The sequence below is a fragment of the Mobula hypostoma genome, chromosome 5 (assembly GCF_963921235.1).
Source record: "Mobula hypostoma chromosome 5, sMobHyp1.1, whole genome shotgun sequence".
Taxonomy (NCBI): Eukaryota; Metazoa; Chordata; class Chondrichthyes; order Myliobatiformes; family Myliobatidae; genus Mobula; species Mobula hypostoma.
This window is the reverse complement of record NC_086101.1, coordinates 126,446,564-126,590,742: the sequence shown is the minus strand read 5'-3', so window position 1 is coordinate 126,590,742 and position 144,179 is coordinate 126,446,564. Positions and strand designations below refer to the sequence as shown.

Below are 144,179 nucleotides of genomic sequence, written 5' to 3'. Positions count from 1 at the left end.
GGCGAAGAATATTGGACTACAGGGAGAAATTATTTAAGATATCAAGATGGTGAAGAACTCTATATGAAATGTGATCAGAATTTCAGTGAAATCAATAAAATCAAAGACCTAAGTACTCCGTAGCAGCACACACAAAATGCTGGAGGAACTCAGCGTCCCAGAAATGAATAAACAGTCAATGTTTTGGGCTGAGATCCTTCTTCAGGACTGGAAAAAAAGAGAAATCGGAGTAAACAGATGTGGGGGGGCAGGGAGGAAGATGTGCAAGGTGGCAGGTGACAGGTGAAACAGGGAAAGGGGGAGTGGTGAAGTAAAGAGCTGGGAAGTTGATTGGTGAAAGAGATAAAGGTCTGGAGAAGGGGAAATCTGATAAGAGAGGACAGAAGACCATGGAGGAAAGGGAAGGAGGAAGTGCACCAGGGGGAGGTGATAAGAAATAAGAACATAAGAAATAGGAGCAAGAGTAGGCCATCCGGCCCATCGAGCCTGCCCTGCCATTCAATAAGATCATGGCTGATCTGTCCGTAAACTCAGCTCCATCTACCTGCCTTTTCCCCATAACCCTTAATTCCCTTACTACGTAAAAAACTGTCTAACTGTTTCTTAAATATATTTAGTGAAGAAGCCTCAACTGCTTCCCTGGGCAGAAAATTCCACAGATTTACCACTCTCTGGGAAAATCAGTTTCTCCTCACCTCCAACCTAAATCTTTTTGCAGGGAATGTCTGGCAGGTAAGGAGATAAGGTGAGAGAGGGAAACAAGAATTGGGAATTGGGAATAGTCTGATAACTACACCTGCGAAAGGTGCATCCAGCTGCAGCTCCTGACAAACCGAGTTAGGGAACTGGAGCTGGAGCTGGATGAACATCGGATCATTCGTGAGGCAGAGGCAGAAATAGAGAGAAGTTACAGGGAGATAGTCACCCCTAAGAGTCAGGAGACAGGTAGCTGGGTGACTGTCAGGAGAGGGAAGGGGAATAGACAGAATGAGCAGAGCACCCCTGTGGTCATTCCCACCAATAATAAGTACATCATTTTAGATACTGTTGATGGGGACAACCTTTCAGAGACATGTTTCAGTGGTTGCGTCTCTGGCACCGAGATGGGACCCTCAACTCAGAAGGGAAGGAGGAAAAAGAGGAGAGCAGTAGTGATAGGGGATTCGATAGTTAGGGGGACAGATAAGAGGTTCTGTGGAAGAGATCGAGAATCCTGGATGGTCTGTTGCCTCCCTGGTGCCAAGGTCCGCGATATCTCGGATTGAGTTCTCGGTACTCTCAAGAGCGAGGGTGAGCAGCCAGATGTTGTGATCCATGCAGGGACCAATGATATGGGTAGGAGGAGTGAGGAGGTCCTGAAAGGACAGTTTAGGGAGTTGGGAGCCAAGTTAAAGGACAGGACCTCCAGGATAGCAATCTCAGGATTGCTACCAGTGCCATATGCAGGCGGGTTTAGAAATAGTAAGATAGCGCAGATCAACACGTGGCTGAAGACATGGTGCAGGATGGAGGGCTTCAGATCTGTAGATAATTGGGCAGTTTTCTAGGGAAGGTGGGACCTGTTCCGGCAGGACGGTTTACATCTCAACTGGAGGGGGAAAAATATCCTTGGAGGTAGGTTTGCTAGAGAGGCTCCAGTGGATTTAAACTAGATGCAAGGGGTAGGAACAGATGTAGGGAGGAAGGAAGAAAAAGAAAATAGTAAAGTTGTTTGCACCATTAGTGATAAACCGAGAGTAAGAGGTGGAAAATTTCTTAAATGCATTTATTTTAATACTAGGAGCATTATAAGAAAGGTGAGGAGCTTAAAGCATGGATTGATACCTGGAAGTATGATGTGGTAGCTATTAGTGAAACATGGTTACAGGAGGGGTGTGATTGGCAACTAAATATTCCTGGATTTAAGTCTTCAGGTGTGATGGAATCAGAGGGACAAGAGGGGGAGATGTTGCATAGCTTGTCAGAGAAAATATTACTGCGGTGCTCTGGCAGGATAGATTAGAGGGCTCATCTAGGGAAGCTATTTGGGTGGAATTGAGGAATGGGAAAGGTGTAGCAACTCTTATGGGGGTGTATTAGAGACCACCAAATAAGGATTGAGAATTGGAGGAGCAAATTTGTAAGGAGATAGTAGATATTTGTAGTAAGCACAAGGTTGTGATTGTGGGAGATTTTAATTCTCCACACATAGACTGGGAAGCCCATACTGTAAAAGGGCTGGATGGTTTGGAGTTTGTAAAATGTGTGCAGGATAGTTTTTTGCAGCAATACATAGAGGTACCAACTAGAGAAGGGGCAGTGTTGGATCTCCTGTTAGGGAATGAGATAGGTCAGGAGACAGAGGATTGTGTTGGGGAGCACTTCGGGTCCAGTGATCACAATGCTATTAGTTTCAATATAATTATGGAGAAGGATAGGTCTGGACCCAAGGTTGAGATTTTTGATTGAAGGAAGGCTAACTTTGAGGAGATGCGAAAGGATTTAGAAGGAGTGGATTGGGACAATTTGTTTTATGGGAAGAATGTAATAGAAAAATGGAGGTCACTTAAAGGTGAAATTTTGAGAGTACAGAATCTTTATGTTCCTGTTAGTTTGAAAGGAAAGGTTAAAAGTTTGAGAGAGCCATGGTTTTCAAGGGATATTGGAAACTTGGTTCGGAAAAAGAGAGATATCTACAATAAATATAGGAAGCATGGAGAATATGAGGTGCTCGAGGAATATAAAGAATGTAAAAAGAATCTTAAGAAAGAAATTAGAAAAACTAAAAGAACCCAAAAGACTTATCCACTTTTATCCACTTGCTTTGGCAAGTAAGGTGAAAATAAACCCCAAGGATTTCTACTGTTATATTAATAGCAAAAGGATAGTGAGGGATAAAATTGGTCCCTTGGAGAATCAAAGTGGACAGCTATGTGTGGAGCCAAAAGAGATGGGGGAGATTCTGAACAATTTCTTTTCTTCGGTATTCACTAAGAAGGATATTGAATTGGGTAAGATAAGGGAGACAGTTAGGAAAGTTAGGGAAACTATGATGATTAAAGAAGAGAAAGTACTGGAGCTTTTAAGGAATATAAAAAGTGGATAAGTCTCTGGGTCCTGACAGGATATTCCCTAGGACCTTGAGGGAAGTTACTGTGGAAATAACAGGGGCTCTGACAGAAATATTTCAAATGTCATTAGAAACGGGCATGGTGTCGGAGGATTGGTGTATTGTTCATGTTGTTCCATTGTTTAAAAACAGTTCTAAGAGTAAACCTAGCAATTATTGGCCTGTGAGTTTGACATCAGTGTTGGGTAAATTGATGAAAAATATTCTTCGGGTTGGTTTATATAATTATCTGGATAGACAGGGTCTGATTAGGAACAGTCAACATGGATTTGTACGTGGAAGGTCATATTTGACAAATCTTATTGACTTTTTTGATGAGGTTACTAGGAAAGTTGACGAGGGTAAAGCAGTGTATGTTGTCTATATGGACTTCAGTAAGGCCTTTGACAAAGTCCCACATGGAAGGTTGGTTAGGAAGGTTCAATCGTTAGGTATTAATATTGAAGTAGTAAAATGGATTCAGCAGTGGCTGGATGGGAGACGCCAGAGAGTGGTGGTGGACAGACAGATTGGAGGTCGGTGACTAGTGGTGTGCCTCAGGGATCTGTACTGGGTCCAATGTTATTTGTCATATACATTAATGATCTGGATGATGGGATGTTAAATTGGATGAGTAAGTATGCAGATGATACTTGGATAGGTGGAGTTGTGGTTAATGAAGTAGGTTTTCAAAGATTGCAGAGAGATTTAGGCCAATTAGAAGAGTGGGCTGAAAGATGGCAGATGGAGTTTAATGCTGATAAATGTGAGATACCACATTTTGATAGGACTAATCAAAATAGGACATACATGGTAAATGGTAAGGCATTGAAGAATGCAGTAGAACAGAAGGATCTAGGAATAATGGTGCATAGTTCCCTGAAGGTGGAATCTCATGTGGAGAGGGTGGTAAAGAAAGCTTTTGGTATGCTGGCCTTTATAAATCAGAGCATTGAGTATAGGAGTCGGGATGTAATGTTGAAATTGTACAAGGCATTGATGAGGCCAAATTTGGAGTATTGTGTACAGTTCTGGTCACCGAATTATAGGAAACATGTCAACAAAATTGAGAGAGTACAGAGAAGATTTACTGGAATGTTACCTGGGTTTCATCACCTAAGTTACAGAGAAAGTTTGAACAAGTTGGGTCTTTATTCTTTGGAATATAGAAGGTTGAGGGGGGACTTGATAGAAGCATTTAAAATTATGAGGGGGATAGATAGAGTTGATGTGGATAGGCTTTTTCCATTGAGAGTGGGGGAGATTCAAACAAGAGAACATGTGTTGAGAGTTAAAGGGCAAAAGTTTAGAGGTAACATAAGGGGGAACTTCTTTACTCGGAGAGTGGTAGCTGTGTGGAACGAGCTTCCAGCAGAAGTGGTTGAGGCAGGTTCAATGCTGTCGTTTAAAGTTAAATTGGACAGCTATATGGACAGGAAAGGAATGGAGGGTTATGGGCTGAGTGCAGGTCGGTGGGACTAGGTGAGATTTCAGGATGGACTAGAAGGGCCGAGATGGCCTGTTTCCACGCGGTAATTGTTCTATAGTTATGTGGTTATAAAGGTGGGGGGGGGGGTTCGGACAATTACCAGAGGTTTGAAAAATCAATGATCATGCCATCATGCCCAAGGCTACCCAGACAGAATATAAGGTGTTGCTCCACCAACCTGAATGTGGCCTCATCACTTTTTCTGGTGGATGGAGTGTAAAGGTGCTTGGTTGCTTGGCAAAGTGGTCTACCAATTTATGTTGGGTCTCACTGGTATACAGGAGCCACACTGGCAGCACAGATACAGTAGATGATCCCAGCAGACTCGCAGGTGAAGTGTTGCCTCAACTGGAAGGACTGTTGGGGCCCTGAATAGTAGTGAGGGAGGAGGTGTAGGACTGTTGTGACACTAGTCCTGCTCGCAAGGATAAGTAACAGGTGGGAGATCACTGGGGAGACATGTGTGGACTTAGGCAGCGATCCCTGAAGAAAGTGGAGGTAAGGAAAGATGTGCGTGGTGGTAGGATCCCGTTGGAGATGGCAGAAGTTACGGAGAATTATGTGTTGGATATGGAAGCTAGTAGGGTGGGAGGTGAGGACAAGAGGAACCCTATCCCTGGTATGGCAGTGGAAGGATAGGGTGAGGGCACTAAATGCTCCATCTTTTCCTGCACAATTTTATGATACTATATTAAAGTAATTAATTTCATCTTATAGGTCAGCATTGTTTTTCTTCCAAAGCGCAGTGAGTAGCAAGTGAACTTACTACTCATCCCATCCCAGGTATTGCAATTCAATGAGGGAATTTCACTGATATTCACCTCCTCATCTGTTTTCTGGAAGAGTCATGAAAATCTAGCTTAATACTGAACTCACCGTGCACCTCATGGAGGACAAAAACACATCAGTGAACTATTAAGATGTTAATAAATAAAAAGTAAAAATCCTATCCTTCAATCCAGTTTTTCTCTGAGGGATGCCGCACATTTGGGACTGTGGCTTTCAGACTCAGTCTGTCTTGCTAAGTGGGTGTGAAAAAATCCCATGGCCCCAGTTGAAGAAAATTGGAGTTGTTTTTCTCAATGGCTGGCTGATAGTGTTACCATGCCATTACAACTTTGCTGCTGGTGAGGTCTTGTTCTGTAATGGGCTGTGTTTTTTCTCAGTTTATTATAGTGACTGCACATTCAAAAGCCTTTATTGGCTGTAAGATACTGTGGAAGATCCAGAGGTTATGAAAGCTGCTCTATAAACGATTCTTCCTTTCCTTCTCTGCTTGCTATTGTGAGAATTTCTATTGCATTTAAACAAGAGACTTTTTGCATTGCTATTTTATAGAGAAAAATAGATATCCAGGAGCAATTGCAAGATAATAATATTATTGAAGCCATAAAATGATGCTATAAACTTTCCTCAGGAATAATTGTCATTGTAACAGAGTGATGAATATCCTATAGAGTTACTCAATCATCAACAGGATTTTCCATGTGTGGTGAAGTCATGTTTGGGCAGATTATATATACTCTGGGATAAATATTATGTCTGTCTACATACCATGCTCCCTCTATTCACTACGGAGGGATTTGATCTTACTCCTGGCTAAAACTAAGAGCCAGTGCACTTTGTATGGCACTTTTACCCACATAGTGATAACTCCCACTTGGTCCATGGAAATTAATGAAGTTAACATCAGCTTAAAATGAAATAAAACTGAAATAGAATACAGAACATAGAAATTTACAGCACATCACAGGCCCTTCAGCCCACAATGTTGTACTGACCATAGAAACCATAGAAAAACTACAGCACAGAACAGGCCTTTTGGCCCTTCTTGGCTGTGCCGAACCATTTTCTGCCTAGTCCCATTGGCCTGCACACGGACCATATCCCTCCATACACCTCCCATCCATGTATCTGTCCAAATTATTCTTAAATGTTAAAAAAGAACCTGCATTTACCACCTCATCTGGCAGCTCATTCCAAACTCCCACCACTCTCTGTGTGAAGAAGCCCCTCCTAATGTTCCCTTTAAACTTTTCCCCCTTCACCCTTAACCCATGTCCTCTGGTTTCTTTTCTCCCCTTGCCTCAGTGGAAAAAGCCTGCTTGCATTCACTCTATCTATACCCATCATAATTTTATATAACTCTATCAAATCTCCCCTCATTCTTCGACGCTCCAGGGAATAAAGTCCTAACCTATTCAACCTTTCTCTGTAACTGAGTTTCTCAAGTCCTGGCAACATCCTTGTAAACCTTCTCTGCACTCTTTCAACCTTATTAATATCCTTCCTGTAATTTGGTGACCAAAACTGAACACAATACTCGAGATTCGGCCTCACCAATGCCTTATACAACCTCATCATAACATTCCAGCTCTTATACTCAATACTTTGATTAATAAAGGTCAATGTACCAAAAGCTCTCATTACGACCCTATAGTGGGCAAAATTAGGGCACATGGTATTGGGGCAGAGTACTGACATGGATTGAAAGTTGGCTGGCTGACAGAAAACAAAGAGTAGCGATTAACGGGTCCCTTTCGGAATGGCAGGCGGTGACCAGTGGGGTACCGCAGGGTTCAGTGCTGGGACCGCAGCTGTTTACAATTAATATTAATGATTTAGATGAGGGAATTAAAAGTAACATTAGCAAATTTGCCAATGACACCAAGCTGGGTGGCAGTGTGAAACGTGAGGAGGATGTTAAGAGAATGCAGGGTGACTTGGACAGGCTGGGTGAGTGGGCAGATACAGTTTAACGTGGATAAATGTGAGTTTATCCACTTTGGTGGTAAGAACGGGAAGGCAGATTATTATCTAAATGGAGTCAAGCTAGGAAAAGGGGAAGCACAACGAGATCTAGGTGTTCTTGTGCATCAGTCACTGAAAACAAGCATGAAAGTACAGCAGGCAGTGAAGAATGCTAATGGCATGCTGGCCTTCATAACAAGGGGATTTGAGTATAAGAGCAAAGAGGTCCTTCTGCAGCTGTACAGGGCCCTGGTGAGACCACACCTGGAATATTGTGTGCGGCTTTGGTCTCCAAATTTGAGGAAGGACATTCTTGCTATTGAGGGAGTGCAGCATAGGTTCACAAGGTTAATTCCCATATGTCGAAAGATTGGAGCAACTGGGCTTGAATGCTCTGGAATTTAGAAGGCTGAGAGGGGATCTTATTGAAACATATAAGATTATTAAGGGATTGGACACGCTGCAGGCAGGAAGCATGTTCCCGCTGATGGGTGAGTCCAGAACCAGAGGCCACAGTTTAAGAATTGGGGGTAGGCCATTTAGAACGGAGTTGAGGAAAAACTTTTTCACCCAGAGAGTGGTGGATATATGGAATGCTCTGCACCAGAAGGCTGTGGAGGCCCAGTCACTGGATGCGTTCAAAGAAGAGATGGATAGAGCTCTTAAAGATAGCAGAATCAAAGATTATGGGGATAGGGTAGGAACTGGAGACTGATAGTGGATGATCAGCCATGACCACCGTGAATGGCGGTGCTGGCTCGAAGGGCTGAATGGCCTACTCCTGCACCTATTGTCTATTGTCTATTGTCTATCTACCTGTGACACCACTTTTGGGGAATTTTGTATCTGTATTCCCAGATCCCTCTGTTCTACTGCACTCCTCAGTGCCTTACCATTTACCCTGTATGTTCTACCTTGGTTTTTCCATCCAAAGTGCAATACTTCACACTTGTCTGTATTAAACTCCATCTGCCATTTTTTAGCCCATTTTTCCAGCTGGTCCAAGTCCCTCTGCAAGCTTTGAAACCCTTCCTCACTGTCCACTACACCTCCAATCTTTGTATCAGCAGCAAATTTGCTGATCCAATTTACCACATTATCATCCAGATCACTGATATAGATGACAAATAACAATGGACCCAGCACTGATCCCTGTGGCACACCACTAGTCACAGGCCTCCACTCTGAGAAGCAATTCTCTACTACCACTCTTTGGCTTCTTCCATTGAGCCAATGACTAATCCAATTTACCACCTCTCCATGTATACCTAGCGACTGAATTTTCCTAACTAACCTCCCATGCGGGACCTTGTCAAAGGCCTTACTGAAGTCCATGTAGACAACATCCACTGCCTTCCCTTCATCCACTTTTCTGGTAACCTCCTCGAAAAACTCCAATAGATTGGTCAAACATGACCTACCATGCACAAAGCCATGTTGACTCTCCCTAATAAGTCCCTGTCTATCCAAATGCTTGTAGGTTCTGTCTCTTAGTACTCCCTCCAATTACTTACCCACTACTGACGTCAAACTTACCAGCCTATAATTTCCCAGATTACTTTTCGATCCTTTTTTAAACAACGGAACAACATGAGCCATTCTCTAATCCTTCGGCACCTCACCCATAGACACCAACATTTTAAATTTTTCTGTCAGGGCCGCTGCAGTTTCAACACTAGTCTCCTTCAAGGTCCGACGGAATACCCTGTCAGATCCTGGGGATTTATCCACTTTAATTTGCCTCAAGATAGCAAGCACCTCCTCCTTTTCAATCTGTACAGTTTCCATGGTCTCACTACTTGTTTCCTTTAATTCCATAGACTTCATGCCAGTTTCCTTAGTAAATACAGACGCAAAAAACCATGTAACCTACTCTAGAGACCGCCTAGAATTTCCTAGCGCATAGCCCTCTATTTTCCTAAATTCCATGTACATATCTAAGAGGCTCTTAAAAGACCCTATTGTATCCGCTTCCACCACCGCCGGCAGTGAATTCCATGCACCCACCACTCTCTGTGTGAAAAACTTACCCCTGATATCCCCTCGGTATCTATTTCCAAGCACCTTAAAATTATGACCCCTTGTATTAGCCATTTCAGCCGTGGGGAAAAAACCTCTGGCTATCCACACGATCAATGCCCCTCATCATCTTGTATGATTTGAAATGATTTGTCTCCATCAAGAAAGTTGGATAAGTAATAGTTATCTAAATGTTACAGGGAAGTTCAATTAAACTATAAGCATTTCACATTGATGAAGGGACCCAGAAATAGAGTCAATACCTGTGTTTGTGAGCTGAGGTTGTTTTCTGTGCACCACTGTCATCCAGAATGATACCTCGCTTTGATGAAGACACACACTATAACTCAGATGTACCATCAACCTGGATGAATACAGTTCTGAGCCAATTGCTTAATGCACTATCTAAATCAGAGTTTGGGAGCAGTTTCACTTTCTTATCCTGTGCGTTGTCTTTCTCATCTCTTATGTTGTTGCCGCAGCAAGAGAGCAGGAAATTGGTACTGCCTCACAAAGGGTTAAGATTGAGGAACACGGTTAACTGGTATCACTCTTGTTCATTGTAGAGATCAGGGAACCAGTCAAACGCTCACATAATCTGCTCAATGCAGATTCCTAAATACCTTGAGCTAGAAGTTACCTGTAGTCACACAACAGCACACTTTATGTTATCAAAAAAATCTGCAGAAGCTGGAATTGTGAAATACCGCAGAAAACACTCAGCAGGCCAGGAAGCGTCTGTGGAAAGAGAAACTGTTAAAATTGCCGGTCTCTGACAACTTCTCAATGCTTTGTTGCCGCCTTATTTAGATGTAGGTATATGTGATTTTAACTCTTCTTTACAAGATTAGAAATGAGTCATTGATATTGTATCTGAACTCATAAAGAGAAAAGGAGCCAGAACAATTAATTCTCTCTACAGCCACCCGAAACTACAGAAATAATTGAAAGTCGTCTGGAATACATTTCAATCAAATCATGGTCTGTTCCAATAAATTGTTTGAAGACTGTTTATTTTAATTAAAACACCAGATGGAAACTATATTGGAACACAAGCTTAATAATGAATCTATTTAAATTAATCAATCCAGTCGTGCCAAAGAAGGAGTGTAAAGCCAATGATAATAATTAGAGCACCATATGGGCTAAGCTTATCTAACATCAGAGCAAGAGTCCACTAGTATTAGTTGAGGATAGAGCATGTTAGATTACTAATGGCTCTAGAAAATACAGCTTCCTAAAATATCCACTTAAAAGAAGTGGCCATGGAGAGACTGGTTGCAATCTAACTAAATTCACTGTTTTCGGAAAAAATCTCAGATGTAATTGAGGGGTGCTCCAACAAATTTACTGGGGTTTATCTCATTAAATATATTTACGACATAGATAACTTTTTGCATTGTAGGGGAGTTATGGGAAGAAGGCAGGTAGGCAGAGCTGAGTCCATGGCCAGATCAGGCATGGTCTTATTGAATGATAGAGCAGGCCCAGTAGGCCAGATGGCCAACTTCTGCTTCTGTTTCTTATGTTCTTATGAAAAGAGACTTCTTTAAGTACAGCTACAAATCACCTCAGTTATTAAAAATATCTGTAATCAAGAAGATTAATATGAAACAAAATCAGAAATCTCTTGATATCACCTTCCCTTTCATTGAAGGCTGGCGATGGCCAAGGTAAGTGTGTCATGGCCATGGTTGGTACATATGAAAAGCTAGATATATACTGCATACATCCCTTTGGATCAGTACATTACAGACCATCCTCAGACTGAATGGCAGGTCCTGGGCCAGAGTAGGAGATCAGGTACACTGATATCCTACTGCAGATCTTCCATGCTTGTGGAGAACAACATGGCATTTATTCACAAAAAGTAGCCAACCAGCATTGAGTACAGAAATTAGGAGGCATCTGAACAGGTATTTCAAGGTGTAGAGGGAGTATATTCAAGTAAAGCAGGCAAGTGGGATTGCTATAAATCAGCATGATGGTTGGCATAAACATGGTGGACCAAAGAGCCCATGATTATTCTAATTCCTAGCAAATGTTGGTTCAATCCAGCCACTTGGGAGACTGACACATTGTTTATTATGTACATTCTGAGGAAGGATGAAAGTAAATCTACATCCCAGCATGTGTTTTTGGGCCAATCGAGCAATCTGGCACTTTCCTGTCTCCAAGAGGATTCCACGAAGCTGCAAGCAATACCTACAGCACGGAGGGCAGGAAGCCAGGAGATGAGGTGGAAACCCATGATCAACTCCATCTCTCGCTGATCTCGCTGATTAAAATGCTGAGGAAAATTGAAATCGTCGAGGCACGTGCTGAGTACCATCTACCAGACTCTTGCTTGCTGCTACCGGGGGAGGGTGTCTGCGTGTGACAGTCTCTCTCACCTGTTGCTCCCTAGGGAACGTCTTTTCAGTGATCTCTCTCTCTCTCTCTCTCTCTCTCTCTCTCTCTCTCTCTCTCTCCTCCCCCCCACTCCCGGATTTTGTCAGAAGATAGTGCAAGAGCAAGGTCTAATCGACACAGTCCGTGGATTGTGGACTCCAATTCAATTTTTCTGGCTGCTCCTATTTTTATTGCTAGTTGGGTGATTTTGAGTTGGGGCAGCCTGCAGATAACAAACATTGAACGGTTTGCGTGATTTTTTTTTTGCACATGGGGAGGTGCAACTGGGTTTGATTTTTTGTGTGTCTGGCTGTGGGGAAGATGAATCTCAGAGTTGTAAGCTGCATACATAGTTTCTTAGCAAGAATACTCTGAACCTTTGAATCTTTGATAATGGCAACTCTCAGAGCAAAACTCTCCTTTTTCCTCCAAACACTGCTTTAAATTAACTCTGCCTCAAATTATTTTATGTGGAAAAATAGGTCTGGAAACTTGTAATATATCAGATAGTTGGGTAACACAAGAATGTAGCTCAGTGCTAGGAGAGCCATTGACCTGAAACATTGGCCTCAATACTTACAGGAAAAGTACAAAAGATGAAGGAAAATGGGGAAATTACAGTGGTTCAAAGGCTGTAAAGTATTTTGAAAAATCTTAAACAGGATGTAAATGTTTCCTTAGGAAAATTCAATGCTCATACCATTGAGTTGTAAGCCACCTAACTGGAATATGTTCTTCTCCTCTGTGACAGACCTCACCATCACAGTGCTGAATGCTGAAGACAAACAGGACAGTGTAGAAATGTTGAAATGACAAGTAACCAGAAGGTCAATATGGTCACTGCAGACAGAGCATGGGTGATCTGCAAAACGGTCAACTGACTTACACTTGGTCTCACTGATGTAGAGAAGGTAATTTTGTGACCACTAAGTACAATAATTCAGATTGTAAGAGGTGCACGTGAATGTCTGCCTCACCTGGAAAGGTTTTTTAGATCTCTGGGTGATGGAGAAGGAGGAGGTGAAGGGTCAAGTGTTGCATCTCCTACCGTTGCAGGGAAAAAGTGCCAGCAGATGGGGAGGAGTGTGTGGAAAGCAATGAGCAGACCCGGAATTCACAGACAGAGCGGTCCCTGTAGGAAAGGGTAAGATGAGACTGGAGGAGGGAAGCTCTTAGAGCTGTTGGAAATCATGGAGGATGCTTGTTGGATGTAGAACAGAGTGGCAGGAAAAAACAGTTTTTATTTTCAATTGGTTTGACTAGAGATCCTTAAGCAGTACTGCCTTTGAAAACACTGGTTTGCAAAATTAAGAAAAATTACTGAACTGTGGCTCTTCCTTTCACATTGATGGTTTGCACTTGGATTTAGTTCTGGTGGAATGGATAGCTGACTAAATCATTGAGTATAAGGATCAAGTCAAAATTAGTTGAGCCTATCTTAATCCAGTCTCTGGAGAAGACAATTAATATTAATAACAGTAAGTAATTTGATAAATTAAACTGGTTGTGTAGTTGCTGGAGCCCTCACATGCATTTCCTCTATTTCCCACACATCTGCTTTCAGCCCAGCCTCCAGACAGAGCAGAGATAGAGGCCTCTTGGTTCTCACCTTCCTGCTACTCTGTTCTGCATCCAACAAGCATCCTCCATGATTTCCAACAGCTCTAACAGCTTTCCTCCTCCAGCTCTTCTGATCCTCCAATGATTACTGGCTCACGGGCCTCTGGTTTTCCTCCCCTGAAGTCTGCTATCAGTTCCTTGGTCTTATTGACCTTGAGTTAGAGCTTGTTGTTATTACACTGCTCAGGCAAATTTTCAATCCCTCCTGTATGCTGATTCATCACCACTTTTGATACAGCCCACAACAGTGGTGACATCAGCAAACTTGTGAATGGTGTTGGAGCAACACACATAAAAGTTGCTGGTGAACGCAGCAGGCCAGGCAGCATCTCTAGGAAGAGGTGCAATCGACGTTTCAGGCCGAGACCCTTCGTCAGGACTAACTGAAGGAAGAGTGAGTAAGGGATTTCAAAGTTGGAGGGGGAGGAGGAGATCCGAAATGATAGGAGAAGACAGGAGGGGGAGGGATGGAGCTAAGAGCTGGACAGGTGATATGCAAAAGGGATACGAGAGGATCATGGGACAGGAGGCCCGGGAAGAAAGACAAGGGGGCCGGGGGACCCAGAGGATGGGCAAGGGGTATATTCAGAGGGACAGAGGGAGAAAAAGGAGAGTGAGAGAAAGAATGTGTGTATAAAAATAAGTAACAGATGGGGTACGAGGGGGAGGTGGGGCATTAGCGGAAGTTAGAGAAGTCGATGTTCATGCCATCAGGTTGGAGGCTACCCAGACGGAATATAAGGTGTTGTTCCTCCAACCTGAGTGTGGCTTCATCTTTACAGTCGAGGAGGCCGTGGATAGACATGTCAGAATGGGAATGGGATGTGGAATTAAAATGTGTGGCCACTGGGAGATCCTGCTTTCTCTGGCGGACAGAGCGTAGGTGTTCAGCAAAGCGGTCTCCCAGTCTGCGTCGGGTCTCGCCAATATATAAAAGGCCACATCGGGAGCACCGGATGCAGTATATCACCCCAGCCGACTCACAGGTGAAGTGTTGCCTCACCTGGAAGGACTGTTTGGGGCCCTGAATGGTGGTAAGGGAGGAAGTGTAAGGGCATGTGTAGCACTTGTTCCGCTTACACGGATAAGTGCCAGGAGGGAGATCATTGGGGAGGGATGGGGGGGACGAATGGACAAGGGAGTTGCGTAGGGAGCGATCCCTGCGGAATGCAGAGAGAGGGGGGTAGGGAAAGATGTGCTTAGTGGTGGGATCCCATTGGAGGTGGCAGAAGTTACGGAGAATAATATGTTGGACCCGGAGGCTCGTGGGGTGGTAGGTGAGGACCAGGGGAACTCTATTCCTTCAGTTAGTCCTGACGAAGGGTCTCAGCCTGAAACGTCGACTGCACCTCTTCCTAGAGATGCTGCCTGGCCTGCTGCGTTCACCAGCAACTTTTATGTGTGTTGCTTGAATTTCCAGCATCTGCAGAATTCCTGTTGTTTGCGTTTTTAAATGGCGTTGGAGCTGTACTTAGCCACACAGTCATAGGTGTAATGTAAGTACAGCAGAGGGCTAAGCACACATCCCTTTGATGCACCTGTGCTGATGGAGATCATTGAGGAGATGTTGTTGCCAATCCATGACTGGGGTCTGCAAGTAAGGAAATCCCAGATCCATATGCACAAGGTGCTATTGAGGCCCAGATCTTGGAGTTTACTGATTAATTTGGAGGGGATGATAGTATTATATGCCCAGTTGTAATTGATAAAGAACATCCTGATGGATGCACCTTAGCTGTCCAGATGTTCCAGGGTTGTGTGAAGAGCCAATATGATGGCATCTGCTATAGACCTGTTGCATTGGTAGGCAAATTGGTCAGCACTCAGACAGGAGCTGGTATGCTTCAACACCAGCCTCTCAAAACACTTCACCACTGTGGATGTGAGCGCCACTGGTTGATGATCACTTAGACAAGTTAGCATGCTCCTCTTGGGCACTGGGACAATCAAAGTCTTCTTGAAGCAGGTGGGTACCACACACTGCCAGAATGAGAGGTTGAAGATATCCATTGACACACCAGCCAGTTGGTCAGCACAGGTCTTCATTATTCGGTGTGGTAAACCATGTATATATGTTGTAACTCGGTTACCTGTCTGGACACACCCCTCAGCTGACTGCCCCTGTGGCTCCTCCCACAGAGTCTTGTATAAAGGTGTTCGCCTTGCCCCTCTCCCTCAGTCCGGGGGCAGACACTCCCTGTGGAGGTCATATTGTACAGCGAATAAAAGCCTTTCAGTATTTTACCAAACCTCAGTCTTTTGGAGTAATTGAAGGTGCTTCAATTGTATTCGCTGTACGTTTTAAAACATGGAACAGGCCCTGAGACCAGAAAAATTAGACCTCAATCTGCAAAAACCTGAAGCTGGGAATGCTTTCGAACTCTGGCTGGCCTGCTTCAAAGCGTATCTAGAGGAGATTAAAGCGACCGACCCCGTAGCGAAGTGCAGAGTTCTACTCTCCAGGGTCAGTCCACGGGTTTATTCACTGATCAGAGACCAGCCGAACTACGACGGCGCAATAAACGCACTCAAAAGACAATACCTGCGGCCGATAAACAGCGTCTATGATCGGCACCGTTTAGCGACACGGCAACAACGCCCCGGGGAATCGAGTGCTGAGTTCATCCAGGCCCTACGGACGCTCGTGCGAGCCTGCAATTGCCAGGAGCTGACGGCGGCACAGCATGCAGAACTCCTAGTGAGAGACGCCTTCGTCACGGGGACCAGGTCAGTGTACGTGCGCCAGCAGCTGCTGGGAAAAGCCAATCTTACCCTAAATTCTGCGATGTATCTGGCTGATACGTTGGAGGCCGCTCTGCATAACTCCGAGGCTCTCCAGGCACGCGATCCCCTGATGGCCTCGTGGGTGCCGCAGACCCCGCAACCTGCCGGCGAATCAACCTCGGCTGCCGCCAGTCGTGAGTCCGCGAAGTGCTACTTCTGCGGACTGGAGAAGCACCCCCGGAAATGCTGCCCGGCCCGACAAGCTACCTGCTCCAGCTGTGGAAAGAAGGGCCACTTCGCCAAGGTCTGTAAGTCAAAACCGCGAGCGGGATCAAGCAGCGCTGTGTGCGAGACGTGGGGGTCACCATCTTCCCTGCACACTGCCACCACGTGCGAGACATGGGGGCCGCCATCTTGCCTGCCGCCATCTTCCCTGCACGCTACCACCACATGCGAGACATGGGGGCGGCCATCTTGGTCAGCGCCACTTCCCACCGCCTACGACCAACGGGTGCTCACGGGGCACCCCACCACGCCGGACCAAGACAGCGACCCCACCCTGGCTTCCGTGACCCTCGACCAAAGCGCTCCCCACCAGCTTGCAAGGTCAATGATGGACATCCTGGTGGAGGGGCACAGGACAAGCTGCCTGTTTGACACAGGCAGCACGGAGAGTTTTATCCACCCGGCCACGGTGCAGCATTGTGGACTCATGATACGGCCGGTAAGTCGGAGGGTCACCATGGCCTCCAGGTCGCATACAACAGACATCCGGGGGGGTTGTGTAGCGACACTAGTGGTGCAGGGCACAGAATATCGGGACTTTACGTTACTGGTCTTGCCTCAACTGTGTGCCCCTGTGCTGTTGGGGTTGGACTTCCAGAGCCACCTGAAAAGCGTGACAATGAAATATGATGGGCCCCTCCCACCAATTACTGTCATAAATCCCCTGTTTTGTAGAGATATGTCACGTACCCCGCTACTGACCACACACACACACTGACACGCGCATCCCACCCAACATCATGCCAACTGCCACATTACCGACACCACTTGTGGCCTTTCCACCCTCAGGATCCCTCCCCCACCGCTGTTCGCCAACCTGACCCCCGACTGTAAACCTGTGGCAGCTAAAAGCAGGAGGTACAGCGCGGGGGACAGAGCTTTCATTAAGTCGGAGGTGCAGCAGCTGCTCAGGGAGGGGGTCATTGAGGCAAGCACAAGTCCTTGGAGGGCGCAGGTGGTGGTTGTTCGGAACGGGGAGAAGAATAGGATGGTCGTGGACTATAGCCAGACCATCAATAGGTTCACGCAGCTCAGCACGTACCCTCTACCCTGCATCGCGGATATGGTCAATCAGATAGCACAGTACAAGGTGTACTCAACCATAGACCTAAAATCCGCTTACCATCAGCTCCCCATCCACTGGGAGGACCGTCCTTACACTGCCTTCGAGGTGGACGGCAGGCTTTATCAATTCCTGCGCGTCCCCTTTGGTGTCACGAATGGTGTATCTGTCTTCCAGAGGGCAATGGACCGGATGGTGGACCAACTGAAGGCCATGTTCCCGTATCTGGATAACATCACCATCTGCGGTCATGACCAGCAGGATCACGACAACAACCTCCAAAAGTTTCTCCAAGCAGCCAAATCTTTCAACCTCACCTATAACAGGGACAAGTGTGTATTTGGGACCACCCGACTTGCTATCCTTGGGCGTGTCATGGAGAATGGAGTCATTGGCCCTGACCCCGACCGTATGCGCCCCTTGTTGGAACTCCCTCTTCCCAATACCCTCAGAGCCCTCAAAAGGTGCCTGGGCTTCTTTTCATATTATGCCCAATGGGTCTCTAACTATGCAGACAAGGCCCGCCCCCTGGTCAAGTCCACCACATTCCCCCTCTCTGCCGAGGCCCAAGCGGCCTTCAACCACATAAAAGGGGACATTGCCAAAGCAGCAATGCATGCGGTGGATGAGGCCATTCCCTTCCAAGTAGAGAGTGACGCCTCCGACTTTGCGCTGGCTGCTACCCTCAACTAGGCAGGAAGACCAGTGGCGTTCTTCTCCCGTACCCTTCAAGGCCCTGAAATTCGGCACTCTGCGGTAGAGAAAGAGGCCCAGGCCATAGTGGAAGCTATAAGGCACTGGAGGCACTATCTTGCCGGCAAAAGGTTCACCCTGCTAACTGACCAGCGCTCAATCGTGTTCATGTTTAATAATCAGCAGCGGAGCAAAATCAAAAATGATAAAATTCTGAGGTGGAGAATCGAACTCTCCACCTACAACTATGACATCATGTACAGGCCTGGGAAGCTCAACGAGCCCTCCGATGCCCTATCCCGGGGAACATGCGTCAGCGTGCAGATCGACCGGCTATACGCCCTACATGTAGACCTTTGCCACCTGGGAGTCACCTGGCTTTTTCACTTCGTGAAAGCCCGGAACCTGCCTTACTCCCTTGAGGAGATCAGGATGATGACCAGGGACTGCCAAGTCTGCGCAGAGTGCAAACTGCACTTCTACCGACCCGAAAAGGCACCACTCATCAAGGCCACCCGCCCCTTTGAGCGACTGAGTGTTGACTTTAAGGGCCCTCGTCACTCCACCGACCGCAATGTGTACTTTCGTAATTGACGAGTACTCGCGGTTCCCCTTCGCCATCCCCTGCCCCGACACCACTACCACATCAGTTATAAAAGCCCTGTGCAAGCTCTTCACTCTGTTCGGATACCCATGCTATATCCACAGTGACAGAGGGTCCTCGTTTATGAGTGACGAGCTGCGCCAATATCTACTGGCTAGGGGAATTGCAACCAGTAGGACCACGAGCTATAATCCCTGGGGGAATGGACAGGTAGAGAAGGAGAATGGCACAGTGTGGAAAGCCACACTCTTAGCCCTCAGGTCAAAGGGACTGCCGGTCTCTCGCTGGCAGGAGGTCCTTCCCAAGGCACTCCACTCCATCCGCTCCCTGTTATGCACAGTCACCAATGCCACCCCTCATGAGCGGCTCTTTTCTTTTCTCAGAAAATCGACCACTGGAACCACCCTACCATCTTGGCTGACGTCCCCGGGGTCAGTGCTGCTCCGGAAACATGCGAGGAGCAATAAATACTCCCCGATAGTCGAGAGGGTTCACTTACTTCATGCGAACCCCCAGTATGCCTACGTGGTTTTACCTGATGGGCGGGAGGACACGGTCTCCATCCGTGACCTGGCGCCTGCAGGAGCTCCGGGTCCCTACCCTGAACACTCCGTGGTGACTATTGACCCCGTATCCACCAATGTATGTATCTACGAGACACCGTGCACCCCAAACCCTATACAGACACCACACGACACTCCCATACGGGGCGCAATGCACACGCACGAGGGATTACCGACGCCTAACATGCTGGCACCTGAAGTCAGGCCGGAGCCAGCACAACCGCCATCGCCGGTGCTACGTAGATCACAGCGACGGACTCGACCGCCTGATAGACTTAACCTGTAAATATACTTCTTGTAAATATTGTCAGTCACTTCACCCCGCGGGACTCTTTTTAATAAAAGGAGGGGTGAATGTGGTAAACCATGTATATATGTTGTAACTCGGTTACCTGTCTGGACACACCTCTCTGCTGACTGCCCCTGTGGCTCTTCCCACAGAGTCCTGTATAAAGGTGTTTGCCTTGCCCCTCCCCCTCAGTCCGGGGGCAGACACTCACTGTGGAGGTTGTATTGTACAGCGAATAAAAGCCTTTCAGTATTTTACCAAACCTCGGTCTTTTGGAGTAATTGAAGGTGCTTCACTCGGCCAGGTACTCCGTCTGAACTGGATGCTTTCCTTGGATTCACTGTGTTAACGGCAGGCAGCCCGCACATCATCTTCAGATACCAAGACCTAAGGATCATCAGGAGACACGGGGTGCATGATGGTTCCTACCTGTTCCAGTCATCAAAGTGACCACAGAAAGTGCTGAGCTCATGTGGAAGTGAAGCTCTGCTGTCCCCTATTCCACGAGATTTAACTTTGTAGGAGGTTATGGCATTCAAACCCTGCCACTGCTGCCGAGCATTGATTACAGTCTAGTCTGGAATCTCCACTTCGCCTGAGTAATGGTTTTCTTGAGATGATACCTGCACCTCCTGTAGCGTTCTTCATCTCCAGACTTGAATGCCTCTGATCTGGCTCTCTGCAGATTCCGGATTTCATTGTTCATCCAGGGCTTCTGATTGGGGAAAGCCTTGAACGATTTTTTGGGGAGACACTCATCCACAGCTGTTCTAATAAAGTCTGTAATGATCCTGATGTAGTCATTCAGGTTCTCAGGTGAGTTCATGAACACAGCCCAGTCCACTGACTCAAGGCAATCCTGTAACCGTTCCTCTACCACCCGTGACCACCTCTTAGTTGTCTTCATCCCTGGAAACTTGCTCTTTAGGCTCTGTCTGTATTCAGGTTGGAGGAATGCTGACAAATGATCCGACTTGCCAAAATGCGGTCTCAGGAAGGAACAATAGGCATTCCTTGTCGTAGTGTAGCGGTGGACTAGTGTGTTGGGCCCTCCGGTGTAACAGGTTACATGCTGGTGATAATTGGGCATTTATCATATTTTGGAAATACTGCTCTAAATTTCCTGTAATCAACACGTCTGGAAAACCTTCTTGCTGTTTATATTTTCCACAGTTTTAAGTATTTACTAAAAAATATTCCAGGTGCATCATCAGATTAATGCCATAGGAAAAAAATGTTGCTAACGTACTCCAGGATTTGGAATGCAGAAAAAAAACACTTGCCTAAGGACATTGGCAGGTTATCCGACAACAATGGGATTCAACGCTGCAAAATGCAATTATTTTAATTTCTGCAACTTCCAAGTGCCTACAAGCTTCCCACTTATAAAATCTCAGACAACTGCAGAATCCTCAGCAATTCATCAAAAGGGACATGCCAGCAGCAGTCTGTTACTCTCACAAGATCCATGAATTTTTAAACAAGAAATTTGAATTGCTCGGGGTAATTTAGTGGAAATCAGCAAAGTCATTTAAAGAGCAACACACACAAAACGCTGGAGGAATTCAGCAGATCAGGAAATGAATAAACAGCTGATGTTTCAAACCAAGTCCCCTTTTCAGGATCAGAAAAGAAGGTGGAAGATGCCAGAATAAAAAGGTGGGGGGAGGGAAGGAGGACTAGTTAGAAGGCGATGGGTGAAACCAGATGGATTGGAAAGGCAAAAGATTGGTTGAAAAAGGAATCTGAGAGGAGAGTGGACCATGGGAGAAAGGGAAAAGGGAAGGGTGCCAGGGGGAGGTGATAGGTGCGGAGTAGAGGAAATTAGAATTAAAATAGTTGGACATCAGGAAGTTATGCTTTTGGCAATGTGGTCCCCCAATATGTGTTGGGTCTAACCAATATAGAGGAGGCCGCATTGGGAGCACCCGATACAATAGGTGACCTCAGCAGATTCATAGGGGGAGTGTTGCCTCACCTGAAGGGACAATTTGGGGCCCTGAAAAGAGGGAAGGGAGGAAATGAATGGGCAGGTATAGTGTTTCCGTCACTTGCAGGGTTATGTGCCAGGAGGGAAATTACTGGGGAGGGACAAATAGACAAGCGAATCATGGAGGAGGGATCCCTGCGGAAAGTGGGGGTAGGGAAAGATAAACTTTGTGGTGGGATCAAGTTCTGACCAAAAACGTTAACACTATACCAATAAACAATCTGTTGGAGGAACTCAGCAAGTCAAGCAGCATCTATGGAATTGTCAATGCTTTGGGTCAAAATCAGACATTAGCATTGGTGCAAGTTTTCAACCCAAACCGTCAACAATTCCTTTCTTTGAAGAGATGCTGTTCTTCCAGCAGATTGTCTGTTGCTCCAGATTCTAACATCTGTAGTCTCGAGTTTCAATGAACTCTGCTCCTCCTCCAAAGATGCTGCCAGAGCTGCTGGGAGTTGCCAACATTTCTGTTTTTTTTTATTTAAGTAGGGTGCGCATTTCCTCTGGAGGATAATTTCTTCATCTGTGGATGCAATCAGTATTCCTGGTGTAAATACCATTCAAAACTGTGCTAATTTCATTAAAGAGATTCTTTTTGCCAAATTTCTGTTTCCTTTGTGAATAGAAAGCTCAAGGTAGAAACTTCTTGATAGAAGATCAATAAATTAAACAGGCCTACATAGGAGAAACAAATCTCTCCAATTGTTCCTGCGATTTGGGCTAAACTTAAGAGGCACAGATGTAAACAAGTGTAGGCAGCAGACAGATGTAGAGAGCAAATAGACACAAGAGATTCTATGGATGCTGGAACTTCTTGAGCAACACACAAAATATTGGAAGAACTCAGCAGGTCAGCATTTCTGCAAGGAAATAAGCACTCAATATTTCAGGCTAAAATCCTTCCTCAGGACTGGAAAGGAAGGGAACAAAAACCAGAATAAAAAGGAAGGAGGAAGAGGAGGAGTTCAAGCTAGCAGGTTATAGGGTGATAGGGTTCTTTATCTTATTATCTTAAAGAGTAGTATTGGTAGAAACCCTCATCACATTTTTAAAAGTTATGTGAATGTGTTCTTGAAGAGCTTTGAAGTGCAGATCTACATACTCAGCGCTCTAAATTTTGAATTAGACTAAGGAGCTCTTCCGTTAATGATCACAGCCACAAAGACTTCCTATGTTGTGAATTTTCAATTTCTCTAAGTCCATTGACAAACATAAAATTTATCATATGGGCTAGCGCTATCAAAAACTGTTGCAGTAGAGAAATATTTTTGTGAAAATATTAGCATTAGAATATTCCCCAGTGCCATGCTAAATAAACAGATTTATTAAAATGGATGAAAAAGGCTTTAACACAAAATATCACTTTTGATTGGAGTTTTAAGTTTACCAGCTAGAAGTAATCTGATTTTAAATATAACTCGAGAGATACAAATTCATAATAACATTCCTGTCGTTATTTTGAATAGTAGAACTGTTATGCAATTAGAAACTTTATAAAATATGCATCTGCTGTCCTTTGCAGGGTCTGATCCTTGTTACCTGCAGTACTGGGTTATCCTCGCTCCCTTCCCCTCTCCCTTTGTACTTATTCTGTCCTTCTGACAATCCTGTCCCTAGCCACAACCCATTCTCTCTTAGTTTCTCCCTCTTCCACTCCTCGCTTTCTCTACCTCCGTCACATCCTTTGTCCCTATGCCGTTACTCCCCTACTTTCCCTGTCTACCACCTTAATCCTGGTTCTGTCTCTGTCACACCTAAGTTCTGAGATCATAAGGTATAGGAGCAGAAGTAGGCTATTTGGCCCATTGAGTCTCCTCCACCATTCAATCATGGGCTGATCCAATTCTTCCAGTTATCCCCACTCCCCTGCCTTCTCCCAATACCCTTTGATGCCCTGGATAATCAAGAACTTATCTATCTCTGCCTTAAATACACCAATAACTTGGCCTCTACAGCCTCTCATGGCATCAAATTCCACAGATTTACCACCCTCTGACTGAAGTAATTTCTCCGCATCTCTGTTCTAAATGGAAGTCCTTCAATCCTGAAGTTGTGCCCTCTTATCCTAGACTCCCCTACCATGGGAAATAACTTTGCCATATCTAATCTGTTCAGGCCTTTTAACATTTGGAATGTTTCTATGAGATACCCCCTCATTCTCCTGAATTCTAGGGAATACAGTCCAAGAACTGCCAGGTGCTCTTCCTTCTGTAACCGCCTCATTCCTGGAATCATTCTTGGGAATCTTCTCTGAACCCTCTCCAATATCCATATATCCTTTCTACAATAAGGAGCCCAAAACTGTACACAATACTCCAAGTGTGGTCTCATGAGTGCCTTATAGAGCCTCTATATCACATCTCTGCTCTTATATTCTATACCTCGAGAAATGAATGCCAATATTGCACTCACCTTTTTCACCACCAACTCAGCCTGGAGGTTAACCTTTAGGGTATCCCGCACGAGGGCTCCCAAGTCCCTTTGCATCTCTGCATTTTGAATTCTCTCCCCATCTAAATAATAGTCTGCCCATTTATTTCTTCCACCAAAGCGCATGACCATACACTTTCCAACATTGCATTTCATTTACCGCTTCTTTGCCCATTCCCTTAAACTATCTAAGTCTCTCGGCAGGCTCTCTGGTTCCTCAACACTACCGGCTCCCCCATCTGTCTTTGTATCATTGGCAAATTTAGCCACAAATCCATTAATCCCATAGTCCAAATTATTGACATACATCGTAAAAAACAATGGTCCCAACACTGACCCCTGTGGAACTCTACTGCTTACTGGCAACCAGCCAGAATGGAATCCCTTTATTCCCACTCTCTGTTTTCTGCTGACCAGCCAATGCTCCACCCACGCTAGTAACTTCCCCGTAAATCCACGGGCTCTTATCTTGCTAAGCAGCCTCATGTGCAATAACTTGTCAAAGGCCTTCTGAAAATCCAAGTACACCACATTTACTGCATCTCCTTTGTGTACCTTGCTTGTAATTTCCTCAAAAAATTGCAATAGGTTAATCAGGCAGGATTCTCCTTTCTGGAAACTATACTGGCTTTGGCCTATCTTGTCATGTGCCTCCAGGTAGTCCATAATCTCATTCCTAACAATCAATTCCAACAAATTCCCAACCACTGATGTCAGGCTAACAGGTCTATAGTTTCCTTTCTGCTGCCTTCCATCCTTCTTAAATATCAGAGTAATATTTGCAATTTTCCAGTCGTCTGGTACAATGCCAGAATCTATGGATTCTTGGAAGATCATTGTTAATGCCTCCACAATCTTTCCAGCTACTTCCTTCAGAACCCGAGGGTGCATTTCATCAGGCCCAGGAGATTTATCCACCCTCAGACCATTAAGCTTCCTAAGCACCTTCTCAGTTGTAATTTTCACTGCACATACTTCACTTCCCTGACACTCTTGAATGTCTGGTACACTACAGATGTTTTCCACAGAAACTCCAGCCATTGCTGATCTGCTGTCCTTCCTGCTCATGTCCCTTTCCAGTCAACTTTGGCCAGTTCCCCTCTCATGCCATTGTAATTTCCTTTATTCCACTGAAATACCGACACATTGGATTTTTGTTTCTCCTTGTCAAATTTTAAAGTGAACTCGATCATACTGTGACCACTGTTCCCTAAGTGTTCCTTAACATTAAGCTCTCTTATCACCTCTGTATCATTGCACAACACCCAATCCAGCCGATCACCTAGTGGGCTCAACAACAAGCTGTTCTAAAAAGCCATCCCTTAGACATTCTACAAATTCTCTCTCCTGAGGTCCAGTACGGACCTAGTTTTCCCAATCCACTTGTATATTAAAATCCCCAACGATTACCATGACGTTGCCCTTCTGACATGCCTCTTCTATCTCCTGCTGTAATTTGTAATCCACAACCTGGCTGCTGTTTGGAGACCTGTCTACAACTGCCATTAGGAACCTTTTACCCTTGCCATTTCTTAACTCAACACATAGAGACTCTACACCTTCCGATCCTATGCCATCCCCTTCTAATGTTTTAATATTATTTCTTATACACAGGGCCACGCCACCCCTTCTGCCTACTAACCTATCTTTCTGATACACCAAATATCCTTGGGCGTTCAGCTCCCAACGGCAGCCATCCTTTGGCCAAGTTTCAGAGATGGTCACAACGTCATACTTGTCAATCTGTAGCTGAGTTTCAAGATCGTCCATTTCAATTCTTATGCTGTATGCATTCAAATATAACACTTTCAGTTCAGTATTTGTTGCTTCCTGTTTCAACTGCACCACACCCCCATTGTCCTGGAATTCATCCCACTGGCTATGAGTATGCCTCATCTTCTGCCTGTCCTTTCTATCATGTCTGTCGCATGCTGTCTTTGATTTATTTCTGTTTACCCTTCCTCAGCCCTATCACTCCAGTTCCTATCCCCCTGCCAAATTAGTTTAAACCCTCGCTAACAGCTCTATTAAACCATGCCTCACTCTTTCCAAAAAGTCAAGCTGGTGGAGCAACTGGGAGTCCTAGAAGGCCATGGTGGACAGAGCACTTGACAAAGCAGAGACATAGTCTTTGCTTGGTCTGAATGATGTAGTATAGTCCACTTCAGAAGCAATGGCAGAAATCAACATCAACCCATCCCAGATTCCTTACTTGATTCCATCCTCCATCTTCCTTTCACATCCGATTCCATCATCTGTCTTTTGTTGCCTCTGCCTATCAATTTTCAGCCTTTGTCATTACAGTGGTGTATTGGTTAGCAAAACGCTTTACAGTACCAGCAACACAGGTTCAGTTCCTGCTGCTGTCTGTAAGGAGCTTGTACATTCTCCCCATGGCCATGGCCTCTTTCACACAATAAGAACAAAAAAAAAACTAAGTCCATTTTAGTGCAAAGTGGTCATAGCATTGCTGAATTGTAGTTTCTTGGGTTTTGCTGTTTGGCTCAAGAACTGAATGGTTGAAGGGAAGTAGCAATTTTTGAACCTGGTGGTGTGAGACTTCAGGCTTCTGTACCTGATAGTCCTGAGAGAGATGGCACGGCTCATATTGTGGGGATCTTTGATGATGGATGTTGCCTCGCTGAGGCAGCACTTCCTGTAGATACTGCTAATGATGGGGAGAGATGTGCTTTCTAGAGTTACCACAGCCAAAGTCTGTTATCAGCCGTCTTAAGCACAGCTGTCTTAAACAGCAGCTTAGTGTCTGGTTAGTTCTGTGTTGGAGGCAGCAAGGCATTCGTTCCAGAGGAGCCATGGAGGTACTAGTTTGGGGTTGTCTGGACATCATAGAATACCAGGTGGCAATCTTGGCCCAGTCTAATACTTTCTTTGGAAACTGCAAAGCAACTTTTTCTAATTAAACTGCCTACTAGCTCATTAAATTTTAACGTGTTAATTTGCAGCCATGGATTTAATTTGCAGCCCTATTTAATAGCTTTTTTTTCATATAAAATAAAATAACTTCAGCTTTAAATTTCCTCTTAAAGGCTTTGCACTAAGAATTTAATTTTTGAATATCTTCAAAGGTATGCAAGGGTAAAATTGGTAAAAAAAAAATGCCCCTAATAAGTATTAACAACATAGAGCTATTCAGCACGGAAAAAGGTCATTTGGCCCAGCATATTAATGCTGACCGAGGTGTCTTCCTGCACATGTCCCACTTGCCTGCAATTGACCTAAACTTTACTATTCATGAACCTGTGTAAATGTCCTAAATGTTGTAATTGTACCTGACGCTACCACTTTTTGTTTATCAAAATAAGCCTTACTCATAATAGATTATTTACAAGAGTAAGCCATGCAAATCCTTTTCATCCTTAAATGCATAGGCAATGCTTTAAGTAGTGTTCTATGACATTTCGAAGTTCAAATTTCAAAGTTTAAAGTAAATTTTAATTTTGAAGTAGATAATGTCATCATATACAACCTTGTGATTTCTTTTCCTGCAGGCACACTCTGCAAAGCTATAGAATAGTAACTATAACAGGATCAATGAAAGATCAGACAGAGTGCAGAAGACAACAAACTGTGCAAATGTAAACATAAATAAATAACGAGAATATGAGATAATGAGATACAGAGTCCTTAAAGTGAGGTGATTGGTGTGGGAATATTTCTTAAAACCACTAGCACCACTGCTGCTCATGGGGTGCATATTATTATAGAAATTGATGCCCTTTCTCTCCTAACCCAGCCACTCACTGTCCAGTAGCGGATGAACCCTATACTGTGGTTCCCCCCTGCCCCCGCCCCGCCAAACAATTGCGGTAGCTGCTCCAAACTTCAGTGCATCCCTTAGCACATACTGCTGCACCTGGAATGGGCCAGTCAGCAGCATTCCTCTATGGACATCTTGATGTGTTGACAGACCAACAGGCTTCAGGCTGACCAAAGGCTGAGATGATGATCTTCCAGCAGCATTTGATGTCCACCTGTGTGTGTCACTGGGAACGGCCCGTAGATCAGAGAGTCCTCTGTCATAATGCAAAGTTTATTTTTGCCTAGTGAATGAGTGATTAATTACCCAAAAGCAAAACTGGAAATGCCAGAATCACTGCTGGATGCTGTTTTAAGATTCTCTAGGGTTAAAGTGGGATAGAAACCTTTCATACTCACTTTGCTTCTGTGATTCCTTGAAAAGTAACATTTCATAATGCATATAGTGTACTATTGAATAAATAACAAAATGCTCATTTTGCTCAATGTTATAAGTAAAAGTTGAATATGCCAAGAAATTGTAATTAATGACTCTGGCCTTGATTTTGTACAGAATCTTTACCAGACTTCAACTTGAAACTTTTAAATTGAAGCCTGTAGAGAATTCTTATTTAAATCTTCTGTAGCTAAGGAAATATTTGCATAACTAAACCATTTGAATATATTATTATTAACATCAATCGTTCAAAGAATTAATATGGAAGTCACTCACGTTGAATCAGAATTAAGTTGAAGTTCAGGTTTAAGTTTATTGTCATCTGATGGTACACGTATACAACCAAATGTAACAACATTCCTCTGGGCCTCACTCCCTCAACATGTATCACACTCAGAACATAAAACAAAATATTGCCATAAAAATGTTAATAAAATATAATTCAAAATGCATGCAGTGCACAGCACAGACTAAACAGCTCGCTGTCCTAGTAATAAGAACTTGATGGTTGCAGGGTATTCATTAGTCTCACAGACTGAGGGAAGAAGCTGTTACCCAGTCTCGCAGTACTAGTCCTGATGCTTCTTTACCTCCTTCCTGACAGTAGCGGGTCAAAGACATTTTGGGCTGGGTGGTGGGGAATCCTCAATAATGCCTTGGGCCCTTTGTCTACAATGCTCCCAGTAAATGTCACAATGGGAGAGGGGGATGGAGAACCCCTGTGATCCTCTTGGTGGCTTTTACTATTCTCTGTCGGCTCTTCTGGTCTGATGCCTTGCAGTTTCTGTACCACATAGTGATGCAGCCAGACAGGATGCTCTCAATGGTGCTCCTGTAGAAAGTTGTTAGAAAATGGGGCAGGGAACATTGCATGCCTCAATCTCTTCAGAAAGTGAAGACGTTGCTGTGCCTTCTTGATTAATGAGGAGGTGTGGTGGGTTCAGGTTAGATTGTCTATTATGTGCACACCAAGAAACTTTGATCTCTTCACTCTCCCCACGACAGCCATTGACGTGCAAAGGAGAGTGTTTGACCTGTGACTTCCTGACATCCACAAGCATCTCTTTTGTCTTGTGGATGTTGAGACTCAGGCTGAGGTTCTCACACTATTTGACAAGTCTCTCTACCGCCTCTTTGTATGCTAACTCATCATTGGTGCTGATGAGGCCAACCAATGTGGTATCATCTACAAACCTGATGATGCAGTTTGAGCTCAATTTGACAGTGCAGTCATGAATCAGCAGCATGAATGACAATGGACTGAGCATACAAACCCTGTGGGTCACCAGTGCTCAGCGTGATGGAGCTTGAGACGTTGCTGCCAACATCAGACTGACTGGGCATTTGAAGAGCGACCAATCAGTAAGAGAGGCAGTATATAAAAAGAGCTGTACCCTCCAAATATCCAGACCTGCCTCTTGGTTTTTTTTTGCACTACCTTACTTTCTCTTTTTTCTTTTCTATTTATGATTTATAATTTAATATTTTAATATTTGGTATCGATTTGTACTCCAGGGAGCGCGAAGCACAGAATCAAATATCGCTGTGATGATTGTACGCTCTAGTATCAATTGTTTGGCGACAATAAAGTAAAGTAAAGTAAGGAACTACACGGGTAAAAAGACCGTGATGGGAGTTATATACAGACTCCCAAACAGTAATAAGGATGTGGTCTACAACTTACAATAGGAGACAGAAAATCACACCAAAAGGACAATATTACAATAGTCACGGGGAATTCAAATATGCAAGTAGATTGGGAAAATCAGGTTGGCGCTGGATTCCAGGAGGGTAAATTTCTAGTGTGCCCACAAGATGGCTTTTTAGGGCAGCTTGTGGTTTTAGCCCACTAGGGGTCAGGTATTCTGAATTGGGTATTGTGCAATGAACCAGAATTGATTAGCGACCATAAAGTAAAGAACCCGTAGGGGCAAGTTATCATACTATGATCGAATTCACCCTGAAGTCTGAGCAGGAGAAGCTAAAGTCAGGTGTATCATTATTGTGATACAAGTAAGGAAATCCAGGATCCAATGGCACAACGGGGTATTGAGGCCAAAGCTTAGAGCTTATTGATTAGTTCTGAGGGGATGAAGGTATTAAATGCTGATCTGTAATCGCTGAAGAGCATCCTATGTATGCATCTTGGCTCTCCAGATGTTACAGAATTGAGCGAAGAGCCAATGAGATGGCACCTGCTGTGAACCTGTTGCTATAGTAGGCAAATTTGAGTGGATCTAAGTCACCTCTCAGGCAGGAGATGATATGCTTCATCACTAGCTTCTCAGAACATTTCATCACCATGGATGCAAGTGCATCTGGGTGATAGTCATTGAGGCAGATCACCATGGTCTTCTTGGGTACCAGTGTAACTGAAGCCTGCTTGAAGCAGACGGGTACCACACACTGCTAAAATGAGAGGTTAAAGATCTCAGTGAACACACCAGCTAGTTGGCCAGCACAGGTCTTCAGTACAGATGAACATGAACAGACCGGAAAAAAAATTTTTGTGAAGATTTAGCAGCTTCCAGTTTTGTCGTCAAATATCAGATAAAAGATCAAGTTGTGTCCAGGTGTTACATAAATTATCTTGATCCAACAAATTACATTATTCTATGTTGGTTGCAGAAACAAACTGTTGTTCAATTATTTCATGTGTATTAATATTGATTTTGTTCTTCAATGAATGTCTGAGAAGTTTTATTTAAATTGTATGTCAATAATATTTAGACTACTAAACACAATAATTTTTTGTAATTGTTGACAGCTATGAAAATACCATAATAAAGATTTTACAACTGGTCCTTCTTCATTGCACACTAGATACGTAGAGGATGAAACATACAGTGGGAAATTATTCCAAATGGATTGTCTGATGGTATAACTTAAACATATAAATTAAATAAAAATCACTGAGACAGCTCCACAATAATCCAGAATTCAGGTTAGCCCTTTCTAATCAAACACTATGCTCAATTGATAGAAAGAAGTTGATACTACTGAGAAAGAAAAAATAATTCAAGTTAATTTAAGTATCTTCATGGTTGCTTTGTTAGATATCAATTCCCTCTACCAGAACGGTATCTGATGGGTCATTCTCTAACTCTTTTCACATCAAGTAGTTTGGTTTTGCAGGGTTAAGCTTGCTTTCGCACTATTTTCCAATTAGCAGAGCAGAAATATCATATAATAGTCCTCCCTCAATCTAAGCATTACTCAGCTTGATCTGCTCTTCGAAATTAAGGCCTGGGAGAGGGACCAGTGGTGACTTTTTCATTCTGGGAGCAGAAGCTGGCTGTAGAAGAAGCCCCCTCAGGGGGGACTTAAGAAAAAGAGCATCCTTGGCTCCCAGGAAGATCAAAAAGATTCACTATTCCCAAAAAACACTCCTGAAATTGACCACCTTTTTTTAAACATCTGAGTGACCTCGAATTACTTCAGATTGGAATAAATTTAATTTGATTGTTTACTTCCCTCCAACATTCTGGATACCTTGTGCTCCTTTACATTGTTCTTTTTACCTTCCCCCTAACACAAGTATGCTGTCCCATGGCTGAGGTCCTACATGAGGGATAATACCAGTGTCTGGGTTCAGAGAGCATATTAAATATGCAACTGTAGGACCCATTCAGCACATTGGATTAAAGGAGGTCCTTAGTGAGTAAAAGGAATATATCTGCAAATTACGGGTTATTAAATTTAATGCCCATCAAATTCAACTTGAAAATGCAGCATTATAAAGACTAAATGAAAAGAAAAAGAATTTGTATAATGCCTTTCACATGTCATTCAAAATGTCCTATGACATATTTTTGAAACATAATCACCTTTTGCACTTTAGGATAAAGTAAAAGGAAAGAGAGTGCAGGAAAGGTTACTAAAATCCCCGGAATAAAGAACAAGCCAAAATGTTAAGAAAGGAGTAAGAATTCAATGTCAGGCAACATGGAGACAAAATTTTAAAAAAGGGAGGTGAATACAGGACTGAAGAGGTCATATATGAATGCATCCAGTATACAAAATAAGGTAGGTAATCCTGTTGTGCAGTTAGGAATGGTATTGTGGCAACACAAAGTTGAGGTTGGATGAAGATCACAGCTGCGAGCTTAATATCCAGGCATACATGTTATATTGAAAGGGCAGGCACATGTGTAAAGGGGGTGGGGTGGCTTGGTTGGTAAACAAAATGAAATCAAATCCTTAGAAAGAAGTGACACATGATCGGAAGATGAAAAATCCTTGAGGGTATAATTAAGAAACTGCAAAGGTAAAAAGACCCTGATGGGACTTATCTACAGGCATCTGAACAGTAACCAAGATGTGGGGTACAAATTACAACAGGAGATTGCAAATACATGTAAAACGGGCAATGTTTTGATGGTCATGAGGGATTTCAATGTGCAGGTAGATTGGGAAAATTAAGTTGTTGCTGGATCACAGGAAGAGACAATTCTATATTGGCTGTAGTGTAATGAACCAGATTTGATTAGGGAGCTTAAAGTAAAGGAGCCATTAGGAAGCTGTGATCATAATAAGATAGAATTTGCCTTGCAGTTTGAGAGGCAGAATCTAAAATTGAATGTCTTGGTATTACAATTGAGTAAAGGTTATTAAGGAGGCATGAGAGAGGAGCTGATGTAGGTTCTTTGGAAAGGAACACTAGCAGGGATGACAGCAGAGCAGCAATGGAAAAAATTTCTGGGAACAACTCAGATAGTGCAGGATAGATATATTCTAAAGAAAAATAAGTTTTCTAAAGAGGATAAGGCAACCATGGCTGCTGAGGGAAGTCAAACACAGTATAAAAGCAAAAGAGTGGGCATATAATATAGCAAAACTTAGTGGGAAGTTAGAGGATGGAACAGCAATTAAAAAGCACAGAAGGGAACTAAAAAAGCAATAAGGAGATAAAAGATGAAATATAAAAGCAAGCTAGCCAATAATATAAAAGGGGATACCAAAAGTTTTTCCAGATATATGTGAATAAAAGAGAGGTGAGACTGGACATCAGACCATTGGAGAATGATGCTGGAGAGGTAATAATGGGGAATAAAGAAATGGCAATGAACTGAATCAAGGATTTTGTGTCAGTCTTCACAGCAGCATTGCAGAAGTTCAAGAGTATTATATGTCAGAAGTGAGTTTAGTCACTAAGGGGAGGGTGTTTCGAAGCTGAAAGGTCTGAAGGTAGTTAAGTCTCCTTGACCAGATGGACTACACACCAGGTTTCTAAAAGTGGTAGCTAAAGAGATTGCAGAGGCATTAGTAATAATCTTTCAAAAATTGCAAGATTCTGCAATGGTCCCAGAGAACTGGAAAATTGCAAATGTCATTCTACTCTTTAAGAAGGGAGGAACAAAAAAGACAGGAAATTATGAACCCTTTGCAAATACCTGTTTATCTGCATTAATTACTCATAAAAGGTGGTCTGATTTTCATCTAAGTCACAATAATAGACAAGCACAATCTGCCTACCCTAATAACACACAAACAACTGTACTTCTTCTTGTCAATACTGAGTAAACCATTCAAAGAATCACAGTCCAGGTTCAAAAAAGAATGTGAACCTCTCGGGTACAGCCTTGTAGAACAATCATTTAGAGTCAGGTGCTCCAGTTAATGAGATGAGATTGCAGGTATGGGTTGTAGAGGTGCCCTGCCCTATAAAAATGCCACACAAAGTCGTATTATTGAAAGATCTGTTTATGTGCACCATGCCTCGACCAAAACAACTTTCAGAGGACCTTAGAAGAAGAATTGTAGAGATGAATGAAGCTGGAAAATGCCACATATGATTAGAAGAAACAGAGGAAGACGAAGGACATTCAAGATTCAATATTTAAGATTGTTTAGTGTCATTTCCAATAAACAAATGTGAAGGGGAACAAAATAATTTTTACTCCAAATCCAATGCAGAACAAAAAAAAAAGAAAATGAACACGATAATAAAAAAACTCAATAAATATAAACACATAAAATGGATTATATACATAGATTGTATGTCCATGAAGTGACATTAGGCACAGGAGTGTCTGTACATATATTGACTGATGGAAATGATAAAATAGCGATGGCTGGGGGTGTGGAGGGGTGGGCTGGTGGGTGGAAGTATTGATCAGCCTTACTGCTGGGGAAAAGTAATGTTTTTTAATCTGGTGGTCCTGACGTGGATGCTACCTAGCCTCTTCACTGATGAGAGTGGGCCAAATAGATCCTTTATGGTGATACTGACACTTTTCTACATATAATGTTTGCCCTTGAGTGTCCTGTGGCAGGAATAGAGTTTCTGATGAGTGTCATTACCAGCCAATCAAAGCACTTCATGATAACTGGTGTCAGTGCTATTGGGCAGTAATCGTTTAGAGAAACATAGATATAGAAAACCTACCGCACAATACAGGCCCTTCGGCCCACAAGGCTGTGCCGAACATGTCCTTACTTTAGAAATTACCGAGGGTTACCCATAGCCCTCTATTTTTCTGATCTCAATGTACCTGTCCAGGAGTCTTTTAAAGACCCTATCGTATCCGTCTCCACCACTGTCGCCGGCAGCCCATTCCACGCACTCACCACTCTCTGCGTAAAAAACTTACCCTTGACATCTCCTCTGTACCTACTTTCAAGCACCTTAAACCTGTGCCCTCTCAAGCTAGCCATTTCAGACCTGGGGAAAAGCCTCTGACTATCCACACGATCAATGCCCCTCATCATCTTTTATGCCTCTATCAGGTCACCCCTCATCCTCCGTCGCTCCAAGGAAAAAAGCCAGGTTCACTCATAAGGCATGCTCCTCAATCCAGGCAACATCCTTGTAAATCTCTTCTGCACCCTTTCTATGGTTTCCACATCCTTCCTGTAGTGAGGCGACCAGAATTGAGCACATTACTCCAAGTGGGGTCTGACCAGGGTCCTATATAGCTGCAACATTACACCTCGGCTCTTAAACTCAATCCTATGACTGATGAAGGCCATTGCACCGTATGCTTTCTTAATCATAGAGTCAACCTGCACAGCAGCTTTGAGTGTCCTATGGACTCGGACCCCAAGATCCTCTGATCCTCCACACTGCCAACACTCTTACCATTAATACTATATTCTGCCATCATATTTGACCTATCAAAATGAACCACCTCACACTTATCTGGGTTGAACTCCATCTGCCACTTCTCAGCCCAGTTTTGCATCTTATCAATGACCCACTGTAACCTCGGACAGCCCTCCACACTATCCACAACACCCCCAACCTTTGTGTTATCAGCAGATTTACTGAAACATCCCTCCACTTCCTCATCCAGGTCATTTATAAAAATCACAAAGAGTAGGGGTCCCAGAACAGATCCGCAAGGCACACCACTGGTCACCAGCCTCCATGCAGAATATGACCAGGCTACAACCACTCTTTCCCTTCTGTGGGCAAGCCAGTTCTGGATCCACAAATCAATGACCCCTTGGATCCCATGCCTCCTTACTTTCTCAATAAGCCTTGCATGGGGTACCTTATCAAATGCCTTGCTGAAATCCATATACACTACATTTACTGTTTTACCTTCATCAATATGTTTAGTCACATCCTCAAAAAATTCAATCAGGCTTGTAAGGCACGACCTGCCTTTCATAAAGCCATGTTGACTATTCCTAATCATATTATGCCTCTCCAGATGTTCATAAATCTTGCCTCTCAGGATCTTCTCCATCAACCTACCAACCACTGAAGGAAGACTCACTGGTCTATAATTTCCTGGGCTATCTCTACTCCCTTTCTTGAATAATGGAACAACATCTGCAACCCTCCAATCCTCCAAAACCCTTCCCGTCCCCATTGATGATGCACAGATCATCGCCAGAAGCTCAGCAATCTCCTCCCTCACCTCCCACAGTAGCCTGGGGTACATCACGTCTGGTCCCGGTGCCTTATCCAACGATGCTTTCCAAAAGCTCCAGCACATCCTTTTTCTTAATATATACATGCTCAAGCTTTTCAGTCTGCTGTAAGTCATCCCTACAATTGCCAAGGTCCTTTTCCATAGTGAATACTGAAGTAAAGTACTCATTAAGTACCTCTGCTATCTCCTCCGGTTCCATACACACTTTCCCACTGTCACACTTGATTGGTCTGATTCTCTCACGTCTTATCCTCTTGTTCTTCACATACTTGTAGAATGCCTTGTGGTTTTCCTTAATCCTATCCACCAAGGCCTTCTCATGGCCCCTTCTGACTCTCCTAATTTCTTTCTTAAGCTACTTCCTGCTAGCCTTATATTCTTCTAGATATCTCTCATTACATAGTTATTTGAACCTTTCGTAAGCTCTTCTTTTCTTCTTGACTAGATTCACAACAGCCCTTGTACACCATGGTTCCTGTACCCTACAATCCTCTCCCTGTCTCATTGGAATATACCTATGCAGAACTCTGCACAAGTATCCCCTGAACTTTTGCCATATTTCTTCTGTACATTTCCCTGAGAGCATCTGTTCCCAATTTACGCTTCCAAGTTCCTGCCTGATAGCCTCATATTTCCCCTTATTCCAATTAAGCACTTTCCTAACTTGTCTGTTCCTATCTCTTTCCAATGCTATGGTAAAGGAAATAGAAATGTGATCTCTGTCTCCAAGATGCTCTCCCACTGAGAGATCTGACACCTGACCAGGTTCATTTCCCAATACCAGATCAAGTACAGCCTCTCCTCTTGTCGGCTTATCTACATATTGTGTCAAGAAACCTTCTTGAACACACTAACAAACTCCACCCCATCTAAACCCCTCGCGCTAGGGAGATGCCAATCAATATTTGGGAAGTTAAAATCTCCCACCACAACAACCCTGTTATTATTACAACTTTCCAGAATCTGTCTCCCTATCTGTTCCTCGATGTCCCTGTTACTATTGGGTGGTCTATAAAAAACACCCAGTAGAGTTATTGACCCCTTTCTGTTCCTAACCTCCACCCACAGAGGCTCCGTAGACAATCCCTCCATGTCTTCCTCCTTTTCTGAAGCCGTGACCCTATCTCAGATCAACAGTGCCATGCCCCCACCTCTTTTGCCTCCCTCCCTGTCCTTTCTGAAACATCTAAAGCCTGGCACTCTAAGTAACCATTCCTGCCCCTGAGCCATCCAAGTCTCTGTAATGGCCACACATCATAGCTCCAAGTACAGATCCACCCACAACATCATAGCTCCAAGTACTGATCCAGAAGGTGTAGAGTTCTTTGGTAAAGGGATAATGGTGGCTGATTTGAAGCACTTGCAGACAGCAACCTGGATGTGGGAAGTGTTGAAGATATCTGTGAAGACATCAGTGAGCTGGTGTGCACATTCCTTGAGTACTCAGCCTGAGATATGGTCTGGTCCATCCATTTTATGGGTGCTGACTCTCTGTGGAGTCTTTCTCACAGCTGCTGCTATCACAGACTGAGGCTCTTCACCTGGGAGAGGGTTCGCTTTCTTAGCTGGTATTGTTTTGCATGCCTCGAAGTGTGTTTAGAGCATCACTGGTACAGTCACTGGTACAGTCAAGGCTGGTTTCCCTTGCATCATCAGTAATGTCTTTGATGCCCAGTCACATATCCTGGGGACTGACAGGTGTCCCTGATTTTTTTTATTTATAGGAGGTCTTTGTTCTCTTGATGCCTAGGATGGAGTTTCTCCTGGCAGTTCTGAGAACTGTTCTGTCTTCTGATTTAAAGAGAGCTTCACAGCCTTTTAGTGCGGATGCACCTCTGCATTCAGCCAGGGCTTCTGATGGAGTTGCTGGATGACTGATCTTGAGGTACCAACATCTACACGCTTACAGATGTAGCCGGTGACAGAAAAGGCATATTCTTCCATGTCTGTGTCTTCTCCGTTTGTGGCAGCCTCCTTGAACATCTGCCAGTTAGTCCATTCAAAGCAGTCCTAGAGCATAGAGACTGCCTCTTTAGGCCATAAAGTGATAGTCCTCCTGACTGGTTTCTCCATTTTCAACAGCATTTGATGTGCTGGGATTAACATTATGGAAATGTGGTCAGAGAGACCAAGATGAGGGCATGGGATGGCTTTTTAATTACCATGTCTGTTTGCATGAGTTCCTGTGCAGTAATTCACTGGAACATATTTCCCACTGTGTGTATTTACATATATGCTTAGTAAACTAAATTTAGTTATATTATCTCCATTTTCATTGACCCCAGTAACGTTTTTATCTGAAACTAATCTAATGATTACCCTACTTATTTTTGCAGTTTTGCCTTTAGTTTTAACTGATTGATTAGAGCACTACTATACTTTTACATTATGCATATTGCCAACACAGTCCCCCAGTCACTTCCACCTTTCCATTTCAGTGTACTGTTGCACCTGAACTCCTAAATACTGCAATCCTTGTGTTTGTTGCCCTAAACTCTGTATCCACTCAGCTTGCCCCTCTCCTGATTCTATCCTCACACTCCCCTTCTCCTGACAAACAAGTTTAAGTCCTTTTGCACAGTACCAATACACTCCCCCAAGCAGAGTTTTTGTCCCCTTTGTTTCAGGTGCATCCCATCAGAAACTTAACTGTCCCACTGTACAGCCTGTGCTCCCAGTCTATCTTAGACATCTCCTCATTCTTCCCATTGTAGTCTCCCTTATGTAGGAATAATACACTAATTTTAGATCAAACTATTGCACCCTCTACTTGTATGAGAAATTCAATTATAGTATGATCCAAGAGGATCCCTAACTACAGGATCATTAATTTTGCCTGCCTCATTGCACAGGACCAGATCTAAGGTAGTGTTTTCCTTTGTAGGTTCATTAACCTGCTGTTCAATAAAAGCTATTATAGATGCATTTTATGAAGTCTAGTTCAAGACTGGCTAAACCAATTTGATTCATCCAAATTATGTGCAAGTGAATAATCCCCATGACAACTGCCATTCTATTCTTACAGCTATTCATTAATGAACTAATATGTCAGAGACTACAGAGGTCCAAAATCTGTAACATACGTAGTTATAATGGGGGGGGGGCTTTATTATCCCAATAAACAGCATGAATTGCTATACAAAACATAAACACTACAACACTTATAACCTACTCTATGATCAATCTAACACTTCTCTCCTATATACGTCTCAATTTTTCTATCATCCACATGCTTATCTAAGAATTTCGTACATCTCCTTAATATGTCTGCCTCTACCACTACCCCTGGTGAGGTGAACTGCATACCCACCTCTTCTGTGTAAAATCTTACCACTGTCAACATCCCCTTATTTTTGCCATTCCCTCCCTCGGAAAAAGTCTCTGGGCTATCTCCTCGATCTATGCCTCTTATCATCTGGTATACCTCTATCAGTTCACCTCCCATTATTGTTCACTCCAAAAAGAAAAGCCCTAGCTTGCTCCACCTTTCCACACAGGACATGCTTTCTAATCCAGGAAGCATCCTGATAAATCTGTTCTGCACTTTCGCTAAAGCTTCCACATCCTTCCCAATAATGAGGCAACCAGAAAGGAACACAATATTCCAAGTGTAGTCTAACAGGGTTTTATAGAGCCACAACATGACCCTGTGGCTTTGGAACTCAATCTTCCAACTAAGGAAGGTCAACACACTAAATGCTTTCTTAACAATCCTATCAACTTGTGTTGAAACTTTGTGGGATTAATGGATGAGGACCCCAAGATCCCTCTGTTCCTCCTCAATGCTAAGAATCCTGCCATTAACCCTGAATTCTACCCTTAAATTTGACCTTCCAAAGTGAATCACTTCATACTTTGACGGGTTGAACACCAAATGGTACTTCTCAGCACAGCTCTGCAACTTATCAATGTCTTGTTGTAACCTACAACAACCTTCTACACTGTGAACACCTCCACCAACCCTGTAGTCATCTACACACTAACCCACCTTTTCACTTTCTCGACTAAGTCATTTATGAAGCTCACAAAGAGCAGGGGTCCAAGAACAGATCATGACAGAACACCGCTAGTCACTGATCTCCAGGTAGAATATGTTCCATTGATAACCCACTGCCTTTTGTGGACAAGCCCATTTTGAATCCACACAGCCAAGTTTCTTAGGTTCCCAAGCCCCCTGTCTTTCTGAAAGGAAGTCTAGAAAGTAATATCTGGAATAATTTTCCAGAGCCATATATTTCTAATCCAACAAAAGCATTGAGTAAAGGAGCTTGGAACATTGGGGCATGTTGCTGTTATACAAGATGCTGGTGAGGCCGCTCTTGGAGTGCTGTATACAGATTTTGTCACCCTGTTATAGGAAAGATATGGTTAAACAGGAAAGAGTGCAGAAAAGACATGAGAATTTTTTACCAGGACCAGAGTGTCTGAGTTATATGCAATTGTTAGGTTAGATTTATATTCCTTGGAATGTAGGAGAATGAGGGGCAACTTCATAGAAGCATGAGGTGGTTGGTAACTGTCTTTTCCCCAGGTTAGGGTGATCCAAAGCTGGAGGGCATAAATTTAGGGTGAGAGGGGAAAGATTTAAAAAGGTCCTGAGGGACAACTTTTCCACAAATAAGGTGCTGAGTACATGGAGTGAGCCGTTAGAGAAAGTGGCTGAGCTGGGCACAACTGTGGCACTTTTCGAACAGGTACATGGAGGGGCATGGGCTAAAATTGGGACAACATGGTCAGCATGAATCCAATCGGCCAAAGGGTCTGTTTCCATGCTGCATTGTTCTAGCACTCCGTGACTCTATAGTTCATATCAGCTCACTAACTCCTTCTTTAGCAAAATCCCAGCTTTACTAGAGATACCAACAACTCATTAGCAAATGATAAAAGCTTTTATTCACCATATCTTTTCAGTTCAGCACAGGACTGGCATGTCTGTTAAACTTGCATTAGCCAAAATCTATCTTTGCAAAAATCAGCATCTTATTATGGCTGCTGTCCTCCTCTTTGTGAGTCTAAGTCCAGTCTGTTCCTGATCTTAGAAACACTACCTTATTATTCCCTTTCCATTGACTAGTTATTTGTCATTTAGGCAATTGTAGGCAAAAATAACCATTTCACATCACTTAGGACAGTGATAATGAATCTGATTCTGATTCTCTCGGGGTTAGCCTTGACCCTAGAAGCCATAAGTAAAATCAACAGACCTGATATTACAGAACATTATATGACTGAAACGTCAGAGCAGTTTTTAGGACATTGGATATTCACATGCAGGCCCCAATTTATCAGCTTAGCAGGTCAGACAGCATCTATGGAGAGGAGTAAAGAGACAACATTTCGGGCTGAGACCCCTCATCAGGATCTTTCTTGAGCTTTGATGAAGAGACTCACCCCGAAACATCAACTATATTCCTCTCCATAGATGCCACCTGACCTTCTGAGTGTTACTCTGGAATTCCAAGATCTGCAGAATCACTGCAACTGAACAGTGCAAATGCCATGAATTATTGCCATTTTCTGAACTTGCATTGCTCTATTCTTTTGCTTCTTTGGTTCAATTAGGAAGAATGTAGATTTCATTGTTCTTTAGAATGGATGTTCAACAATTTTCTTCATGTCACAGTGAGTTGTTGCTTGAATGGAGCAGGAACTGCCTGGAATGACTTGACAACAAAGCAGTTCAAGGCAGCATCTCCGGTTTCAGTTGCGATAGAAATGTGCGCTGTTATCTGCTGCCTTGGTGTCACACGCCTGGAACCTCTCAGTTCTACATTTCCTTTTGTATTGTTTAACACACCAGGATCTTACCCAGTGGAGAGTCAGTTTAATGTTTGAGCAGGGATAGTGATATTTGGTCCACGATCTTGTTTTGAGGAGGCTTAGTGGGAGGCGGGGGGAGAACTCTCATTCAGGACACACTTTAGCTATACAGAGTTCCTATCGATCTTAGTAATAGTCATTAATAAGTGTAACCAAGCTGAAGAACTATTGGTGATATACATGTCAGCTGATTTCAAGCCAGGCTCTGCGTAAGCACTTGGGTATGAGTAAATGTGTGTTGATCACAGATCGAAAGACAGGACATTCACTCAATTGGATATTATCATGAGAGCATGTTAATGTGCCTTCCCTTTAGTGTACCAGTGTTTCTGTGTGGAGGAGCTTACATGAGAATGTGCTTTTCCTCATAAAAATAGTGGCATAGTCATGGTTACATAGTTACATTAACATAAGGAAATTCAGTCTCTCTATTATTAGTTAGCTGATAGTTTTCCTGACAAATTTACTCCATGGGTCACAAGACACAATTAGCTGGGGCCACATAATTAACCACATAATTATATTATTATTCTGCCTCTGGTATAAGAAATAGAAAGCTGCTTCACCAGGAAAGAAGGACGGATCATTTTTTATTGACGCCTCAGGAACTAATTCCCGGTTACTCCCATTTGTCTACATGACCTTCTGAAAGACTCTGCTTCACAATATTAAAACATAGTTGTCAAGAGCAAACAGTATCGTTCTTTGGACACAAATCCACTCTTGCTCTTTTGGACAATCCACCTTCATCTTCAGAATTAATGATTTTTTGCAAGATTCGAAGAAGCTTAGCCCCCAAAACTGTGGTAATATTTGGCATATCTCTGCTTTTCCCTTTCAGGGTTCTTTTGAACACTCTGACCTGGAGTTACACACTGACTTCGGTTCTTTGCGGGAATGGGACCCGCTCTTGGGGTTTCAGGACTGGCCACTTATTCAATATGCCAAGGATGTGACCTAAGAGATTAGCTCGCCTTCGAAGTTCCAGAATCTCTTGGCTCTGGAGATGGGTGGACCGAAGGTCTGTGTCCCGGCAGGAAATCGATGTGTTGTGGGAGATGGAAGATTTCTGGTTGTGTGCCCAGTGGCCTGAGATCTTTGGGCACAGAATTCTGAAAAAGCGACGCAACAGACTTCTAACATCATAAATCAGTGAGTTGGTTGTTATGTCTCCCCTCTCACTGTGAAATGGAGACACCTCTTTCTCCCGGTGAATACCAGGTGAATGAGTAGTCTTGGGGGTACTGTAAGTCTGTGTCTTTGCTGCATGCTTGAGTGCTCAGTGGTGTGTGCCGATGCTTTTAATTTTGCTGGTGGGGGAATGGGTATTGTTGCTTTGCTGGTGCTTACGCATGGGATGGGGAGCTGAGGAGGAGGGAATTTGGGGTTCTAACATTTAACTGTCATTCATTCTTTGCGGGCACTCATCTGTTTTGTGGATGGTTGAGAAGAAAAAGCATTTCAGGATGTATATTGTACACATTTCTCTGACATTAAATGTACCTTTGAAACCTTGAAACCATAACTTGGACAAGCATATTTATTATTATCATCTTTTAATCTCCTGCATTTAAGGTTCTTCAGCTCTGGAATATGGTTGTGATGATATTTGGGGTTCACTACCTTGAGCACTGTCTCTTGGTTTGGAAGTGCCTCAATTTTAAAGTATGCATACTTATTTTCAAAATCTCCCATGAGATTGTTTCTTGTAATCTCCATAATCCCTTCCAGAAATATCCCTCTCTAAGATATCCACAGCCTTTCAGCTCTCTCCTCCCTTACATTTCCAGTTTTCATTGTTCCATCAAAACTGAGCCCTTGGTCCCAACTTCATCCCTCATGAAGCACCTTAATCCCACAACCACCATCATTGCTAATATTACTCCAATTCCAAAATACCAGTAGTCATTAAATCTAATTCTTATCCTCACTCTAACATGCCCTTAAGCTCCTTAATATCATCATAATCCTATGTACAACTGGCCTACCAGGTAATATGAACCCTGCTTTGGAAAGCAGTTGTCTCAAGTGGATCCATGTAAGGCTATGGCTGAAGCTGAAAAATATTTGGAGGCTTGCTCATCTGACGAACGGTAGGGAAAGTAACCAGATAAATCTATAAAAAAGCAAAGAAATTATTTGTCAATTGGATTCTGTCTGATGTACATGATCTCTTGCATTTTGAAACTGAATGTCAAGATTTAACCAAATCAGTGGTTAACTTGAAGTGCACATCAACCCCCTAAATCAGGCAGTTGAAAGAGAGAGAGAGAGTGAAAGACAGAGAGGGAGAGAGAGTGTGTGGGTGTGGGTGTGTGTGTGTGTGTGTGTGTGTGTGAGAGAGAGATAGAGACAGAGAGAGAGATAACCACAACCACAACCATCTTGTCCACCCTGGTTAAGTATTATGTCATGAACCAGTAAACCACTCAAATACTGAGTAATCTTTGATGCTTGCGAATAGATCAATTCGTAAAGCATAATCACCGTATGCTTTCCAAGCATATATAGTGCACATATCTGAATCTGGGGAGATAGTGCAGAAGAAATTATCTGTGGGTGTACCTTGTGTATTGGTGCCATCTGGTGGTAAAACAGGCCCAACACAGCCAAAAAGAAATTTTGCATAAAAGGGACATTCATGGAACTGGTTCAAAGTAGATTTATTATCAAAGTACATCTATGTCACATCAAAGTACATCTATATAACCCTGAGAATCATTTTGTTGCAGGCATATTCAATAAATCTGTAATAGAATCAATGACAGACTGCACTAATTTGGACATTCAACCAGTGTGCAAAAGACAACAAACTATGCAAATACAAAAATAAAGAAGAAATAATAACAATAATTAAATAAACAACAAATATCGAGAACATGAGATGAAGAATCTTTGAAAGTGAGTCCATAAGTTTTGGGAACATGTCAATGATGGGGCAAGTGAAGTTGAGTGAAGTTATCCCATTTGGTTCAAGAGCCTGGTAGTTGATAGGTAATAACTGTTCCTGAACCTAGTGGTGTGAGTCCTGGGGCTCCTGTATCTTCTTCCTGATGGCAGCAATGAGAAGAGAGTATGGTTTGGCTGGTGGGGGTCATGATGACAGAAGCTGCTTTCCTGAGATAACATTAAGTTTGGATGTGCTCAATGGTGGCTAGGGCTTTACCTAATTTGAAACTGATCCAGTCAATATTTGAACACATGGCAATATACCCTGCAAACTGAAAAAAATAAAGCTCCTTTTACTATCATGTTTTTCGTGCAACTCTCTTGGGAAAAAACAAAGCACTCTGGAGAGATGTTCCACTTGAACCAAGAGAATATTTGAATCCAAATTTGGCAACAGGCAGAGCTAAACCACACAGGTGCCCGCAAACTTCTGCCACTAAATCCCATAATAGAACTATTAGTCATAGAACATAGAATAGTACAGCACAGTACAGGCCCTTCGGCCCACAATGTTGTGCCGACCCTCAAACCCTGCATTCCATATAAGCCCCCAACTTAAATTCCTCCACATACCTGTCCAGTAGTCTCTTAAACTTCACTAGTGTATCTGCCTCCACCACTGACTCAGGCAGTGCATTCCACGCACCAACCACTCTTTGAGTAAAAAACCTTCCTCTAATATCCCCCTTGAACTTCCCGCCCTTTACCTTAAAGCCATGTCCTCTTGTATTGAGCAGTGGTGCCCTGGGGAAGAGGCGCTGGCTATCCACACTATCTATTCCTCTTATTATCTTATACACCTCTACCATGTCTCCTCTCATCCTCCTTCTCTCCAAAGAGTAAAGCCCTAGCTCCCTTAATCTCTGATCATAATGCATACTCTCTAAACCGGGCAGCATCCTGGTAAATCTCCTCTGTACCCTTTCCAATGCTTCCACATGCTTCCAATAGTGAGGCGACCAGAACTGGACACAGTACTCCAAGTGTGGCCTAACCAGAGTTTTATAGAGCTGCATCATTACATCGCAACTCTTAAATTCTATCTCTCGACTTATGAAAGCTAACACCCCATAAGCTTTCTTAACTATCCCATCTACCTGTGAGGCAACTTTCAGGGTTCTGTGGACATGTACCCCGAGATCCCTCTGCTCCTACACACTACCAAGTATCCTGCCATTTACTTTGTACTCTGCCTTGGAGTTTGTCCTTCCAAAGTGTACCACCTCACACTTCTCTGGGTTGAACTCCATTTGCCACTTCTCAGCCCACTTCGGCATCCTATCAATGTCCCTCTGCAATCTTTGACAATCCTCTACACTATCTACAACACCACCAACCATTGTGTCGTCTTCAAACTTGCCAACACACCCTTGTACCCCCACATCCAGGTCGTTAATAAAAATCACGAAAAGTAGAGGTCCCAGAACAGATTCTTGTGGGACAACACTAGTCACAATCCTCCAATCTGAATGTACTCCCTCCACCACGACCCTCTGCCTTCTGCAGGCAAGCCAATTCTGAATCCACCTGGCCAAACTTCCCTGGATCCCATGCCTCTGACTTTCTGAATAAGTCGCGGCAAAGCAAAGAATACTGAATGCATCCAGCAGGTGAGACAACACCTATGGAGAGTGTTTCAAGTTTTCTTTGTTTTTATTCTAGATTTCATGCATCTGAACTTTTATTTTGATTTTCAATTAATACATGTTGAACACTGTTTCTTAAATGTGAATCCATTGATATGAATTGAATGTTGGTGTTCCAAGTGAAGATGTTCTAACATCATGATGTGTGGTAGATGACTAACTTCTACTAGTGATGATTTTTCAGTGTCTAATGATGTCATCAGTTCCGGCTGCACTCTGCATTGTTCATCAGTTCCTCCTGTGAGTAAGGGAAGATACCAGTGCTCATTTGGCTACAAAAAAGGCAAGTAACCTCAACTGGTGGTTGATGATGGTCTATCTAACAGCAAGGTAATACACTTAAATCCGGCAGCACCATTTACAACATCCCCAACAACAATTGGATATTGGTTGAATTTGTTTCAAGAGATCAATGAGCTGTATTTATACACCTAAAATCAAAAAATGAAAAAATGTTATTTTCTTTAATATTTATTTTATGTGCTCTGTTACCTTCAAGAACTTGTGCTGTTCCAAATTCTGACTCTTACACATCCCTGATTCCTTTGAAACATTGCTCACCCATACCTTCAGCCAGCTAGACCCAAGCTCTACTGTCGTCGTCAAGTAACTGGACTTTGACAACTCACACTATTTCATCAATCACACTTCATTTACTTGTACACAAGTAGAACAGCCCGGCCCCGTCACCGCACTGCTCTGAAGTCTGAACAGAGAAATGCCATTTTGATTCAAAATTGATGAGCAGGTTATATATATTGACCAATTGGTAACTTGTATTTGTTCAAATATAAACTACAAGCCAATAACCAATGATAGTTTGAAGTTAGTGAAATAATTATCCCTTAGTTGGTGTGTGTTCCTTGAATCCTTCTGTTACATCCTAATTTCCTCTCTCAGCTAATAGCTCTGTTTTCCTGCTGTGCAAAGAGAAGCTATGCTTTTAAAAGATCTTTTGTCAAAGGCTTTCTTGCCTGGAATGTCTGCACTTTAACGGCAATTTACCCTTCCTGGGTCATTACATTAACCCTTCCCTTGCTGCAACCTACACACTTTCCTAAGATCACCTCTTCTGCTGTAAATTATTACTTAAAGCTCACCTCTCTGACTAAGCTTTTGGTAACCTAAATAACTCTATACACCATTCTGTTTGAAATTTCATTTAATAATACTCCTGAAGAATTCTATGGTCATCTTAATAGCGTAAAGTTATTTAAAAAGCAAAGCAGGGCACTTAGAAGTGTTTAAGAAATCAAGAAATGTTTCAAGAAAAGGAGATCAATATTTGGCCAATTTCTTGGAATTCTAACATAAAATAAAAATTTAAATCAAAACTAAAAAGTTTAAACTAAATTTTAAAATAAAATATTAAAATAAAAACATTGTGTAATTAAGTTAGAATATATATTTAAAATAAAGTATTAAAATAAGCTTTACATTTTTGAAATAACTTCTGTTGTTGATTAGGTTATTAAGGAATTTAGATACAAGATAACAGGATTTTGACTTGAAAGTTTCAGTTCACGTTTGTGGAAGGAGTTGATAAAACTGCCAGGTATTTTTCCACATTTCTAGTTCAAGTTCAGGTTTAACTGTAGTTCAACCAGACGTGAATACCCATGAATCCAGAATAATGTTACACCAGGGCCAAAGTGAAAAACAAAGTACCAAAAGTCACACACAGCACAAGGCACATATAGCACATATAAGGTAGCAAGCATACATAAGATATCAGTAAAATATAGTCAAACATAAAAAATATAGTCCAAAACCCTGAGTCTGTGAAAGTTGCAGCACAACACAGCTTGTCTTCTGCTGAGTGAACGGTGGGGGTGGCTCCAACTTCAGTTTAGATGCTGCGCCACATTGTCTTCAGTGGAGCACAAAGACTCCAATACCTCTTTCCTGGCAGCCGTAAACAGGCAACACCTTGGCTTGAGGCCTAGTCCACACTGTAACTGAGGTCATGCAGCTCCTCTGCTGTTTGCCCCTGCTGCCCACCAATAAATCAGTGAATTGGACTTGTAGTATTCCACATTAACAGTGTCCAATAGGATTTTACGATCACAAAAAAAAGCAACTAAGACAATCACTCACTGCTAGACCGCACACCACCTTTGTGCACCAACTCCTCTGACGCCTCTCTGATGTAGGCAGCAGCGTTATCTGCTTCAAGTCCAGCTCCTTCACTTTCTCCGCCAATGAACAAATCACTGATGGGGTAGACCTGCAGTACTTTATGTTCTTAATGTTCAGCAGGGTCTTGTGATTATAAAATAATATGATTAAGAAGAACAATAACACTTTTGGTTGACCCTGTAGAAGCTGCTGTGATCAACCACACTGCCATCTTATTAGAAGGTGGCAAATTCAGCAAATAAGTGTCCGTAGTTCAAAATAAATTTTGAGAATTTTAAATGCTTCAGACAAGAATAAATAGGATAGAACTATTTTGGATACATTTATCTGAAGTTTTATTTGAAGGAGTTTGATAATGTATGGACTATCAGAGTGTTAAATCAAGTGTCTGACATTTCGGAGTCTTACCAGAACACATTGTCAAGCAAGATTTCTCCTTAAGGAAGCTATGCTGACTGTGGCCTAGTTTATCATGTCCCACCAAGTACCTCAAAACCTCCTCCTTAATAATGGTCTCCACATCTTTCCAAGCACTGAAGTCAGGCTAACTGGCTTACAATATCCTATTTTTTGCCTCCATTCCTTCCCAAAGAGTGAAGTGATAATTGCATTTTTCCAGTCCTCCGGAAGCATTCCAGAAAGTAGCGATTCTCAAGAGATCACTACTAATTCCTCCACAATCCGTTCAGCAACATCTTTGAACTACATCCTGGGCTGTAGTTGATCTGGTCCAGTTGGCTTGTCTACCTTCAGATCTTTCAGCTTCTCCTTAGTAATATCATCTACAAACATTTATGTCTCTTGACAGACACTCTTGAGTTCCTGGCATTTGCTGGCATATTCCTCATTGAAGACTGATGCAAAATATGAGGGGTGATTGATAAGTTTGTGGCCTAAGGTAGAAGGAGTCAATTTTAGAAAACATAGCACATTTATTTTTTCCTACATTTACACACTTAGTCCAGTGGTCATGGAGCAGACGGATCCCTTCTTTGTAGAACTCGGCGTCTTGGACCACCAGAAGTGGTCCACAGCAGGGGTGATTGATGGGTTCGTGGCCTAAGGTAGAAGCAGATGAGCTATTAACTTCAAACTTTCTGCATTTTCACTCAAAGAGTTGAACTGCATGTGCATGTAACAAGTGCTGTATAACTCATCTCCTTCTACCTTAGGCCACGAACTTATCAATTACCCCTGCTGTGGACCACCTGGAGGTCCAAGATGCTCTCGTTACAAAATTTGCTGATGACACTAAACTGAGTGGAAAAGCAAATTGTACAGAGGATGTGGAGAGTCTGCGGAGGGATATAGATAAGTTAAGTATGTGGGGCAAGGTCTGGCGGATGAATACAATGTTGGTAAATGCGAGATCATCAACTTTGGAAGGAATAATAGAAGAGCAAATTATTATTTAAATCAGCAGTAACCAATCACCGAGCCGCAAAGCATGTGCTACCGGGCCGCGAAGAAATGGTATGAGTCAGCTGCACCTTTCCTCATTCCCTGTCACGCACTGTTGAACTTGAACATAGGGTTGCCAACTGTGCCATATTTGCTGGGACATCCCGTATATTGGGCTAAATTGGTTTGTCCCATACGGGACCGCCCTTGTCCCGTATTTCCCCCGCTAAGGTAGAGCGTTCCTATGAAACCTTTTGTGCTGAAATGGCATAAAGCGAAGAAGCAATTACCATTAATTTATATGGGAAACATTTTTGAGCATTCGCAGACCCAAAAAATAACCTACCAAATCATACCAAATAACACATAAAACATAAAATAACACTAACATATAGTAAAAGCTGGAATGATATGATAAATACACAGCCTATATAAAGTAGAAATAATGTATGTACAGTGTAGTCAGGAAGATTAAGCCAAAACCGATTTGTGGGAAAAAAATCTGCACGTGTGCACATGCGCACGTCACGCATGCGCATACAGGTGCCCGCTAAAGGCTTTATGGTCATGATAGTCTTTCTCGGGGTAAACACAAGTATCCCGTATTTGATGCTACTTTTATCCCTTATTTGGAAGTGAGAAAGTTGGCAACCCTAAGAAGACATGAGGTGAGTTTAACCCTACTTGAACACCCCCAGCCCCCGGTCAGCTGGTCTGCAAGAATATTGTCAATATTAAACCGGTCCGCGGAGCAAGAAAGACTGGGGACCCCTGATTTAAATGGTGGAAGTTTGCAGCATGCTGTTGTGCAGAGGGACTTGGGAGTTCTTCATGAATCACAATAAGTTGGCTTGCAGGTACAACAGGTTATTAAGAAGGCAAATGGAATATTGGCCTTCAATGCTAGAGGGATTGAATTCAAGAGCAGGGAGGTAATGCTGCCACTGTACAGGGTACTGGTGAGGCCGCACCTGGAGTACTGTGTGCAGTTCTGGTCTCCATACTTGAGGAAGGATATACTGGCTTTGAAGGCACTGCAGAGGAGGTTCACCAGGTTGATTCCAGAGCTGAAGGAGTTAACCTATGAGGAGAGATTGAGTTGCCTGGAACTATACTCTCTGGAGTTCAGAAGAATGAGAGGGGATCTTATGGAAACATACAAAATTTTGAAAGGGATAGATAAAGTAGAAGTAGGAAAGTTCTTTCCAGTGGTAGGTGAGACTAGATCTAGGGGACATTGTCTCAAGATTCAGGGGAGAAGATTTAGGACGGAGATGAGGAGAAACATTTTTTCCCCAGAGAGTGGTGAATCTGTGGAATTCTCTGTGCAGAGAAGCAGCTGAGGCTTGCTCACTAAATATATTTAAGAAACAGTTAGATAGGTTTTTACATAATAAGAGAATTAAGGGTTATGGGGAAAAGGCAGGAAGATGGAGCTGAGTTTACAGACAGATCAGCCATGATCTTATTGAATGGTGGGGCAGGCTCGATAGGCCGGATGGCCTACTCCTGCTCCTATTTCTTATGTTCTTATGTTCTCCCCACTGATCTTCCTCCTGGCACTTATCCTTGCATTTGGAATGAGTGCTACACTTGTCCTTATATCTTCTCTCTCACTACCATTAAGGGTCCCAACAGCCCTTCCAGGTGAGGCGATGCTTCACCTGTGAGTCTGTTGAAGTCATATACTGTATCTGGTCCTCCTAGTGTGGCCTCCTGTATATCGGTGAGACATGACATAGATTGGATGACTGCTTCACCAAGCTCCTACGCTCCATCTGCCAGGAAAAGTGGCATCTCCCTGGAGCCACCCATTTTAATTCTACTTCCTATTCCCATTTTGACAAGTCATTTTATGGCCTCCTCTACTGCTGCGATGAGGCCACACTCAGGATGGAGAAGCAAAACCTTGTATTTCATCTGGGTGGTTTCCAACCTGAAGGCATGAACATTGATTTCTCAAACTTGTGGTAATGGGCCCCTCCCTTCACCATTCCCCATTCCTATTTCCCTCTCTCACCTTATCTCCTTACCCGCCCATCACCTCCCTCTGGTGCTCTTTTCCTTTCCCTTTCTTCCATAGCCATCTGTCCTCTCCTATCAGATTTCCCTTTCTCCAGCCCTTTATCTCTTTCACCAATCAACCTCCCAGCTCTTTACTTCACCCCTCCCCTCTCCCAGTTTTGCCTTTCACCTACTACTTTGTATTTCTTCCTCCCCTCCCCCCACTTTCTTACTCTGACTTCTCCTGCTGAAGGGTCTTGGCCCAAAACATCGACTGTTTACTCTTTTCCATAGGTGTTGCCTGGCCTGCTGATTTCCTCCGGCGGTTTGTGTATGTTGCTTAATAGGAACTACTTTATCCCAACAAAGGTCTTTGAATGTTCAGAATTTGTCTTGTTAGTTAAGATGTGTGCCATCATAAATTTGTAATTCTATGGAACCGTTTGTCCATAACCAGAAATATGTAACTCTATCTACTGAAATTGTACTTATCACCTGCTGTTATCATTTTGCTGAAGAGTATAAAAACTTAGTATACATTTAGTTCAGAGAGATTCTCCCACAAGGGTTCTCTTGCATGTCTCCTTATGTTGAATACAGACCAGTTACATCTATTGATCTGCTCTCTGGTCATTCAGTCACAACAGGCGATATAGCTTAGAAAAGGATGATCTTGTCACGCGTGCAGAGATGTTTCCAGAATGATACGCAAGATAAGAAAACGTGGCCAAAAAGTAAGCAAAAAATTATGGTGGGAAAAAGATCATTAATTTGTAAACATATACTTAAGTTATCTGACAAATAACCTTGGGCATGTCCCTGTTGACCCTTACCAATTTTAGTTGATACAACATAGAAAGCGTTCATCTGGGTATACAGTGACTTGGTATGGCAGCTGCTCTGCATCTAAACAGGATTGTACTGCTTCAGAAAGCAGCAGAAGCAAATTTAATTGGGTAACATTTGAAGGTAATTATGTCAATAGAAAGGGAGGACAAGATAGATCTGCTTAGCAGAACATTGGCATGAAGCCAGGTAGCTTCCTCCTATGTTATTACCATAAATAACCTTGGCTGCTTTGGTCTCTCCATATAATTGCATCGAGTCTCAGTCCGGAAACCTTTCCAATATTTATTTTCTTTATCTCAAATTTCAGGCTTTCAACAAAAAAAAAGTAAATCTGGATCTTAATTCAGATCATGCAGGGTATTGATAGAATAAATACAAATAGGCTTTTTCCACTGCAGTTGGGTGGAACAACTGGAGTCATGGGTAAAGGGTGAAAGATGAAATGTTTAAGAGGAACATAAGGGGAGACTTCTTCACTCAGAGTACTGTGAGAGTGTAGAATGAGCTGCCGGCGCAAATGGTACATGCAAGCTCGATATCAATGTTTAAGAGCAGTTCAGATAAGTGTACGAATGGTAGAGGTTTGAAAGGCTATGGACCCTGTGCAAGTTGATGGGAGTAGGCAGTTTAAATAGTTCGGCATGGACTTGATGGGACAAAGGGCCTGTTTCTGTGCTGTACTGTTCTGTGGCTCAATGACAGCAAGAAAAAAATTGATGTAGGGCAAGTTATGGCAAGAAAGAGGAGTGAAAGGGTAACAATTGGAAGCAGCTGGAGTCAGATACATATACATCTGACAATGTGGGAGTTATTTAATGACCAGATGAGCAGAGCTCAGAATTAGTCTATTCCCATAAGGGTAGTAAGATAAAAGAATTTTGGATGACCCAAGTGTTTAGTTAGAAAGAAAAAGGAAACATAAGGTTTAGGAAGTTAAAATCCAGCTGGGTCTTGTTGAATATAAGGACAGCATATAAGATCCCTCATGATTCAAAAGATAAAGATGCATGTGAACTAGGATGATTAGGAGGCCAAAAGGGGCCAGAAAATGTTCTTGATGAAAAGGATCAATGAGAATCGCAAGGCATTTTATACCTGTATTGGAAAAAGAGGACAATTCAAGGCAAAGGAATGTCTGCTCAAGGATAATGGAGGGAATTTGGCTTGGAATGAGAGCAAATGGCTCATGTCTTAAATGAATACTTTGAGCTGGTATTTACCAAGGAGAAGGAATTGGAGGATAGTGTAAGCAATATGGAGTATGCTGAGACATTTTGAGATTAAGGTGGATAAATCCACAGGTGGTATATATGCCAGAATTTTGAAAGAAGCAGGTGAGATTATTGGGGCTTTCACAAGGATCTCATTAGCAACAGGTGAGGTCATAGAGGACTGGATAGTAGCAAATGTGTGCTCTGTTCAAGAGGGGAAATGGGGATAATCAAGGTAATTATAGGCAATTCAGCTTTATGTCAGCAGTAGGGAAGCTATTGGAGAATAATATTTATGCACATTTGGAAAGACATGGCCTGCTTAGGGACAAGTCAGCATTATAAGGAACATGTGCAGACTGTGGAAAGGGTGCAGAATGCTGCCTGGATTAGAAGCTATGAGCTATAAGGAAAAGCTGGAAGAACTTGGGTTCTTCTTCCTAGAGAATCAGCGGCTGAGGGGAGACAGTCAGAAACTTTTCCCCAGGGTAGAAATGTCAGACACCAGCAGACATGTTTTCAAGGTTAAAAGGAGAAAGTTTAAAGGCAACATGAGGAGCATGAATATGAAAAAGTTTGCAGATGCAGGAAATGCAAAGCAACACAAACAAAATGCTATAGGAACTCAGCAGGTCAGCTAGCAGCTAAGGAAATAAATAAACAGTCAACATTTCAGGCCGGGATACTTCCTCCGGACCCTTGGCCAGAAACAGCAACTGTTTATTCCTTTCCATAAATGCTGCCTGACCTGCTGAGTTCCTCCAGCATTTTGCGCGTATTTCTGGATTGAGTTTCCTTGCCATAATTCTGAGGAAATGATGAAAATCACATTCACAAAGATGTTTCCATGACCAGAGTAGTCATTAGCTTGCACCGATGGCATGGGGGAAGAGATTCAAGGATGTGCAAAAAGCCTCCTTGAAGAAATGCAACATTTCCTGTGATTCCTTGGAGTCTCTGGTCCACAACCACTTAAGGTGGAAGAATATTCAGGATGGTATTGAGAAATTTGAGTTCATGCATTGAGTGTGCACAGGTGCCTTATGTGAGTGACAGTGTTGCACCATCTCACAAACTTCCCACCGTAAGCTCACCTCATGCACCTCCAGTTCCTTCAGTGGAATAGTTCGCAGTGTCTCTATAGGCCTCATCATTCACAAAACTGGAGTGGAAGCAGGTTATCGACAACTGTAAAGTACTGCCTAAGGAGAATTAGATTATAAAAATATGCTCACCTGCGAGTGCAACAGCCTTGTAGCATTACATGAATGCATACACTTGCCGGGTTGCTATCAAAATTAGTTACAACTGTTAATGTATGGTCTATGGCAGAGCGAGATACCTCGGAGAGTAAGTTCTATGTTTCCACATGATATTCAATACACTCCTTGAAAATAATGAATGTTATGACTCTCACCATTACCAATTCAAAACACAGTAAACGCTTTTGCCTTCAGACCATAGAATGTACTTGAAGGAATGCACTTTTTAAAATCCTCTTGTTTTTTCATGTCAGCAGATTGAAAGAAAATGCCTAGATTCAGATCATATAGCTTGTCGGATCATTAATAAGAATGAGATACAATATTGTGATTTATTAAAGACCTAAATCTCCAGGGATCCTGGCTTGATTGATTGTTTTTAAGGATATCCTGTCGTTGCAAAATTAGAGAATAATTTAAGGTATTTTGTTACAGCTATACACCAACTGGTCAGTTTATATTTTCACTGTGTTGGTGTCAGAATGCATTCAGACTGTTCATTTACTTCACACCCCCATTCTGAATTTATCTTATAAATTGTACAAGTAGAAATACTCAAGAAAAATACTTGCACACACACCGTAATGCCCAGTTCATTAATGATCAGAAGAGCAAAATAATATGCATCAGGAAAATTTGAAGAAGTATCCAATTTGTTTCTTGTAAATGAAGACAGAAGAGTGGCCTGCTGAAAGTCTTCAGAGAATGGTATTTGAACTAGGAAGTTGCTGATAATGGGTATGGGAATTAGATAATAATATGTACATTTATTCCATGCATGCTAGCCACACACCCTGCCAAAGCAAAGGTACCTCTTACAGCAGACAAGGTACAAGTGAAGGCAGAAAATGCTATCACTAGAGTAAGTTTGCTTGCATTTCCTAACCCACAGTGTTCTGGCTATTCTTGGAGTATCTGTTATTGAGATTATGTTCAATAGTGAGACCCAAACAACTAAAGATAATGGTACCTTTACATTTCTCACAATTTGTCCCTCTTTAATTTCAACAACCATACATCCCTTGCTCCATGACATATCTTTTATTTTTCCCTGCTTCCTTTCAGCTACCCGATCAATGCAATTTAGCCAGTGGAGTGATCGAAAATAAAGCTACTACCAATCAAGCCACCCACTAATTCCAATTCAGCACAGAGGCAGCATCTTCATTAGTGATTCAGATTCCCATTCCCATTCCAATTTGTCAATCCATGGCCTCCTCTTGCACGAAGATGAGGCTACCCTCAGGGTGGAAGAGCAACACCTTATATTCCATCTGGGTACCCTCCAACCTGATGGCATGAACATCATTTCTCCTTCCAGTGAACAAAATTTACCCCCCCCCCCCATTTCCCAATCTGACCTTTTACTTTTTCTCACCTGCCTATTACTTCCCCCGGATCCCCTCCTTCTTCTCTTTCTTCTGTTGTCCATCTTCCTCTCCTATCAGATTCTTTCCTCTCCAGCCCTTGACCTTTCCCATGCACCTGGCCTCACCAATTACTTTCTAGCTAGCCTCTTTCCACTCCCCCCACCTTTTAATTCATTCATCTTCCCCTCTCCTTCTCAATCCTGAAGAAAGACCTCGGCCCAAAACGTCAACTTTTTTTCTCATTTCCTTAGATGATGCCTGACAGCTAAGTTCCATCGGCACTTTGTGTGTGCTGCTTTGGATTTCCAGGAGCTGCAGATTTTCTCATGTCTGTATTAGTGACCTGCAGCCAAATTAAATAGACAAGGATAGAACAGGAAGACTATGCAAATGAGACAGCAAATTGATTCACAACATTAGAAGACATAAGTAGTCTTATTATTGACCTTCTGGTCAAGATGGCACTGAGCTGGGCTCTACATCGGAGTTGTGGCTCAGATTTAGCTGTTTTTTTAAGTTCTGAGGGATGCTTTTGTGCACAGAGATGGGAGTTAGGGATCAAGTGAGGGTTTAGAACAGGGATGTGAGGCGTTAGAGGTCAGGCCAGCGTCTAGACTTCCATTCTACAGTTCACATTTAAAGGCCAGTAGCAACTAGATACAGGACATTCATGAACAGATGTCGGACCAGCAAATGCTATGGATGAAGATCAGTAAGGATGGGGGCTGATGAGACAACTCCCACCCTCAGTTCAACAAGTTCCTTGCGGGATTAGCGGGATCAGGGCTCCATACAGACAGGAGGCATGAGGGCCATTGACTCCCTAGGTATGTGAGTCGGCGAGTCCGAAATTCGGGGTTCCGTCTTTGGGAAGTCTGCTGTTTGAAGCCTGAATCCAGTGTCCCATTATCAGAGAGACCCAGGTTAGAGGCCTAGAATTTGGGGTCCTGCCATTGGCAAATCCTTTGATCAAAACTGAAGATCAAAACCCAAAGGTCAATCAGAAGTCTGGAAACCCAAAGCCAAGTGTCTGTGAATCAACAGGAGAACTTGGAGGCTTGATTTCTGCATATCCGTGTGTCCAATGGAGGCTGGAGGCCTGGAGGCGTCCTCTCCAGGGGTTTGTGGACCATCTGTATGTGTGATGGTGTAGGTGTGTGGATGGGAGAGAAGAAGGGAGTTTGTTTGTTGCTGTTTTGTTGCTGTTGTTCTGCTGAGCACCAAAACTTGCAGGCATCCGTAGGTTGTGTTGTTTATTAAGGCACTTCATTGTATGTTTCGAATTGTATGTGATAAATAAATGAAATTGAATCTGATCTGAATCTTCGTGTCACATGTACACTGAGATAGTACAAGGTAAGTTAATAACAGAATGCAAAACAAAGTGTGACAGTGACAAAGCAAGTGCAATGCAGTAGACAATCAGGTGCAAGGTCATAATGAAGTAGTCTGTGAGGTTGAGTCCATTTTATAATACTAGGAAACTACAGAAGCTGTCCTTGAGACTGATGATATGTGCTTTCATGCTTTTGTATCTTCAGCCTTCTGGGAGAAGAAGAAAGAATGTCTGGCGTAGGTGGGATTGTTAAATACGCTGGCTATTTTACTGAGGCAGCAGGAAGTGTAGTCAGAGTCCATGGAGGGCTGATCTTTTTCTCTGATGTGCTGTGTCCACAACTCTCTGCAGTTTTCGGTAGCCATGAGCAGAGCAGTTTCCATAAATGCAGTGAAGCAACCGGACAGGATGCTCTCTATGGTGCATAATAAAAATTGGTGGGGGCTAAAAGGGACGTACCAAATGTCTTTAGCCTCCTGAAGAAGTTGCTGTGGTGTTTCTCCTGGATGGACCATGACAGGCTATTGCTGACGATCACTCTTAGGAACTTAAAGTTCTCAACCCTCTCAACTTCAGCACCGTTGATGTAGACAGGAGAATGTGCACTGCCCACCCACTTCCTGAAGTCAGTGACCAGCTCTTTTTTTTGCTGAAATTGAGGGAAGAGTTGTTGTCATGGCATTGTCTTAGTAAGCTCTCTATCTCCTTCCTGTACTCTGACTCACGGTAATTTCTGATACAGCCCACTATGGTGGCATCATCTGCAAATTTACAGAAGGAGCAAGAGCAGAATCTGCTCATGCAGTCATAAGTGTTCAAGGTGTAGAGGGTTGAGAACGTAACCTTGTGGAACAGCAGTGTTTAGAAGTGTTGCTACCTCTCCTTACTGATTGTGGTCTGTTGACCTTGAAGCTGAGAATCCAGTTGCGGAGGGAAGTATTAACTTCCACGTCTCAGAGTTTGGAGAAGAACTTGCTTGGAATTATAGTATTGAAGGAGGTGGTTGAAGAGATTGCTGAGATATTAGTATTGATCTTTCACAAATCAATGGGTTCTGGCATGGTTCCGGAGAACTGGAAAACTGCAAATGCCACTCCACTCTTCAAGAAGGGAGAGCGGCAGAAGGAAGGAAATTATAGGCCAGTTAATCTGACCTCGGTGGTTGGGAAGATGTTGGAGCCGATTGTTAAAGATGTGGTTTTGGGATACTTGAAGGACAGGATAAAACAGGCCATAGCCAGCACGGTAAGTGACAATCTTGCCTGACACAACTGTTGGAATTCTTTAAATAACAAGCAAGATAGACAAAGGAAAATTGGTTGATGTTGTGTACTTGGATTTTCAAAAGACAAGATGCCACACATGAGGCTGCTTCAGAAGTTAAGAGTCCATGGTATTAGCATGGAAAGGTACTAGCATGAAAAGAGTAGGAGGCAAAGAGGCAGGAGGCAGGAGACATAAAGAGAGCCTTTTCTGGTTGGCTGCCGGTGATTTGTGGTGTTTTACAGAGGTCTGTGTTGGGACCGCTTCTTTTTACACTATATGTTAATAATATGGATGACGGAATTGATGGCTTTGTGGCGAAGTTTATGAACAACATGAAGATAAGTGGAGGGACAGTTAGTGCTGAGGAGGCAGAGAATCTACAGAAGGACTTAAATAGATTAAAACAAAAGGGCAAAGAACTGGCAGATGGAGTACAGTGTCAGGAAGTGTATGGTCATGCACTTTGGTAGAAGAAATAAAAACATGGACTGTTTTCTAAATGGAGAAAAAATTCAAAAATCTCAGGCAGTTAGGGATTTAGGAATTCTCCACAGGATTTCCTAAAGGTATATTTGCAGATTGAGTCAGTGGCGAGGAAGGCAAATGCTATGTTAGCATTCATTTCAAGGGGATTAGAATATAAAAGCAAGGATGCAATGTTAAGGCTTTATAAAGTGCTGAGGAGGCCTCATTTGAAGTATTGTGAGCAGTTCTGGGACCTTATCTAAAGAGAGGATGTGTTTACATTGGAGATGGTTCAAAGGAGGTTCACGAAAATAATTCTGGGCTTGAAAGTCTAATCATATGAGGAGCGTTTGATGGCTCTGGGCTTGTACTCACCTGGAATTCAGAAGAATGAGGGGGGAATCTTATTGAAACTATCAAATATTGAAAGGCCTTGCTGTAGTAGATTTCGAGAGAATGATTCCTATGGTGGGGGAGTCTAAGACCAGAGAGCACTGCCTCAGAATAGAGGGATGTCCATTTAGAACAGAAATGAGGAGGAATTTCTTCAGCCAAAGAGTGGTGAATCTGTGGAATTCATTGCCACTGGTGGCTGTGGAGGCCAAGTCATTCGGTATATTTAAGACAGAGGTTGATAGACTCTTGATTTGTCAGGACATAAAGGGATATGGCAGAAGGCAAGAGATTGTGGCTGAAAGGGAAATGGATCAGCCATGATGAAATAGCAGAGCAGACTTGATGGGACAAATGGCCTAACCCTTCACCCATATCTTATGGTCTGATTGAAGGCAGAGCTGTAGTCAATAAATAATAATCTAATTAAGGCAAATTGTTCTTCTTGGTGTTTGGGATGGCTTACATGAGGGGGCATCACTTTAAGGTGTTTGGAGTGATGTCAGAGGTAGTTTTGTTTACAGGGAACAGTAGGTACATGGAGAAACTGCCAGGGATGGTAGTAGAGGCAGATACATTAAAGACATTAAAGAAACTCTTAGACAGGCACATAGGTGAAAGAAAAATTGAGGGCCATGTGGGAGGGAAGGGTTAGATTGATCTTAAAGTGTCAGCTCAATATTGTGGGCCAAAAGGCCTGTACTATGCTATACTGTTCGATGTTCCATAGAGGTCTCTTGAAAGGGTAATGGGAATGCAAAATTAAAAAAAAACTTAAGTATCCAGAGAAAGGGCTGCAGTCAGTGTTAATGGGCACAGAGGAGTCTGGGTCCAACTTCACAATGGACCCTCCAACAAAATCCTGTAAAATGAATTACCTCACTAGAAAGACATATTCACCTGCATTGATTTGGTACTGTAAAATCAGAAAGAAATACAATCTGAAAGAGGGAGCATGCCATCACTTATCTGCACTCTCTTTCTGTATGCGTATTAACATACAGTTGGAAAACTTACTTCTAATTGGGTATCTTTCCGGTTTATGCAAGTTTACTGCTTCACAGATCTTTTGCTTTAATGTAAATTCTACAGATTGGTCAATATCTGGTCTGCTTGATTAACGATTAGTCAAACAGTTACATGCTGATTATTGCATGTACATGACATGCTGGTTACTATGAAAATGGACAAGGGAGAGTCAATGGATGTAGTGTACCTGGACTTTCAGAAAGCCTTTGATAAAATCCCACATAGGAGATTAGTGAGCAAAATTAGGGCACATGGTATTGGGGGCAGAGTACTGACATGGATTTAAAATTGGCTGGCTGACAGAAAACAAAGAGTAGTGATTAACAGGTCCCTTTCGGAATGGCAGGCGGTGACCAGTGGGGTACCGCAGGGTTCAGTGCCGGGACCACAGCTGTTTACAATATATATTAATGATTTAGATGAGGGAATTAAAAGTAACATTAGCAAATTTGCCAATGACTCAAAGCTGGGAGGCCGTGTGAAATGTGAGGAGGATGTTATGAGAATGCAGGGTGACTTGGACAGGCTGGGTGAGTGGGCAGATGCATGGCAGATGCAGTTTAATGTGGATAAATGTGAGGTTATCCACTTTGGTGGTAAGAATGGGAAGGCAGATTATTATCTAAATGGAGTCAAGTTAGGAAAAGGGGAAGCACAACGAGATCTAGGTGTTCTTGTACATCAGTCACTAAAAGCAAGCATGCAAGTACAGCAGGCAGTGAAAAAAGCTAATGGCATGCTGGCCTTCATAACAAGGGGAACTGAGTATAAGAGCAAAGAGGTCCTTCTGCAGCTGTACAGGGCCCTGGTGAGACCACACCTGGAGTATTGTGTGCCGTTTTGGTCTCCAAATTTGAGGAAGGACATTCTTGCTATTGAGGGAGTGCAGCCTAGGTTCACAAGGTTAATTCCCGTATGGCGGGACTGTCATACGTCAAAAGATTGGAGTGTCTGGGCTTGTATACTCTGGAATTTAGAAGGCTGAGAGGGTATCTTATTGAAACATATAAGATTATTAAGGGATTGGACACGCTGCAGGCAGGAAGCATATTCCCACTGATGGGTGAGTCCAGAACCAAAGGCCACAGTTTAAGAATTAGGGATAGGCCATTTAGAACGGAGTTGAGGAAAAACTTTTTCACCCAGAGTGGTGGATATATGGAATGCTCTGCCCTAGAAGGCTGTGGAGGCCAAGTCTCTGGATGCTTTCAAAAAAGAGATGGATAGAGCTCTTAAAGATAGTGGAATCAAAGGTTATGGGGATAGGGCAGGAACTGGTTACTGATAGTGGATGATCAGCCATGATCACCGTGAATGGCGGTGCTGGCTCGAAGGGCTGAATGGCCTACTCCTGCGCCTATTGTCTATTGTCTATATTTATGGAAAGGGATTATAAGAGTTGCTGACGATACCACAGCCATTGACCAAATCAAAGGTGGTGACATATCAGCCTATAGAAGGGAGAATAAAAATCTGGTTGAGTGGTGCCACAACAACCTCTTACACAATGTCAACAAGACAAAGCTGATTATTGACTTTAGGACGAGGAAACCAGAGGCCCCTGAGCCAGTCCACGTCAGGGTAACAAAGGTGCAGAGGGTCAGCAACTTTACATTTCTTGGTGTTATCATTTCAGGGAAACTGACCTGGGTCCAGCACATAAGTGCCATTACAAAGAAAGCATGGTGGCGATTCCACTTTCTTAATAGTTTGACTTCTATAGATAAACAGTGGAAAGTATATTGACAAGTGAAGGAGTGAGTGAGGGCATTGGCTGAGAAGGAGCGGTTGATTTAAAACTCGGTTGGGACCAGCCTGCAACACAAACGTTCAAGGTTGAACGAGGTGCGACAAGTGAAACAAATTAGTCAAAATATCAGCCAATATAACCAAGGTTTGCTCTAGGGGAGCAGCCTGTCGGGGAGTGGCCTTGTCGAGGGAAGTGCCTTGTGAGAAAAGTGCGAGTCTTCGACAAGGAGGCTAAGGTAGGAGACTATGCCGCAGTTGGAGAGGGTGAGAAGTGGTGAAGAAATGACAGGTCAACTGATTCAGTGTGATCCTTGCATGATGTGGGAGGTCCGGGACACTGATGGTGCCTCTGGCTGCTACAAATGTGGAAGGTGTGTCCAGGTTCAGCTCCTGAAGGACCATGTTGAGGCACTGGAGAAGCAACTGGATGACCTCAGGTTCGTCCGGGAAACCGAGAGTTTTCTGGACAGGACCTACAGTGAGATCGTTACACCGAAGATTCTGGAAGAGAGGAGGGGGCAACGATGAGGAAGGGATGGATGCTCGGAGTACAGGAGACCCCGGGGGATGTACCTCTTGAAAACAGGTTCACCCTCTTGGAAGCTGTCGGGACAGAAGACAGTGCCCATCTGAGAGGCAGATGGGTCTGTGAGTCAAAAATTGGCGCAGAAACAGAGCCAAGGAGACAGAAGTCAGGCAGAGCCATGGTAGTAGGGGAGTCCATAGTGAGAGGTACAGAAAAGTGTTTCTGTGGCAACAGGCAGGATGTAAGGATGGTGTGTTGCCTCCCTGGTGCCAGGATCCAGGATGTCACAGACTGATTGCAGGGCATCCTAAAGGGTGAAGGTGAACAGCCGGAAGTGGTGGTACATGTTGGCACAACTAGCGTTGGGAGGATGAGGAAAGAAATTCTGCAGTGTAACTTCAGAGAACTTGGAAGAAGGCTGAAAAGCAGGACCTCTAGGGTGGTTATCTCCGGCTTGCTTCCAGTTCCTTGTGCTAGTGAGGACAGGAACAGGGAGATAGGAGATCTGAATGTGTGGCTGAGGAGCTGGTGCGGGAGGCAGGGATTTAGATTCTTGGACCACTGGGATCTGTTTTGGGGTAAGGATGAATTGTACAGAAGGGACGGGTTGCATCTTAACCAGCAGTCTGGCAGGCAGGTTTGCCACTGCTACACGGGTGTGTTTAAACCAAGTAGTGGTGGGCGGGGGGGGGGGAGGGGACAAACTGGAAATATAAGAATGGAGTTAAAGGGAAAGGGAGAATAAGAAAAGTTAAGAAAGACAACAGAATTAACAGGGCAGAAAGCTCAGGAAGGGATTGGAGAGTATGGCCAAGTGCAATAGGAATTGATGTGAAAGGTGAGGGGAGTAAAAGTATTACTTTAAAAGGATTTAAAGTATTATATATGAATGCACGGAGTATAAGAAATAAAGTGGATGAGTTTGAGGCTCAGTTGGAAATTGGTAAGTATGATGTTCAGGGAATAACAGAGACATGGCTGCAAGAGGACCAGGGCTGGGAAATAAATATTCAGGGATATACATCCTATCGAAAGGACAGACAGGTTGGCAGAGGGGGTGGGGTGCTCTGTTAGTGAGGAATGAAATTCAGTCACTTACGAGGGGGGACATAGAATCAGGAGATGTAGTCAGTATGGATAGAACTGAGAAACTGTAAGGGCAAAAAGACCCTAATGGGAGTTATCTACAGACTCCCAAACAGTAGCCTGGATATAGGGTACAAGTTAAATCAAGAGTTAAAATTGGCATGTCGCAAAGATAATTCTGTGGTTGTTATGGGGGATTTCAACATGCAGGTAGAGTGGGAAAATTAGGTTGGTAATGGACCCCAAGAAAGGCAGTTTGTGGAGTGCCTCAGAGATGGATTCTTAGAGCAGCTTGTATTAGAGCCTACCAGGGAGAAGGCATTTCTGGATTTAGTGTTGTGTAATGAGCCAGATTTGATAAGGGAACTCGAGGTAAAGGAGCCATTAGGAGGTAGTGACCATAATATAAGTTTTAATCTACAATTTGAGAGAGAGAAGGGAAAATCAGAAGTTTCAGTATTACAGTTGAACAAAGGGGACTATGGACCCATGAGGGAGGAACTGGCCAAATTTGACTGGAAATATACCGTAGCAGGGATGACAGTGGAACAACAATGGCAGGTATTTCTGGGAATAATACAAAAGGTGCAGGATCAGTTCATTCCAAAGAGGAAGGAAGATTCTAAGGGGAGTAAGGGGTGACCGTGGATGACAAAGGAAGTCAAGGACAGTATAAAAATAAAAGACAGGAAGTATAACATTGCAAGGATGAGTGGGAAGCCAGAGGATTGGGAGACTTTTAAGGAGCAACAGAAGATAACTAAAAAGGCAATATGGGGGGAAAAGATGAGGTACGAAGGTAAGCTAGCCAAGAATATAAAGGTGGATAGTAAAAGCTTCTTTAGGTATGCGAAGAGGAAAAAAATAGTTAAGACCAATGTTGGGCCCTTGAAGACAGAAACGGGTGAAATTATTGTGGGCAACAAGGAAATGGCAGACGAGTTGAATAGCTACTTTGGATCTGTCTTCATTAGGGAAGACACAAACAAATGTAATAGTGGCCAGAGGACCTAGGGTAACGGAGGAACTGAAGGAAATTCGCATTAGGCAGAAAATGGTGTTGGGTAAACTGATGGGACTGAAGGCTGATAAATCCCCAGAGCCTGATGGTCTGCATCCCAGGGTACTTAAGGAGGTGGCTCTAGAAATTGTGGATGCATTGGTAATCATTTTCCAATGTTCTATAGATTCAGGATCAGTTCCTGCGGATTGGAGGGTAGCTAATGTTATTCCACTTTTTAAGAAAGGAGGGAGAGAGAAAACAGGCATTTATAGACCAGTTAGTCTGACATCAGTGGTGGGGAAGATGCTGGAGTCAATTATAAAATATGAAATAGTGGCATATTTGGATAGCAGTAGCAGGATAGGTCCCAGTCAGCATGGATTTACCAAGGGGAAATCATGCTTGACTCATCTTCTGGAATTTTTTTTGAGGATGTAACTATGAAAATGGACATGGGAAAGCCAGTGGATGTAGTGTACCTGGACTTTCAGAAAGAAGTTGATAAAGTCCCACATAGGAGGTTAGTGGACAAAATTAGAGCATATGGTATTGGGGGTAGGGTACTGACATGGATAGAAAATTGGTTGGCAGACAGGTAACAAAGAGTAGGGATTAACGGGTCCTTTTCAGAATGGCAGGCGGTGACCAGTGGGGTACCGCAGGGTTTAGTGCTGGGACCACAGCTATTTACAATATACATTAATGATTTAGATGAAGGGATTAAAAGTAACATTAGCAAATTTACAGATGACACAAAGCTGGGTGACAGTGTGAAATGTGAGGAGGATGTTATGAGAATGCAGGGTGACTTGGAGAGGTTGGGTGAGTGGGCAGATACAGTTTAATGTGGATAAATGTGAGGTTATCCACTTTAATGGCAAGAACAGGAAGGCAGATTACTATCTGAATGGTGTCAAGTTAGGAAAAGGGGAAGTACAATGAGATCTGGGCGTCCTTGCTCATTAGTCACTGAAAGTAAGCATGCAGGTACAGCAGGCAGTGAAGAAAGCTAATGGCATGTTGGCCTTCATAACAAGGGGAGTTGAGTATAGGAGCAAAGAGATCTTTCTGCAGTTGTACAAGGCGCTGGTGAGATCCCACCTGGAGTATTGTGTGCAGTTTTTGTCTCCAAATTTGAGGAAGGACATTCTTGCTATGGAGGGAGTGCAGCGTAGGTTCACTGGGTTAATTCCAGGGATGGCGGGAATGTCATATGTTGAAAGATTGGAGCGACTGGGCTTATACACACTGGAATTTGGAAGGATGAGAGGGGATCTGATTGAAACATATAAGATTATTAAGGAATTGGACATGCTAGAGGCAGGAAACATGTTCCTGATGTTGGGGGAGTCCAGAACCAGAGGCCACAGTTTAAGAATAAGGGGTAGACCATTTAGAAAGGAGTTGAGGAAAAACTTTTTCACACAGAGGGTTGTGGATCTGTCAGAAGGCAGTGGAGGCCAATTCTTTGGATTCTTTCAAGAAAGAGTTAGACAGAGCTCTTAAAGATAGCGGAGTCAAGGGATATGGGGAGAAGGCAGGAACAGAATTGTGGATGATCAGCCACGATCACAGTGAATGGTGGTGTTGGCTCGAAGGGCTGAATGGCCTACTCCTGCACCTATTGTCTTCTGACTGGTTACATCATGGCCTGGTATAGAAACACCAATGCCTTTGAACAGAAAAGCCTACAAAAGGTAGTGGATACAGCCCAGTCCATCATCACTGAGAATATTTACATAGAGAAAAAGAATCTCAGGGTTGTGAGTGGTGATATGTATGTACTTTGAGAATAAACTTTACTTTGAACTTTATGCAGTTCTGTCACAGGAAGGCAGCATCCATCATCATGGTCCCCTGCCTTCCAGACTATGCTTTCATCCCACTACTGCCACCAGGAAGGAGGCGCAGGAGCCTCAAAGGTCAAGGACAGTTATTACCCCTCCACTATCAGATGCTTGAACCAGAAGGGATAACTTCACTCAACCCAAAACTGAACTGTTCCCACAATCTATAGACTCATTTTCAAGGACTCTTCATCTCATGTTCTTGATATTTATTGCTTATTTATTTTTTTTTAGTATTATTTTGCTTGGTTTTCTTTTTTATTTCAAATGAATCTCAGGGTTGTACATATGGTGACATATATGTGCAGTACTTTGATAATAAATTTACTTTGAACGCAGATTGTTTCTTGGTTTTTAATAGAAGCCATTTTTGGTCTGAATAGATACTGTAATATATGTTTTAAATATACAAAGGATGATTTTAATCCAAAATCTGAATAGTTTTATATCCTGACAGACTCATTCTCTTTGTCAGCACTTAATTATTTTGGTGTTTATGGGTTTACCATAATTTAACATCAACTACTAATCACTTTGGATTTTCTCAGGTTTGGAGAAAATCACTCCAATTCCCATTGGCAGATAAAATCAGATACTTTGGACCCTGCAGACAGACAGCAATGAATAAGATAAAGTGCTTTTGCTACTAAGAATGGGTTGATAAGTGGCTGCAGCTGGTTTCTATCTGTAAACACACAAGCCTTAAGTCTGCAAAATACTAACAATGGCTATAAATGCCTACAAATTTGTTCATGTAACACATTTTTCCCTCAGTGTTAATAGATTTGCCCAACCATGAAACTTATTTTAGGAATGTTTCAAAGCACTCCAGGAATTTGGCTGGGCAGGATTCACCCTTCATTAAATGCAGAGTTAATGTTCATTGGTGCAGCACTATAGGAAGTATAGTGGTTGTTCCAAGAGATCCAATTGTTCGATACTCTTGAGACAAGTTCAGCTCTTGCTTTGAAATCCCTAATTGAGATTCGCTATTAGGTCGAATTCTGTTCTTATTTTGGATTCTTCAATTTCCATCATCCTGCTCATCTCCAATAGTATCAATCCTCTTTTACTCCCAATCTCCCCCCCCCCCCCCCACCCAACTGGACTAAGACTACTTCTCCCAAAGAGGCCCATGAGGGTGACCCCGATCTCCACAATTTTCACCATTTCTTGCTACCTACCTTATCAGCCTCAGTCCCCATCCAATATGGCTTGTGGATATGCCCACCTTACCTTGGAACCTCTGTTTTTCCAGACAATGAGACCATTCAGCCCATTGAGTCTGTTCCATCATTCCAGCATGGCTGATTTACAATGCCTCTCAACATCATTCTCCTGCACTTTCCCTGTAACCTTTAATGCCTTTATCAATCAAAACCCTATCAAACTCCACTTTAACTATACCGAATGACATGGTTCCACAGCTATCTGTGGCAATGTATTCCAGATTTGCCAGCCCCTGGCTAAGGAAATTCCTCCTCATCTCTGTTCTAAAGGGACATCCTTGTTTTCTGAGACTGTGCACTCTGGTCCTAAACTCACCTACAATAGGAAACATCCATCTCCACTTCCAATCTGTCTAAGCCTTCTAAACTCCAGTGAGTAGAGGCCTAGAGCCATCAAATGCTCCTCATACATTAACCCTGTCATTCCCAGGATTATTCTCCCAAACCTCCACTGGACCATCTATAATGCCAGCACATATGTTTAGATAAGGAGATCAAAACTGCGAGGAAATTCCAGTGCTGTCTGACAATGCATTTCAAAATCCCAGCGCTACATCCTTGCTTTTATATTCTAGTCCTCTTGAAATAAATGCTAACATTTGCCTTTCTTACCACCAACTAAACCTGCAAGTTGACCTTTAGGAAATCTTGAACAAGGACCCCAACGTCCCTTTGCACCTCTGATTTCTTACTCACCAGCTAGAGAAAACTACATCTTTTACCATATTTTAATTCATTCAGAACATCACTGCTAGATATCCATACTGTTAAGAGTGAATTTCGGGTTTATCAGATTTACATTTAGCAAATGACTTCGGCTACCAGTCCAAAATAATACATCTGAATATGTATTGTGGATCTGATTCTAATTCAACTCTGAACAATAGGTTCACTGATCAGGAAGCAGGCACTTAGCTGATTGTCTGCATATGTGTGAGTCCAATCAAAATTCCATTCATGGATGCAACAGTGATTAACACTTGTTTTGGGTGTGATGGTAGGAAGATTGTAAATATGGATCTGTTTGAATCAGCCTGAATTTTCTTTGATCTTTAGCACATAAAATATGTGTAGTGCTGGACCAGGCAGACCTTTCCACCAAAAGCATCTCCATATGATGCCTGCTGTACCTTGTTTTGTTGAGTCAAGAAGCTGCTTTCTGTACTTTTCTCTGATGACTTCATTCACGCAAACACAATTCACAATCTCCGATTTCACTGCCATCAAACATGTGTTTTGCTATGTAGCTAAGGGTTCTTTTTGAAATTTCCATACAAAAGAGCAGAGTAAAAATAATGCAACCTTTTATCAGCTGCTCTGCTCTCATCCTTTCACTTAGATGCACTGACTTCCTGTATCTTTTAGAATTGATTTTAAAGTTCTCTTACTTGTTTTTCCGGCTCTTAAAGGTCTGTGCCTGGAACACATCACAGGATCACTTCTACTTTATAATCCTGGTTGGGCTTTCAGGTCTTCTTCTGTTAGTCTCTTAAATGTAAACAATCTCCCTCAAAAGATATTGCCAGATCAGCTTTTATGAACTACGCTCCTAAACTTTCAATGCCTAAAACTAACAGGACACAAACTCAGTCGACATATAAATGCCAGCTCAAAGCCTATTTATTTAACCTCTTTTTTATTTTCATACTATTTTTATTTTTCATTTGATTTTCATGTTTGCACTTTATCCATTGTAAAGCATTTTGAACCTCATCGTCTGTATGAAGTATGCTCTCTAAATAAGTTTTTATTATACACTGTATTCCATCTGGACGTCTCTGCCCATTCTCGTAATCTATCTACATTCCGCAGACTTCCTGCTTCCTCAACACTACCTACCCTTCCACCTATCTTTGAGTCATCTGTAAACTTGGCCACAAAACCAACAATTCAGTCATCCAAATCATTGACATTTAACATGAAAAGAAGTTGTCCCAACACCAATCCCTGCAGAACACCACTAGTCATTGGCAGCCAACCAGAAAAGGCTCTCTTAATTCCCATTCTTTGGCTCCTTCCAGTCAGCCTATCTTCTATCCACGTTAGTATCTTTCCTGTAAAACCATGGGCTCTTATCTTGGTTCCTTGAGGTTGTTATAGCCAGGTGAGTGTGTTAATGGGAACATGCTCCCACAACCTATTAAATGCTCCCAAAGGCGTGTGCCTCAAATAGCCTCTGACAAACAAGTTCAGCTCCCGGCCTTCACGTGTGGCTTACCTACTAAGCCCACTGGAACAGTTTCTACTGACAAGAGAAGGAGCAAAAGTGGGTTACTTTGAAAAAAGTCACTTTGGGCAGATGGATTTCATCAGCTGTGGTTGGCAGCTCATCTAGAAGGAAAACTCTGATCTCAAACCTCTGCTGCCTTGCAGCTATATCTACTCATGAGGAAGGGATTGGGAGTAAACCCTGAAGAAAAAATCTGGAGCTGGAGCTCCTAGGTCAGTCCTACATTGAGTTCAATGCTGGCAGGCAAATTCTGCAACGCTTCTGGTACCAAACTGTATTGGTCTCTGCCGTTCCTTTGGATTCAGCAGATGCCTGGAGAGGGGGAACTTGCTACATGGGCAACAGTTTGCTCTCAATATCGTACTGCCCAGGCTTGCATAATATCCAAAGGTCAACTCTGACTGACGGAGGCCCACACCCTCACCATCTTGCTAAGCAGCCTCATATGTGGCACCCTGTCAAAGGCTTTCTGAAATTCCAAGTAAATAACATCCACTGGCTCCCCGTTGTCTATCCTGCTTATTACTTCCTCAAAGAATTCCAACAGATTTGTCAGGCAAGATTACCCCTTAAGGAAACAATGCAGACTTCGGTCTATTTCGTCATGTGGCTCCAAATTCCCTGAAACTATGCCCTTAATAATGGCCTCTCAACATCTTCCCAAAAGTCTGGCTAACTGGCCTATAATTTCCTGTATTTTGTCTCCCTCCATTCTTAAAAGAATGGAGAGACATTTGCAATTTTCCAGTCCTCCTGAACAATTCCAGAATCTAGTGATTCTTGAAAATCATTACTAATGGTTCCATAATCTCTTCAGCTTTCACTCTTTTAAGAACCCTTGTGTTTAGTGCATATGGTCCAGGAGACTTATCTACCTTCTCAACCATCTTCTCCTTAGTAATAGCAATTACACTCACTTCTGCTCCCTGACACTATCAATTATCTGGCATACTGTTGGTGCATTTCACAGTTAAGGCAGAAGCAAAATACTTATTCAGTTCCTTTGCTATTTCTTTGCCCATCAGTACCTCTCCAGCAGTCTGATATCCACGCTTACCTCTCTTTTACTCTTTATATCTCCGAAAAAAATACTTTTGGCATCCTCTTTTATATTATTGGATACCTTGCCTTCATACTTCTTTTTTATTGAAAAGCTGCTTAAAATAACTCTTTTTCTTGGTTAAAATTTGATGCCTTCAGAAATTTTGGTCTTTGCAGGTGAAATATTTCCCAACAGTGGAATAGTTCTCTTTCTGGCTTTATACTCCTTAAGCCTGATGCTAAAAAAAGTTCTTCGCAGATTGTGTTTTATGTTTTTCATTGTGATTTGATTTTCATGGACCAAGATGGTTCATTATTCTGACATTTTTATGTACATCGCCATAGTTCCCTTGTGTTAATTTTGATCGTGTTGCTTTGGCCACACAGAGGGCCCTTCCCAACAAATCTAGATTATACTCAAATCTCTGTAGTGGGACATAATCCCATTAACCTCTTTATCAAAAGAAAGTTGATATAAATACAAACAAATTAACAAATGTTCAGGTCAGCATAGAATTAGTCAAAATTATATTAAACGACAGGACAGATTTGAAGGCCCAATAGCCTACTTCTCTTCCTATTTTCAAACATTCTAGCCCATGCTTCCCCTCACAGCTCCTTTACTATTCAGTAAAATTATAATTGATATTTTATCTCAGCTTTACTTCTCAATATTATCCTAATCACCAACAATTTTAATTAGTCCCAAAACACATTGAGACAATCTGAAGATAACAAATGTATATGAATCTCTTTCAGAAAACTCTCTTTCAATAATAGTTTGAACTCTTTGGCCCATGTTTACGACATTTAGCTCACCAAAAGTTCCTTTAAAAATACACAATTAGACTATTGAGACAAAACAGTATCAGATGTTTATTGCGTGTTACATATCCGATTGCTACATTTTATCAACAAACTGATCTACATAATTAAATTAATATACAAAGTTTGCAGATAAAAACAGGTAGTTAATTTGGACAATACAAATTTACTGAGGGAAATGAAATTACTTAATGGAATTAATCTAATGCAATACAGTCTGAACACAGTACATCAAATCACAAAACTTAATGGCATCCCTACTAAATAGAAATATATCATAAATCCTTGAGACGATACAACTGATCCCAAAGATTTCACTATCATCACAAATATGTTTTTTGCTATGTAGCTAAGGCTTCCTTTTGTCATTTCCATACAAAAGAGCAGAGTAAACATATTGCAACCTACTATCAGCTGTTCTGCCCTCATCCTTTAACCTAGAGGCATCAAAACATTTTCATGACAATAACCATCATCCTATTAAATCAACACAAGATTTGAAGCTGCATGCACCCAAATGACTTTGAAAATAGACACAAGAAAGATGTTAAAGATTGTCAATAACAGAAAACTACAAGTGTTAGGATACAAAACTAATGGGAAAAACCCAAACAACAAGGGGCATATTTGCCTTTTCAACAATTGGAGCTAAATCATTATCTGGATGGTACACTTTGAAAAGTGTGCTTCACATACTATGATACAGCCCATCTGATTTTCTATTTACCTATAAACAAAAAAGTTCAATGGGGATATTTATGCGCTACATATCACCTATTTCCTTTTACAAATGACTTACATACTGATGATGCTTTATACCCAAGGATAAAAAGAGGAAATTTGTTGTTTCACAAAGTAAATATGAACACTGAAGTAGATTCTAATCTATGTGAAAAGCCATAACAGGCAAATGTAATTCTGGGTGCCAGCAAGATGTTGAATAATTTTAATATAAAAGGTTGGATGAAGTCATTTTGACCTGACTAGTGTATCAGTTGAAATAATACATAAATACTTAAATACCTTATTAATGATAGATATTGACCATGGAAAGGGAGCAACAGACTACTTAGTTACAATTCCAAAATAATCACCTTCTCCAGGACAGACCACGTATGGATTTTTAAAGTTTTTTGATGTTTCAAAGTGATGATTGGTAAATAGTGTTTTTGACAAAACTTGAACATTATTTATTTTATAAAGTGGATTTCAAGCAGGCAATATTACTTAAAAAGGAAAATAACAATTGTACTGAATTTTTAAAAAAACATGAAGATGTAGGTAGTAGAAATGCTATTAGAAGTACAAAGAGCAGCAAAATGTTGTATGGTTTACTGTCTTTCTGTAATTTGTATGATATCATTTTAAACTGATCATAGCAGTATTATACAATACAAATGGTAAAATTTTGCAGCTACATAAATAAATCCAAATTGCAAACATTCTATAGAGCAGTAAAATGTAGTGTCAATAACAATTTCATGTTAACATTCAAGAATAGATAAAAGAAAATAACCAAAATAATTAGCTATCTTCCCCTTATACTAGCCGGCTGGTGGTGTAGTGGCATCAGCGCCGGATTTCGGAGCGAAGGCTCCCAAGTTCGAATCCAGCCGGCTCCCTTGCATGCTTTCCATCTGTGCTGGGTTGAGCATCAAGCTAGCAACTCGGCCTTGTAAAAATAAGAAAGCCTACTAAAAAAAAACACCATCATGACGGCGTCCCGATGACTCCACTCGGAGTTAAGGGCTTTCTTCTTCTTCCCCTTATATTCCCTTTACAGAACAGCTCTGTTCTACTTCCATTTGGTTTTAATAATCCACGATACACAAGTGATATCTCACACCACTCATTTTATATCAGACCTACAGCACTCTACCAGAGTTAAGAAATATTTTGCTGTACGAATCCCAATATTTCTTTCAACTGCCCAATTAGCAATCATTGGAAAGAATCCAATAAGATAATATGTGGATTTTACTCTATTACGGCTGTGAAGATTGTTACACAAGAATTAACAGCTTTTGTTAACATTTCATTGCAACATTTAAGAGCATTCTATCTTAAGTCTTTCCTCAAGAATGAAATCCCTATTTTCCTACTTCTGGATGTCATGCATAGGAGGAAGTTTGGATTTTCGCCAAAGGTTCTGACAAGAAACATCACTGTTTTATGAGATCCTATTACTTTTCACCACCAAAGCAGTATTTCTGATCCCTAATCTTTGCTCTTTGATGGATCTGAATGAAATGAGATTAGATGCCTTAAAATTAGCCTCAATGTCATTGGTATAGGAAATTATACAGATGAAAAAAATCCATAAAAATGTCCTATAATATTTTTTTGATGAAATGCATACTCCAGGAGAAAAGCAAATGAAGCTTCAATAGGAAACGGCATATTTTGATTAACGGCAGCAGTACTTTACCAAGATATAACAGGTTTGCATGTGGTTTTGATTCAAATGGACACTGCGTATTTTGATTAACGGCAGCAGTACTTTACCAAGATATAACAGGTTTGCATGTGGATTTGATTCAATAGGATACCGCATATTTTGATTAACGGTAGCAGTACTTTACCAACATATAACAGGTTTGCATGTGGTTTTGATTCAATAGGATACGGCGTATTTGATTAACGGTAGCAGTACTTTACCAAGATATAACAGGTTTGCATATGGTTTTGATTCAATAGGATACATCATGTTTTGATTAACAGCAGCATAACTTTACCAAGATATAAGAGTATGCATGTGGTTTTGACTCAATAGAATACGGCATGTTTTGATTAACGGCAGCAGTACTTTACCAAGATATAACAGGTTTGCATGGGATTTTGATTCAATAGGACACAGCATATTTTGATTAGTGGCAGCAGTACTTTACCAAGATATAACAATATGCATATGGTTTTGATTAACGGCAGCAGAACTTTACCAAGATATAACAGGTTTGCATGTGGTTTTGATTCAATAGACCAAACTCTGAAATGTCAAATAGCTTTGGCTCTCTCTGTGGTGATTTGTCATGCATTTTGCCTCTAAGATCTTCAGCAATGTGCTGCAGACTTCTTCCTTTCAGGTAACATTTCCAAGCAGCTGCACACTTGATAACAGTTGTCTGACAATACTCAGTGGGTTTAAACAAATCTCAAATATTCAGGCAGAAATATACATTCTTTTAATGTAATCCTCCCTCTATAACATAATCACTTCCAGGTGTGTCAGTTTAAGAAATATAATTTAAGTTGAAACAGTGAAATAATAAGTTTGCCTCACAGTATGCATGAGTATACAAGGTAGCTTCCTACTGAGTTAGGATTTATTACTGAAATATGCTAATAACCCCAGTATAGTTAAACCAAGATGCATTTCTTATTACTTCAAGATAGCGGGGCCAATAACATTGAGATACTACACCAGACTAACTTTATGTTGTTACCAGAGGTCTATATATCATTTCACAAAATAACCTAGAATATGAGGCTTTCTAAACACAATACCCAAACATGTAAACAGTTGCTACTGTACCCAGGAAGAAAACTCAATTCTAGTTTCAAGATAAACACATTTTCCCCCCAAAAAAAATAAATCTAAAAGAAAATAACCCTGCACATCTCCTAAAGAATTGAGTTTGTGATGAATTTCATCTTACCAGATTTTTTTCTCTGAAGCTGACTCCAAGAAGTTAAATCATCATTAGCTTATATTTATTGGCTGTAAGCATGACTACATTGAAGTGGAAATGGCACTGCCTACATCCCTCCCTTCACGGCTGCTTTCAAACCAAACTCTAGCTTCCTTTACTAACATAGTATTTCACATTTGTCTACAAAACATTAATACAAACATAATTTAGTCATAACAAAATGGCAGTAAATTTTACAATGCAGTTTTTAAATCTATAGACTATGCATGCACAAAGACATACTAATTATAAAAGTTAATAAAAACTAGAAAAATCAACTCGGAGGTCACAACCCGCATGATGCCATAGTTGACAAAGAGTTCAAAATGCTTACTTTAATCTTGAATGATGTAGAAATGTAGTTCTCCATAATTGCACCGTACTCCAAAATAAAAGTTTTACCTTCTTCATGGAGTTACAGAAAACATTATAAAGTTTAGAAAGATAAAGGAACTTGGGATGTCAGCTAACATGGATCACTGAACCTTATTCACTGATGAAGTTCCTTGTGTTTTAAGGTCCATCACTAAAACGAGAAAACACAATTTGATCAGATCACTAACATAAAACAGATTTCTCAATCACCGGTCATTTCTAAGGGTGGTACAAAACCCCAGTGATCTGGTGTGTCAGATGAAGCAATTACCTTAACAGAATTAATACTGTCCTCAGGAAAATTCATATTGTCAGAAAGAAAACAAAGTGAAATAGATTACAAGGTACAAGGAGGCAAAAGGCTTACTCTTAATCAACTAACATTTGCAACACTCTAAATGTCAATCTAACAGTGGTGCTAAATGTTATGGTGATATTGTGGGTAACAAATGTTCTCCAATACATGGGGAACTAGATGAGCTACAGAGTTTCCCTTCAAAAGTAACTTTTAAAGTAACACCAAAACCTTTTCATTATATATTTTTTCAACACTACATGACACAAAATAAAAGAGAACTGAAAACATTCATTTAGATCTTACCCATTAGCTAAGAATGAGAGTGAATTAGTGGCCATGTTGAATAAGTTCATGTTACAGTGACTTTTCTTTTTTACAAAAATCATAATCTAGCACAGTTATTATAATTTCCACTATGTAATTTGTCAACAGCTGCACCTCCACATTTAAGACTAATTTTGTTTTAGTACTAATAAAATAATGGCAGAAGCATCGTACCCATTCTGAACAAAGATGTTATTTCAGATACGCCATACAGTATTTCCAATAGGAATTACTATTTATTACATTTTGCATTTAAAGAAATTTAATATTTACTAAAAGTGACACAAAAGAGTTTGTGGTTTTGACATTTCCCTTGGGCCAATCTGCTGTAGCAATGAACCACCGAATGACAAGGGTCTTATCTGGCTTTCCAAGGATCAAAAAAAGACAAGAAATTCCTTTGTAAATTTCTAATTCTTGATGCTAAAAAATGAGTAGTAGAAAGTGGAAAGTATTAACATTGCTGAAAACTACAAGGAGTATAGAATTTAACATATAAAAAGAAAGCTTTGTTAAACAAAAAAGTAAAAAATGTTACCCTTGCACAGTCTGCATTCCTCTAAATTACACAAATACGGACAGCAACAAATATGATTTACTTTACACACTTTCACATATTTACCTGCTGTCCAGGCTGCTGACTATCTCCTGGACCTTCTTCACAAGCTTTTCATTCTGCTGAGGGTTGTTGTCTATGATACTATGCAGTTTTGTCATAAACAAATCAATTGTGTCAACTGTCACACTTTCTCCACTTCCTACAGAGTGAGGAAAGAACAAATGATGTCCTGCTACATAGTAATAGAAAAGCAAATAAATTTCACTGGTTTCCTGAAAAATTATATATATCTGATATAACTTTATACAACATTTTCTCAATATTTCCTAGTCTTCCTGTATATGTATTATTTCCCACATGGAACATATCAGAATTTAACAATTAGTTTGAAAATTAAGTTGTTGATCATATTTTCTGAAAAGTAAAGCACTTCAAATATCATGATAAAATTTGACAGATGTTTAATATACAATGCATTTGCTGAAACTTATTTGCAATGTAAACTCTCTTTGATAGGTTGTTTACTAACTACAATTTATCTAATCAAGGAAAACCAAATACAAATTAGTCGTTGACAGATTATGACCCAATATGCCCAAAATATACAAAACAGGGCATGGATGTAGTACGTGCAAGTATAAATTTTGAGATAGGTACACATCTCACAGGGTACCCACTTCTAGTTAAACAACTGATCTAATTACTTGGTTATTTGTGGCAATTAGACATTCACTACTCAAGATTTTGGAAGAGAAATAAAACAGAAAATGCTAGGAAAACTGGGTATCAGTTTCATCAGAAGTAAGAACATCTAATAATCTAACAAAGGGGGAGGAACGAAATTGAAGAGAATTTTTGTGCGAGGGTAGGTACCAAGAAAGATTGACGTTAGTGATAAAGGTGTGGCTAAGAGACAGAGATAAATCCTTGCTCACAACTGAGCTGCCTGAAGATGCAGATAGAAGCAGACATCAAAATATACAGCACACAAACAGGCTCTCAGCCTATCAAATCCATGTTGACCATCAAATACACATTTGTCCCAATTCTACACTAAAAATATTTTATTCGCTATCCCAACATATTCCCATCATATACCCCAGATACAACCACTCATCTAGTGTACTGTACATAAGTAGATATCATGAGGTGATAAGACCATGAGCTGAATGAGGCCACTCAGCCCATTGAGTCCACTTTGCTATTCCATCACAGCTGATTTACTATTCCTCTCAATGTCAGTCTCCTACCATCATAACCTTTGACACCCTGAATATTCAAGAACCTTTTAACCTCCACTTTAAATATAGCCAATGACTATATTCCACAGATTCACTGCCCTCTGGCTAAAAAAATTCCTCATCTCTGTTCTAAATGGACGTCCTTCTATTCTGAGCGTGTGCCCTCTGTTCCTAGACTCACTCACAATAGGAAACATCCTCTCCACATCCAATCTGTCTAAGCTTTTCTATATTTGATAGTTTTCAATGAGATCCACCCCCCCCCCGCTCCCATTCTTCTAAACTCCAGCAAGTACAGGCCCAGAACCAAGCCTTTCATTCCAGGATCATTCTGATGAACCTCCTCTGGATCCTTTCCAATGCCGGCACATCCGTCCTTAAACAAGGGCCCTAAAACTGATCTCAATACTCCAAGTGCGGTCTGATCAATGCCTTATAAAACCTCAGCATAACATCCTCGCTTTTATATTCTATTCCTCTCGAAATTAATGCTAACATTGCATTTGCCTTCCTTACCACCGACTCAACCTGCAAGTTAACCTTTAGGAATCCCGCACAAGGATTCCCACGCACCCTTGCACCTCTGACTTTTTACAATTTTTTTGCCCCATTTAGAAAATCGTCTACACATTTATTCCTTCTATCAAAGTGTATGACCATACACTTCCCTACACTGTATCCCATCTGCCAATTTTTTGTCTATTCTCCTAATCTGTCATTCTGCAGACTCTGCTTCCTCAACACTACCTACCCCTCCATCAAACCTTTGTATCATCTACAAACTTGACCACAAACTTATCAATTCCATCATCTAAATCATTGACATATAACATGAAAAGAAATGGTCCCAACACTGAATTCTGCCCCAGTCGCCAGCAGCCAATCAGAAGATGCTCCCTACCAGTCAACCTCAACGCTTTGCAATTAGCCTACCGGAGCAACAGGTCAACGGCAGATGCCATCTCTCTGGCCCTACATTCCTTCTTAGAGCACTTGGAGAATAAAGACGCATACATAAGGCTCCTTTTCATTGACTACAGCTCTGCCTTTAATACCATCATTTCAAATAAACTGATCCCTAAGCTCCAGAACCTGGGCCTTAGCACTCAGATCTGCAGCTGGATCTTCAACTTCCTCACAGACAGGACCCAGGCTGTAAAAATAGGGGACAAGCTCTCCTCTACAATCACTCTGAGCACCGGTGCCCCACAAGGCTGTGTACTCAGCCTCCTGCTGTACTCACTGTACACCCATGATTGTGTAGCCAGGTTTCCAACAAATTCAATATATAAGTTTGCTGATGACACAACAATTGTAGGCCGTATCTCGGGTAATGATGAGTTTGAGTACAGAGAGGAAATTAAGAACCTGGTGGCATGGTGCGAAGACAATAACCCATCCCTCAATGTCAGCAGGACGAAGGAATTGGTTGTTAACTTCAGAAGGAGTCGCGGACCGCACGACCCAATTTACATCGGTGGTGCGCAAGTGGAACAGGTCAAAAGCTTTAAGTTCCTCGGGGTCAATATCACAAATGACCTGATTTGGTCCAACCAAGCACAGTCCACTGCCAAGAAGGCCCACCAGCGCCTTTACATCCTGAGAAAGCTAAAGAAATTTGGCCTGTCCCCTAAAACCCTCACTAATTTTTATAGATGCACCGTAGAAAGCATTCTTCTTGGGTGTATCACAACCTAGTACAGAAGTTGTCCCCTCCAAGACCGGAAGAAGCTGCAGAAGATCGTGAACACAGCGCAGCACATCACACAAACCAATCTTCTGTCCTTGGACTCACTTTACACTGCACGCTGTCGGAGCAGTGCTGCCAGGATAATCAAGGACACAACCCACCCAGCCAACGCACTTTTCGTCCCTCTTCCCACCGGGAGAAGGCTCAGGAGCTTGAAGACTCGTACTGCCGGATTTGGGAACAGCTTCTTTCCAACTGTGATAAGACTGTTGAACGGATCCTGACCCGAATCTGGGCCGTACCCTCCAAATATCCGGACCTGCCTCTTGCTTTATTTTTTTGCACTACCTTACTTTCCCTTTTCTATTTATGATTTATAATTTAAATTTTTAATATTTACTATTGATTTGTAATCCAGGGAGCGTAAAGAGTAGAATCAAATATCGCTGTGATGATTGTACGCTCTAGTATCAATCGTTTGGCGACAATAAAGTAAAGTAATTCCCACTCTTTGCCTCCTGCCAGTCAACCAATCTGCTATCCATGCTAGTATCTTTCTTGTAATACAATGGACTCTTATCTTGTCCGGTAGCCTTATGTGCAGCATCTTGTTAAAGGCCTTCTGAAAATCCAAGTAAACAATATCCACTGACTCTTCTTTATCCAGCCTGTTACTTCCTCAAAGAATTTCAATCGATTTGTCAGACAAGATTTCCCCTTTGAGAAATCATGCTGAATTTGGCCTATTTTATCATGTGCCCCCCAGTACCCCAAAAACTCATCCTTAATAATGGACTTGAACACCTTCCCAACCACTGAAGTTTGGCTGAGTGACTTATAATTTTCTTTCTTCTGCCTCCCTCCCTCCCTTTTTAAAGTGTGGATTGACATTTACAACTTCATGGTCTTCCAAAACCATTCCATAGTCCAGTGATTCTTGAAAGATCACTACTAATGCCCCATAAACTCTTCAGCTACCTCGTTCCGAACCCTGGGTGTAGTACGTCTGGTCCAGGTAACTTACCTACTTTCAGACTTTTCAGCTTCCCAAACACTCCCTCCTTAGACCATCAGCAGCAGCACAAACAATTTCCAGCTGTAACCTCATGGTCCAGGAAATCTCTCCTTTACCATTACTGTCAATCCAGGGGATCAACCCTGATTTAAAGTGCATAAAGCTTTAACAAAAATAAATTTCTGGAGGAACTCAGCGAGTCAGCAATCATCTATAGACGGAAGTGGAGAGTCACTGTTTCCAGTCAAGACTTTCACTTAAGAACATGTCCATCAAATAAGAACCTGACAATTGCCCAAATTGTAGCCAAGTGCCCTTGATAATACTACTGAATATCACGGTCAAGTCGACTTATCACTAGCAATATCATGAGAGTCAACATTGACCAAAATACAAGTGAACCAACCACATGGCAAATGTTCACCCTCTGGTGCTCCAAGAACTTTTCATTATCTACAGGCACAAAAGTATGCTAAAATACCCCTTGCATGGGCAGTGAGTGCAGCTCCACAACACTCAGGAAGCATCCAGAAAAAAAAAGTTAGCTTAATTGGCACCTTCGAACACTGCACAATCATCTACACAACTAATTACACAATGCTCTGCAAGTACATGCTCTGTGTACTTTGAAAGCTCTTTTGAAACCTGCCACCTGTCCTTCCAAGAAAAAGGTAGCAGCTCAACATTGTAAGCACTCTGATATGAAAATAGCTCTTAAGCACCTCAGGATATCAACACTGGAAATCGCTATTTAGTAAATCTGGGGAAATAACTGTATCTGAAGGACTGCAGAAGTTCAATAATGCATATAAATAATAAAAGTTGGGCATTCTAGCAGTACCCAAATCCCAGAAATGAATAAATAAAAACATCCGGAGATACTCTCAAACCATCCTCAGCTTTGTTTGTTGCTTGGTGGTCGGGGCGGGGTTGAAGCGCTCGGTACAGGATGGTGCTCAGAGAAGCTGTGTCGGAGGGGCTGGTCGGAGCCTTGAAGTTTTCGGACGGACTCAGAGTCCGCTGCGGTCGGGTGCTTCCGATGGTGCTGCATCGGCAAGTTGGTGGCGCTTGGAGGTTCATGGCAGGGAGAGTTCCTCCCTTCTGCCGCCTGCGTGAGATGATGAGTCTATCGGGACTTTGAGACTTTTTTTTTTACCGTGCCTATGGTCTGTTCTTTATCAAATTATGGTATTGCTTTGCACTGTTGTAACTATATGTTATAATTATATGGTTTTGTCAGTTTTAGTCTTGGTTTGTTCTGTGTTTTCTTGTGACATCATTCTGGAGGAACGTTGTATCATTTTTTAATGCATGCATTTCTAAATGACCATAAACGAGGACTAAGTGTCCTCATAATCTAATCTAATCTAATTTCTGTTACACAAACTATCTCTTCAAAAATTTCTGAATTTGTTAGATATGATCCGCCCTTTATAAATTCATATTCTTTGATTAATTCAAACTTGTCCAAGTGTTGAGTCACTCACTAATTTTCAATTCTACCACAGTCATAAATCCATGTTAAATTGAGATGCCCTATTTACTCACTTTCTATATCCTTACAAAAATAACTGGGACACGTATCAACTTTAAAACTCAGTTAATACATTCGCAACTTTTTCTTTTAAATACTCAATTCAAACCATCCTTGATTCTGGAGACCTGCATATCTAAGTCCCTGACAAAGGCTCTTCAACCTGAAATGTTGGTTCCCACAAACAGGGCCTAAAATGTTGAGCATTTCCAGTATTATCTTAAATCTCATTATTCACATTGCTACCTTCTTTTCTAAAAAAAATAAATGCACCAGGCTTTTCTTTGCATTTAAGTTTTCTTATATAGGTGGTATTTTGCCCTTTTCACCATTGTGAATAGATATTTATTGGCTGTTAAAAATATAGAGACGTAGAAATTTACAGCCATACAGGTCTTTTGGCCCACAATGTTGTGCCGACCATGTAACCTACTCTGGAAACTGCCTAGAATTACCCTACCGCATAGCCCTCTAATTTTTCTAAGCTCCATGTACCTATCTAAAAGTCTCTTAAAAGACCCTATTGTATCTATCTCTACCACCATCACTGGCAGTGCATTCCATGCACCCACCACTCTGTGTGAAAAACTTACCTCTGACATCCCCCTTGTATTAAATTCCAAGCACTTTAAAACTATGCCCCTGCCCCCATCCCTGTGTTAGCCATAACAAGTCCTACCATTACGTGACTTTAGTGATCCACATTCCCCTTCTTCACTACCAATTTACTTTTCAAAACATATAGAGGATATTGACATTATTTAGAAATTTCTTGTTTCTATATTATCTATTTGGGCTTCTTTTTGGAGAGAATGTGAAAACCAATCACACTTCGAGATGTGAAATATATTTTCAATTTGTAGCGCTAGGCAATTTGTTCAAGTTATTTTAAACATTGGCAAATCAGAAAAATTGCAAAAGGAAACCCACTCATTAAAAAAAATCTTGCCTATGCTTTTGCTTGTTAAATTGTTGAGACACTAATTTAATTAAAATTGTTTCAGAACTGGGCTGAATTTCTGATTTATCAGATAATTAAGGTATAACCTCTACTCATTTCTGAAAAAAAACCTATTGTTGAACCTAAAGATAGCCAGTGGCAACTTCTGCCCAGACAAATTTTGCACTGATCAAAAGAAGATTAGTAACTTCCTTCAATCTCACACATTCCACTGGAGTTATTAAAATTTCACCACCTTATTTTAAGTCTGCAAATAAAAAACACTGAGGATAAGTAATTCTGTTTTGTTTCTAAGTTATTCTACATCTGTCCCTCTATTAGAAATCATATCTATCAATTATGTTGCTTTCTTGAATCTAATGATGAAAACAATAAATGAAAAAACCTAGGAAATAATTAAACTAAGTGAAAGATTAAACAAGATATCTGGAACAAGCAGGAAGAGTCAAATTGCCTACTCTTGTTCACTTACTTAATTTCAATTATTTATTCCAATGGTTTTTTAATTTCAGGTAATGGGTATAGTTCCTAAAGACAGGTTTTCAAGCACAAGTCTTCTTGAATTTAATGATGACCATGTCTCATAAAGGATCAGGTTGCTTTCCAAGTCAACAGCATTATGTTATGAAATGGATCCAAATTGCTGAGAGCATCTCTCAATGAATGTGTGTGCAGCTCTTACTGCTCTGCAATAATTCCCTAAATCTGCTAAGTAAAATTCTCCATTTTCCAAATGCAATTTATTAAATTGCAGCAATACTAGCTTCAATATTACCAAGTCTACAGGATATTGGCAAGGAATTTAGCTCTTAAAAGTTTTGCAAAAATTAATGAAACCATAAAATAGAGCTGATTACCAACAGCTCAACAGTGAAAGCGGTGCTATCGTAGATAGTGGATATAGTGATTGTCATCATCCAAAATTGCTTAGGTTCTGGAATGGAAGGTCGAAGATCTCGGCTTTGACCCTGCCTTGTGCAGCTGAACCCTGGACTTCCTGTCAGATCGCTGGCAGGTGATAAGAATGGGCTCCCTCGCCTCCACACCTCTGGCTCTCAACACAGGAGCCCCTCAGGGCTACGTACTAAGTTCCCTCCTTTACTCCCTGTATACCCATGATTGTGTCGCCACCTACAGCTCTAATCTGCTAATTAAATTTGCTGACGACACTACATTGATTGGCCTAATAACGAGGTGGCCTACAGGGAAGAAGTCATCTCTTTGACACAGTGGTGCCAAGAAAACAACCTCTCCCTCAGTATTGCAAGAACAAAGGAGCTGGTTGTGGATTACAAGAGGAATGGAGACGGGCTAACCCCTATTGACTTCCAAGGATCTGGGATCGAGAGGGTAAACACCTTTAAGTTCCTCGGCATCCACATCACTGAGGACCTCACGTCGTCTGTACACACTAGCTGTGTGGTGAAAAAGGCACAACAGCACCTCTTTCACCTCAGATGGTTGAGGAAGTTTGATATGGGCCCTCAAATCCTAAGGACTTTCTACAGGGGCACAGTTGAGAGTATCCTGACTGGCTGTATCACTGCCTGGTATGGGAACTGTACCTCCCTTAATTGCAGGATTCTGCAGAGAGAGGTGCGGACAGCCCAGCGCATCTGTAGTTGTGAACTTCCCATGATTCAGGACATTTATAAAGACAGGTGTGTAAAAAGGGCCTGTAGGATCACTGGGGACCCGAGGTACCCCAACCACAATCTCTTCCAGCTGCTACCATCTGGGAAACGGTACCACAGCAGAAAAGCCAGGACCAACAGGCTCCGGGACAGCTCTTTCCACCAGGCAATCAGACTGATTAACTCATGCTGATTTCAGCATATTTCTATGTTATATTGACTGCCCCTATTTAATATAAATTTTTATATGATTGCACATTGTACATTTAGATGGAGAAGTAACATAAAGATTTTCACTCTTCATGTAGGTGAAGGATGTAAGAAATAAAGTCAACTCAATTCAAATGTAATCCCAAAATTCAAGAAAGGAATAAGAGGTACTATAGATCAAAAACACACAAAATTCTTAAGATGCTGGAATTCCAAAGCAACATAAAATGTTGGAGGGATTCAGCAGGTCAGGCAGCATCAATGGAAATGAATAAACAGTTTCTTGTGATGAGGCTACCCTCAGGATGGAGGAGCAACAACTTATATTCCATCTAGGAAGCCTCCAACCTAATGACATGAATACCGATTTCTCCTTCCAGTAAAAATATTCCCCTCCACCTTCTATATTCTTCTATTCCCCACTCTGGCCTCCTACCTCCTCCTTCCCTTCCTCCCATGGTTCAATCTCCTCTCCTATCAGATTCCTTCCTCTCAAGCCCTATACCTTTTCCACCCACCTGGTTTCATATGTAACCTTCTAACTAGCCTCCTTCCCCCCCCCCAACTTTTTATTCTGGCGTCTCCCCCCTTCCTTCTCAGTCCTGAAGAAGAGTCTTGGCCCGACACACTGTCTATTTATTCATTTCCATAGAAGCTGCTTGATCTGCTGAGTTCCAACAGCATTTTGTGTATGTTACTATAGATAAGTTAGCCTAACATCCATAGTGAGGAAAAATACTGGATTGCATTATTAAGGGAGTGGTGACAAGCACTTGTGTAACAATAATAGAACTGGGTAAAATTAACATGAAATAACAAGATTATTCATGTTTCAAAAATCTATTAAGAGGTTTTTCAGAAAGGGCAAGCCACTGGAGTATGGCTATATGGGGTTTCAGAAAGACCAGGACAAGGTACTGGACAGAGCACACAGAATTTTTCGTCCACTAACAATCCTTCATCCCTGCCAGTTCACTTCTGGCACAGACTGAGATTAGTTAATGGACGAAAACATGTGCAGGATTATGTGTCACACATTTGGGAAGGGTGGTTTTGACAATTAGAGCTCCCGGGGAGAAAGTTGTTCACAATCTTTAAGAGTACTCAAGAAATGCAGGAAGAGTTAATAAGCAAGTGAAACATTAGTCATGTTTAATAGAATGGCTGACCAGGCATGAAGAGCCAAGTGTTTCCTCCTGCTTCTACTATATTTCTTCCTGTATTAAATACAGGAAAATTGTCACTGTCACAGGTTTAATTACCATGAAAATCAATTTTACTCTGGTTTCAAGTACATTGATATCTCACTTTAAGGTATTCACTGCTTGTCTGACATTTACTCCCTATTAAGCCAAAATTTCCTTCATTAGGAACATTAAGAAGATTAAAGGCAACCAGCAAAAATGTTCTCCTGAGATCTTCAGAGTCCAATGAAGGGGCAGATGCATCTGCTGCTATCCCAGATGCCACACTTGGAAATTTACTCACTGAAGCCATGCCAGATTGCCTTGGCATAAATACAGTGAGTCCATTGAAACCAATGGCAGAAATCAGCCGCCTGGAGAAATAAGGAATTTTTACTTGATTTAATTAAGTTAGTACAAATATTTTAATTGCTTGTTTGTGCACTAACCTTACTAAAACTCTGAAAAAAAAACTTAACTATTTGGATATAAATTTTAATAGACCTGGAGTAATTGTGAGTGAGAGTCATATGCACTCTACTTAAATTGCATGTCTAAATCCAGTGATCCTAGGCCTCAGCACTACCAATGAAATTCCTGTCACTCTGGCTGGATACTAGCTATAGCAACAGGAATGGGAGAGGGCAATTTAAATGGTTCAGCATAGACTCGATGTGCCAAAGGGCCTGTTTCTGTGTGTACTTTTCTATGACTCTGGGACTAGTGAGAAAGAAGCCCTATGCTCTCTTCTCATTGTTACCATCAGGAAGGACATACAGAAGCCTGAAGGCACATACTCAGCGATTCAGAAACAGCTTTTTCCCCTCTGCCATCCAATTCCAAAATGGACACTACTTCACTTTTTTAATATTATCTGTTTTGCATTATTTTTAATCTAATACACACTTAATTGATTTACTTTTTTTCCCCCCTATGTTATTATGTATTGCATTGAACTGCAGCTGCTAAGTTAACAAATTTCATAACATGTGCTGATGATAATAAACCTGAATCTGATTCTGCTGTCCAGCACCGTGGTCCCAGCAGAAGACAGTGCCCTCAGCAAAGTAGTAAAAAAACAGCATGATTCAGGAACTAGATAACTAACAAATCCTCGACTGTAAAAGATCTACCCCATTATTTTTAGATACCACCTGAGCTCAGTTTCCCTGAGAAAAGACTTTATTTTTTTGTTGTCTAAAGCTAAACCCAATTTGTTCATAATCTATATAATTTGGAATTGAGTAAAATTTTGTAAATGGATTGGTACTCTCATATCCTCTACTAGGGCACATTTACATATCCTACCACATATGATCTTCTGTCAGACACCCACCTATGCTCCGGGAATAGAATATTGCGATCCACTCCTGGCCAGACTTCTTTCACCATCTTAAATTCAGTTCATTCTTAACTGCACCAAGCCATGATCATCCACCACACCAGAGCTCACAACCTAGCTGGATCCCCATTACTATGATCCATTAAAGTGCTTTTTGAGGCTCTTCGTTAAAGATGCTATCTAGTTACATGCTTTTGCTGTTTCTGCAAGAGCAGCAGCATATTTGCAAAATACTCCTTTGTTTTCAGAATAGAGCTATATAATATGGAAAACATAGAGAGGCATAAGTAAACTATTTCTTTATTTCTTGTTCTACAACATCAAAGACCCTCACATATTAAATTCTGATAATTATCTGAAGCATTCTCTTATCCTTTTCATCGACTACATGTGAATTTTCATCCTTTTATCGTTAAAACGTAGCTGTGTACTATACAAAATACTTTTGCAATATCTTAATGTGTTGTTTAATAATTAATAAATTAGCCTCGTTTACTATTAACCATTCACTTCTTGTTAATTAGAATCAAATTATTAATTGAACATAATGGAAATAAATTGAAAATTCATAGCTATATCCAAAAGAAAAAACGTCACATCAAAAGCTTAAGCAGAAAAATTTTGCATTAAAAATTAAAGTAAAAAACTGCTATAATACTGAATAATTGTGAGGTGAGGTGAGCTGAGGCAGAGATACGTCTGTACCAAAGGAGGTGTTAGGTACTCCTTCCCTCCACTTGCCACCCTTGGGCAAGGTGTAGCATCTGCTCAGCCCCCGACAAGAGTTATGTGAAGACATGGGAGCAAGAGGTGGATGGCCTTATGAGCAGCTGGTGCACATCACAAGTCCTGGTTATGGAACCACAGATGCCAGGCATACAACCTCTGAAGAGTACTGATAATGGCTGGGGTCACCCATCTTGTAAAGACACTGACCAGAAGGCGGCAATGGCAAACCACCTCTGTAGAAAAATTTGCCAAGACCAATCACGGTCATGATCGCCCACACCACATAATGAATGAAGTGTGATGACTGTTTAAATCTGTATCTTAACATTAAAGAAATTGATACATTTCTTTCAAAGTACTAAATTACCTACAGGATCAATCCATAGAAATCATATTTCATTAAAAAAAAATCTTTTCCTGTTCAAGTTTTGATTTACTCTACCACTAGCTACGTGAATGAAATTCCATGCACTGATTTTGTCTTAAGCAAAAGTAAGGTGGTTTTCTCTTGTGAAACTGGCATCAATATTTTAGTCCACACACTGTACTAAATCAACCACTGAACTAAACCAACTAATTCATCCAAATAGGTCACAGAATCTTCAGCTTCAAAACATTTTCTGATAGGCTGCAAATGTGTGGTGGATAGATTCTCTGCTTACAACATATTCTTCTGACCTGGCAGTGAGACATCAGTGAAACTAGCTGTTAACATTTGCCGTAAGTTGTCAAGATGCTTGTGTAGATTTGCATTTTGGCTTTGTTCTTCAGCCAGCTCCTCCTCCAGTTTCTCTTTAGCACTTCTCATATTGTCAATGTGTTTCTGCAAGACTGCATTCTGCTCTTCATATTCGATATTTGTCTTTCGTAACTTTCTCAACTCTGCTTCTCGAGCTGTAAAACAATTCAAAAAACAATAAGTTTAATTTGCTTTTCAAGATCTGGTTCCCTTAATATTGAAGAGTCCCACAACACACTGGAACATCGTATATTTGCTCAAATACCTCCACTCTGTCTGCAAATGTGAGTGAAATTTTTATTTTTAAGATCAAGAATCATCTAAGCATGGAACTCTGATAAATGGTCACTAGGCAAAACACAAACTCCTGGCACCTGCACTTTCAGCATCTTACATTTTTATTTGACGTTAAGATCACATATGGTAGATAGTCTTTTTGCTGATTTACACTGGGAAAGTATTAGAAAGTTATGGGAAGCATTATTACTGGATCGATCAGAATCAGGTTTAATATCACTGGCATATGTTGTGAAACTTGCTATTTTGTGGCAACATTACACAATAGTAACTATAAATTACTATAAACATATATAAGAAAGAAAATTACATTAAATTATTGGCAGTGGCATCGTACATCTTGAGAGACGATGGTGTGACACTTTTTCTAATGGCTCTTGGGGCTATTTGCACTTTCTAAAGTGGCTGTACAGCCCCACTCTAGAGTGACAGTCTGCAGGTGAAGGAGGAAGGTGCTCAGGGTGATGCAGCTCTGGCTTTTCTTCTGGCTCTCTTGTGGGTGAGCATGTTGGTCCTTGCTATCTCAGCATGTTGTACACCACTTTTGACTGCGGCCCACCATGCTGTCTGATTTTCAACTGCTTCCTCCCATGTGTTGAGGTTGATGCCTGCCAGCTTCACGAGGCAGTTGCAGACACCACTGTAGCGGAGGCATGGACTTCTTCGTGGATGGTAACTCTCATTCAGTTCGCCATGCAGCACGTCCTTGGGAATGAATCCGTGGTCCATCTGTTTGGCACGGCCCAACCATCTGAGGCTGTTATAGCTGAGTAGTGCATGGATGCTGGAGGTGTCAGCCTGCTGCAGAACCTCTGTGTTGGTGATTCTGTCCTGTCAGGAGACTTGCAAAATGTGCCTGAGGCAGTGTAGATGGAACAAGTTTAGCCTCTTTTCTTGGCTGACGTACGGTGTCAAGTCTCAATGGCGTAGAGGAATGTGATGAACATACATGCCTGGTACACACTCAACTTGGTCTTCTTTGTCAGCTGTCTGTTTTTCCACAATCTCTTGTTCAGTCCGTCCATGACAACCGCAGTTTTGGCTATCCTGCTTTTCACCTCTGCTTCGAGGGACAGGGAGCTGGTGACGGTCGACCCAAGATAGGTGAAGGAGTCGACTCTGTCAAGACAGCAACCATCAATGGTGATGTTTGGGGGAGATTCTGCACCCTGGGCCACGACATTTGTCCTCTTCAGACTGACGGTCAATCTGAACTCCTTGCAGGTATGGGCAACGCCGTTAATCAGTTGTTGGAGTCCACCTTCAGTGTGTGATGTCAATGATGTATCATCTGCAAACAGCACCTTGTGGATGAGGGCTGTCCTAACTTTGGTCTTGAAGCACAAGCGAGTGATGTTGAACAGCTTGCCATCAGCTCTTGTGCAAAGGTAGATGCCTTTAGTGCAGTCTGCGAAAGAATAGTGAAGGAGCATGGAGAAGAAGATCCAGAGAGGGTCAGTGCCAGGACACAATCTTGTTTCACTCTGCTGCTCACTGGAAGGGCATCAGAAGTTGCTCCATTGAAGCAGACAGTGCTGTGCGTGTCCTTATGGAAGGATGATATGATGCTGTGCAGTCGTGGTGGGGGAGCAGCCAATCTTTAGCAGGAGCTTGAATGACTACCCCGTTTCTGCTGATGAGGTTGAACGCCTTGGTCAGATCAATGAAGGCCGTGTAGTGAGAAGATCATGTCCACTGTAGACCTGCCTGCTCTGAGACTCTAGGTAGACTCTGGATGCAAGGCTCTGAAGTCGAGGCAAGATGACGCAGGTGAACACTTTCCCCAAAATACTAAGGAGAGAAATGTCCTGGTAGTTGTTACAATCACTATGGTCACCCTTGATTTTGTACAGTGTGACAGTGTTGGCATCTCACATGTCTTGGGCCTTTCTCCCAGCAAAGACACAGAAGTTCATGGCAAGGCAGGCTTCCCACTCTTCAAGACTTCAGGGAGGAATTTAATCTTTCCGAGGCTTTCCCACTGGCGAGACAGTCGATGAATTTGCTGAGCTCCTCCATAGATGGCTACTCATCAAGCTCTTCCACGACTGGGAAGTCAGGCAGTGCCTCCAGGGCAGCATCAGTCACCACGTACCAGGTTGCATACCGCACTATCCAACATTCAGGCTGCTTACTCTGGACTGTGATGACTACCCCATTTTTCAACTTCAAATGGGCTGTCTTGATGGGCAAAGGGCCTGTTGCTGACTTGATGCTGTCAAACATTTCTCTTGTATTCCCGCTGTCGGCAGCTGATTGGATTTTGCTGTACAAATTCAGCCAGTAGTTGTTTGCACAATGTTGGGCAGCTTGCTGTGCCTTGTTTCTAGCAGCTCTGAGGGCGTCGTGTGTGCTGGTGCAGGGGTTTTGCTTGTAGGCCAGCAGGGTTTTTCTTTTGACCTCAGTCACTTGCTCCATTTCTTCCCAGTGCGCTTCGCACCAGTCTGTGCTCTTGTGCTCCCTTTTTCCGAATGCTGTTATAGCTGAGCTGTAGATGGCATCACAGAGTCGCGACCACTTGGAGTCAATAGAGATACTGTCACCAAAACTGTTCTTCATTGGAGCTTCAAAGGCACTGCAAACTGCTGTGCTCTGATGGTGTTCGCTGTACAGCAGGCTTTAATACAAGATCAGCCCCTAGTCTTGGAATGACTGGGTCTCTTTGGCGTCAGCCCCACTCTACTGACAACAAAGGAGTGGTCTGTGTCACAGTCTGCACATTCGAGTAACTGCGAGTGCCAAGTACACTGTTCAGGTCCCTGCACCTGGTGATGATAAGGTCGAACTGATGCCAGTGGTGGGACTGTGAATGTCTCCAGGAGACCTTGTGCTGTTCCTTACACTGACAATACATGTTGGTGATGCACGGACCATAATGGCAGCACCGTTCTAGCAGTCTCTGCCCGTTCTTGTTCATCTTACCGACGTCATGATGGCCGAGGCAAGAAGCCCATGCTTCGTGGTCAGCTGTAACTCTAGCATTGAAGTCTCCCAGCAGGTACAATCCTTCAGTGCTTGGGATTCTGGATATTGCCTCGTCCGGAGCTTCACAGAACTGGTCATTGGCCTCTGGTGAAGAACAAAGTGTTGGGGCATAGGTGTTCAGGAGATTTACGAGGCCAGAAAGCGACAATAAGCAGAGAGCAAGGATCCTTTCTGTTCCACCTGTTGGTAGTTCCATGGGGGCGTACATAAGAGTTCTTCACTGCAAATCTAACCCCACACTGCCTTGGGTCTTAATGAGGGAGATCCTGCCAAAAGGAGGTGCAACTGGACTCTCTGACAAAACCGTTACCTGCCAAATGGGTCTCCTGGAGGCAGGCAATCTCGATGTTCAGCCAAGTGAGCTCCCTGTTAATGACTGCTGTTTTCCGGGCATTGCCGATCTGTTGGAGGTCATCAGTCAGTCGGGGATACGTTGTCCAGATGTTCCAGCTTGTGAGGTGAAGAGCTGGCACCTTCCTAGTTTTAATACTTCTAACCTAGTGCGGACTCACAGCTTACTTGTCGAGGTGAACTCTGAGCTCCACGAACCCAGAGAGGCAGGCAAGCAGTGGCGGGATGACACCTACTGACTGACTGCCCAATTTGAGGTGGACGGTAGCTGTCCAGCGAGATATGATGATCTCTTTCACGATCAGAAGTCGCTCCTGGCACTCGTTTCCTAAGCCAATCGGATGAGCTTATAACCGGTAACTGCCACTTCCCGTGTTGTGACATCGATGGAGTGTCCTCTCCATAGTGCCGAGGCTCTGCGTGAGGGGATATGGAGGCCCTGATGTCAAGACCCCCCTCTCGGAGTTGCCGGCAGAGTCCAACGGAAAGGAAGAACCAATACAGTTGGTGCCAGCACAGCTGCAAAAGTTGTCAGAAGGTGACATAGTAAGCTATCTATCTGCCTTAGGACTCCACTCTAGATTTTCTGTACAGATTTACTCCCTTAGCCTTTGCCTTTCCCAAGACACACACAAAGCAGTGCAACTATTTACCCATAGCTTTGATGGTGCTGCCGGCGATAATTCCCTCAGCTGTTTCTCCATTACCTCTGGAAATAATACTAGTTTGATCAAGATCAGAAATCAACAACTTCTGGAACAACAATGCTGTCCAAGGCAGAGCCGCTGTGTACTGGTATCGCTCCCCAGCCGAGCCCCAGGTCTGGGCCAGCCCCATCGCGAGGGCTCCATACCTTCTCGCCAGCCAGTCAGCGCCAAATCCTCCATCAGGGCTGCCAGGCCGACCCGACTGACCTGCACCCATGCCCAGGCCAGACCAACGAATCCATCTCGCAGGTGCACGCTGAGCTGCCTCCCGCAACTGGTCCCCGCCGAAAGAAGTCCCCTCTCCACCTTTACCGACCCTTCTGCAGTGATTCTCCCCTCATTACCTGGTAATGAGGGACTCTTTGCTCAGCAGAAACCATTTCCCTTCAGGACCAACCCGCTGACCAATATCGTCCCCACAACCCAGTACTCTTCCCTCCCCCATATTACAGTACTGATCTTTCTCCCGATCTCAGGCTGAGCTCTCCTCCCATTACTGGTCGCACTGCCTACTACCAACCCCAAGTACTCCTCTCACCTAGGTAACTCCTCCAGCTAAGGTACCTCCTCTTCCCCCAAAACTGATCACCCAGCACCGAACCACTCCTTCCATTTCATTCCCCCACCCCGGTCACTATCCCCGATACTGACCCCCTTCGCCATCGGGTACTGACCACCAACCGATGAACTGGCTTTCCGGTCCGGGCCTGCCCCGCTCTGAGGTCTCCACACCCTCCCACCAGCCAGTCAACGGCGCATCCTACATCTGGCCGACCCCACCAACCCACGCCCTATCAGTGGTACCAGTGCCATTTCCTCAACACATGCATATACACTACAACTAATGCAAAATACAGAAGAAATATACTGAGGTAGTGTTCATGGGTTTATTGTCCATTCATAAATCTGACGGTGGCAGAGAAGAAGCTGTTCCTGAAACATTGAGTGCATGTCTTCAGGCTCCTGTACCTCTTCCTTGATGGTAGCAATGAGAAGGAGGCACGTCCTGGATGATGAGGGTCCTTAATGATGGATGCCACTTTTTTGAGACGTTGCCTTTTGAAGATGTGCTGCATGCTGGGGAAGCTAGTGCCCATGACGGAGCTGGCAGAGTTTACAACTCCGTGCAGTTTTGTCCTATCCTGTGCAGAGGCCCCTCCATACCACACAGTGATGCAACCAGATGGAATCTGTAAGTGTTGTTTGTGACAATCAATTCTCCTTAAACTTCTAATGAAATATAGCCATTGTCGTACCTTCTTTGTAACTGTATCAACAAGTTGGGCCAAGGATAGATCCTTAAAAGTTTTGACACTCAGGCACTTGAAACCGCTCACTGTTTCCAGTGCTGATCCCTCAATGAGAACTGGAGTGTGTTCTCTCTACTTCATCTCCCTGAAGTGAACAATCAATTCCTTGCTGGGTGCCACTCAACCAACTGGTTTATCTCACTCCTGTACACCTCCTCGGTACCATCTGAAATTCCAGCAACAAATACAATCTAGATGCCATTTGAGCTATGATGTCAGCGAGGAGATGTTATTTCCAACCTTCCAGTGAGAAAATCAAGAATCCAGTTGCAGAGGAGGTACCGAGGCCCAGATTTTGGAGATTGTTGATTAGAACTGAGGGCTAGATTGTGTTGAACACAGAGCTGTAATCAATAAACAGCAGCCTGACATAGGTATTTTCCATGTGATCCAAGACCAAGTGGAGAGCCAGTAAGATTGCATCTGATGTACTAACGTTTGTAGACCAATTGTATAGATAGCAAACTGCAGCGGGTGCAGGTCCTTGCCCAAGTTTAAGAACCAGATTATTAATTCTACATAAAATAAATGAATGGATGTTTCATGGATATATCTAGAGAAGGAAATTCTAGGCCAACAGCTTAAAACGAGCAGATTTTTTAATATAAGTGTGACGCACATGGACTGTGCCTTTAAAAGGGGGAGAGGGGGAAAGGGAGAAAGAAAGAGAAAGAGAGAGAGAGAGAGAGAGAGAGAGGGGGGGGAAGGGAGAAAGGAGGAGAGGAAAGGAAAGGAAGGAAGGAAGGAAGAAACTGACTACAGTACTGCTGCCTGCTTCTGGGTTGCTATGGTGAGAGAGAGTTGGAGTTATGTGATGGACAGTTTGATGTTTAGTCACTTCGCAGCATGTTTATTTAAGCAAGGTCAGATGACTCTCACAGACACAGAGTGGAACACCGATTAAGGCGACCGGTCAACGAAAGGAAGCCAGTGACAGTAGAGTCACTGGGTGGAACTTCTGAGTGCCCACAAGGGTGGGTTGAGGATCGATCAGGAGAATCGATCAGTGGCTGTCACGGTGTGTGGAAGAGCTGACCCTGTGGAGGCTACTGGCGTGTCTACCCTTGCCTAATGGTAGTTTTCCCTTGAAGGCAGTCCCCTTTGTGATAAGCTACGTTTGGCTAACTCGAGAGTGGATGCGGAGTCTGACGATGGAAGACTAACAGCACCTGTTAATTCGTTCTTCTCCTATTGTGGATTTCACCTCAGCTTACAAACACCTCTCTCTCCCCTACCAACTCCGTGCACTGAACTGAACTTCCTTACATTACCATCGTAAGACTTAAAATCTTGCCACCCGAGCATGAATGAGTTTAGGATATATATATATATATATATATATATATATATATATATATATATATATATATATATATGTGTGTGTGTGTGTGTGTGTGTGTGTGTATATATACACACACACATATATATATATACACACACACACACAACACTGCTAACTTTGGATTTACCTGGGTTAAGTTACTACATTAAGTTGTTACTAATAAATAGTGGTTTTAATAGCAAAACCAGACTCAAAGTGTGTTCTATTGCTGCTGGTTCATTTAAACCATTGTGTGTACGTAAGAGAACACAAAATTATTTGTAATGTGTTTCAGGCGGCTTATTTTCCACATGCTGCCATTTCCACTCTTACGCTAGTCTTTCACATTTTCATTATCAAGTTCTGCACAGACTTCCATCTCTCTGCTCTGCCACAGTCTGAACTTGAACTTAGTGATGGACAGTAGGCTTGCCCCTCTGTGCTTTACTGCTGATACAGTATGAACCTCTCCGTGTCTGAAGAGTGATGGCAGATGGCCTTGTTTTATCAAAATGCATTGAGCTCTGGGATTCTACACCAGGCTATTAGTTTGGAGTGTTTCCTTTGAACATAAGAGCAGAGTATAGGCTCTTCAGCCCACAATGCTGTGCTGACCTTTTAACCTAGTCTATGATCATTCTAACTCTTCCCTCCTACATAGTCCTCCATTTTTCTATCATCCATGTGATGTCCTAATGTATCTACCTCTAGAACCACCCCTGCAGTGCATTCCATGCACCCAACACTGTTGTAAAAAACTGACCACTGACATTCCCCCATACTCCAATCACCTTAAAATTATGACCCTTGCCTTAGCACACTGGGAAAAAATATCTGGCTATCCATTCTATCAATGCCTTTTATCATCTTATACAACTCCATCAAGTCACTTCACTCAGTCTCACCCTCCTTCACACCTACGAGAAGCCCTAGCTCTGCTCAACCTTTATCTTCTTGCAACTGACAAATCTTTGATTCACTCAGACATCTTGCAACTCTGCCTCTTCCCTTCTTTTAATTTTTCTTTAATAAGCATGAATACATTTTTTTATTAACTCCAACATCATTTCACCCACTCAACATGCTTTCCTGATTTACTTCTTCTCACTGCCATCACCACGAACAGCCATATCATTCATCAGTACTAGACTATTCCATCCATTAACTTTCCATCCCGAGGGTATAGTTCACCTGCATTCATCTCCAATTATCGTGCAACCCTGCTACAAAGCTGCCTCAATTTTAAAATCAGACGACAGGTAATGGGAATAATGGTTGCAATCAGTATTTCCTAACATTGTTATTATAGCTACAAGGTTTCTTTCTGTTTATGCCTTTGTTATTTATACAATATCAAAGTTTGTCTCTTTGATCAGCATATTAAGTAGCCTTTGTTCATTTTGTCATAACCACGGAGATTTTGATAGATGCACATCAGTGGTTTTAACATTCTCTTTTGCACATTAATTTTTTACATTTCATATTTCATGCAAATGATCTTCATAAACTATTTCCAGTACAATGGCAATGCTTAATTACTGACAACTTTCCTGAACCATTTGACCCATCTGTTTTGTAATAACAAGATCTCAATTAGTTTTCATGGATGCACAACTTAATAAATTTATTTAAATTGCGTTTGGTAAATTGGCTTATTATTGATTTAAACCTCTGAAATTACAACAACTGATAGTACCCTCAGAGTCATTATGAAGTGTCTTTTAATGGAACAATAACCTTTTGATATATCAAGGCCCTTAAGTACATCATGCTGTTTTGAATTTCCCAATAATAAAAGGCACCTTGCAGACATGTCCTTTGTCATTTAGTTTCATGTGTTTCACAAGGACACTATTTCACAAGATAAACGATGATTTGTACCACAAAATCACATGCAATGACTTCACTGACTTACAGTTGATCATAATTCACCCGGTCTCTTAAAGATTTGAATCACTGTATTGAAATCCTTCCATTACTTCACCACATCACAGATCTCACCCCCATATTAAATATCTGTTTTTCATTTCTCTTCCACAGAACTTAGCCTGTTGCATTCCTCCCACTTTCACTCCAGTGTTCACAGCCACTTCAGCCAATCAGATCCCACCAACTCTCCGGCTTCCACTTCTTCTTTAAACACCACTCTTAAAATGTCACTTTTTGCCCTGGTTCCTTGGCTCAATACCCATTAACTTAAATCCTCATTACAGTTTTCAACATCAGAAAATCTATATAAATTCAAAGTTGGTGTTTTGAACCAAGTATTTAATCATAAATACACATGATTAAAAATTGTTGATTCCCTACCTTTGTTATGATCAAGAAATTCTTCAGTAAAAATTGGAATATTAAACATAGACATTTTCCCTTGCTGCTCGTTGTTCTTCTGAGAAAATAAAGTGAGCTGAATTAAAGATGTGAGTCATTAAAAAATGTATTGGATTTTGCTGATTCATACTGCTAAGCCAGACTGACTAAAAGAAGCCTATACCACTTACAGAATTTTTATGCATTATTTTTCTGCATACCTCTGGTGCAACAACACCAGCTAAAAGCAATTTTCAACTGAACATGCATTAGCAATGTACTACTATAGCTACTTCATAGTTAGCTGCATGGCTAATTAGCGAGCCTTTAGACCCACAGAACTATCTAAATGAAACATTACACTTTTGTATATTAGCTGAGACACCTAGACTTGCAGCTGTTTGGACCATTCCCCTCTACCTGAAATGAACTTGTGTTACAGAGCCACCTGGTGTCACTTCCCTACACTGCACTCTCAATTACTGTACATTTCAAGGAAACAACTGCTGAAATTGCAATTTGGCTGTAACATAATTTAGCAAATCTCAAGGCAAACTTTATTGCAAACACAGTAGACAACTATAATAAAAAGACTTGTACCTAAAGCTGAACTGCCTTTTTGAAAACAATCCAACTGTGACTTTTAGTATGATATCGAGATGCATTCCAGAAGCTCTTACCTCACCATGCATGCCATTTGACAATGAATGAGCGGTTTCTAAAATAAGGATAAATGATGATTAATTGATAAAAACAAAGTTTTGGAAAAGCATTGATCCATAAAATTTCCACCTGTCTTACTGTACCTTAGATTTATTTTCTTTGCAATCTGACGTGCAATGAAAAGATACAAAATCGGTAAACATCTATTTTTATCTGCTGCTAAGAATCCAGTTTTTAAACTAAATATTTTTCTGTTAGTACACTATATTAGTGATAAGAAAAAGCAGGGCTACCTTTTCTTAGCTTCTTTTCCTGGATGGCAATTTTGCTCATTTTATAAGCTTCAGTTCGCTGGTACTCCTGCAGTTCTTTTATATACTGTTGCTTTGCCCGTTCAGCTTCATCAAGGTAGAACTTAAAAATGAATAATACATATTTTTAAGAATTAATGTGGAGGGGGGAGAATGAAAAGTAATTCATTGGTTTGTCATATTGGATATATGACTACAAAGACTAAGAATAATAAATCATAGCTTAAAATGTGTGCATGCGCCGGTCGTGCATGCAGCCGGTTACAGTTGCTCCGTAATTTCTTACTTTTAAACTTTTTAAACTTAGTTATTTGTTGTAGTTTTTTTCTCACGGTAACACATTGAAGCTGCACCCTCTCTAATATGCTGGTGGAGAGAGTTTTATTTGTTTTTTTAGCGCTGGAATTAGTTACTTTCGGACACGTCTCGTTAGCGTGGCAGCAGGATGGCCGCATTGTATATTCAAGGGACTAATTGATTGTGCTCATGCCCGCTGGTTTAGCAAACAGAGCAGCGGACATCCCGGCTGAAATCTGGAGGAAAACACACAGAGGATGCAGAGGGGGATCAAAAAGGCCAGGGAAGAGGACCGGGTCGAGACAACGGAGGCTTATGGAGAAGAGAAATTATAAGCCGTGTCTCCCCTCTCTCATCATGGGGAACGTGAGATCACTGGGGAATAAAATCGATGAACTGACTGCGCTTGTCAGTAGTCAGGGAACATTTCAGGAGAGCAGTGTCATGTGCTTCACTGAGACGTGGCTGCACGAGGACATACCCGATCAAAGCATTTCCATAGAGGGCTTCCAGACCGTTCAAGTTGACCGGAATTGCACTGAGAGCGGTAAGCGCAAAGGAGGGGGGCTGGCGGTTCTGCTAAGTAACAGATGGTGCAATCCTGGGCATATTACGATCAAGGAACGTGTCTGTAGCCCGGATATTGAACTTTTTGCTGTTGGACTCCAACCATATTATTTGTCAAGGGAAATCTCGCATGCAATTGTGGTTGTTGTGTACATCCCTCCCTCTGCCAACCCGACGTCGGCGTGTATCATTTACACCGTCATAGCCAGATTACAAACCCAGCACCCGAGTGCCCTCATTATCATCTCGGGTGACTTCAACCAGGTTACCATGGCTAGAACACTGCCTAACTTCACGCAGTATGTGAGCTGTACAACCAGAGGGGAGAGGACTCTGGATTTGATGTACGCTAACGTTAAGGATGCATACAGCTCCTCTCCCCTCCCCCCAATGGGAAGGTCAGATCACAACCCGGTGCATCTAAAACCCTGCTACGTGCCTCTGGTGAAGAGTAAACCTGCAACCTCAAGGACAGTGAGAAAATGATCGGAGGCTTATGAGGCGCTCCAGGGTTGTTTTGAGGTGACAGACTGGCAGGCACTCTGTGAGCCACATGGAGAGGATATTGATGGGCTCACAGAATGCATTACTGATTACATTAACTTCTGTGTGGACTGCAATGTTCAAACAAGAACTGTCCTTTGTTATTCAAATAACAAGCCATGGGTGACAAATGACATACTGAACGCTAAAAAGAGGGCGTTTAGAGATGGAAATAGGGAGGAGCTGAGGGCAATACAGAGGGACCTGAAAGCCAGGATCAGGGAGGCTAAAGACAGGTACAGGAGGAAGCTTGAGTGGAAACTCCAGCAGAACAACATGAGAGCTGTCTGGAGGGGGATGAGGACCATCACTGAGTTTCGGCAAACTAGCAACAGAGGAGCTGAAGGCAGTGTGGACAGAGCCAATGAACTTAACCTGTTCTTTAACAGATTTGACACTGTGACCCCTGCCCATCCCCCACGAGCCATCTGTTGTCGGCTCCCAACCAACACATATTCCACTCTCCCCTCCTACCCCTCCTCACAGTCCCCCACCCTGCTCTCATGACTATACCCCTCCCCCACACGAAACCACCACGGTGGGCTTCACGGCTGAACAGGTGAGAAGACAGCTGAAACGTCTCAACCCAAGCAAGGCTGCAGGACCGGATGGTGTCAGTACCAGGGTGCTCAAAGCCTGTGCCCCTCAGCTATGTGGAGTACTTCGCCATGTCTTCAACATGAGCCTGAGGCTCCGGAGGGTTCCTGTACTGTGGAAGATGTCTTGCCTCGTCCCTGTGCTGAAGACGCCGCGCCCCAGCGGCCTCAATGACTACAGACCAGTGGCATTGACCTCCCACATCGTGAAGACCCTGGAGAGACTTGTTCTGGAGCTGCTCCGGCCTATGGTCAGGCCACACTTAGATCCCCTCCAGTTCGCCTACCAGCCCCGACTAGGAGTTGAGGATGCCATCGTCTACCTGCCGAACCATGTCTACGCCCACCTGGACAAGCCAGTAAGCACTGTGAGAGTCATGTTTTTGACTTCTCCAGTGTGTTCAACATCATCCGACCTGCTCTGCTGGGGGAGAAGCTGACAGCGATGCAGGTGGATGCTTCCCTGGTATCATGGATTCTTGATTACCAAACTGGCAGACCACAGTACGTGTGCCTGCCACACCGTGTGTCCGACAGTGTGATCAGCAGCACTGGGGCTCCACAGGGGACTGTCCTGTCTCCCTTTCTCTTCACCATTTACACCTCAGACTTCAATTACTGCACAGAGTCTTGTCATCTTCAGAAGTTTTCGGATGACTCTGCCATAGTTGGATGCATCAGCAAGGGAGATGAGGTTGAGTACAGGGCTACGGTAGGAAACTTTGTCACATGGTGTGAGCAGAATTATCTGCAGCTTAATGTGAAAAAGACTAAGGAGCTGGTGGTAGACCTGAGGAGAGCTAAGGTACCGGTGACCCCTGTTTCCATCCAGGGGGTCAGTGTGGACATGGTGGAGGATTACAGATACCTGGGGATACGAATTGATAATAAACTGGACTGGTCAAAGAACACTGAGGCTGTCTACAAGAAGGGTCAGAGCCGTCTCTATTTCCTGAGGAGACTGAGGTCCTTTAACATCTGCCGGACGATGCTGAGGATGTTCTACGAGTCTGTGGTGGCCAGTGCTATCATGTTTGCTGTTGTGTGCTGGGGCAGCAGGCTGAGGGTAGCAGACACCAACAGAATCAACAAACTCATTCATAAGGCCAGTGATGTTGTGGGGATGGAACTGGACTCTCTGACGGTCGTGTCTGAAAAGAGGATGCTGTCCAAGTTGCCTGCCATCTTGGACAATGTCTCCCATCCACTACATAATGTACTGGGTGGGCACAGGAGTACATTCAGTCAGAGACTCATTCCACCGAGATGCAACACAGAGCGCCATAGGAAGTTATTCCTGCCTGTGGCCATCAAACTTTACAACTCCTCCCTTGGAGGGTCAGACACCCTGAGCCGATAGGCTGGTCCTGGACTTATTTCATAATTTACTGGCATAATTTACATATTACGATTTAACTATTTATTACTATTTTCTATTATTATTCTATTACTATTTATTATTTCTATGACTATTACTATTTACTAATAGTAATATTACTATTACTATTTATTATTTATGGTGCAAAAACCAATTTCCTCCGGGATCAATAAAGTATGATTATGACTATGACTATGAAAATAACGGCTTGGGCTTTGGATAGACAACCAGCACTGTCAGCTTACTGCAAAACTCAGTACAAAAATATTGTAATTACCTTTAGTATTCCTACCTCTGTATACTTAGAAAAATATTGCAAAGTTCCTTCAGTAAAGTCTTGTGCATTGTTGCATTATTCAAATTTAAAAGGGCATCAGAAAAGACTGAGTAGTCAAATTTTGATGGAACTGCTACACTTGAATCTTCTAAACACCCTGAAATGTTCCTGAATGTCTCAGAAATAACCCATAACATTTGGCAACACCGAGAAGCCTGAAAAAGCCATTTAAAGCGAACAGGGAACTAACGTTCTGAAAGGCAAGTTTAAAGAGAATTAGGTTTCAAATGAAGCAGTGTCAGAATCCATGCAAAAGTTTGGGCATCCTGGTCAAAATTTCTGTTACTGTGAGTAGCTAAGCAAGTAAAAGATTACCTGATTTCCAAAAGGCATAAAGTTAAAGATGACACATTTCTTTAACATTTTAAGCAAGATTACTTTTTTATTTCCATGTTTTACAGTTTCAAAATAACAAAAAAGGAAAAGAGCTCAAGCAAAAGTTTGGGCACCCTGCATGGTCAGTGCTTAGTAACATCCCCTTTGGCAAGTATCACAGTTTGTAAACACTTTCTGTAGCCAGCTAAGAGTCTTTCAATTCTTGTTTGGGGAATTTTCGCCCATTCTTCCTTGCAAAAGGCTTCAAGTTCTGTGAAATTCTTGGGCCGTCTTGCAAGCACTGCTCTTTTGAGGTCTATCCACAGATTTTCGATGATGTTTAGGTTGGGGGACTGTGAGGGCCATGGCAAAACCTTCAGCTTGCGCCTCTTGAGGTAGTCCATTGTGGATTGTGAAGTGTGTTCAGGATCATTATCCTGTTGTCAAAGCCATCCTATTTTCATCTTCAACTTTTTTTTTACAGACGGTGTGATGTTTGCTTGCAGAATTTGTCGGTATTTAATTGAATTAAATCCTCCCTCTACCAGTGAAATGTTCCCCGTGCCACTGGCTGCAACACAAGCCCAAAGCATGATCGATCCACCCCTGTGCTTAACAGTTAGAGAGTTGTTCTTTTCATGAAATTCTGCACCCTTTTTTCTCCAAACATACCTTTGCTCATTGCAGGCAAAAAGTTCTATTTTAATTTTATCAGTCCACAGGACTTGATTCCAAAATGCATCAGACTTGTTTAGATGTTCCTTTGCAAACTTCTGATGCTGAATTTTGTGGTGAGGATGCAGGAAAGATTTTCTTCCGATGACTCTTCCATGAAGGTCATATTTGTGCAGATGTCGCTGCACAGTAGAACAGTGCACCACTACTCCAGAGTCTGCTAAATTTTCCTGAAGGTCTTTTGCAGTCAAATGGGGATTTTGATTTGCCTTTCTAGCAATCCTAAGAGCAGTTCTCTCGGAAAGTTTTCTTGGTCCTCCAGACCTCAACTTGACCTCCACCATTCCTGTTCACTGGCATTTTTTAATTACATTACGAACTGAGGAATATATATCTGGAAAAACAAACATTCTCCACTAAATAAGGTTCTGTAGCGACACACATCAAAATTGCTGGTGAACGCAGCAGGCCAGGCAGCATCTCTAGGAAGAGGTACAGTCGACGTTTCGGGCCGAGACCCTTCGTCAGGACTGGCGAAGGGTCTCGGCCCGAAATGTCGACTGTACCTCTTCCTAGAGATGCTGCCTGGCCTGCTGCTTTCACCAGCAACGTTGATGTGTGTTGCTTGAATTTCCAGCATCTGCAGAATTCCTCGTGTTAAAGTTCTGTGGCGACCCACTTTCCAGCGCACTCGAACCGGCTCACAAAACGATGCGCGCCGGCAGAGAGGCCAGCCCCAAAAAGGGCGCCAGGCCATCTTCACCAGCAGCAGGAAATACCTGCGCGCAGGAAGGGTCTGTGAATATGCATTCCCCACAGCAGTCCTGCCTGGGGAGGGTGGGAATGGGAAGGCTTTAAAGGGGGCCGCGAAGTTTGAATAAACCTCTTTTTTCACAACTACAACTCACCGACTACGTGTCGTTATTCTAGCGCTGTGTGTAGCACACCGCTAGAGTTCATCTTCAAAAATCTAAGAAGAATGGAGGTTTAGCTTTACCAAATTTTAGGTTTTATTATTGGGCAGTCAATATACGAAATCTTATGTTTTGGACATATTATGTTAACTGTGAAGACTGTCCGATACGGGTTTCTTTAGAAGCTAACTCTGTTAATAAATTTTCTATTACTTATCTTCTCAGATCCTCACGTCCTTTATCTTTTAGCAAACTGACTGAAAATTTGGTCGTTAGACATACTTTGAGGATCTGAGTACAATTTATGAAATTCTTTGGTTTATTGAGATTTTCTTTGTCTAGTCCCATTTGTTCTAATTATTATTTTAAACCTTCGATGACCGATTCAGTTTTTAAAGAATGGGATAGATTGGGTATTAAATGCTTCCAGTATTTATTTGTTGAAGGAAGTCTTCTATCTTTTGAGCAATTGTCAGTTAAATATCGTTTACCCAAAACTCACTTTTTTCGTTATTTACAAATTAGAGACTTGTTGCACTCTCAATTATATAAATTTCCTATAAGTTCCAATAAGGACTTATTAGATGTAAATTTTAATTTGAAACCTTTTTATAATGGTTCAATTTCCAATATTTATGGTATGCTATTAGGTATGAGAAATGCTCCTATGGACAAAATTAAAAATCTTTGGGAACAAGATTTACAGACTTCAATCTCTGAGGAAACTTGGAATGAAATTTTTAAATTGGTGAACGCTTCATCGTTAAGTGCCGGTCATTCTCTCTTACATAGGGCTCACATGTCTAAAGATAAACTATCTCGTTTTTACTCGGATATATCTCCTTTCTGTGATAGATGTAATAATGGAGAAGCTTTGTTAATTCACAAGTTTTGGACATGTCCGAGTCTTGAAAGATATTGGTAGGAAGTATTTCAAACTTTCTCGGTACTTTTCAGGGTAAATTTTAAGCCTAACCCTTTGACCGCACTACTTGATATTGTTGGAAGAAAAGACTTCATTTTGGAGACACCTGATATGCATATTTTGGCTTTTATTTCTCTTATAGCTAGAAGGGCTCTTTTGCTTAAATGGAAGGATGCTGCTCCACCTACTCGTGCTCAATGGTTACGTCATGTTATGTCAGGCTTAAATTTAGAGAAGATCCGTTGCTCAGTTTTTGAATCTAGCCAAGACTTCATACATTGTGGGGATCATTTTTGAGTTATTTTCAAAGACTTTGATTTGTCGTTGAAGTACATATGGTGGCTAATAATATATTTTACTACATAATAAGGGTTTCCCCCCTTTTTACATGCTTGTCCTAACAGCCCTGACTTCAGTAGTGGGTTTAGATATTTTTTCTGTATTATAAAATTATTATATTTCAATATTATGATTTTACTTAATTTTTTATGAATACAGGGTTTTGTGATTGTAATTGTATTTTTAATATAATGTAAGGTGCCCCCCGCTTTTCGAACGTTCGCTTTACGAAACCTCACTATTACGAAAGACCTACATTAGTACCCTGTTGTCGCTAACAGAAGGTGTTTTCACTGTTATGAAAAAATCAGCGCGCGCCCCGAGCAGCCGTTTGCAAGATGAGTTCAGAGGCGATGCAATCGGCAATGATCTGGGCTGACAATTACATGCCGGGCGGCACCTAATTAATTAGCATGTTTATTTCGGCTTTTTTCTTAAAGATGTGCTGGATGCGTCCCAGCTACCGCTGGACACCTGCATGCTTCGCAGCAATGTATTGCTTGGCGGCCTGGAGGGTGGGGGCCACTGCACCAGCCAAACTCCGACAAGTCTAACACACCATCATCAGTGTGCTCTGCGCTTTCCCAATTCCGGTCAGTGATACTACACTGTACATACATTATTTCTACTTTATATCGGCTGTGTATTTTTACGTGTTATTTGGTATGATTTGGCAGCTTCATAGCTTAAAGGTTACTGGAGAGCGCTAACACCGTGTTTTTGCCGACAGTGCTTGCGTGAGATTTTCACTACAGAGAACAGTTCAGGCAATGATTGTGGAAAAGTATTTCTACTTTTTTCAGCTGTGTATTTATCATATCATTCCTGCTTTCATTATATGTTACTGTTATTTTAGGTTTCGTGTGTTATTTGGCATGATTTGGTAGGTTATTTTTGGGTCTGCGAACATTCACAAAATTTTCCCATATAAATAAATGGGAATTGCTTCTTCGCTTTACAACATTCCGGCTTACGAACCATTTCATAGGAACGCTCTACCTTCGGATGGTGGGGGAAACCTGTACTTGGTACTTTTTTTCTCTTTTTACTTATAATATATAGCTTCTTGTACTTTGTATTCTTCCAAGCAGAAACTAACAAAAATATTGAAAGAAAAGGTGGGGGGTGGGAGGAGGAGTACAAGCTAGAAGGCGATAGGTGAAGCCAGGTGGATGGGAGAGGGTTATGAAATAAGAAGCTGAGAGGTGATAGGTAGAAAAGATGAAAGGCTGAAGAAGGAGGAATCAGATATGAAATAAAGTCAACCATAGGAGAAAGGGAAGGAGGAGGAACACCAGGGGGAGGGAATAGGTGGGAGAAGAGAAGAGAAGGGGAGCCAGAGTGGGGAAGTCAACCGGGGAGGGGGAGGGAGGGGTGGAGAGGGGCAGGGGGGAAAGGGAGAGGGGAGTAAGGAAGAAAAAAATCATTGCAAGTTTGAGAAATTGATGCTCATGTCAATACATAGGAGGCTACCCAGACAGAAGATGAGGTGCTGTTCTCCAACTGGACTGACCTCATTGTGTCAGCAGAGGTAGCCAAGGACAGACATGTCAGAATAGGAAAAGGGATTGGAATTGAAATGGTTGGCCACCAGGTAATCCTGAATTTTGCAGATGGAGAAGTAGTCTCCCAATCTACGTTGAATCTCACCAATCCATCGGGAGCAGTGGATACAGTGGACAACTCCAACAGCTTTGCAGGTGCAGTGTTGCCTCACCTGAAAGCACTGTTTGGAGGTGAGGGAAGAGGTGAATGGGCAGGTTCAGCAATACTTTCGCTTGCAGGGATAAGTGCCATGAGGGAGATTAGTGCAGAGGGACAAATGGACAAGGGAATCACAGAGGGAGCAATCCCTGCAGAAAGCAGACAGTGGGAGGGAGGTAAAGATGTATTTGATGGTAGTATCCTATGGAAGATGGCAGACGTTGCAGAGAATTATGTGCTCGATGTGGAGGCTCATGGAATGATAGGTGAGGACAAGAGGAACCTTACCCCTGTTAAGATGGTGGGAAGATGGGGTGAGCGCAGATGTCCAGGAAATGTGGACACCTTCTGAGATCCTGTGAGGAGATGAGGATGAGGGCAGCATCAATGATGGAGGAAGAGAAACCCAATTCTTTGAAGGATACATCTTTACGTTCTGAAAAGGAATGACTCATCCTGGTAACAGATCCGATGGAGACAAAGGAACTGAGAAAAGGGAATGGCATTTTTACAGGAGACGGGGTGGGAAGAGGTATAGTCAAGATAACCATGGGAGTCACTGGTTTTATAAAAGATATCAGAAAGAGTTTGTCTCCAGAGATGGAGATAGAGAGATCGAGAAGGAGAAGAATGGTGTCAGAAAAGTTCCAACTGAATTTTAGGGCAAGGTGGAAGTTGGAAACAAATTAGATGAAATTGACAAGCACAGCATGAGTTCACGAATCAGTTGTCAATGCAGTGCATTAGGAGTTGGGGAATGTTATCAGGAATGGCTGAGAACATGGACTGTTCATGTAGCTAATGAAAAGGCAGGCATAGCTGAAACCCCATGTGGGTACCCATCAACACACCTTGAGTTTGGAGAAAGTGGGAGGAGCCTAAAGAGAAATTGTTGAGTGTGAGGACCAGTTTCGCAGACAGTGGAGGGTGATGGTGGAGAAAAACTCGTCAGGTTTGTTGTCGAAAAAAAAGTGGAGAGCTCTAAGGCATTCTTGATGGAGGATAGAAGTATACAGGGACTGGACATCCATGGTGAAAATTCGGGAATTAGGGTCAGGGAATTGAACATCGCTGAGGAGATCGACAGCATGTGAAGTGTCAAGATGTAGGTGAGAAGGGACTGAACAAAGGTGATAAAATGGAATTGAGATATGCGGAGGTGAATTACAGATGAGATTGGAGAAAATCTATCTTTTAAACAACACTAATATGGATTACTTTATCAGCACATACATTTATTTAGCTGCTACACCACCTTCATTAATTTCTTTAGTTACTTAACAAAAGAATTTCAAAGACACAGTGCCTTAGCAGTTTACTAGTATTTAAAAAAAGCAGATAATACACTGTAAATCACCAAACCTGTTTGTCTTCAAGTGGGAGTTTGCTCCATTCACTGCCCAATGTTTTGGTGATTTCTGGAAAAGGTAAATCTGGTTGCTGTGCCCGTAACTGTTCACGGCGTTCATTCAAGAATCGCATGTATCCTGTCAGTGGAGCTTTGGGACCATTGGGGACATTTTTTTTGCGCTTTTTACCCTTTGGCCAGCCTCTTTTCTTGGTCACATGCTGCTGATAAGAATATAAAAATATTGAACTACCATTATAAAACCTGGAGTTAAATGTCCAGTGTTTTCTTTTCAAACATAACACACAGGAACAGAATTAGACTGTTCGGTCCATCAAGTCTGTTCCACCATTCTATCATGGTGGATTTATTATCCTTTTCAACCTCAATTTCCTTCCTTCTCCCCATAACATTTGGCACCCTTACTAATCAAGAACCAAACAATATCCGCTTCAAGTATACCCAATGACTTTGCCTCCAGCTGTCTGTGACAATGAATTCCATCACCACACTCTGGCTACAGAAATTCCTCATCATCTCTGTTCAAAAGGGATGTCTTTCAATTTTGAGGCAGTGCCCGCTAGTACTAGACTCTCCCACTATAAGAAACATCCTGTCCACATCCACTCCATCTAGGCCTTTCAATATTTGATAGGTTTCAATGAGATTCCGCGCCCCCCCCGCCCCACCGATTCTTCTAAATTCCAGTGAGTTCAGACCCAAACCCATCAAATGCTCCTCATACATTAACTCTTTCATTCCTGGAATCATTCTCATGAACCTCGTCTGGGCCCTCTCCAATGCCAGCACATGCTTTCTTTGATAAGGGTTCAAAACTGCTCACCATATTCCAAATTCAGTCTACCCAGTGCCTTAGAAAGTCTCCATATTTTGTTATGAAAGCAGTAAGTTCAAACAATTGATCATTGTGAGTTAAAATAAAACATAATTAGAATGTACTTTCAATCTGATTTCAACAAAACATGGTAACTAAGTCGACTGGCATTCTTCATCTTGTTCACGTCAGCATTAAATAATCACTTAAACGATAGCCATCTATCTACACAGCGGAACTCTGAACACTGTTCCAGACGGTTTAGAATTCTATTCTCAGAACACACCCAAAAAGAACATTTCCCGTCCTGATAGTCATTGTGAATGTCTCGGAAAACTTTGTGCCTCACATTAAAATTTAGGATGTGAACCAACAAAACTGAATTCTTCTGAAGTCCACCTACATAACAGTGAGAACAGTCAGAGAAAGGAAACCTTCATTCTGAAAGCTTCAAAGTGTTATATTGAGGGTAACCATGGGAGTGCGTACATTGAGGACTACTTTATGCTGCTTCACGCATCTATGCTGAGATTGTCAATTTCATTAACTTTGCCTCCAGCTTCCACCCTGCCCTGAAATTTAACTTGCAACATTTCTGACATTTCCCTCCCTTTCCCAATCTCTCTCTGTCCCCATCTCTGGAGACAACCTGTCTACCGATACCTTTTATAAAACTACTGACTCCCATGGTTACCTTGAGTACACTCTTTGGTACTCTTCCAGTGTTCCATTAAATCTCATTGGGCTGTGTAACTGCCTCACTTTGAGCTATCATCTCAGAAATGAAAACTTCAGGTAAAGAAACTGTTGAACTAAATTTGGAAATAATGGAAACTCTTTGCATCATATCACGCCAAACTACTAAAGATTTATTTTACATTGTATAGTGCAAAAATAAAATCTGTTTCATTCTTTAAATGCATCAGTGTATCAAATACACATTATGGCTCAAGTCTCTTATTATGCCACAGAACCCAAGCCATTACGGCTGTGGAAATCAAACAATTATCTGACCCAACCAACTAACATATCTAGGGACAATGGGAAGAACTGGAATTAATTTATTGTAGTCACAATGAAAAGCTTGCCTTTGTGACGAGAATACACATAAAATTAAGATGTTTGCTGGCCTGGGTTAGCATCAGTGACATCAGCAAGTGGTCTGCCACCTGCCCTCAGGGGAAGGAGAGATAAGGAACAATGGAGCAGCGTCCGGAGATGTGTAATGAAGGGAAGTGGGAGAGAGAGCTGTCTGGAGCGGCTCCCCCTTTGAACCCTGAACTGTTTGAAGTGATGGACAGGCGATACCCCAGCAGGGGGATAAAAAGGGACCAGTTCGCTAAGGCAGGACACACGCCACCCGAGATAACGAGACCCTGGAAGTGGTACGCTTCTCACGAGTCGGTGAGAAGTACCAGACAACGGCCAGGGTGGAAAGGTACGATCAGCGGGAACCCGGTGTGTGTCCGCCCTTGCCTGGGTGCCGGGTTCACTGCAGAGGATCGACCGCATCTGGAGGAGGGGTCACAGTCGGTGACCTCAGGTGACATCACCAAGGACCCGCCCAAAAGCTGCTTGTGAGCCATCTCGCCGGTCTGTGAGTGAAGCCGTGCTGAATGATCAGTTGTTCCTGTTCCCTCTCTCTTCCCCCCACGTTGTCCATCGCCATGGCAACGATTACTGCGAACTGAACTACTAAACTGAACTGAACTTTGAGTCACTTTGAAATTTGGTCATTTACCCCTAGACAACGATAGAGCTTGATTGATGCTGTTATCTTAATTCTGTGCACATGTGTGTTTATCATTGCTAAACTGTTGCATTTATTATCCTTTCGATTACTGTGTTGCTTGTTTCTTTATTAAAACTTTCTTAGTTCTAGTACTCCAGACTCCAACTGAGTGATCCATTTCTGCTGGTTTGGCAACCCAGTTACGGGGTACGTAACACCTTGCAAACTGTTCATTCAGATCAAATCGTTACATAGTACATTGAGGCAAAACAAAATTGAATAATAACAATGCAGAATAAAGTGCAAGTCACACAGAGAAGTGCACTGCAGGTAAACAATAAAGTGCAAGAATATACTGAGAAAGATTGAGGTCAAGAGTCTAACTTATCAAACTAGGGAACCACTTAATCGTCTTATAACAGCAGAACTGCCTTTATTTGAAGATTAACTTGAATGTTCTCCATTATTGGGAAGTAAAATAAATTATATTGGTTAATCCTCCTGTGATTTCTCTCTTTAAAAAAAATACAGTGTATGGTGTGGTTAGAAGCTAAAAGAGAAGCTGTTGCCTGTTTTAAAGGAACAATAGAGTCAGAGTTGTTAAGCAAATAGAAATAAGTTCTTTGCCACACAACATCTATGTAAACCATTTTGCCTATGTTTTCCTAATCCCATCTCCCCACATACCATCATTCAAATACAGGTCTAGATATCTTTTAGCTGGTAATACTGTGTCTGCCTCCAACACCTTCTCAGTTCAGTCCGGATACATATTGCACTTTGTTTCATATCCTCTTTAAACAACTTCTCTCTCACTTTAAACTTATGTCTTCTGGTTCAAGACACTTCAACCACGGGAAACTGATGACCTAATTATCAACTCTAATGATGCCTTTTATAAGTTTCCATACCTCTGTCACATCATCTCTCAGCTTCCTTCAGTCCAGGAAAAGTCGACCCAGCCTATCCTATCTCTCTTTATAACTCAAGCCCTCCATTCATGCAACATCCTTGTGAATGTCTTCTTGCACTCCCTCCAGTTTAATCCCATCTTCTGAAAGTGTATTGACCAGAACTGCATAAAATACTCCTTGTGCAGCTTCACCAATGTTTTATACAGTTGGAACATGACATCCTGACCCTTGCTATATTTCTGTGGGAAAGCTTCCATAACAGACCTCTTCAAGTCACAGCATCTCAATTGGGTTAAGGACTGCACTCTGACTTGGCCATTTCAAAACACAAATTTTCTTCTTTTTAACTATTCTGTTGTTGATTTACTCTGATCACTGTCTTGTTGCATCTTCCAACTTCTATGAAGCTTCAGGTGATGGACTGCTACTCTGACATTCACCCGTAAAATTCCTTGATACAATTTCCCTCAATGATTGCAATCTGTCTAGGCTCTGAAGCAGCAAAGCGGCCCCAAACCGTGATGCCCTTTCCACCAAGCTCTACAGTTGGAATATTGCTGTGCAGTGTCCCTTTTCCTCCAACATAGTGATGTGCATTTCTGACAAAAAGGTCAATTTTGTCTCATCTGTCCACAGAACACTGTCCCAGAAAGACTCCCTAAAGGTTAGCTTGCAGGTTGTGTCGGTGGTAAAGAATGCAAATACAATGTTAGCATTCATTTTAAGAACACTAGAATTTTAAAGCAAGGATGTAATGCTGAGGGTTTATAAGGCATCAGTCAGACCGTACTTGGAATATTATGAGCAGATTTGGGTCTCTTACCTAAGAAATGATCTGCTGGCACTGGAGAGGCTCCAGGAGATTCATGAGAATGATCCCAGAAGTGAAAGGGTTAATGTGTGAGGTACAGTTGATGGTTTTGGACCAGTACTCACAAGAGCTTAGAATAATGGGGGTGGGGTCTCATTGAAAGTGGTCAAATATTGAAAGTTCTAGATAGAGTGAATTTGGGGAGTATATTTCCCATAGTGGGGGAGTCTCAGACCAAAGGGCACAGCATCACAATACAAGGACGTTTCTTTACAACAGAAATAAGGAGGAATTTCTTTAGGTTGAGGGTGGTGAATCAGTGGAATTCATTGCCTCAGATAGCTGTGGAGGTAGTCACTGGGTACGTTTAAAGTGGAGGGTGATTGGTTCTTGATTAGTAAGGGTGCCAAAGGTTATAGGGAGAAGGCAAGGGAATTGAGTTGAGAGGGATAATATATCAGCTAAGTTGGAATAGCCTAATTCTACTCCTGTATCTTATGGTCTAATTTCTCAAAATGAATCACTCTGCATTTGTCCAAATTAGTTTCCATCTGCTATTCTCTATCTCATTCTATCCTTTATAACCTGAATCAACTTTCTTCACTAACAACTGAACCTTTAGCACCATCAACTTTGGTGTCATCTTCAAATTTATTAATTGTGCCAGCTACGTTCTCATGCAAATCATTAATATTTGTGACAAAGAATAAAGAACCCAGCACACTGCCTGCAGCACACCAATAATCACAGGCATCTAATGTGAAAAACAACCCTCCACCACAATCTTCTGCCTCCTTCATCAAGCCAATTTGATATAAACTCACTAGCTTATCCTCGATCCCATATGCCCCAACCTTCCTGATCAATCTATCACACAGAACCTTTCTCGTTTCTAAGGTCTATCCACATGACCTCACTGAAAATTCCATCCAGGATATCCTAAATACTGCCAGAACATTCTCCTTAATCGTACTGCAACTCACCCTCCTCTCCTACTTCCATCTCTTTCATGCATGAAGCACAAATATCTGGTTCACTGAATTGCTAGTCCTGCCTATTTCTCAATGATATTTTTGTTATAGGTATAATATCATATCCCATGTACCAATCTATGCTCTGAGTTCATTTGGAAATGCAAGAGACTACAATTGCTGGAGTCTGGAACAAAAGAGAACTGCTGGAGGAACTCAGCAAGTCGAGCACTGTTCAGCAAGTCCCCCTTTTGATTTATCCTTTTCTCCTGCACCCCACCCACTCCATTGTTACCTAGATCCATTATTCACCCACCTGGTTCCATCTGCCCAACATTCTTATACACCCACCCACCTGGTTTCTTTTCTCTTGGTCTATTTTTCCTACCACACCTGGCTCCAACTGCCCATCATCCCTCACCCTACCAGGTTTCTAGTTTATACCTACCTGAGTAGGCCTAGCAAATCTCCCTACAAGGATGTTGGATACCTCCTGCTCAGATCCATCTGTCTCTCTTGTACAGTTCACCTGTCCCCTGAGAAGATCCCAGTGGTCCAAGCAACTCTTCCCATCTGAACAATCTCTTCAGCCAGATTCATTTGCCTATCCTTCAATTCCATGCTCACTACGACACACAAGGAGTAATTCTCAGATTTCATCCTTAGATGTCCTGCTTTGTAACCTTCTGCCTCAGTCCCTATATTCATTTTGCAGAACATACTCTCCCTGTGTTGTTAGTAACGATATGGACCATAACCTTCTGCAGAATGTCCTGTATTTAGTTCAAAAGATCCTTGTAACCCTAGCACCAGGGAGGCAACAAACTACCCTGGAGTCTTGTTAGCAGCCACAGAAACACCTATTTGTGTCCCTGATAAGCATCCCTATCACTACTGCTCCCCTAGACTTTGACCTACCCTCAAGAACTAAAAAACCAGTCATGGTGCTTCTGATCTGGCTGCTGCAATTGCTTTCTTCTGAGAAGCCATTCTAGCAGCCCACCCTCCTACCCATTTCCTCACCCCCACCTATCAGTATCCAAAACAATATCCCTGCAAAAGAGGGGAATAGTACAAGAGATTCCTCGGCTTCTCCTCCTGATAGTCACCCAACCATCTAACAACCCTGCAGTGTAAACTCTTGATATAACACTGTCTGCTTCCTCATCGAGTCCAAATGCCACTGCAACCAATCTAAGAGGAGCTACAGCTAGACATACCTCCTGCAAATGTAATCGCCAGGAACACTTAACTTCTCCCTGATTTCCCACAATCAACAAATTGAGACCAACAAATTCATCAACAGTGAGAACATTGTTCTATGTAACAGCCATTCATGGGAACAAGTGACAAACATGCAAGAAACAGCTGTATACAAAGAAAATGGTCCCAATGTACTCTCCAAGAACAGAGCAATTCCATTTGCCTACCTGATGCTTGAAAAGTAATGAATCAAAAACAGACCGCTGGTTTGAGCAAAGTGTGCAGACTAGAGTATTCAAAGAATCTACAGAACAGAACTGCCCCGAGCTTTGTGACTATCAACTAAATGGCATTGGAATTTTTGCCCAAATGAAACTGGGAAGCATTCACCAACAAATCACACCTCTGAGAATTAAGTATAACATCTGGCAAAGTTCCTTTCAGATAATGCTACTTACTTCTTCATTTTTCTTCTCAATGGGTTTATCATTCTTCTGAGATCCATTGTACATATTATGATCTTTTGACGTCTCACTTCCATCCTGTTTTACTTCGTGTGGTGATCCTGGAGCACCTGAGCATCTACAGAGGTAATGTAACAGAAGTATGAAATGGTGAAGGGGGTGGGGTGGAGGGCATTACTGGAAGTTCAATAAATCAATGTTCCTGCCATCAGGTTGGAGGTGGACGGAGCGTAGGTGCTCAGTGAAGCGGTCTCCCAATCCACGTTGGGTCTCACCAACATACAGGAGGCCACACCAGGAGCACCGAACATAGTAAATGATCCCAACAGACTCACAGGTGAAGTGTAACCTCACCTGGAAGGACTGTTTGGGGCCCTGAATGCGAGGGAGGAGGTGTAGGGGTAGGTGTAGCACTTGTTTGGCTTGCAAGGATAAGTGCCATGAGGGAGATCAGTGGGGAGGGACAAACGGACAAGGGAGTCGCGTAGAGAGCAATCCCTGCAGAAAGCAGGGGCACGGAAAGATGTGTTTGGTGGTGGGATCCCATTGAAGATGGCAGAGGTTTTCGAGAATTATGTGCTGAACGTGGAGGCTGGTGGGGTGGTAGGTGAGGACAAGAGGAACCCTATCCCTGGTAGAGTGGCGAGACGATGGAGTAAGAGCAAATGTGCTTGAAATGGAAGAGACGCAGTTGAGGGAAGCATTGATGGTGGAGGAAGGGAAGCCCCTTTCTTTGAAAAAGGAGGACAACTCCTCTGTACTAGAATGAAAAACCTCATCCTAACAGCAGATGTGGTGGAGGCAGAGGAATTGAGAGAAGGAGATGGCGTTTTTACAAGTATTTTGTAGAATTTTTATTTTAATTCTACACAACATCAAGGGGCAAAAGGCCTGTTCTGGTGCTGCACTGGTCTATATTCTCCATATTTCCCTGAATAAAAATTCAAATTCCAACGCTTACAAGGTGCTCAGAAAATTTGATTAAAACTACACAAAAGCAATGTTAGTCTGTAGTCAATGGATTTGCTGAAAATGTCAGTAGATGGTCTGTCTCCAGAGACGGAGACAGGGAGCTCAAAAAAAGGGTGATAAGTGTCAGAGTTTGAGGGCAGGGTGAAAGTTGGAGGAAAATTTGATGAAATTGCAGGAAGTAGCACCAATGTAGTTGTCAATGTAGCGGACAAAATGTTGGGAGTAACCAGTGAAGGCTCGGAAAATGGACTGTTCCAAGTAGCCAACAAAAAGGCAGGCATAGCTGAGGCCCATGTGAATGCCCTTGGCTACACTTACTGACTCAGTATCTTGACTATACCTCTTCTCATCCTGTCACTTGTAAAAATGCCACCTGCCACCACCCCCAGTTCCTCCATCTCTGTCACATCTGTTCTCGGGATCAGGCTTTCCATTCTAGAACATCTGAAAAGCCATATTTTTTCAAGGAACAGGGTTTCTCTTGCACCATCATCGAAGCTGCCCTCACACACGTCCATTTTCCACACATCTTCCCTCACCCCATCCTTCCAGTGCCATAGCAGGGTTAGGGTTCCTATTGTCCTTACCCACTATCTGATGAGCCTCCATACACATCATTCTTCATAACTTCCACCATCTCTAACCAGATCCTACTATGAAACACCTTTATTTCCACCTCCTCCTTTCATAGGGATCACTCTCCACATAACTCCCTTGAACACTTGTCCCTCCCCACTGATCTTACACTTGGCACTTATCCCTCCAAGTGTACCAGGTACTAAACCTGTCCCTACACCTCCTCCCTCACCACCATTCAGGGCTCCAAACAAACCTTCCAAACAATATTTCAACTGCGAATCGGTTGGGGTCATTTATTTTCCCTCCTCCTAATTCTAGTCCCGATGATGGGTCTCGTCCTGCAACGTTGACTGTTTATTCAGCTCCGTAGATGCTGCCTGACTTGCTGAGTTCCTCCAGCATTTCGTGTGTGTTGCTCAACAACTCAAAAATGGCAGTTTTTGAATTATCAAGTTCATGTTAATTTACTGAACTTTTATTGAAAGCCAGTGAAGAGATGAATGTACTATTCTAGTAAATGGCCCAATAATTTATATTAAAGCCTAACTTTTGATTAAGATAACAGAAAGTGAGGATGTGCCATTTACAGCACATATCAAAACACGTCAAGGTTTTATCAGTCAAGATGGCGCTAGCAAACAATGCGACTTCAGGCGGTATCTTCCAGATAACCCATAAAAACTTCACTTCTTCGTTTTCTTTTTATTTTAAATGTGCTTCTGGAACTGTTAGAGCCTGTGATTTATAGCCTGGAGATCAATCGAGTGATTTAGCGCTTTGCTGTATTCAAGAAAATTCTAGTAGGAGATCAGCCTTGAGCCAAAGAAGCTTAAGTGATTGGGTGTGTGCCCATGATCAACTTCATTTCTCACCCATTAAACTGTCAAAGTAGATTGAAACAGAGGTGAATGCAGAAGGCGAGCAAGCGTGTAGTGCTTTCTACCTGCCTCTTGCTCGCTGCTGTGATGGATCCACACTCCCTGCTGCCAGATAAGGTGTCCATGTATGACAGCCTATCACTCGCTGCTCCTGAGGGAAGGTCTCTGTGTTCAAGTGGTCTCTCACTCCCTCAGTGTTAGCAGAAGATGTTATTGAAGTTCTGTGATTTACGAACTTTTTTACATATATTCTGCGTTTTCACCTTTTCTTTCTTGTTGCCACTTGAACATGAGAACATAAGAAATAGGAGCAGGAGTAGACCATCCGGCCCATCAAGACTGCCCTGCCATTCAATAAGATCATGGCTGATCTGGCCATGGACTTATCTCCACCTACCTGTCATTTCCCCATAACCCTTAATTCCCTTACTATGCAAATTTGGTGTGATTTGTTAGCTTTTATTTGTGCAGGGGGAGGGAGTGTTGGGGTTTAATGTTCTTGCCGTTTGCAGGATTTATTTTTCTGCGTGGGGAGGTTGATGTTCTTATTGCCTTTTGCGCTTTTTTTTGTGTGGGGTTTTGATGTCACTGCGCAATTTTTTTGTCTGTGTGGGGGTGTTGGTGTTTTTCTTTGAACTGACTTCCATGGTTTTCTTTGTTCCGTGGCTATCTGAGGAGACAAATCTCAGAGTTATAATTGCATACGTACTATGATAATAAATGAACCTCTGAGCATTTAATAAGGCAGTTAAATTGACCACTGTGGAAGAGATTATTAGGGAGGTCACTAAAAACTTGCTCAGAGGAAAGCATTTGAAATCTATCTGAAAGAAGATGTCCATTCAGAAAACTGATCTACTGCAATTTTGCTAAATAAGTCAAACTAGTTGTGCAACCATAGTAAATAGATATTAACAGCCACATACAACTGATGAACATATTTATAAAACATTAGAAATAAATATTTCCATACTAAAAACTGAACTTACCCAGAGTCTGGAGTACAATCCATCATTGGCAAATGTGCAAATGACGAAGTCAAACAACAGGGGTTACACAATGTGCCTGAATAGAGAATTGCAAAAGAAGCTGCATTAGTACCTGAAAATTACAATTCTGCACAATCCCAGGTTCAAATTAAATAAAGTCAGGTGCACAAGAACCAATTTTTAGCATCTTATTACAAGTTCTACAAGAGAATCCTTCTATATTAGTACATATTTAACTGGACTGACTACCTCTCATTATTCACTAACTCTCATTATTCTGCAAAATTTTAAAACGTATAATTTAAAAACAATAATACAAGTTTACACTAGGTAGCTGTGGTAGTGTGCACCATGGGAAGTACGCTAGGGGAGCAGCAGACAGTATTCAGGTCGGTCTCCCAATGCTGTGGCACTGAATTACATATCCGGGGCACAGCTAGATATAGGAAAACCATTAGATTCTCAGTTGCTACAAAATCGACATCCTATCAATGACAAAGTTTGAAATAAAGAACAACAATGCAAAATAATTACAGAACAATATTATTCTCCCTTTAAACAATTGTCAAGATAAAGTTTGTGATGAGATGTGCTGGAGCCACAGGTGGTGTACCTGCTGCTGTGCTTCAGGAAGAAACTGTAGAGGTGTCCACAAGGGTGGCAGCCATGGTGTAAAATACGCCCATAAGGTGTGCACACTATAACCATACTGAAGTTTACCAGCTGCAGTGCACTCTAGGACCACAACCATCCCCGTTTGCCACTTTGCACGCTAATGTGACTGCTGAATGTGCCTGGCTTGATGTTCACCACAGTTACAGCTGATTGTACCCGCTCCAGTGCCTACTAGGGCAAATACTGGTTGCAACTGCCATCATGGACTAATGCCCACAGTATATGTAACACCCACTGAGCCTTCTCCGCCACTCCATCATGTTATCCCTCTCAATCCCATTTTCCTGCCCTGGTTAATCAAGAACTTATCAGCTTCCACTTTAAACATACCCATGACTTGGCCTCCATGGTTGTCTGTGGCAATGATTTCCACAGATTCACCACCCTCTAGCTAAAGAAATTCCTCATCTCTGTTTGAAATGGATGTCCCTCTATTCTGAGGCTGTGTCCTTTGGTCCGAGATGCACCCACTATAGAAAACATCCTCTCCACATCCACTTTATCGCAGCCTTCTCAATATTTCAGAGATTTCAATGAGATTTCTCTTCACCTTCCAATTCTTCCAAATTTCAGTGAGTACAGGCCCGGAGCCATCAAACACTCCTCACACATTAACCCTTTCATTCCCAGAATCATTCTCGTGACTTCTTCCAGGCCCTCTCCAATGCCAACACATCTTTTGTTCGATGAAGAGGCCAAAACTACTTAATACTCCAAATGTAGTCAGACCAATGCCTTATAAGCCATTATTTTTATATTCCGCTCCTCTTGAAATGAATGCCAACATTGTACTTGCCTTCCTTTCCACCGACATAATCTGCAAGCTAAGCTTTAGGGAACGCTGTGAGAGGACTCCCAAGTCCCTTTCCACCTCTAATTTTCTCCACACTTAAAAATAATCTACAACTTTATTCCTTCTATCGAAGTGTATGACAATACCCTTCCCTACACTATATTCCATCTGCCACTTCTCTGCCATTCTCCTAACCTGTCTAAGTCCTTCTGCAAACTCCCTGCTTCCTCAACACTATCTGCCCCTCCAACCATCAATTCTATCATCCAAATCATTGACATATTATTGGGGTATATTCTGCAGTTTGGGTATAAGCAAAACATTAAATTCAGCAACAAATATTTAGACCTGAATATGGATTGTAGATTAAATGTAGCCCTGGACGATAGTTTCCTGGAGCCGTGGTCACCATTAATTGAAAACCAATGCTGATTAACATTCATTTTGGACGTCTGGATGTCATGTTGGCGCATGGCCAAGTGGTTAAGGCATCGGTCTAGTGATCTGAAGGTCGCTAGTTCGAGCCTCAGCTGAGGCACCACGTTGTGTCCTTGAGCAAGGCACATAACCACACATTGCTCTGCGACGACACCGGTGCCAAGCTGTATTGGTCCTAGTGCCCTTCCCTTGAACAACATCGGTGGCGTGGAGAGGGGAGACTTGCAGTATGGGCAACTGCCGGTCTTCCATATAACCTTGTCCAGGCCTGCACCCTGGAAACCTTCCAAGGCACAAATCCATGGTGTCACGAGACTAATGGATGCCTATATATGTCTGGAGTGTAGGGACGAAAATGGAGGTATGAAAAGTAGTCCAATTGCAAACAAGAGAAAATCTGCAGATGCTGGAAATTCAAGCAACACACACAAAATGCTGGAGGAACTCAGCAGGCCAGGCAGCATCTATGGAAAAGAGTACAGTCAACGTTACGGGTTCTGATGAAGGGTGTGTTGGTTTGTATGAAAACTGTATGTAATTCAAAGGAAGCACTGTAGATACATTGTAACTATAGAATTGTCCAGCAGCTACCTTTGATCTTTTGCATACAAAATGTCAAGTTCTATTGGATCAAACAGGACTCTTCCTCAAAAAGTATCTCACTTTGTTGAATGAACACTTCTGTATCCACTAGCTTCAGTGTCTCTCTGGTGATTTTGTTCATATTACAACACATATATGAAATGAAGTGACCCCAATAGAGAACCTGGGGGACCCCACTAGTCACAGGCAACCAACCAGAAAAGGCCCCCTTTATGCCTCTTGCCAGTCAGCCAATCTTCTATCCGTATTATCATCATCTTTCCTGTAATACCATAGTTATCTTGTTAAGCATCCTCATGTGTGGCACCTTGCCAATGGCCTTCTGAAACCCTTAACCAGGTGTACCTACCACACCACATCAATCCCTGAGGTGGGTATGCCCGCAGCGAACTGCAACCAACCCACTGGTGTCTACAAACTGCTGCGCACTCTACACTACACTGCTCTGTGTACACACCACACCCCACATTCTCAGGTATACACACTGTAATGTCAAAGTTGAATTTATTGTCATATGCAAGAGTACACGTATTTATACATGAAATAAAAAACTTACTTGCAGCAGCACAGGCACAATACATCATATAAGATGCGTTCGCATAAAAGCAAATTATGCACAATTTTTACGAGAAAGATCACAATTAGAACAAAACAATACAGTCCATTGTAGTGCAAAGTGATCGAAGTAGTCATAGAGTGCTGCTAAACAGTAATGAGTAGGGTTTTGTTGGCTGGCTCAAGAACTGAATGGTCGAAGGAAGTAGCTAGTGTGGGATTTTAGGCTTCTGTACCTCCTGCCCAATGGTACCTGCTGGATGGTGAGCATCATTGATGATGGATGATATCTTCCTTACGCTGTGCCTCCGGTATAATGGGCAGGCACGTGCTTGTGATCTATCAGGCAGCTTTGCACATTCCGGTGCATTTGAATTGCATACCAGACCTTGATGCAACCAGTCAGGATACTTTCAACAGCACACCTGTGGAGATTTTAGTAGTAAGTCAAATCTCCTTAACCTCCGAAGAATGTCAAGGTGCTGGTGCACTTTCTTTATGATTGTAAGTACATGCTGGTCATCTGATATGCGAACGTCCAGGAATTTAAAGCTGCTGATTCTTTCCACTGCTAATTCCCCAATGAAAACTTGTGCATGCTCACCCTTCTTCTCCTTCCCGAAGTCAACAATCAGTTCTTTAAGTTGTTGCTGCAGCACCACTCAACCATATGTTCCCATCTCGCAGTAGTAAGCTGACTCTTCTCCACCTGTGATTCATTCAACAACTGCCTCGTCACTGGCAAATTTCAAGTACTTTGTGTGAAGCCACAGAGTCACTGTGTACAGAAAGGACGCAGCACTGAGGTGCTACTGAGCTGATGATCAGCAAAGATATGTTATTGCCAACCCTCATGGACTGAGGGCTGCTGATGTGGAAATCAAGTATCCAGCTGCAGACGTAGGTACAGAGACCAAGGTCTTGGAGCTTGACAATGAGCTTGGATGGGATGAATGTATTATACAACAAGCTTTAGATGATGAACAGGAGCCTGACGTATGAGTTTGTGTTCTTCACATGCCCTAAAGCAGAATAAGAGCCAAAGAATTGCATCTGTTATTTGCCTGTTGTAGCACTAGGCAAACTGCAGAGGATGCAGATCACCGTGTTCTCCTTGGACACTGATATAATAAATGCCTTTTTGAAGCAGTGCGGAAACTCAGACAACAGAAGCAAGACACTGAATACTTGTATTAATACTCCAGCCAGGTACACCATCTGGACCAGATGCATTTCATGAATTCACCCTCTTGAAAGGCACTTGGACATCAGCCTCAGGGCCTGAAATTACAAGGTCATCTGGAAATTTTTAAAGTTCAAAGTAAATTTATTATTAAAATACGTAAGTATATATGGTGATATACATAGTTGCAAGAAAAAGTTTGTGAACCCTTTGCAATTATCTGATATTCTGCATTAATTACTCATACAATGTGGTCTTATCTTCATCTAAGCCACCATAACAGACGAACACAATCTGCCTAGACTAATAACACACAAACAACTGTACTTTACATGTAAACAACAGGAATTCTGCAGATGCTGGAAATTCAAGCAACACACACAAAAGTTGCTGGTGAACGCAGCAGGCCAGGCAGCATCTCTAGGAAGAGGTGCAGTCGACGTTTCAGGCCGAGACCCTTGGACGAAGGGTCTCGGCCTGAAACGTCGACTGCACCTCTTCCTAGAGGTGCTGCCTGGCCTGCTGCGTTCACCAGCAACTTTTGTGTGTGTGTACTTTACATGTCTTAACTGAACATATTGTTTAATCATTCACATTCCAGACTGGAAAAAGTTTGTGCACCCTTGTATTTAACAACCTCCACCAAAGTTTGCCTGTAGTTGCTGATCAGATTTGTACAACGGTGAGGAAGAATTTTAGACCATTCCTCCAAACTGTTTCAGTTCAATACTTCTGGGATACTTTGCATGAACTGCCCTCTTCAGGTCATGCCACAGCTTCTCAATTGGTTTAAGGTCTGCACTCTGACTTGGCCATTCCAAATCACAATTATTGTTTCTTTTTAAACCATTTTGTTGTTAATTTACTCGTGTTTCAGATCATAGTTTTGTTGCATCATCCAACTTCTATTAAGATTCAGGTCAGACTGCTACCGTGACTTTCTCTTCCAAAATATTTTGATACAATTTTGAATTCATTATCCCCTCAGTGATTGCAATGGCCCTGAGGCAGTAAAGCAGCCCAAATCATGATGCTCCTTCCACCACGCTTCACACTTGGGATGAAGTTTTGGTGTTGCTGTACAGTGCCCTTTATCCTCCAAACATTGTGATGTGCATTTCAGCCAAGAAATTCAACTTTTGTCTCATCTGTCCACAGAACATTGTCCCAGAAACACTGTAGAACATCCAGGTGGTCTTTTGCAAACTAGAGACATGCAGCAAAGTTTTTTAAGAGAACAGTGTCCTTCTATGAACACCACTCTTGTTCAGTGTTCTTCTTCTAGTAGACACATGAACAGAGACTTCAGCAAGTTCCAGAGATTTCTGCAGGTCTTCTGCTGTTACCTTTGGGTTATTTTTCACTTCCTTCAGCATTGAACGTTGTGCTCTTGGTGTGATCTTTGCAGGACACCCACTCCTAGGGAGAGTAGCAACAGTACTTAATTTCCTCCACTTGGAGACAATTTCCCCTACTACGGACTGATGAACACTCAGGTCCTTAGAATGATTTTGTAGACTTTTCTAGCTTCATGCATCTCTACAATTCTTCTGAGGCCATCTGAAAGTTGTTTCGATCAAAGCATGGTACACATAAACATTTCTTTCTTGAGAAGTGCAGGCTTTGTCAGTAACCTGACTTTGTGTCTTTTTTATAGGGCAGGGCACCTCTATAACCCACACCTCCAATCTCATTCATTGGAAGACCTGACTCCAAATAGCTTTTGTAGAAGGCATTACTTTACATACTTCATTGAAATGAGACTATCATTGTTTAAATGGTGTACTCAGTATTGATGAGAAGTATAATTGTTTGTGTATTATTAGTTTAGACAGATTGCGTTTGTCTGTTATTGTGATTTACAAGGAGGTCAGACCACATTTTATGAGTGATTAAATGTAGAAAACCGGGTAATTGCAAAGGGTATATATATCCATTTTCTTGTGAGTATTCACAGTAAATACAAAGAATTAATGAAAAATCACACAAACAACCAATGTGCAATGGACAACAGCTTGTGTAAATACAAAAAAGAAAAAATAATAAAAAATATTTAAGGACATAAGTTGTAAAGTCCTTGAAAGTGAGTCCATTGGTTGTGGAATAAGGTCAGTGTTGGGATGAATAAAGTTATCGATTCTGGTTGAAGAGCCTGCTGGTTAAAAGGGTAATAACTGTTCCTGAACCTGATGGTGTGGCACCTAAGGCCCCTGTACCTTCTTCCTGATGGTAGCAACAAGAAGAGATCATGACCTGGGTGGTGAGTATCCTTGATGATGGATGCTGCCTTCCTGCAACAGCACACAAGGAATGCTGTCCACAAGAACCTAAGACAGAGGAGGAGAATTAGGCCATTCAGCCCATCAAGTCTTCAATGACATTACATCACGGCTGATCCTGGATCCCACTCAATCCCATACACCTGCCTTCTCTCCAGATCCTTTGATCAATTTCCACCTTAAATATACGCATGGACTTGGCCTCCACTGCAGTCTGTGGCAGAGCATTCCACAGATTTACTACTCTTTGGCTAAAAAAATTCCTCCTTACCTCTGTTCTAAAGGGTTGCCCCTCAATTTTGAGGCTGTCTCATCTAGTTCTGGATATCCCCACCATAGGAAACATCCCCTCCACATCCACCTCATCTAGTCCTTTCAAAATTTGGTAGGAATGTTGCAGAAAGGGGGCTCTGTGGGTGTGTCGTGGCTCTCCCTATCAGAGCGTGCATGACAGGGATTGAGTTCATTTGAGAGTGATGGGCTGTTGCCACTTATACTATCCAATCTCGCCTTGTAGGAAGTGACATTGTGCACGCCCTGCCACGGCTGTCAAGCATCCACCTACAATTCAAGTTTAGTTGGAATGGCCTCTGTGCTCTCAATGGCTTTCTTGTGATTGTACCTGGACTTCTTACATGAATGGGGTCGCCAGCCCTAAATCTTACAGTTTACAAATGCCTCATTCATTCAGGGCTTCTGGGTGGGGAAAACTCAGGAAGATTTTGTGGCTACACACACAACCTCATATGTCCTTAAGAAGCTGGTGATGACTATTCATTTAGGTCCACTGACAAACCTTGAAAACGGTCCAGTCCACAGACTCAAAGCAACCCTCCACCTCTGCCATCTCGCTGTCTGTAGTTCTCTTCACTGGTGCCATGCTCTTCAGTCTCTGTGCATACACAGGCAGGTAGTTGGATTTACCAGACTGGTGGTGACGGATGGATTGGTAGGCATTCCTGATTATGAGTTAGCAGTAATCAAAGTGTTCAGAGCAATGCAGGTGATTTGCTGATAGCAGTTAGGGAGAAACATCTTCAACCTAGTCTGATAGAAGTCTCCCACCGCAATGCAACAGATGTCAAGAGTACACTACTCCACTCTTACTGATTGTTGCTTAGTTGTTCAAGTGCCAGCTTGATATACACACACACTCAGACTACATACACACAAAGCACACACACACACTACAAACACAGCTTTGTGTACACACACAGTATGGCGCATACATTCACACCACACAAAAAGCCCAGTGTTAACACACACTCACAAAAATATACGTAGTCCAGTGTATGCACACACTACACACATATACACACTAAACACTCTACATACATACACACAGCCCAGAGTACACATGCACACAGCCCGGTGTATACACTACATACATTATATGCATGCACACTACATACACACAATAGAAACACATAACTTACACAATACACACACACATATTATGCACAAACACATAGCCAGATGTATACAAACTACACACACTCACTACAAACAGATACACACAGACACAGGCACATACTATATACAGAAAGCTCAGTATACACACACACAGACAACACACTACACATACACGCACACTACACACAGCCTGATGTACACATACGCTAAACACACACTACACACATGCATGCGCGTGTGCACACACAGATCTCAGTGTAAACACACTACACACATAGATCCAAGTCTATATATACAGAGACACTACACACGAACACACACACTCTACACTGACACACTATACACATGCACACTACACAGACTCACATAACACTAACACTACACACTACATGCACTGACACTACACCCACAATTCACACACATGTACACAGTTACTACATACACAGTACATGCAAACTTACACACTACACATGCATACACACAAACACACTACACACCCATGCACATACATATGCCTGGTGTACACATATACTACAAGCACAAACACACTACACATGCGTATACAGGCAAACACCACACACTTGCACACTACACACACAGCCCTATGTATACACACACAGTACACATTACACAGACACTGCACAAACAATAAACACACTCACTCACACAGCTCAGTGTACGTACACACACTCACACAGTCCAGTGTACATACATACTACATACTAACTACACATATACACAGCACAGACACGCACTACACAGATACATACACTACATATACAGCCACACACATGCTACACACACACACCTTTACATAGCCCAATGTACACACACAAAACACACTACACCACACACACAGCCCGGTGTATACACACAACACACTATCAGCAGCCCGGCGCACGTGTACGTAAACACACACCTCGGTGTACACACGCATAACACTACACAGCTCAGTGTACCAGCCCCGGATGTACCTGTTGCTGCGCTGTTTGCTCACGGCGCTCCCACGTGTGCAGCTCGCCGTGCCTACCCGTCCGAAAGCCGCTCTCCCTCCACCGTGATCCCACTCCAGTCCGCTGCGCTCTTCCCGTCCACATTCAACCGTAAACCCGCACACTACCCTGCTTCTACTGCCGGGTTACAGGGCGGCAAGAGGAAGAGGTCACCAGGCATCGGTATCGGCATCGGCACCCGGCAGGCGGCTCGGTAGCGCCCCCGCCGGCCGGAGGAGTTCGTCCGACCGCAGTAGCCGCGTCCAGCCCTTGCCTTGGAGACCGTATCGTCCGGAGAATGCCCGTTTGGAGCAGTCCCTGGATTAAAATTCAGCGGTGCAGTTTTAACATTTAAATCCTGTTATAATCCACGCAGAATGCAGAAAACATCAGAGCTTCAGGCAGAATTTGATGTGAGGGAATCAGTTCTGAATCAAGTTAGGTTCAACAAAATATTCCAGATGGAGAACAAGGATTGGGGTTGGGATAAATTAGGGGGGATAAATTAGGGGGGATTTCTCCATAGCTGGTGGCGAGCCTTTATAATTCTCTGCCCCAGACGGCTGTGGAAGCTCAGTCACTAAACTAATTCAGAACAAATGGATCGATTTCTGGATACAAGGATTAAGCAGAAAAATGGCTCTGAGGTAAAATATGTTTAATTAATCACGGGTGGAGCAGGCTCAGATAGGGAAATGTTCTTATTTCTTAAATTCCTGCGAATAGGGAGAGGGTAATAAATGTGACAGAATTATACAGCACAGACACAGGCTTTTCAGTTCTTCAAGCTTATATGAATATCCAGCAGCCAATTGCACAAATCCTACACTATTCCCATTTGATCCTTCATATATTTCCATCAATCTCCCTTACATTCTACAACCCATCTACATACCACAGTGAATCTACTGTGCCATACAACCAAACCACATACCTTTGGGATTTTTGTAGGAAACCAGAATACCCAAAGGAAATCCAGGTGACTTCATGGATACGTCTGCACAAGCAGTACTAGAGGTCAGTGTTAAACCTGGGTTGTGGCACCACTATGACTGCTGCTGTATTCTGACAACTACAACTTCCAGCAAGGCTGACACCCAGTCTTCCTTTGCTTTCAGCAACGTGGAGGAGCAGGGCTCCAAATGTACAGCACATTGAAAGAAGTGTAAGTGAATGGCTGCTTCATCTGGAAGAACTGTTTGGGCCGCAGAGTAGCAGGAAGGGGCAACGGGTTGCATCTCTTGCAGTTGCATGGAAAACTGCTGTAAGAAAAAGGAATGGCATGGAAATGAAAGAGCAGCCACAAAGAAAGTGCCAAAAAGGAAAGGGAGAGGAAGGTATGTCCGGTGGTGGAATCTCATTCAATTGCAGTAATTTCAAAGAATTATTCATTAAATATGAAAGCTGGTGGTATGTGACCATGAGAATTCTGTCCTGCCATTAGAGAAACCAAATGTTGATTCTGTGATCACTTTACAGGGCGCCTGTAGTTAATCAACAGAGGCAACCCTATGCTTCTAGGTGTCCTCCACTTCAATTCGTCACCCCACTCCCGTTCAGACTTGACTTATTTATTTTAACAATATAGCATGGAGCAGGTCCTTCTGGCCCCTCAAGCCACCCCAGTAAACCTAATTAACCCTATCCTAATCACAGAGCAATTTACAATGACCAATTATGTCTTTGGACTGTGGGAGGAACCTGTCTTTAGTCTGTTGCATTGCCGTAACAAGGTCAATGCAAGCCTGAGCAACAGCACCTCATCTGCCATGCGATTTCAATCATCCATGTTTTGATAATCCATGTTCTCTTTCTTTAAAAGATTGGCTATTTCAGCTATAAATCATACATCTATAATATTGGCTTAGTTCTTTTTACCCCTTTCCAACTGCATGCCCTGATTTTTTATCTCCAACACATTACTTCTTGTAATCCTCCAAATGGCCCTTTATCAACCCATCCCCATAGAAAACCTGGTCTCAGCCAGATCTGGATCTTTTCTTTGTCTTGTTAATTTCTCTTTCCAATTTATCTGCAGCTTAGAAGTTACTTCTGATGGGGGGGGGGGGGGTCTATGAATTTCAACTGACACATTAACTCTGTTTCTCTCTCTATAAATGTTGCCTGACCATGGTGAGTGTTTCCAGCATTTTCTTTGTTTCATATTTTCAGGAACTGCAGTTTATTTCATTTTGTGGCCTGAAAAGGGTTGTATACAATAGAATATCATTCTACTTTCAGCTATTTCTTTAAAAATATCACATTTTTCGGTTCTGATCCCAGGGATTTTGCACAGTTGATTTTTTTTTGCAAGTTGTTTCATTTTTCAGTATTTTCAGTATCTACTTAAGAAGGTACTGAGATGCTAGCTTTCACTAATCCGGGTGTTGAACACAACTTTATAAAACCTTGCTTAGATCTCACACTGTAGGAAAGATGCCAGAGAAGGTGGAAAGGATATTCGCCATGATGTGATGGACTGTTTCATTTATGAGGAGAGACGAGAGAGACTAAGTCTGTTTTCTCCGGAATGGAGCAGATTAGGAGGAGACAGGATTGAGGTATATAAAATTATGAGGGAAAGATTGCAGGAAATTTTTTCCCATATAGGAGACAGAAAAAGATAGAAATATTTAGACAAAGGGTAAGAGATCCAGAAGGGATCTGAGAGACACCTTTTCCATCCAGAGAGTGGTGATGATAGATTAGATTATGAGGACACACAGTTCTCTTTTATTGTCATTTAGTAATGCATGCATTAAGAAATTATACAATGTTCCTCCAGAATGATATCACAGAAACACAAGACAAACAAAGACTAAAAAAACCTGACAAAAACCACATAATTATAACATATAGTTACAACAGTGCAAAGTAATACCGTAATTTGATGAAGAACAGACCATGGGCATGGTAAAAAAAAGTCTCAAAGTCTCTCGAAAGTCCCAACATCTCACGCAGATGGTGCAAGGGAGAAACTGTCCCTGCCATGAGCTTCCAGCGCCGCAAACTTGCCGATGCAGCATCCTGGAAGCACCCGACCACAGCCGACTCTTGAGTCCGTCCGAAAACTTCGAGCCTCCGACTAGCCCTCCGACACCGAGCACCGAGCACCATCTCTGCCGAACGCTTCGACTCTGGCCCCGGCAACAGGCAATAGGCAAAGCCGAGAGTTTGGGGCCTTCCCCTCCGGAGATTCTTGATCGCACAGTAGCAGCGGCAGCGAAGCAGGCATTTCAGAAGTTTCTCCAGATGTTCCTCTGTGCTTCTCACGTCTATCTCCATCAAATCAGGATTGTGCATGCCCCGTATTTAACAAATACAATATAATTTCGGAGCGGCCTCACACGCTGTGTCGCGCCGCCATCTTCTCCTCCCCTCCATAGAATACACTGAATATAGAATACATTGCCTGAAAGAACTGCGGGAGCAGAATCACAACAGCATTAAAAAAGTACCTAGATGACCAGTTGAATCCACTAAGCATAGACAGCTATGATGCCATGTACTGGAAAATGGTATGTTCCCATTTATTGGTGTGGACTTTCAGGGTCAAATGGCCAGTTTCCATGCTGTATGACTCTGACTGATCACACCAAATTACAGTTGGTAGAATTTTGAAATTCCCTTTAAAACAACTAATGATTCTAAGCTGCTGTGAGATTGATATTATTTTCTCCATTACAGCTTACAAAGGGTATTGGGAAATACAACTTTATGAACTGAAGTCTCCAATTTGCCATGATGTCATTGAATGTTGGAACCACTGAAGGGGGTTATATTTCTGTTGTGTATTGAATATTTTAATAGTACTTGAGTTATATTGTAAATCAGAATCAAAAGAAAAGGATGTCCATTTCAGCAAACGGGGCTGTATTGAAGAGATTGTCGGACCATAGTCAGTTCAGTGATGGACATAATGATGCACTGAGAGATCATCTAGTTGTCGAATCTTACAAGAAAGCATTCAAAAACTGCTCCTAACTGAAGCACAACTTACATTTAAAAGTGCAGTTGAAATAACTGTATCAATGGAAACAGCAGAGATGCAATTGAGTTGCAGGCAGGAATGAAAGTGAGCGTGAACAAAATTGCAGTGCCTAGACAAAAACGAGCCCGGCTGAATAAATTGTGTTACTGTTCTGGCAGGGGTTTATGTACACCACACCAATGCAGATTTAGAGGCAAAAGTTGCAGAAAATGCAACAAAGTAGGACACATACAAATAGCACTTCGGGCAGTCAAAAATAAATGGACTGCACAGTGGAGAGAAAAAGATTAAAAGGCGAGTGGCAGTTTCAGAAAGAACACTATTCTGCACACTGTTGGTGAAAAATCTGACAATGAGAGTGACCCAGGACTGGCTAGCCTTAAGATTTATGATGTGAAAAATAACACATCTTAGAAAGAAGAAAAAGAAAGGGGAAGATGGCATAAGTGCTATGGAAATGGAAGAGGAAAAACAAGACTGAATTTCTTGAGAAATTAGCAAATTCAGAGATACTCACAAGAAATTAGAAGAAGAAAAGGAAAGGTGAGAAAAAGAAAGATGAAATTAAAAAGGAGCGAGAGATAGAAAGAAAGCATGAGTGAGAAAGAGACTTCGAAGAAAGAAGGAACATGCAAAAGAGAAAGAGTGGCAATGTGAACGTGAGCGGGGTGGGGGCTGTGAGTGAGACCGTGATAGGGATTGTGTGAGAACCAAGAACAAGAAAGAGGAATGTGACCAAGAAAGGGATCGAGAATGGGATAAAGAGAGTGAAGGAAGCCAAAGACTGGGAGAGAAGCTAGGATGGAAGTAGATCCGGAGGAAAAGCCGTGAAAAGTAGAAGAGAGGTGTCCAGAGCTGTCATAACCACTTGCTGCAGGCAAAGAGTCAACTCCTACAACCACCACGGAGGAGCCCAAAAGCTGAGATTGTTTTCACAGCCACAAGTCTCACCAGCCAAGCAGCGTGACCTCCCTTGTCAGGGAAGATGTTATCCCACAAGAGTAAGAAATCCTCCACAGTAATAACATCTTTAGACCTGAATAGGACAATTTAAAACTTACTAGCTTCCATCTGATGCGTTGTACATTGAGTTGTAGTTTATAGCTAAGCAGGGAGAAGTGTCATGGTATTTAATATTTCAGTCGTATTTGTGTAATATTGTGAATATATTGTTTGATTAAGCATTTTTTGTTAAATTTATTACGGGTTGTATGTCAAAGTAAATGGCATGTCATTACACTGCCACATGATATGTGCACACCTAGGAAAAAACAAAGTTAGACATGTATTATGGACTCTCCATGTTTTCTTTTCAATTTATATACTTTGGAGTCACAACACAGAACAGTTCATTTTACTTGGTTTTATCATTCATTATCAATTTAATTTTAATGAACCTGCAGGGTCACATTTTGTGAAAGATCACAGAAAAGATCAGGATTGGACCTAAAAGAAACTTGGAGTCAGATCTAAGAGCTCCACAATAAAAGTACAGTATGTTCGTGCCTCACAGAATTAGTCTTTGTAGTTTCCTGGAATTTCAGCAGATGGCATCTGATTATTAACTCTAAAATCTATAACAAAGAAAATCACACTGCTGCTACTCTCATCTGTTTTAAGTCTCTTAGCTAGAATGAGCCACTGAATATTTGAAGCTTTTTTCCTGTCTGTATCCTTACTGTGTGATTGTAGCTAGAACTATGCAATAGGGTTCAGCTCACAGTTTCAGTTGCTACCTTTGCTTGGTCAATAGGGAAGGTAATTCTGGTTATGTGTAGTGCTGGAATCAAGGTCTGTCTAGGATCATTACCTATATATCTATTACAGTGTTTCTCTTTCAGACCCGGACTCTGATCCAGTCAAATGTCACTCAACGCAGAGATGTTAATGTGTCTTTCATCTTGTGAAGTCCACAATTTAAAAATAATGCTTAACTGCACCTCTGACTTATTACTTTTAAACATTAGATATTGAAGAATATTTCATTTCAAGACATCCAATGCCATTTCCAGGAAAATGTATTTGGAGTATTCATCTTTGATCTTTAAGTATTCATCTTCACCTCACTGCAGGAGGTTGTTGAGCAATGTTCCCTCTAAGGTGTGTGCGTATGCACGCACACATCTTTTGCTATTAGTGCACAAAGGAATTTAAACTGCGCACAAAAGGTTGTCATCCTCTACCTTGTTGGCATATTAAGTATAATTCATGATCATACACAATCACATTTCCTTTTCTGGTTTCTGATGTGGACAGCGTTGACAATGTGGAGTTTGTGATGATTTGTCTGCAGATTTTAGAACTGGCTTCTTTATACTGTTTTTATTGAAGAAATTATTGATTCACTGTGTCGAATTCCAAAGAAGCAAAGGGCATGAAGCCCAAAAGAACTGCTAGTTCATTTAAAGCAGAATGGTTTAATGAAACAGTAGCAACTGCTACAGGGAAAGCTCATGAGGTCAAGAACGTGCAGCTATGGGAAATATGTAGGTACAATATTGAAACTGGTGTTACCTGTATGTATTGTAGCAATGCAAAACTTGCTGGAGAATTTGTAGTATATGAGAAAAAAGAATCAGTGATGTGTATTATTTTATTTATTTTAAACAATGAACAACAAACTGGACTTGGTAGTTTATGAGCCTTAGAATAGCTTTGGGTTTATTCCACTTAAATATTCAGTGCACATGTTGTTGTCACTGGACAAAAAAATTGCACAGCACAAAATTTTTGCACACTCTGGTCATTACAAATTAGTAGAAGCATCGATGTGGAGGCTATGAAGAAGGCGCAGAACAGGCTTATCAGGATGCTGCCTGGCTTAGAGGGCATGTGCTACGATGAGAGACTGGATAACCTTGGGCTGTTTTCTCTGGAGTGCCGGAGGCTGGGAGGAGATGTGACAGAGGTTCACAAGATTATGAGAGGCATAGATAGAGTGGACAGAGAGTATCTGTTTCCCAGGGTGAAATGTTTAATATCAGGGGGCATGCATTGGCAGTGAGAGAGGTTAGGTTCAAGGGGAAATTGAGGGTTACATTTTTTACTCAGAAAGTGGTAGACACTTAGAATGTGTTGCCCGGTACAGTGTTAGTGGCAAATACATTAGAGGCTTTTAAGAGACAGTTGGATAGGCACATGAATGTAAGGAAGATGGAGAGATATGGACATGGTGTGGATAGGAGGGATAAGTATTTGGAAGTTTTTGACTTGTTGGTTTGGAACAACATTGTGGGCCGAATGGCGTGATCCTGCGCTGTACTGTTCCAAGTTATATGTTCCATGCATATATTTTACAGAAGATTTAATTACTTAAGTCATATTTAAATATTGAATATGTGTCGTAGTTATTCCAAAATATTACTGAACAATGGAACAAATTTAAAACAAAGTGCAGCGAATTCAGGTTAATTGAGCCTTCGGTTCATCAGGGCTGCCACTTAATTGGGCCAACTCTTAATAAACGAAAACCAATCGAGAAAATTTCCGGGATTCCCTCTGTTTATTTGGGACACCATGCTGCATAATTGGGGTAGGAGACTGTTGTTGGACAGGTTCTAACTAGCATCAGTCGTGCACACTTGCATGGCCATTAGACGCTACACTGTGCTTAGAGTGGTCAGTTTTTAAATAGTATCAGTTGCATGTGCTGTGTGCATGAAGCAGTGTTTTTTTTTGTCAGTGATAGATGGTGAGGAATAAGTAATAAGACAATTCAGAACTGTTGCTCACTGTGGTTTCAAGCATTCAGAAATGGCCGGGAGTGAAAATGAAACAATTCCACTACTTCAACAGTTTGGGAATTAAGAAGAATTTGAAGGTATCGACAATGAAGATTTGGAAAATACAATCGTAAATAGCATTGTATGAAGGCAGTCCATTATTGACACAAGGTGTCTGTGCTGATTTTGTTGATTGTATACATTGGATGAATTGCAACATCAATTATTCTTAGGAACTAATACAGTGTACAGTTTTATTGTACCATAGTAGTATTGGTACTACAATAGTACTATAGTAATTTATTCTATATTTCACTTAGATATATAATTTGTTCCTAAGTTTGTCTTTTTATGTCTTTTTAACTGTTTCCATGAAACTTCAGTTTGGTTTGTTGAGGCTCTCAGGGCCTCACGACTGGCCGTTTTTCTAAATGCCGAAGATGCGGCCTGGAAGACTAGCACACCTTCAGGTGCCAGATTTTCATGGCTCTGGAGGTGGGCAGATTCGAGGCTGGTGGTGCCGCCACCTAATGTGTCGTGGGAGTACATGGAAGATCAAGAGCAGCGAGCTGGCTGCTGGCTGTGTGCCCAGAGACCCGAGTTATTTGGGCTCAGAGCTCGGAAAAGGCAACGCAAAAGACTTTTAGCACCTTAAATCAGTGAGTTGTTTTGTTATGTCTCCCCTCTCGCTGTGAAACAGGGACACCTCTTTTTCCCTTATTAGGAGGAGAGAGAAATCCTGTCGTATGTCGAATACTGGGTGAACGAGTAGTCTTTGGAGTACTGCAAGTCTGTATCTTTATTGATACTTTGCTGCACACTTGAGTGCTCAGTGGGGGGTGCAGATGCTTTTTTTGCAGGTGGGGGGTGGGGGATTGTTCCTTTGCTGCGGCTTATGTGTGGGAGGGTTAAGTTGGGGGAGTGCTTTGGGGTTCTAACAGTTAACTGTCATTTATTCTTTGGGACACTCCTCTGTTATCATGGATGTTTACGATGAAAAAGTATTTCAGGATGTATATTGTATACATTTCTCTGTCATTAAATGTACCTACTGAAATGCATTGAATTGCGGCAGCAACTTAATTGGACCCAAATGTACATGTCCCAACAACACACATAAAAGTTGCTGGTGAACGCAGCAGGCCAGGCAGCATCTCTAGGAAGAGGTGCAGTCGACGTTTCAGGCCGAGACCCTTCGTCAGGACTCACATAAAAAGTTGGGTCTCAGCCTGAAACGTCGACTGCACCTCTTCCTAGAGATGCTGCCTGGCCTGCTGCATTCACCAGCAACTTTTATGTGTGTTGCTTGAATTTCCAGCATCTGCAGAATTCCTGTTGTGTACATTTCCCAATGTATCCCAATTAACTGGAATCGACCGTTTGTTTTCCCCGTGTTCTCATTGGCCGAAGTGACAGCAGGCCAGCTGTTGCAGCAGCAGGACACCTGGTAGCATCACTTATTAGACTTTGTTCATTTTCTCAAGAAAAGTGCTCACTAAGGCTACGTCCATACTAGACCGGATAAATCAGTAACCGAAGCTTTTTCTCTTCGTTTTGACTCTCCGTCCACACTGAAACGCCGTTTTCCTCCCCCGAAAATGGAGCTTTTCTAAAACACTCTCCAGTGTTTAAATCTGAAAACGCCGGTTGACCATTGTGATGTTGATGTTCGTCCATCGTCGATGTCGATGAGGAGCTTGACACCATTTTGATGGTGTCGAGACTAGCGCGTGGTTTGGATTTAAGTGAGGGAGAGCGTCAGCCTCACTCTCTCTTCCCAATTCCCATCTGGATCCAGTGGCAAGACAGAGTAGAGATGGCTGGAGATGGGACTAGGCGCAGTGGATGACCAGGACGTTGTGGTGTGTACGGGGTAACCGGCTAATTTTAAAAACGCTGTCATGACGTGCTGGAACAAATGGTGGCGGCAGCACAGCATTTCATTGTTTTCTTGAATGCAACCTTCAACACCACAACAACAACATCTGACAATAGATGTGTAACAGCCTAATGTAACATTGTATGGCAATACAAGATAACACTGATGCAGACATGTTTCATACATTTAACCAGGTGCTTTATTTGTCATGGTCCCTCCTGGCAATCCCCCACCTTACTATTTACCTCAGGAATTGGGCTTCAATCCCCTCATTTAATTTCCAATCGCTCCCAGCTTCCACTAGCTACACACACCTGCTTTCCATCAGAAAATGCAGGATAAAGACCCTGTGATCAGAATAAGGAGCTGCCAGTTCACTGGTTGACTCTGGTGTGAATAACCTCATTTCATGGTTCTTAGGACTGTTAGTTATAAGTCTAGCATCGCTCCTGGATTCTCTCCAAACCCAAGACTTCGGGTAAAGACTCTCCTGGAAAATGATTCCACGCTTGCTACGGCAATAACGCCTCCCGACTCTGCCCTCGCGCCCGTGTTCTGCACTTAGGTTTGTCCACCGCCACGCTCGTGTAACATTATTAACGTATTGCATGTGCAAACATTCAATAGATGCAACTGTCACTTTTGCCCAGTAACTCATTTTATTGCACATGTTAAATACAGCAAAATAATACACAAGGACATGGCAAAAGTAAAGGCAAACAAATGAGGTAACAGCAGATTTCACTTTTGCCCAGTAACAAGCCTTATTGCATTTAGTTTTAGCTGTCGTCCCTTTCATTGGTGAAGAACCTATGGCTGTAGGAAATGTTTCTGGACAAACGCGCACCAAGTCTTTTGTTTGGCAATTTCCTTTTAAGTTTTTCTAGTCTAACTGGACAAACGTGCACCAAGTATACTGTTTCCTCTTCGCTTGTTTTCAGTGTCCTGCACATGCCCAGTAGGAGGAGATTCTCCCAAATATCCATTCTAATGTGGACGGATGTATTTTGAAAAATGCCTGGTGTGGACGCCTATCATTTTTATGTGAAACCGGTGTTTTCAAAATTATCCGGTCCAGTGTGGACGTAGCCTCAGTTGCTATAAGTGCCTGCAAGAAATTGTGTGGAGTGCAGCAGTGGGACATAGAGAACTTTGAACACTGAGTGGACCAATCATCAATCTCATTAGTTAATAAGATTTGAGTGCTCCGCATCACAAAATTGAGAGGAAGCACATTCAAATATAGTTCAAATTTCAAAGTAACTTTATCATTGAAGTACATATATGATGCCATATACTATCCTGAGATTCATTTTCTTGTGGACATTCACTGTAAATCCAAACAAACACAATAGAGTCAAATGAGAAACTGCAAAAGATGGAAAAACAACAAAGGTGCAAAGACAACAAATTATGCAAATACAAAATAGAAAATTTAAAAAATATAAGTAATAAATATTGAGAACGTGAGTTGTAGAGTTATTGAAAGTGAGACCATAGGTTGTGGAATTAGTTCAATGTTGGGGTGAGGGAAGTTATCCACTCTGGTTCAAGAACCTGATGGTTGAGGGATAATTACTGTTCCTGAACCTGATGGTGTGGCACCTGAGGCTCCTGTACTTCCTTCCTAATGGTAGCATTGAGAAGAGAGCATGGTCTGGATGGTGTGGGTCCTTAATAATGGATGCTGCTTTTCTGAGACAGTGCTCTTTGTAGGTATGCTCCATGGTGGGGAGGGCTTCATCTGTGATGGACTGGACTATATCCACTACTTTTTGTAGGCTTTTCCATTCTTGGGTATTGGTGTTTCCATACCAGACCGTGATGCAACCAAACAGTATTCTTCCTTCTGTATATCTGTCGAAGTTTGTCAAAGTTTAGGGATCTCTTGCAGAATGTTAGGGATAAATTTGTCCTGGTGAGGAAGATAAAGAATGGTAGGGTGAAGGAACCATGGGTGACAAGTGAGGTAGAAAATCTAGTTAGGTCGAAGAAGGCAGCATACATGAGGCTTAGGAAGCAAGGATCTGATGGGTCTATTGAGATATAGGGAAACAAGAAAGGAACTTAATAAGGGGCTGAGAAGAGCAAGAAGGGGGCATGAGAAGGTCTTAGCGAGTAGGGTAAAGGAAAACGGCAAGGCATTCTTCAATTACGTGAAGAACAAAAGGATGACAGGAGTGAAGGTAGGACCGATTAGAGATAGAGGTGGGAAGATGTACCTGGAGGCTGTGGAAGTGAGCAAGGTCCTCAATGAATACTTCTCTTCTGTAGTCACCAATGAGAGGGAACTTGATGACGGTGAGGACAATATGAGTGAGGTTGATGTTCTAGAGCATGTTGATATTAAGAGAGAGGAGGTGCTGGAGTTGTTAGAATACATTAGGACGGATAAGTGCCTGGGGCCTGACGGAATATTCCCCAGGCTGCTCCACGAAGCCAGGGAAAAGATTGCTCTGGCTAGGATCTTTATGTCCTCGTTGTCCACAGGAATGGTACCAGAGGATTGGAGTGAGGCGAATGTTGTCCCCTTGTTCATAAAAGGTAGTAGGGATAGTCCGGGTAATTATAATCATAGTCGTAGTCATACTTTAGTAATCCCGGGGGAAATTGGTTTTCGTTACAGTTGCTCCATAAATAATAAATAGTAATAGAACTATAAATAGTTAAATAGTAATATGTAAATTATGCCAGTAAATTATGAAATAAGTCCAGGACCAGCCTATTGGCTCAGGATGTCTCAGGAAGGCTCAGACCAGTGAGCCTTACGTCCGTGGTGGGAAAGCTGTTGGAAAAGATCCTTAGAGATAGGATCTATGGGCATTTAGAGAATCATGGTCAGATCAGGGACAGTCAGCGTGGCTTTGTGAAGGGCAGATCGTGTCTAACAAGGCTGATAGAGTTCTTTGAGGAGGTGACCGGGCATATAGATGAGGGTAGTGCAGTGGATGTGATCTACATGGATTTTAGTAAGGCATTTGACAAGGTTCCACACAGTAGGCTTATTCAGAAAGTCAGAAGGCATGGGATCCAGGGAAGTTTGGCCAGGTGGATTCAGAATTGGCTTGCCTGCAGAAGGCAGAGGGTCGTGGTGGAGGGAGTACATTCGGATTGGAGGGTTGTGACTAGTGGTGTCCCACAAGCATCGGTTCTGGGACCTCTACTTTTCGTGATTTTTATTAATAACCTGGATGTGGGGGTAAAAGGATGGGTTGGCAAGTTTGCAGAGGACACAAAGGTTGGTGGTGTTGTAGATAGTGTAGAGGATTGTCGAAGGTTGCAGAGAGACATTGATAGGATGCAGAAGTGGGCTGAGAAGTGGCAGATGGAGTTCAACCTGGAGAAGTGTGAGGTGGTACACTTTGGAAGGACAAACTCCAAGGCAGAGTACAAAGTAAATGACAGGATACTTGGTAGTGTGGAGGAGCAGAGGGATCTCGGGGTACATGTCCACAGATCCCTGAAAGTTGCCTCACAGGTAGATAGGGTAGTTAAGAAAGCTTATGGGGTGTTAGCTTTCATAAATCGGGGGATAGTGTTTAAGAGTTGCAAAGTAATGATGCAGCTCTATAAAACTCTGGTTAGGCCACACTTGGCTACTGTGTCCAGTTCTGGTCGCCTCACTATAGGCAGGATGTGGATGCATTGGAAAGGGTACAGAGGAGATTTACCAGGATGCTGCCTGGTTTAGAGAGTATGGATTATGATCAGAGATTACGGGAGCTAGGGCTTTACTCTTTGGAGAGAAGGAGGATGAGAGGAGACATGATAGAGGTATACAAGATATTAAGAGGAATAGATAGAGTGAATAGCCAGCGCCTCTTGCCCAGGGCACCACTGCTCAATACAAGAGGACATGGCTTTAAGGTAAGGGGTGGGAAGTTCAAGGGGCATATTAGAGGAAGGTTTTTTACTCAGAGAGTGGTTGGCGCATGGAATGCACTGCCTGAGTCAGTGGTGGAGGCAGATACACTAGTGAAATTTAAGAGACTACTAGACAGGTGTATGGAGGAAATTAAGTTGGGGGGTTATAATATGGGAGGCAGGGTTTCAGGGTCGGCACAACATTGTGGGCCAAAGGGCCTGTACTGTGCTGTACTATTCTATGTTCTGTGTTCTATGTTTAAAGTTTCAGATGATGCCAAATCTTTGCAAACTTTTAGAAGAGTAGAGGTGCTGTTGTGCCTTCTTTGTAATGGCACATTCATGCTGACCCAGGACAGATCCTCTGAAGTGATAATACCAAGGAATATTAAGTATGGACCCTCTCCACTTGTGATCCCCTGATGAGGACTAGCTCATGGACCTCCGTTTCCTCCTCCTGCAGACAATAATTAGCTCTTTGGCTTTGTTGACCTTCAATGAGAGGTTGTTGTGGCACCATTCAGCCAGATTTTCAGTCTCCCTTCAATATGCTGATTCTCCACCACATTTTATATGGCTAACAACAGAGATGTCATCAGCAAATTTAAATTTGGCATTGGAGCAGTACTCATCCTCAAAGTCATAAGTATGAAGTGAGTAGAGCAGTTGGCTAAGCTCACAGCTGTGTTGATAGTGATTGTGGAGATGTTGTTGCCATTCCAAACTGACTGGAGTCTGCAAGTGAGGAAATCGAGCATCCGGTTACACAATGAAGTATTGAGCCCTATGTCTTGGAGTGTATGGATTAGTTTTGAGGGGATGATAGTATTGAATGCAGAGCTGTAGTCAATGAATAACATCCTGATGTTTGCATCTTCAATGTCCAGAGTGAACAGCCAATGAAATGGCTTCTGCTATTGACCTGTTGTGACGGTAGGCAAATTGAAGCAGAGCAC

The 144,179-nt window shown here is 42.3% G+C and overlaps 1 protein-coding gene across 4 annotated transcripts; it reads right to left on the bottom strand.

The window, feature by feature from the left end:
• Positions 1 to 72,818: 72,818 nt before the first annotated feature.
• On the bottom strand, positions 72,819 to 129,905 carry LOC134346989 (SWI/SNF-related matrix-associated actin-dependent regulator of chromatin subfamily E member 1-related-like). Of its 4 annotated transcripts, XR_010018056.1 has the most exons (11): positions 129,750 to 129,905; positions 120,837 to 120,912; positions 117,413 to 117,536; positions 110,503 to 110,712; positions 100,533 to 100,653; positions 100,257 to 100,294; positions 99,577 to 99,655; positions 90,235 to 90,450; positions 78,080 to 78,215; positions 76,795 to 76,986; positions 72,819 to 74,443 (listed from the first exon to the last, which is right to left on the bottom strand). XR_010018056.1 is itself a non-coding variant. In XM_063048929.1 (10 exons), the coding sequence occupies exons 2-10, from the start codon at positions 120,860 to 120,862 to the stop codon at positions 76,974 to 76,976; spliced, it is 963 nt and encodes a 320-aa protein (XP_062904999.1). In that variant the 5' UTR covers positions 120,863 to 120,912; positions 129,750 to 129,905; the 3' UTR covers positions 72,819 to 76,973. The 4 variants fall into 4 exon arrangements, 3 of the variants coding, with proteins under 3 accessions (XP_062904999.1, XP_062905001.1, XP_062905000.1); XM_063048929.1 differs by having other exon boundaries at positions 72,819 to 76,986; XM_063048931.1 differs by having other exon boundaries at positions 72,819 to 76,986; positions 99,577 to 99,652.
• Positions 129,906 to 144,179: the final 14,274 nt, after the last annotated feature.

Excerpts from the sequence above, each read along its gene's own strand:
- LOC134346989 (XM_063048929.1), bottom strand. The coding sequence starts at position 120,862 with ATGATGGATTGTACTCCAGACTCTGG. Across the intron at positions 90,451-99,576 it reads ATTTCTTGATCATAACAAAG|CTCGAGAAGCAGAGTTGAGA; the intron begins GTAGGGAATCAA and ends ATTGTTTTACAG. Across the intron at positions 78,216-90,234 it reads CACTGATGTCTCACTGCCAG|GAAGTGGAGAAAGTGTGACA; the intron begins GTCAGAAGAATA and ends CTCACTCTGTAG.